Genomic DNA, 101612 nt, shown 5'->3' with positions numbered 1-101612 from the left:
ATGGAAATGGAGTTACCAAACCGCCGGTTTTTTCTTCTTCTTCCATGATCCCGATCATATGTACCAATCGGTAGCCGATATTCACCACATCCCTCGTGTTGACAGCATTTTTCTGCCGTTGCCCAGACTGTTAAACCGTCGGGACCAATCTCGTCTACAAAAATACATTATACAACGAGGCAGTACCTACAAACCCGTATTTCGGGACTGTCTTTCGTGCTTGGTCTGGAGGGTTACATGCTCTCTCTAGTTAGATCTAGAGGAGATGGGGCCATTTGGTAATGATACAAGAAGCCTAGGCAAGTAAGTAAGATACGAATGCAATTCGTATTCAAGTACCACGAAGGTAGAAAATAAAGTCTCCGTCGATTGATATGGTAGGTGATATGTTTGCGGGATTAAGCCCGCACTTTGGATTAGTGAGAATACGAACTTTGACAACGTACAGTGGCTGTACATACGGGGGCAGCATACCTATATGCCTAAAATCAGAATTACGACGATGAACGAAACGCGCGAAAGTAGGTGTAGCGGAAAAGATCATGGCATTATCAGGAATCTGAATTAATGCTTTGAAATAGAGGCCTTGCGTTATAAAAACAACCCTGACAATTAAGGCTACTGGATAATGCACAACGTCCCCGCTGAAAATATCAGCTTTCTTATTCTATTGGGATTAGGGTACGATACACAAGCGGTCTGGCCGTTACGGAGCCGGGGATATAGCTTATACAGCGAAGAAGAAGAAGAAGAAGACACGACATGTGCTACCAAACAAATGTATGTACCGACTGGTAGAATACTCCGCCTCTTTAATCGGTGCCTTAGGCTTCAATTGCAAGCCGATGCACAAAGTTTGAGTTAGCGCCGCTTATATATCCATTATGTATCCAATATACTTTAAAGAAGATTATGTAGTACCTGGAGTATGTGATGTGGCACGGAGGTGAATCCGTAAGCTATTGCATTAATTCAATAAGATAATCTTCCTAACCAAGCAAAACAGAACAGAACAGAACTCTAGCCCTACTCAAGGTGGCTGGCCGGGCAGTCACACAACATCAATCGGGGCGAGCGAGATACTCACACGTAGGTACATCGAGTACATATGATAATCGTGACAAATTTTTCTTTGCGGGCCGAGGTTTTTTTGTTGAGCTACTGCTGTTGGGCGAAAAGATGTGTGCACCATACATACTCCTTAGGAGGTGGTTATTGCCTCATTCATCGTGGAAGAAAAATATAGTGGAGGCTATGTAGCCCTAGTTAGGTCTTACCTATAGCTACCTACTGTATGTAGATTATGTGCATGACAGCACATCTCCCGAGATCTAGAAGGTACATACATATTTTTCCCTTCCTCTTCCCAATAACGAGCGTAGAGTATCTGGCCAAAATTTTCGCCACAAGACGATAGTCTATCTGGTTGGCATTTAGCCATCTCGCGGGGGTGGTTTTCAGCTCTGATCAGCTCAGGATGTGGTGGTTGAGGTGGAGTAGATAGAATGGCTGGCTGAGGTTGAGAAACAGACATACATAGGGTTTTCCAGCCAGCCCACCACCCCCACGTACATGTATGTACGTGCGCTCGAACGATTTCTCGCCAAACAGATCAGAGACCGTTCCTGAGACTGAGGCGCTGAGCGATAAGGATACTCGACATACATGCACACGCGAGGATGATCGGGGATGTGAGTATGTAGAGTAGGTGCAGGAAAAGCTTGTTCTTTCTCGTTTTGGGAACGGTTGTGCAGTTGGGGCTTGGCTATAGCATGATTTGTGTGATTATTTTTATTTTAGTAGGGGAGAGAGAAGAGGGGGGAGGGAGGGTCCTATCTACTTTACATAGCCGAGTTTGTTTGCGGACCTGCCGAGACTTCCTACCTCCACCGAACACAAACGAAAATAGCTGACTGAGCCGCATATGGCCCATGGCATTCAATGCAAGGGGGTGTAGGGTAGGTAAACTTTGAAAAGCATTTCCGTGCCTGTCATGATATTGCCTGGGAGCTTACTTGAGATTATTTTCGTTTCTTTGGAGTAGTCGGAAGGGATGTAGGTACACTTCGAGGACTCAAACTCCCTCTAGTGCTGGCAGGTGTAGTAGTTGACTCGAAATATATGGTTAGGACTAAATTCTTAGTTTTCATTGAAGAATAAATTAGTTAGGGTACCGAAACCAGATACTGTAGTTGAAAAACCGTGTTCTCTCTACTAAAAAAATCACTTAAGTAACTCCCCGCCGCTAAGCGCCATGGTTTATGGTTTTGTACTCTTCTCCACTCTTTCCCCGACCACCGACATCCTCCTCCTCCTTCTTCTTCTTCTCACTTCTCATCCTCCTCGTCGGCGCGCTTACGGATGGACTCGGATAGATAGATAGCATGAAGATATTAACGATGGCTTATCTTTATCCGTAGAACTGTCTACATCTCCGATATCTGGAGTTGCACCTGTGCACTCTACTTGCCCTTCAGGCGAATGGAGAACCCCACGAGGTCTTCAGGACTGGATCTGTAGGTACGTGCTCCACTCTGCTAGGAAGAGAGAAGCAACTGACAGGCGGGGAAGAAGAGTAGCTCATGCTCTCAACCCTCGCTGTGGTTGGCTGGCTGGCTGACTGACTTGTTAGGTGTCTGTCGGTTGGATCTGAAAACATGATCCCTGCCCCTGCCATGAAAGTTAAGCTCAGGATGATGGCATGTGCGCCGCTCTCATCTGGTTCCGGTAGCATGGTGATCATCCACCGGTGGGGAATTTTTGGACGACTCAGAGCTAAACCACAACAACCACAACCACCATTCTACTCAACCACCCCCCCAACCCCTACTAAACCACAATCATAGGCTACTATGCCCAATTGAAAACAATTAAGACAGCAACCACACAATCCATACCTACTATGGCCACACGGAGGCGGCTCATGCATCCTCTAGGGTGCTAGTGAGAGTGGCTGGCTGGCTGGTTGGCCGTTTCTTGGTGATGGTGGTGATGGTGGTGGCCCATGGCCCATGATGGATGATGGCCATGGGCTTATCCCACATCACACATCCACCACATGTTGCCTTGCTTTCAGATTGCTTCTGCTGTGGTAATGCCACAATCCTGCAGCAGAATGACTTTCCAGGAACGGCTTCATGGGGCTCGTGAAGGGGACCGGGGCCCCTCCTCCCCTCCCATAATATATGAGGGCTATCTTTCTTTTATATTGAGTGTTTTTTTGTTTGTCCTCCCCGACAATCAGTTCAATCTAAAGAGAGAGAGATCTTCCCTATTCTATACTGTCTCCCGTGTCCAGCTGCTACTTGGTCAGTCAGTAGCCAATAGAATACCGCACAAGCAACACACGGGGAGACCCTGCGGACAAGATAGCCTCGATACTAACTAATACTTACGCCCGGAGTAGAGTACATGATATCGTCCGGTGTTACAACTTTTTTAATATAGCAGATCCTCTCCGAGCGAACCCTACCACCCCTCGCTGGCTGGTAAACTAACAGCCTATATCTAATCGTCTTTTTTTTGTTTCTCATCATGACAGAGACTACTATAAAACCCGAGGCGGAGGACCTAGAGGACGGCGCAAGTCTGGAAGAGCTGAACGAGAAGAAGAAACTACCTGAAGAGGAGAAGAAATCGAGATACTGCACATCACCTAGACTACTTTGGAGCGTCGGACTATTCACAATGGTTCTTATTGCAGTTACTGTTGCGCTGGCGCTGGGTATACGCCTTATACGTGCGGCCGCGGACCCGTCGGCGATTGATCAGGATAGTAAGAGGAGTGAAGATATATCCTCTAACAGGAGGGACGATATCAAGATCGCTGACATGACGGGATATGTGCACCCATTGTAAGTACCATGTCAATCTACTTGTTAGGAAGAAGTATCTTCACAAGCTATATGCTAACACACACCCCAGCATGGGCGTCCAAAACGGCGGCAACATGTTCCCCGGCGTGACCCTCCCCTTCGGTGTCGTCAAGATCGGCGTCGACATGCTTCCAGCCACCGGCACGGCCGACGCCTACTCGGGCTATCTCCCCAGCGGGCGCGTGACGGGCTTCTCGCTCATGCATGAGTCGGGCACCGGCGGCGCGCCCAAGTACGGCGTCGTCTCCCAGCTGCCGCTCACGGGTGCGGTCGAGAACCCGCTTGTGGACAACGCGCCGCTGCGCGTGGGCGACGACGAAGCCGAGGTGGGCCGGTACAAGACGACGCTGGCGAACGGGGTGGTGACGGAGCTGACGGCGGCGGCGCATGCGGGGATGATGCGGCATCGGTTTGCGGGCGCCGACGGAGGCGTCCATGTGTTGGTGGATGTGTCGCATTTCTTGCCGAGTTTCCGCGGGCAGGGCATTGAGCAGAAGTATGTTGAGGGCGAGATTGAGGTGGATGCGAAAGGGAAATACACCGGCTTTGGCGTGTACAAGGGGGGCTGGAATTTAGGTATATCATTCTCCCGCGCCCCCGCCCCCGCCTCTTTTGTTCTGGGGGTGTTGTTTACTGATATTTTTATTATGAACAGGTGAGGATTGGAAAATCTATTTCTGCGGAACGGTCGACAAGACGCCATCGCAAGCACGCACATTCGCCGGGACTGCTGTTTCCGGTGAGACATTGGAGTCGTTCGGGAATGCGACCAAGGTGTCGGGCAAGAAGAGGCTTGGTGCGCTGCTCTCGTTCAACTCCACCGCCGGGCTGGAGCTGGTGGTCGAGTCCAAGATTGGCATCTCGTTCATCTCGACGGCGAAGGCGTGCGAGTTCAAGGAGAAGGAGATCCCGGAGTCGAACTCGTTCGAGGCGCTGGTGAGCGCGGCGAAGGAGACGTGGAATAACGAGGTGTTTTCGTCGATTACTACGACTGAGGTATGTAGTGTGCATGACCCGAGTGATGGGCTGGTGATGGGGATTGAAGCTGATGATGGGTGAAAATAGACGGACTCGGCGAAGTTGGGGCTTTTGTACTCGTCGCTGTACGGAATGTTCTTGATTCCGTCGAACCGCACGGGAGAGAACCCAAAGTGGACGTCCACCGAGCCTTATGTATGTCTTGCCTGCTCTTCTATCCAATCCACATAAACCAGTGTCAATGATCGATGAAAACTAATATAAAACCCCCCGCAGTACGATGACATCTTCACGCTCTGGGATCTCTTCCGCAGCCACACGCCGCTCATGCACGTCCTCATGCCGCACCGCTACGAGGACTACATCCGCTCGCTCATTGACGTCTGGCGTCATGACGGCTACCTCCCCGACGGCCGCTCCTCCAACTTCAACGGCCGTGTGCAGGGCGGCAGCAACGCCGACAACGTCCTCGCCGACGCCTACGTCAAGGGCGTCCGCGGCGGCATCAACTGGGACGACGGCTACAAGGCTATGGTCAAGAACGCCGAGGTCGCGCCGGCCAACAACAACGACGCCATGGCTCCGGACTCGTCGACCAAGGAGGGCCGCGGTGCGCTCCCGGACTGGCTCGAGAAGGGCTACATCACGACCAAATACAGCCGCAGCGTCTCACGCGCGTCCGAGTACTCGCTCAATGACTTTGCGCTCTCGCAGGTCGCAAAGGGCCTCGGCAAGACGGACGACACAGAAAAGTACCTCAACCGCTCGCGCAACTGGCGAAACCACTGGGACGCAAAGTCGACCGCTTTCGGCTTCACGGGCTTCCTCTCGCCCATCGACCAGAACGGAGCTTTCCCCACGCCCGCCTGGGACCCGCTCAGCTGCGGCGGCTGCTACTGGGGCGACAACTACTACCAGGCGCTGCCCTACGAGTACTCGTTCGGCGCCCACCACGACATGGAGACACTCATCAAGTACATGGGCGGCGACGACCTCTTCACGTCCCGCCTCGCCAAGCTCTTCGAGCCCGGCGCGAACCCGAGCGGCGACGCCCGCTTCGGCAAGACGCTCTTCAACCCCGGCAACGAGCCCAGCTTTGCCTCGCCGTACCTCTTCAACTACGTCAACCGGCAGTCGCTGAGCGTGCAGAAGGCACGCTTCATCGCCACCTCGTACTACAACACGGGCAACGAGGGGCTTCCGGGCAACAGTGACGCCGGCGCGATGCAGTCGTGGCTGCTGTGGAATATGATTGGACTGTACCCGATGACGGGGTCGACGACGTTCCTCATTGGGTCCCCGTGGTTTGCGGAGTTGAACCTGAACCTGGGAGATGGGAAGCAGGTCAGTATTAAGACTACTGGCGGCTCCGACACGGCGTATTATGTCCAGAGCTTGAAGGTGAATGGTGAGGAGTGGGATAAGAATTGGGTCAGCTGGGGGATATCTTTGAGAAGGGCGGGACGATGGAGTTTGTGTTGGGGACGGAGGTGAAGGCGTGGGATACGGGCGCGAGACCGCCGAGTTATGCGACCTAGGGGAGGAGGCCTGAGGTATATATTTTCCTTTTTTCCTTTTTCTTTCCTTTTTGGGGCTTTGGATGGGGTTTGGAGTTTTTTTTTCCTTCTTTTTTTTCCCTTTGGGACGGATGGAGTATTGGGGCTTTGGGACTTTTGGGACATATACTTTGGACTTTTTGACATTTGCACATTTTTTTTTCTTTTTTTTTCGGGTTTGGTTATAGACAGATGATTGATGGGACGATTGGTGTTCTTCCCTTTTTTTTCTCTTTTATGATAATGACCTACAGGGCTTTTTTATGAGCTTTTCTTTTGTGTTTTCTGTTTATATACACCCGAGTTAAGACATGTACATGCATGTAGATACGATAGATAGGATAGATAGGATAGATAGATACCTGGCTATGAATACCACCTAGATCTAGATCAAGAACTAGATTTCAGAAGTTGCATTGAGTGCTATCACTAGCGATTAGGGTCCCCCACTCCAGAACCGAGAAAAGAACTTGCCAGAGATTATTGTCTCGACCACCGGTGTTTGGTTCGGGGGAGAGATACACCGTTTGTCACTCGGATGTTAGTCATAGATTATCACTCTGGTAAAGTCATGGGTTATCACTCGTTTAGGACGGACACCCTGAATCTTGGGCTTTTTTTGTTATTCTTGTTTAATTCATTAATTCTAAATGCTACGCTAGTTGGTTGATTGGTGAATAGAGCGTCCGGTAGCGGGATGGCTTCATGCCATGTATACAGATCCACATGTGTCGTGTGTCGTGTGTCGTGTTTTCTACGGATACCTCTATGGTGCTGGAACAGGGTTCCCGACGGGATAATTTTCTTTCATTCTCTTTCATTTCGGGAAATTGATTTATTCCCTTCCGGAAATTCGGGATTTTTTTCTTTGTCCCTTTTTTCATTCCTTTATTCTTCATTTTCTTCCTCTGTCACATTATGCAGGCCGGGATTATTTCACTGTCTCTACAGTTCTGCTGAAATTTTATTTCACTGCTATATATATAAGAAGACAGCATATATAGGAAGAAAAATCATAAAATTATCATTCGTCATATGTAACAATTAAAAGTTGTCTTTACACGTCGTCCCTTTTAGCACCTTAGTGCTTGACAGGTTTTGAGCCCTAAAGCGCTAAATCACGCGCCCCAAATGTCAGAACCAAATGGTAGGCGATACTATACTTGGCGGATGCGAAAAGATCTAACAAAAACCTAGACCTCGTTTGTATTCACTCTTTGTTTGTGAACTGGCCTCGTATATACCCGGTCGGCGAGACCGTGCGAACTCTCTCTAGAGTATTCTACTCTGCGTCATTGAAAGGCGTGTGCGTGAAGGTATGCGTGGTGCACGGCCTTTCGAGAAAGGTAGGCGTGGATGTGGATGTGGATACTGACAGATCTAGATCTTGCAACCTCCCCGTTTGTTTGCTTGACTCGTACGATAAAGATAGAGAGGGGTACATACCGTTGGAGTAGTGGAGAGATACCTAGAGAGGGGGGTAGGTACGGGTACTCTACTCTAGTAAAGAGATAGAGAGGGAGGGGTATAAAGATGTCTCGTCCCACCTGTCCTCCTACAAAATACCAACTACCAACGTCATCGAGAACCACCACGATGTCTATCTCAAATAAAACAGCCTGGGAACGAGACTATATCACCACCCCTACCCCTAACACTATCGCTATCACTGCGTCAAAGCAGCCCCGCTACACCACTACCTCGCTGTTTCTCCAAATAGCAAAAGTCAACTTGTCGGAACCACCAAAATTGGGAGAGCACTACGAGACATGCTCACCCCTTCCTTCCTCCTGCGCCCACGGCCCCGATTCAAAGCTCGATCAACGGGTTTCTTTGTCTTTTTGGGAGTGGGTGATTATATTTCGGTTTCTAGATCCTTCTCTCGTAGTCTGATGAAATATTTTTCACATCTATAGAAAGAGAGGCAATGTAGGATAATCACAAAATATCATTCGTCATAATAATATCGAAAATTCGTCTTGACGTCACGTTCCTTATACCTTGCACCTACCTGCCTTGACAGAAACCACCGCTTTAAACGACCGGCAGGCCGACAAGTCAACCAACCTCAAACGATTCTCACTAGCGACACAACAGACCTGTGCTGCCTCCGTGTTGACTGTGAGCCGGATCGGATGGTCTGGTTTGGTTTGTCAGATAGTGTAGCGAAAGATTTCTCTTTAGATTACTAGCTGGAAACAGGATAGACACCCCGGTGTAAAATCCTTTGTATATGTTTATGCATTTCAGTCGTCCCGTATGGTTATTCCTGTTTCTATTATCCAGCTTTCCTTAAGTATTCCTCATGTAGTCACTCTCGAGCTAGCTTTGGATTTCATTGTTGCGTGTATACATATGTCCGCATGTCAGCCCGATCCTATTTTTGTACTTTGTACGAAGATGGGGTCGGGCTGATGTGCGTTGGTTTTTTTTTTTTTTTTTGTCCCTTCCTAGCTTTTCATGTGGAGAGGAGGGCTAGGGGGGTTTCTTATGTTAATTCGAGCTGTATACGTAACGCCGAGTGGATATATATATGCTGGATCGATAAAAAAAAAACGGGAAAAGACCACAATGCCACGGCCTTTTGTCAAATATATCTAGGGTGCCATGCATGGCAGCCAGTGTGTGTAACAAAACTTGAACCCTAACTCATCCTAACCAACTAATTCCAGCTAATTTAACACTGTAGAGCCTACAGTCTTCTATACAGTGTCAGCGATAACAATAATACCGTAGAGCTTCAAGTTATGGTCTTCCATACAGTACAAGTATTGAACTGCAGACCGTAGCCACTACGGTCTACAGTGTAATGTAAATACTAAAAATAAGACCGTAAAGCTTACGGTGTTCTATATAGAGTAAGCGATGAAAACAACACCGTGGACTCTATGGTGAACCGTGTAATGTCACTAGTCCAAAGTTATTAATAATCAATGCATGCATCAATAAAACATTTAAAAATTAAAAAAGCTAGCTTCGGATTTATTGATTTACATTAGTCAAGATCATTTAGAAAAAACTCTGTGATTTTTTAACTGGTTTATTGGGGGGATGCACCAACAGCAGCCAATATGTCTTCCTCATTGAGTACTAATCCCCAAATGTGGAGTGAAAAAAATGGAGAAAGAACATCCCAAAGCCGAACTGGTCTTTGTTGATATTTACGGTTGCCATGGTATCCTCATAAAAGTCCGTGGCATTGTAGTCTTTTACTGATAAAAAAAACACATTCTCTCTAGAGGGTTATGGGCTGCAATACTAGTCAGTCAGTGTAGTAGTGCCTGTTGCGTGGGCCTTGTGGGTGCGTGTTGTGCTTTTGTGGACGGCCGAGTGATATATTGTGATCTAGACTACGAAGAGGGACCCATCTACTATGCTATAAAATGCGAGCCGGAGAACCTAACCCTGCCATGACAATCTACCACTTGTACAATACACCATCACCCTCTTGTGGCTCGATCCGAAAGACATACGAACCATCAACCTCCACGCTGCACTGCAGACTACGTGCATGCATGCGTTTAACCTCCAAGAACTGTCGAGGTGAAAACAATGGTCCTCGGGGCCTTTTGCAGACACCCGCCCAGTTTTGCGTGGCTGGTCTATCTGCGCTGCAGTGGTCCGTTATTTTACAACTCGAGATACGGAACAAGACTAATCTGACTACATGTATCGTATATCTAATGAGGAGTAAGGAAACCCCCCCCCCCCCTCCTTCTACCTCATCTCAGATCCCCCGATTCCCCGTTTTCTGGATGGCTTTTCAACCCTTTCTCGCCCCTCCAGTTGCCTGCAATGATGATGGTTGTGGTGATTGCTAACTACAAAAGGATGGAAATCTAGGCAATTATATTATCCTTTGTGCCCACCGCTGTGCTATCAATCCACGACTAAGCTTCGGGGGCGTAATAGACAACTATCCAGCTCGTATTCCAATCAGGCTTACGCTAGTTTAACTACTTACTCCGATATACCTTCTTTCCCGGTACGTTGTTGTCGACTAAGATCAGGGCCATCATATCAGCCTGCTAATTGTCGGGCCGGTTGACCTTCATAGAAGTACTTATGAGGGAAGAGCCCTTGTTGCATGTTAGTCTAGCTACAAGACCCTCGGGGTTCTTGCCCATGATGTTCGACTGGCTAGCTAGGAGCGTGAGGTTTTATTCCCCCCCCCACCAGGCCCACCCCACCGGCCTTTCCAGGCTGGCAATCACTGGCGTTACAGGCGATCACTCGACTCACTAACAACACCCTGAATACTTTTTCAACACCATACCTTCACAGAGGAAGCGCGCATATCGCCAGAGAACCGAAAGTGTTTCTGTAACTGTTAGCATCTAGCTGTGGGCTGGAGATGTTTCTCTGTTTATCGTATCAGACAGTCACATGCATCCTCGGCAACCAACGCGTCTGTGCTTCTCAGCCCTGGGCTCTGGGCGAACACAACCAGGATTCCCCACATCTCCACAAAACACCGACCCAAGCTCTCTCCCAGTTCCAGCTCTTCCAGCTCCGAGCTGTCTGTCTGTATAGCTATCCACCAACCTCCCAACACTCCCAACACCCCACCAACCCATACCATACCAACCGTACCATACCCACCACCACCACCACCACCACCACCACCAGCCATGACCGCCCCAGTCCCCCTCCCCTTCTCCGAACCCGCCTACCTCACCGGCGCCCCCAACCCCTACTACTCCCCCTCGCACCTCGCCTGGCAAAAAGCCTGCCGCGCCTTCATCACCGCCAACCTCACCACCCACGCCCTCGACTGGGAGCGCGCCGAAGAAGTTCCCCCCAGCGTCTTCGACACCTTCTCCGCCGCACACATGCTGATCCCCGCGCTGCCCGGCCCGCTGCCCATCGCATGGCTCAAGCGGCTCGGCATCCACACGCTGCTCGGCGGCCTCCCCGTCGAGGAGTTCGACTACATGCACTTCCTGATCCACGCGGACGAGATGGCGCGCAGCGGGCTGGCGGGCCGGGCGCGTCGCTGACCACCGGGATGGCGTATGGCGTGCCGCCGATCATCAAGTATGGGAGTAAGGAGCTGCAGGAGAGGGTGCTGCCGGATCTGTTGATGGGCAGGGCGAGGGCGTGTATTGCGATTACGGAGCCGGGCGCGGGGAGCGATGTGGCGGGGATTGAGGCGACGGCGGTGAGGAGTGAGGATGGGGGGGAGTACGTGGTTAATGGGCAGAAGAAATGGTGGGTTTTTGTATTGATTGACCTGGTGATTTTTTTTTTTTTTTTCGGTGTGCGGTGCGGTGCTGATGTGGTGGTTGGTGGGGTATGTAGGATCACGAACGGCATCTGGGCCAACTACGCCACGACCGCCGTCCGCACTGGCGGCCCCGGACCCGGCGGCCTCTCGCTACTCCTAATCCCACTCCAGTCCCCCGGCGTGACACTGCGCAAGCTGGCAGTGACCGGTATGGCAACATCAGGGACCACCTTCATCACCCTCGAAGACGTCCGCGTCCCCATCTCCAACCTCATCGGCGCCGAAGGCCAAGGCATGAAAATGATCATGACCAACTTCAACCACGAGCGGCTCTCCATCGCCATCGCCACCACGCGACAGGCCCGGGTCGCCGTCAGCTCCGCGCTCGAATACGTTCTCGCGCGCGAGGCGTTCGGCAAGGCGCTAGTCGAGCAGGCCGTTGTGCGGCACCGGCTGGCAAAGGTGGGTGCGCGCGTGGAGAGCCAGTGGGCGTGGGTTGAGAGCGTGGCGTGGAGGATGCGGCAGGGAGAGGCGGACATGGGCGGTGTGTTGGCGCTCGTGAAGGCGAGTGCCGGGATGGTGCTGGCGGAGGCGGCGAGTACGGCTGTTGTGCTGCTGGGTGGGAATGGGCTGACGAGGAGTGGGAGGGGCGAGTTGGTGGAGAGGATTTATAGGGATGTGCCGGGCGCGGTGGTGCCCGGGGGGAGTGAGGATGTGATGCTGGATTTGGGCGTGAGGGAGTTGGTGAAGAATTATAGAAAGGCGATTAGGAAGTTGGAGGCTGGGTCGAAGTTGTAGGCGTCGTTGGCATCAGCTTTAGCAGTGTGTATTCCTATGTATTATCAATTAGCATACATTTCAGTATTCTGAACGATCGATATCCATAACCTGTTAGATTCACAGAACCGCATACCTATTACACACCCCAACTTCTGTGGCCCAGTGTGGATGCACAACCTGCACTGGCATGCGTCTAACTGACAAGACCACTAGCTAGGGTAGAAGCCAACGCCGAAAGACTGCATGTAGGTTACAAACCCCTAGATATGAGTTGTGCCCTCTCTTCTTGTAACGAGGGACTCGGTATATAAAGAGAGGCGCTGCATGCTGCTGGGGCCAATACTATTATTGTAGCCAGGACTGGCCATGCCGAACTAGGCGGATTAGGTACAGTGCGACGAGTGATATCAAGTGATTAAACCTCAAGACTCGGTTCGGGGTTTATCTTTAGAGGGGGTCATCGAGGTGCGGTGTTCAGAGGGGCTTTGAAGATCTCGGTAGTCAAAGAAAATGATGAAAATAAGTATTAGAGGCGGGAAAGTCATTCATTCCATTGAATTGCTAATGATACTGCTCGAGTATAGTCAGAACCTACACAAAAGGCTTACAACCCACCCAAAGCTCCCCCACCACGCCTCGACAGCTCCCCCTCCTCCTCCCCAACCGCATACAGCACCACCCTCCCCACCGGCACCGTCTCCCCATCAAACACATACACCCCGCCCACCCTCCACACGCCCCCCACCTCTGCTCTACAGAAGCGGTAGATCTGGTTCGCCATCTTGCCCGCATCCATCGACCGCATCACCGTGTCGTGCGGGCCGCAGATCGCGGTATAGGCTGTCCCGCTCTTTGTCAGGTCCGTGCAGAAGGGGTCCGCCGACTTGTCCTGCACGGCGGGACGGTAGAGGCGTGCGCGGAGGGACTGGATGGCGCTGATGGCCGGGTCGATCTGGGGAGAGGAGGCGGTGGTGGTGCAGAGGACGTAGCCGGTGAGCATGGCGCTGAGGTCGTAGAGGTGTGGGTGTGGGTGTGGGGTGGCGAGGAGGAGGGGGAGGAAGGAGAGGAGGGGGAGGAGGTTCATCTTTGTTTTGGTTTTTTGGTTTTTTGTAGAGCTTCGTACTGGTGGGTGTGTAGAGTGAGCGGGGTCAAAGAAAGATGGAATGGAGCTTTGTAGGTGGTGGTGGGTTCGTATATATACGTGTCCGGCCCTGAGCTGACATATAGCTATTCTCATGATAGCTGGCCCCGGGACAGCTGCCACACTGCACATGCACAGGAATGACCCTCGAAGCTTTAAGCTGCAATTGATTGCCCATCTATCCATCTGCCAGTCACGTCAGTCAATCCGAGTTCCCGCCATCTTGGTATACAAATACAATACATAGTCCCGATCGGATCGATATATACTGCGGTGCATCCCCTTCCTCTAGAGAAATCTCGAGATCAAAAATCAAAATACTTATTTCATCACAAAAAGGAACAAAAGGTAACCTAGTCCAACACAGGGGGCTAAGCAGTTCCGTCTAAAATACATGTAATTTCTGGGTGGGCGAATAGATTAAGCTTAACCCAAGGCCTGTCGTGACCGAGACAATACATCGACGCAGCCTTGCTAAAAAGCAGGCGCCCTTTTGAGACATTCCGTGAAGAAAGTACAAGTATGCCGGGGAAACTTTGGCCATCACATCCCATCACTCGCCGCACTTAACCAGCCCTAGCAGGCTCATTGTAGCGGTGGTGAGCCGCCGCCATTGGTCAAGACCGAAAAACGGTTTATCTGCACACATATAAGGTGGTTTTAGGAGCAGGGTGATCATGTTTTTCGCTCAATTTATGTGTTCCCGAACGAAATAAATCGCCCTGACCGTACATGTAGTTTTTAAAATTGTTTGGCACCGGTCATTATATATACTAGACGCATAATTAAAGTGTCCATTTCAATACAAACCGATCGGTGCCCGCTTAGGATCTTGAAATATTAATATGGATAACAATTGGAATAGCCATCCTGTATACGTACATGTAGCTCTGGTGATTCTCTAGATACAGATTGGTCCTTTTAATTGCTTTTTCTATCGTGGATGCTGGGGTACTTAATGTTTGATCGATGGGGTTGAGGTTAATTAGGACCGGCACCATATACTGATCATGACCTCAAGGCAGAGCGGCGGAAGTTCATGCGCAATCCTTGGCATCGGATCTCTTTATATATCGCCCGGCTTTCCCTTACTTCTCTACAATTATACAACTATGGTAGCTTCCCCCCCCCCCCCAAAAAAAAAACCCCTCTCCTCCCCCCCCAGATAGAAGGGGGGGCTGTAACCACCTACCCCCCCCCCCCCGGTTCCATTCGTGGGAGTTATCAAAGGGATGGGGCTTAAAATCCTTCCGGCCCCAACCTTAAGCCCCTCCTCTCTTTCTTAGTGAGTAGCGGTGGGCTGTTGCCACCACCTCACCGCACTGTCCCCCGCCCCGCTCCGTCTCCCACAGCGACGCACCCCAATCCTCCCCCGACTTAGGGGGGAGCTAAAGTGCGTTAATTAATTTTTTTTTACCACTTTAGGCCCTAAGCTTTCCTTACGCTCTACTCTCTTTATGAGAGCAGAGTTTTTTTTTTTTTTTGCGTGAGGTAGTTCCCTATCCCTATCCCCGGCCCCCCCTTCGTATGAAGCGGAGGACTTTTTTTTGCGTTAATTCGGCTTGCCCTGCATGTTAGGCCTTGAGTGGGGCCGAGGGTCTGGGGGATGCGGAGGAATTATCTCAAAATTTTGGCTTGAATCGTATGAGATAAGAGGAAAGTAACACGATTTTTGTTGCTTGCGTCGAAAATCCCCCGCGAGTGATATATGGTGCCATTATGGCTTCATGAATTATCACTCGATCGGGCGACACCCCCGCGGCTTTCACCACACCAACAGAAGCGGGGTCACGAACTCATTTTTTTCCAGGTCTTGGCACCAAATTCGCCCCCAGAATTCAGGTTCATGTGCTCTACGGCCGCGACGTGACTAGAGATCCGTTCATGGATTAGCACTCGACTGACTCATCCAGGGTGGCCTGCATGTTCCTGTGGCAAGATGAGGGGGGCACATGTACCCGCCATGCCGCAAGCCGACCACAAGGGACACGATATCAAGCTTATGCCATGTGAAACCGCCATCATGGGTTGCGATACCGAGTCTTGGGATCGATGTGGCTCTGCTGCCTGAGCCAAGACCCTTTCGATCGGCTGTCCTCGATATCCCCGCTGGTATATGAAAGCCAAGAAGGTATGATACCCGGTTAGGTTCCGTCAAAGATCTGGATCTGGATATGCTGTACTCGGTATGACAGACAAAACGTACATGTATATCAACCCATAAACCGGCTGGCCATCCATCCACTTTATCCGGCCGGTCAGCTGTAGCCCAATGAAACCTTGGCTGGGTGTAGATAGAATCCTGATTAGGGAAAATTGTTCTTGGATTAAGTCACACTTATGATAATGGGTAACCTGGAACTGAATAAAAGAAACACCCACACTCGATCGACTTGGCTTTGTGCTCTGAGATCTGGCGTCATTTGGAAAAGAACATGTGGAAGGCCGGAATCATGGAACCCCGTAGATCGCTGCTAGTGTCCGCTGCACAGATTTACGCGGCACGGGACTTGGCGAACACCTTAAATCAGATGTAAGAACAGCTCCTCAAGCCAAACTTTATCTCTTTCTCTAAATTTACCCATCACGACATACCAATTTTTTGTCTTCATCTTCACTTTATAAACGCAGCGTAATAGACGGGGTGTGCTAAGATAGAACCATATAAACGAAGTCCGACCTCGCTATGAGGCACCAACTATATACCGGGTACGAGAAAAGACCTCCGTTTATGCCTAACGAAGTTATCTAACTAAAGCAGCTATACATGCTGATGATCACTTCATATTATACGTATTTGAACATAGATGTTGGTTCGCACACCCCTCAGTCATCTCTACTTGGCACATAATGGTGCCTTCACTACCTGTGTACTATCCTCAGACCCGTCGAGCAGTTTTGTGGGCAGATTTCAGTAGCCTCATCAATTTCTATATCTCTGAAAAGGGATCATCACTATATATTCCAGGGGCTCCAACTGTCCCTACATGTGGTACCTATCAGGCCCACCGTGATAATTATATAAGCCTTAAGGTCAGAAACACCAAACAAACCGGCTATCTATTACTATTTATATGGGGATAGATATCGAATTATCTCGCATACTACGGTCTACGCATAATATTATCGAAAGTCGCTTATCCCGTGGAGTCCCGTCTTCATTACTAATCTCCACTTCGGATGAGTAAGAACTCGCTAAAATACTTAGATAGGAAATCTATCCGATTGTGAAGACCATAAACATATTAGCCTCAGGGAACTCTGGTGATTATACAAGTCTTTCCTATTAGAGAGGTTGTAGAAGGGTATGCAATTAATGAATTAAAAAAAAAAAAAAAAAGGTTGTAGAAGGGTTGGGCTCAATGGGCTAACAAGCGACCGAGTGATATTACATGCAATGGAAAAATACCAATTACAATCATCCATGCCAACCTTTTACTGATTGATATTACAATAACCGATTGGCAAGAAGCCAAAATCAAATTCGAAACTATATATAAATTAAGTCGAGACAGGGGTACACGTCGCGTCGCGTCGCCATCGGAAGAATATCCATCTTCCAGATTCTGGATCAACGGTACAGAAGTCTCCGTCGATTTATCCAAAGTGTTCGGTAGACGATATCATTAATATCGGGGAGACTTATTGCCTCCTGTACGTGTGAGTTATTAATTTTACTCTATACAGTTCCATAATTCAATACCATGCTGTGCTTTTGGCTTTGCATGAATATAAAATATATTCTACAGCAGGTACATACTATGACAAAAATAGGGCTATCTAATGGTGTTTTGAATTGGTTGATATAGAACACGACCGAGATGCAACGCGATTACCCACCTTACAATATAGAGTACGCGTTGATTATCTTCAATCAAGCACATGGGTCACCTGCACATACGTACATCCTGGGTCCTAAACTTATCCTGGTCAATTCGGTCATACCTCTTCCAATATAACGGCTCCTTTTTTTCTTTACGTGAAAACACACATTCCAAATCGAATTTCTGAGTAAGCTTGGTTTCGATTATAATCAGATTACTCCCTTCTTAACGCACTATAGAAATAAAATTAATCATAGCAGTACTAGCTATGCATATATGGCTGTAACCACTATCTATACCTAGTGTAGGAAAATAGGTAGACATATAGAAATATATTAACTAGTCAAACCCTTCACTACTATCTAAGTGGGCCTTTACCACATCCTATCAACTCCCAGTCTAGAGGTTCGATGAGGTCTTTTCCTCTACCAATTAGATGAGGAAAACTTACAATAGATGTTGATAGTTGAGTGCAACCAGCGGGGCGCAGCAAGACCGACACGGCCACTGGAGGCCTGAAAATCAACAGAGTAATGATTAACAATTTGACGAAAGGTTCCTAAAAGATTATCCAAAGATGGAGCCAGGACATAGTGTGAAGCGCAGCCTAGTAATTAGAATGTTGAATAAATAATAATAGGATAATGGATATTACTGAGGTATGTTGATTATGGGGCAATGTTTTCGCAGCCACTTTTTATGAGAATCGAGTGATGGCTGATGAGAAGTGGTTATGAATAACCTGCAGCTGCATATAAGGAATGCATCAAATTCTCGGCTATAAAGCTGAACGCGACGGGAATGTTACCACACTTAGTCGAGTCAACCTTTTTGGTAACTATATGAGATTATAGTTATATCAAATGACCAAGATAAGACTCATATTTTAAGTCCAGCTGGCCAGGCAATCACGAATATATCATTAAATGCAATGCAGCTCAGGTATCTGCGTGGTTCCGGATCTTCAGACGTCACGCATGTGTAGTCTGACGATGATGCTATCCACAAGATGTTTGCTTGGTAAACATCTATTCAAGAAGCGGGATACGTTGGTACTGTGTATATACAAACATCGCCGCAGTGAAGTATCCGGCCGGTATTAGGAGACTATTCAACAATAACTCTTACATAACAGTTACTGATCAACATCTTAAGGGACTAGTTAATTACTCTGCTTGGCCCCCTTGAAATACCTTTAATTTTTATCCGGATCATTGAAGTTAATAACCGAGCTCGATAATACATGTATCCATGTAATAAGCCTGCTAAGTTACAGGCCTATGCATGACATACGTTACATGTACCACTACACAACGGTACCAACGTGTAACTAACATAAAACAGCGTGTATGGTCGTACAGGAAGCAGCGCCAGGCTTAAGCAACTGTTGCTCTACTGGATAAGCACTCTTGGCACTCTACAAGTAGACCACCACAACTATTTTAAGAACGAAAACTACTGTGCCCTACTTGGCTCATTCCCAACAACCATCAACCGTCCAATTAAAACAACATACATACATGTACGATTGCATCAAGCGCACGCCTTGTTCCGTCCGAACTTATCGCTTATGTTTGTCACATATCGCCATGGTATTATAAGTTAGTAAGTTTTTCCAGTCAATCACGCCGTAGTCTAGAGTATTCACCAAACCGAGTTTAAAGTCTCTGTTAATTCTAATAGGACGTAGTAAGAATTTCACTGAGAGGGAATTGCGTGAGAACGAGGAACATATATGATCGGTAGAACAAATACAAGATCTGAGATGCCGTGCTTCCGAACTTGACTGTTGTGCACAACAGGAGCAAGGACAACGCAGTTTAAGGCACACCCCGTGATGTACGAGAATCACAAAAGCCTGATGAGTGTGGGTGATGGGGTCAGCCCAGCCTCGAGAAATAAGCACTCTACCTACATACACAGACAACCCCGCACGAATTATTGGTCGTCGCCGATATTCGTCTCAGTTGCGGTATTCGTCTGAGATGATGCCGTTTAAAGGAAATGATAGCGGCGAGATTTTTCGCAAAGATACTGATTTGGTATACTAGCCCTTCTTTTCTTTGAGGCTGAAATCGGTTCGAATCACATACCTACATGTACCTACTTCATACCTACATACACAAGTAGGCAAAGCTGTGCTGTATCCCTCGATCCACAACACAATATTTGCGGATTTGGAAGGTGAAGTTGAATTGCGGGGCAACATCATAGGGTCGATTTATGGTTATTTTACCGACTGCTCTATGAGGTATAGACACGCGTATGAAAAGATCAGGTACGTGTTTATGTCTTTGTTTATTTATTTTCCATGCTGAGACTTGGATAAGCTTTTTATGGGAGAATATGCAACGCAGTGCATGTCTTATCTTTGAGAAGCGCAAATGTACCTACATGTACTGGTTGAACAATGGAAGAGTCTGTGATGGTGAGGCCGAGAGTGTGACGTTTGTGGGGTACCGAGGTTACATCTTGGCGAGGTGTGACTTCGTCCTCCTATCGTCGACCGGAAGATAAGATGTAACGTCTTTAAAACCCCAACCCCCGTGATTAGTCAACTAAACTTAGTATGACCAAAAACACGGGAGAAAAAACTTACGACGTATGTTTGGCCAAATTATCTCGGCTTAATATATATTTGGAACCGAAAGGGATACGAAAAAGGCCTTGGCTAACTTATTGCCATCTATCGTACGGGCAGATGGAACTGATACGATTACGATTGTATTGGTGCTAAACCGCAGCACCCTTACAAATGCCACTCAGTGATATGCCTAAAGCACACATACATACCGACTACTATTGAACAATAGGAGATTTGGCCTCCGCGTTTTCTGCTGGGTTTAAATCCCTACATATCCGTGAAGTGGAACCTATTAACCCTGCACATACATGTACTCTATCTGAATAGCAGCAGGGGATCAACCAGAGTCATACATAAATCGAGGGACAGCTACTCTCCCGCAGGATGTTCCTCGAATATGCTCTAACCATTGGCAAGTCAAGTCAGGTTGTATTTGAAAGAACATTCCCCTGAAATAAATCTATAGATTCCTCATTCTCACTCATATCACTAAGTACATACAGGTAAATAAAAGGTATCTCATGTCGCCAAGACTACCTGAGGGAGTGCGTGATATGATCCTACATCATCATATATCACGCGGCTATGCATGTTTCTGGAATATTTTCTGAGAAAAAAACAGCCTCTCGGGAGGAATGATCCTAGGAAGAGGAAAGGAGCTAGCATCCTGGTAACTTACAGGGTCAACAGCAACTTTGAAATTTCCCAGGGAACGACGAGGGAGACCCCACGTTGCACCATCCCAACCCCAAACCCAATAATTAATTTAGGGGGTTAACGGAATATTGGTAAAGTCTATTATAACATTGTTTAAATACGAAGGGTTCGTGCCTACCTTGCTAAACGGAAGGGAATTAGAGGGAAGCGAGAAAATTTAAAATTTAAAAGTCACGTCAGTACACGACTTATCTATCATTGCCCTGTAGGTAATAATTAGGCATGGATCCGTATGTTTATGTAGGTACTCTACCGGTATTGTACCACCTGGTATGCACTCCCGGATCCCGTGTCCTTCACCGAAGAGCCTCTTACACCATCTTTCTCGAATTATGGCGGTTTGAGAACATCTTGGAATTAACGATAAACATTCCAAAAGGATGAGGCTGGGCAACCCCTACCCTGACCTTCCCGGGTAAACTACATCCGCGCTACATCCGCGCTGACCCTCGAACAACTAGAACGTAGTGGTCTGTGCAGTCTCTCGTCTTCGTTACTTAAATCCAAATCAAGATAAACCCAACAAAATCTTATTCCAGGCCTGATGACTCAGATCCTGTGTAACTGTTAGATCTCGTCCCTTGTCCACTCATTCAACCTTGTTACATACTTTAATTTTGGTGAAATCGCTCTCGTGATGATATTAACCATAAACACATAAATTGGACTATCAACTTTATTTATTCGTATTTAGTCATCCAGTGGGTTTGGATAAACTCATCTTACACGCATGAGGGGTGTTTAGCGGCATTGCAGGTAAAACTCTGTATGTACGGCTCTAACAGCCTTCTGTTGATTCGTTCTACTTCTAGGAGGAATCGAAAACGGGTGAAATATTTCCGATGCCCTAAGCTTTGTAGGCAACATATCTTGGCCCTTGGCCTTCCTATTTATGTATTCAGCCCTGATTCCGAACCGAGGAATCGAATTCTTGGCTGCATGGTCTAAATCGGGCTTCTGGGTGTGGCACAACAGAGGCTGTTTTAGCGATAAACAAATAACATTCCCTGCAAATGATACCGATGGAGAGTGGGAGGATGGACAACGCAGACATGGGAAAAACTGGCTGACTTGATTAGGATACGATAGTGATAGCGGCACACCGCGACCTTCCCAGTTAGGAGATTGGAGGAGGTATTTCTTCTCTGCATCTGGAAATGAATGCAGCTTAGAGAAGGTTCTGAAGCGATGCCATGCGCTTTGAAAACGTTATGCCATGACAATACTTCCCGCCAATAGGACTTAGACTCACCCAACACTATGATGCACTCTAAAGTATCTACTCTACATACTCGTATTTCACTGACGTTTTTGAACTGGGCCATTATTGCATACACCCAAAATCATGAGCTTGGTGTATTTTTGTATGGCATGCAATATCAGTCGCGTCCACAAACGTCAGTGAAATACGGGTACTCTATGTATCAGCCAAAACTAGAAATCTCGGATCGTTCGGCACAAACTAAGTTGCCGATGCTATGCTATGTTATCTGCTATGATCGACTTCGAATTGACTTCATTTTACGGTTAAATCTTTAAAATCGCACGATACATATACTAACTGTACTCTAATATAGTACCTAAATTCTACCTAGTGACAATATGAGCGTGTAAGGCAAAGTAACAACCTAGCTAGGTAGAGTACGAGAGTGGAACACCAAGTGCATAACCAGCCAGCTGGCTAGTGAGGCTGAATTCATGAGAAGTCACCGCAGCATGTATCTCGGTGGTTATGATTTTGTCTCTCGCTCTTTGACGTGTTAGGGTGAAGTCGAATTATTCCCACACAGTAGACGCTGGAGTAGCTAGAGCGTTTGCAGCTAGTGGAGATCTACGCCTCCGACGTAAGGGGGGGTACTGGTTCAGAACTTCAAGTACCTAAATACCTAAAGGCGGAATATCTAGAGTAAGACCAGCACAACAGTCAATGTACTACCTAGGTCAAAAGTCGGTTCGAGTCGGCTTTCTCCGTGCGTATTGTGGTGAGGTAAGATCCTGGAGGATTTCACTCTTCCCACATTCGGAAGCCACCCGAAAATGACGATATGCCTACAAGTTAGTTGATTAGAAGCCGCTCAGCAGCAACACGCCAGTACGCATTTGTTATTAGGAATACTCGCGCATTTTTTTAGTTTCGGCAAACAATTAAAATAGGATATTACTCTCAGTCGTCTCGTCTCGGACCGAGTCAGATAGATGTTGTTACTTACACATCCAAGACTTCAATTCTCAAAAAGGAACCATGCCAAGAAGATACCGTTTTTTTTTTTGGCCCTGTAACTGCGCAAGGCAATTTGGACCCTTTTCCTCCTAAATTTATCACCACCGCAGCAGAGACAGACTGACAGACTGACAGGCAGATCCTGTGAAACTTGAAAAATCTTTAGCGCATGTACGGTACTGTCTCTCAGCCAGTACAACTCACGACCACGGCTGAGGTAGAGCAGCGTACTCTAGCTATAGGTAGATGCAGTGAGAGGATCGAACTTGAGATCAATTTTCCTAGAGTACGACGGCTCCCATTGGGGCTGGGTGTCGATTAACATCGAACGTGGCACTGGGTTCGGAAGCTCGCGTATGTGGAATCCCGTATCTGGCCCACGATCCCTCCAAAAACCTTGTTAATGCTTGCTGCCCTAGGAAGGGTTGTCTAAGGTTGTGTCTCTACTCAGACAGAGTCAGTTTCCCTGCCTGTCTGTCTGGTATGCACATCAGTCAGTTTGATATTGCTCCCGCACTACCTGCAAGGTACTTATGGGTGGGTGGGGCGAGTAATCCATACACAAATACTACATCCATGTAGATACCTACATGGTACTACGATTGTTAGGTATGTATGCCAAGTCTCTGTCTATCTTTTTTTGCACTACAACATAACTTACACCTCTACTGTGCAGTCGTGGTACAAGCTCCCAAAGAACAGTCATAACACTTTTCTTGGGTAGTTTCTTTTCTTTTCTTTTTCTTCCTTCGTCCTGCCGCGGGTAAAGCTGAAGTAGCTAGCCTTTTGGGCCCGGCTAGGTATTTCTTTAGACATATGCAAGTTGTGATTAGATCCAAGGACTTGACCGATACGATAAACTCGATCACAATACCCTAAATGTTGTCGATAGGGGAGCCTTTTCCTAGAAAGGAATGATGATTATCTATCGAAGCTGATGAGAGGACTACAAGGCGGATCAAGGCCAAGAACCAGTCACAGGTTAGGTCGATTGATGGATTTAGATTTCATGATTTGATCTTACCGACCTCCTTTGACACGATAGTAGTTGGAGTTGTATAAAGCACCTGGCACAACCCCGATATTTTCTATCCAACATCCAGCGCATCACTCTCGTTCTAAGAGCAACAGTACCTGATCAGTTCTCACAACCACAATGCCTTCTTTCACCTCATCAAAGTTCCTTCTCCTCGGCGCGGCCGTTCTTGGGCTCGCAAATGCCAGTGCGCTGCCCGCCAACATCTTTGGTAGACAGGCGGCTACTCCGGATGGAAGCTGTGGTGCCAGCAATGGTGGTTACAAGTGTCCTACCGATTCCTACAAGTGCTGTTCGCAGTATGGATGGTGCGGTGATACCGATGAATACTGTGGTATGTAGACCTATTCACTACCATCAATTGAGTCGAGTTACTGTGGTTTTTAGGGCAATTTACTAACTATCAACTACAGGAACTGGTTGCCAGAGTGGCTATGGAACCTGCAGTGGAGGGTCTACTACCCCCACTACCTCCGCAGGTGGTTCTACTCCTACCGACACACCAAGCACAGGCGGCCGCTCAAAACCCGGAAGCGTTCCATATGGTTCCTTCATCTACAGCTGCAACACACCCAACACAGTAGCCCTCACCTTTGACGACGGTCCATTCATCTACACCTCAAGACTCCTCGACATCCTCTCAAGCAACGGCGTAAAGGCGACCTTCTTTGTCAACGGCCAAAACTGGGGTGAACCAATTACGACTGCTACTAACCAGGCTATCCTTGCGAGAATGAATAACGAGGGTCACCAGATTGGATCCCACACCTGGTCCCACCCGTACTTGTCTTCGCTCTCTGATGCCGATGTTACCAGCCAGATGACCATGGTTGAGAGTGCGGTCAGCAGTGCGATTGGGAAATATCCGACTTACATGCGCCCTCCTTACTTTGATTGCGGTAGTGCCTGCTTGAACGTGATGAACAACTTAGGTTATCACGTCATCCATGCCAACGTTGATCCTCAAGACTATGCCCACACCGCCGACATCCAGACAGCCTACAACTCCTATGCTGGCGCCATCCAGGCCGGTGGCAGTTACATCGTATTGAACCACGATGTACACCAGACCACTGTCGAGAGCTTGGTGCAGAACGAGATTGATAATGCAAAGTCCAAGGGATTAACTTGTAAGTTGTCATTACTACTGTTTAAGTTGTGGGCGCGATTGCTAATGGCATTGTGTTTTAGTTGCGACTGTTGGAGAGTGCCTTGGCGACCCTGCCGCGAACTGGTACAGAAACTAAGCGAACAATATTTTGCGATGAATAATAATGCATAATTATCATGTTGTGGAGGTTGATGGGGGTGACCGGGTTGGTTGGTTGGGCTGGGTTGGTTACATTGGCTATATTGGTTACAAAATGGGACATTTGGACATGGGTTAATGCCTGGGAAACACATCTAAATAATTAGAAAACAAATATAATTTTTCCTTTATCTACCATCAGAATTATCCCCACTGCCATTATTGGCCTTGTGGTTTGTACTCGACAGGACAGCGGAACGTGAATGATCGCATCGTGTGCTCGAAAGGAGGAAAAAAAGGAATAGAAAAACCGCTACAAGAATAAAGTTTACCTGACTAGCTGGCTTGCCCCTCGTACTACACGAGCAGAGATACAATTGTCCCTGAATGTCGAGAACTTGTCGCGCTGGCTCCACCTAGAGTCTCACACCGCAGCATTCATTCCCGTCTTCTGTTCCTTTGTCCATAGCTTTGTAGTGAGTAGGCTGTACCCGAAACACTTCAACACATCTTCACGTTCATAATCATGATGCTAATCACGATCCTGCATTTAAGGTTCCTATTGCATTTCTTATAAATTTTTTGCACTTTTTTCCGCCTTTACATGTGGTCTCGACAGCCTCGTCCGACCCCTACCTATCTATCTCACCCACCACTCTCTAGGCCCCGAGATCTCACCCTCCACCCTATCTACACCTCTTTTAAACCTCCTGCTGATCGAGGCCGGTCGCCTATATCGCAATAGATCCAATCAATCATGAGGTTGGGAAAATCGTCGAAAGCGAGAGAGAACCCGCGCGCGCGCGCGACGAAACCTCCGCTCCACCCTTGGCCATGACCATAAATAAATAAAAGGACATATAATTAATCAATAAATCAATAGAGAAAAAGAAAAAAACAGCTGCAGTTAATTCGACCCAGAAAAGTAAACATCCGCGACACACATTATTCCTCATCTCGCATGATTTATCCACACATCTATGATCATGAGAGTACAGGAACACAACCCCCCATTTGCTCTGTTCTCCCTTTTTTTTTCTTCTCTCTTCTACTTCACCACCCCCTTTCGAAATTCGAACCCTTTTCTATTTCATTTCCACCCCTCTGTAACCACACCTTCATTGATCATGGTCACCTCCCTTACCTTGCGCGCGCGCGGCAACAGCAGCAGTAATAGAAAGAAAAAACAGGTTGTTTGTGGCGAGCGAGCTCGTCTCACTCTCGCTTGGTCATTCGGCCAGCTCAAATCTGATCTTGTGTAGCGTACCTGCGTTGATTGCATGCTATAGCTGCTGACTGTCCGAGATCCAATCACTAATCACCGTGGAGCGAGTGATATGTATGGTCACGTGATGGTTGTAAAAGTCGCATTGTTTCGATCATTGACACCCCGCCCCCCCACCATAATAGAAACACGGAAAGGTTCCAGTGAGTGGCTTGCTTGCATACAGATATCTTTGCTTTTTTCGGTGTCTTGGCAATTTGGGGATGGGGCTATAAAAAGGAGCGGCTAAGGTAGGGGCAGAATGGAATTGTTTTTTTGTTTTTTTACTACTTCTGCTCGTGTAGATCGGGGAGCTGTGTGGGGTGGGGATGTAGATAGGTGGATATTAAGGTTTTTGGGACTCGAGCAATCAGTGTGGATGAGTGTGGATGTACTGTGTTCGCTAGCTAACGAGAAAACCAGATATTAGATGGCTGGGATTTCGGGCTGAGCTGGAAAGCTGGGTTTTTGGGGAGTGCGGCCGGGGAAGCGTGAAAGTGAATTTTTCTGAAAAAAATTGGCAGCTCACATCATATGTGTGAATACGTTTTTGGAAAGATTTTTTTCACTTTGCTGTCGATTTCTCACCCTGGTTTCTGGTGCTGTTCGTCTCTTATTCCTTTTTTTTCTCTTTTTTTCTTGCTCTTTTGAACCGCAGCTACCTAGGTGGGCGCAGAGCGACAGGAACCAAAAGCGTGAGCATGAGCATGAGCAGGAGATGATCTAGGCCTGATTGAATGAAATGAAACAGACTGATTTGCTTCGCTTGCTCCGTGGGCCGCAAAGTTTTTTTTATGTTTTTTTATTTCACTTTTGTAGTTATTCTTATTGCAAAAACTGCCTTTTTTTTCTATCCTCTTCAGCTGCGCTGCTTCATGTCTTGGGACCTGAGTGAGGGTTTTTGATTCGATGACGTGCTGATGGCAATGGTAAGCTCCGGACGAAAAGGAAAAAGAGCACACGTCAAGTAGCTGCACTTACATAAAATGGGCGAACTTTCTTTCCAATGCAGTGCAGGTAAGGTAAAGTAAGAGTAGGTACAGTTGTTGTTGTTGTTGTTGTTGTGATCGACAGGACCATCGAGAAAGCTACTTGTTCGCTTGCTGTAGGCCAATGACGATACGTTCAGTGGCCCGCCGTTGGAGGAGCTGGTAGATGATGGAACTAGAGTGCTTTCGTCTCATGAAGCAATCTTGTGCGACGGATCTGCGGCTGCTCAGAGACAAGACAAAATAACCTGTTTGGAGGACCTAAGACAGCCTCCCCACGTGTGTCTTAAGCTTTTTAGGGATGAAGGCAGGACCATGGCTGGCGGGGATCGTCATTTGGAGCGGTGGGAGCAGCGGGTCAGCGGGGAGATGCAGTGCACTGTGAGTGGGTAAGAGAGAAAGACATACATGCTGTGACCTGAGGGAGGATGGTGGAGGTCAGTCGTGTGATGGCTAAAGTGCAGTTCGTAGGTGAGAAGAAGATATGTGCACCCACCATGTTCTCTCATCACCATCATCATCATCATGATATCTAGTATCACAACATCTATCAGATGGCCATTGAGTAAGGCCGAGGGTCAGCGTGAGAGTGAGAATGGCCTTAGTTTCGTGTCTTCCGTTCCAACTCTAAAAACTTTTGATCGGCACGGAAATGACCGGAGCCAGCTGTGCATATCTCGGAAGTGTCTCTCTCTCTATCATAAGTTACACCTCTACTTGTTACTTGCAGGTTACTCTATCTGCTATTCCAAATTACACCTGTTCGCTCACACACGATATGCAAAAGCACTCCTCGTACCTGTCAAGCTGCCCAGGGTAGTAAAGGCACCAAAACATCACGGCACGCAAATTAAGTACCTGTACCTACATACATTACATACATACGAGCAGGCTTCTGAGTTTGAGCTGTACATATCTTCCTCAATTAAAAAAAAAAGTCTCCATATTAATCAGTACCTACATACCGTCTGCACATAACATTTGTCACTCCGTTTACCTATCCTCCAAACGAACCGAACCACTCACCTCGTACCATACCGTTCCGTGCCTGTGCTTCTGTGCTTCTACGGCATAGAATGTCCCAATCCGGGCAGGCCCCGCCAAGCCCTCCCCCCCATCTTCCTCCGTCCCGGGGACGTCGGAACCGATAGCTTAGTTCGTGGTGGCTGGCATTCTTACTCAGTTTGTTGTGTTGGCGCTGCCCGCCGCGCCAAAGCGAACCGAGGACGGTGTGGAAGTGGCTTGATATCCGAATCACCGAGACGGATGCCCAGAGCGGAAAATTCAAGACGTTATGGACGGATCGTGTCGCTGTCTGTTCTGTTGTCGTGAAACAGGAGAAGGGACGGGGACGGAGGGTTCGTGTTGTGCCGGTGAGGTGCTTGGGCGTTTACTAACCCCGGTGGTTGTAGCGGGTCTCAACGCCTTCACGATGTCGTTTTCGGGTTCTGGATTCTTGGTGTTTGCTCTAGAGCTGTCCGAGTGTAGAGGTGGTAGGTGTTGAGGTACTTAGGTACTCTACACGAGGTACATACATGTAGTCATTGCCCTCAGACTTTGAAGTCGTATACAAAAACACTCTAGGCAATACTGGTACTGGTATGTACCTGTCGGTACATGAAGACCAAGTGAAGGTAGAGTGCACATACTCTACACCCAATATGCATTCACACAAGACAAAAGTGTAAGCTATACCTATATCTACGCGCAAAAGCGTATCCCATCTCACCACCTGTCACGCCGTCACGTTAACTTACAATACTTCAGGGTTAGGTGTCTAGTAACATCTAAGGTTTGCAGTCACATGGTATCACTCGTTTCCCGAATTCAGGCATCCCACATGTCGCGCTGTGGTGTGGCTAAAAGCCTAGGTGGCTAGTATATTCTGCCTTGCACGTCATTCCATGACGACAAAAGAACACCTCAGGATAAAAATGCTACTGTAATCACCCGTAGATGATTCTAGAGGAATCGTGGGGGGCAACTATGACGAGGGCCTGGAGTATACTACATGCATATATATTAAAATCTCGCGGATGTCATCAGTACAACTGGGTGAGTATCAAAGCCCGATCATCCCCCTCCACTCACAACTTACAAAAGATACCTCTTCGTTTTCGATATCCGACTTGTGATGGGTTCGTGCTTGGCTAGTTGCATTGAATTCGCAACGGTTTATTGAACGCCTGAATATGCACTCTATAGTTTCTTCAGCATCTTTCTCTGTGTCATATCAAGTTTGATACAGGGCTGGAGCCTTAAAGTCGATATCAATGATATCGTGCCTGAGCCTCGATCTCTCATATTGATTTCACCATCAACAGCCGGCAGGACTGAGCACCTGATCCTAGATCGCTAGCGGGAAACTCGTCTCCTCGCAATTGGAAAACGTTTCCGTATAGGACTTACTGAGACTGCATAAAACCCCAAACATGAAGGGGTAATCACATTACCAAATCTTCTCCCTCCGGTTTGGTCCGGAAACGTTATTTGGAAGAAAACCTTAAAAATCATAATCATGCCAGCAATATACGCAGATGCAATTGCGCAATCATCAATATCAAACATAGTTACGGGAGGGTACATACATATTGTGAGTACCTGCCATACATGTATCTTTGCGCAAAAGTAACGAAATTTCTCGCTTAGGTAAGGACGAGAATAGTTCTCGCTTAGATAACGAGGGGGATATCAATATTGATAATCCTGGGGAGTACAAAAAAAATTCTCTTTTCAGAACTAAGATCTGCAGAATCCTTCCTGCAGAATCTTTTCTTTCATTCTCGCACATTCCAGGCACCCTCTCTGGTTGCAATCGGAAAGACACGTTATCAACCCTGGTTCGGCAAGCGAGAGGATATTAAGTCTTGGCGCAAATATCTGTAAACGATCATTGGCATGAGAATGTTTGATGCTTTCCCTTAACGAAAGAGAGAACAAACCTACGACACGTATTAGCGGGATATCCTATAGGTGCATATTACCCCTTACCTTGAATCATCCGATTACTAGCAAATATAACGAGGAGCAGTCCCAGTTGCTCTGCCCCATCATGTTTGCGAGTCGGGTTTCTGTAACCATACCAACATCCAATATCGCGAGAACACAAGACGCAACTCTGACTTCACCGTCATACAGCTTTCTCCAGGCCTCAACACCCGTCATGCGATGCCTATTCAGGCATCCCACCATACACGCTAAACCCAACCCTGCATTACTGCTTACTTATCCCCTCCATAGGACCCCACAATTCAGGCATCCATCGCATGTCCAATCAGAACAACGGGCCTTTTTTTTCCTCTCTTTGCCCCCGTGGTCGATCGCTCGTTAAGAAATCTCGTTATATAAAGCAACGGATTAATTGATAAAGCCCTGATCCGGGAGAGACCGAGACCTGGGCCAGTGTAAGAGAAGCAGAGAAATTACGAAGAAAAACAGTTTATAGTACATTACGAGGTTTTTAGTTTCTTATCCCTCCGAATAAGTTCCAATTCCTGAAATAAGCCAGGTTACAACGGAAGCGAGAACCCCAGAATGGCCGGCCGCGGTGGTCAACAACAGTACCCTCTAAAAGCGCCAGGCGTCGACCCGGCCTGGTATATCCCATGGGCCCAAATTGCGCCAGGCCCCAATTGGAACGTTGCAAAGCCCCGGACGTATAAAATTCCCTTCTGGGTAGACGCAACCAAGACAGTTCTGCCATTGTGGATGTTTGACTCCGACGGCGGCCTTCTCGATAATTTAGAGTGGGACGATTGGGGTCAAGGGTTCACAGCGGAACCATATGAGGTTTCATGGGCCGACGGACCAGGAGCTGGGGTGGAGGCGGAGGTCGAGGTGGAGGGCGAGGTGGTGGCGGTGGATGGGGTGGTTTTGATAGAGGAGGCGGTGGTAGAGGAGGTGGAGGAGAGTATAGAGGTAGAGGCGGTGATCGAGGTGGCGGTTACAGAGGCGGCGGCGGTGGAGATCGAGGCAGAGCTGAATACCGAGTTGGAGGTGATCGGGGTGGCAGAGGCGGCGGTGACAGAGGCGGCGGAGATAGAGGAGGTAGAGGAGGTGGTGACAGAGGCAGGGGAGGTGGTGACAGAGGCAGAGGGGGCGGTGACAGAGGCAGAGGAGGCGGCGATAGAGGTGGTCGCGGAGGAGGAGACAGAGGAGACAGAGGCGGCAGAGGCGGCAGAGGCCGTGGTGCTCAGTAAAAAGATATTGGGCCAATTGGTAGAGTTGTTTTGCAGCTTTACGAAGGGGGTTCCGACTACTGCTTGAAACTTATTTATCCAGCCAGAATCTTTCCTTTGTAAGACGGGCTGCATACAATCACTCAATTATCATTCCTTTGTAAGACGACATTAGTGTGTGCTGGGCGGTTTTCTTTATGAAAAGGGGAGAAAAGGGGGGGAGAAAAAAAGTATTTATGTAATTACTTGCAGACAAAAAAGCTATCTCATTTGTAATCATTTTGGCTCAATTATTTCCGTGTGGCTCTTTACTACTATTACTCTTACTAGCACTATGTTAGCTATCGCTACTGATTGGCGCTTATCAGTAGGGCAAGGGCAAGGGCTATTAAATTAGTATGTCACTTGAATCATTACCGGCGATTAGATAAGTATGATCACACACCGCTACTTTTGCTAACTGCAGCCAGTTTCGGTAGACTACGTAGAGTAGACTCGCGTCACGTGCGAAGAACCGGATGATGCAGTCTTTCTGAATCACTCTTTCGCAACTGCTCGAGTTGAACCTTGTTCGTGGGGGCCAAAAGAATGGCTAGGCTAGTGGGTCCTTGTTTGTCTCCTCACTGTGGATTTGGTGATAGTCTCACCGAAAAGGGTTGCCTTTGGAGGATAAGATTGGATCTGATCAACAATTAGATGGCTATGTATATCATTCGGGCTGGGGAGGAGGAGGAGCGCACTATGGGTTCTGATCTTGGGCCAAGCCTAGGGGGCTTTCCAGCAAAGGGCATAATCACGGCGTATCACTCGTGTCGGGTACACCTCGTGTGTGGTTGCAGTGTTGGAAAGGACGATGAAATAGGCTTGAGAGGAGTAGCATCGAAGAGTGGTAAGAACTGAATCGCTTGTTGACAGATGAGGGATTCTTGAAGACACATGTAGCGGCGTGTAGTTGCCAAACATGACGTCTGCTGGTGTGGGTGCATCGGGCCGGGCCGAGCCAGACTTCGTGTCATGCGAGAAGCCATAAATGTGTTCTAATCCACCACCGAGACTATCTGGCCATAGGCCAAATTCACCTGAATTGGAAAGAAGTAAGGGAGGGTAATTAACAGAATTCAGTGTTTTCGCGCTGAGCTGGAGTGTATGCCTTGCATGTGACTTGTGTATAAGAATCGCAGCCTTATTCGACAATCAGCTCGATCTAATCTAAAATTCCTTGCCATGTACCTAAGTACATGTATTTATCGCATATTCCCATCCTCTTCTCCCACTCTCATGCTTATGAAGCTTGATGTCTTCTGATGATAGTGTAATAGCTATAAGAGAGCTATTCACCGTAGGAAGGGCTGGGAACGGATATATTTAGGAGTGCACGTTTAAGCCTTATCGGCTCAAGTCTTCAGCACCTGCTCTTCTCTAGTGTGTTTCTCTTTTTCGGACGTCTCCACGAACTTCGAAGTATTCTCTTGTGCCCTCCTCTCCTAGCCCTTAGAAACCATCACTTTCTTCTCTTCGCTATTACTCTGAGTATATGTAGCGTCCTTCTTAGCTTCTGAGTGCATAACGAGGATCCTAGGAGCGGTCATTTTTTGAAAAATTACCCACCCCTCCTTAATCACCGCCGACCGCTCGTCCACCAACCGACCGGACCTCCACGGCTCTTGTTCTCGCTCTATTCTCTTCTCATTTACTCGTCTCGTTCATGGACACTTGGAGACATTCACTTGGTGTGGTCGAAGAGACATGTCCGCCCGACTCGAACAGCTATAACAAGTCAAGTTGACTCGAGCGGCTTTAAGTTCTCGACTTTGGAAGCTCAAGCATTTTGTAGGGATTATTTCTGCCAGCATATTGCAACTCAAAAAGCACAAATGTAGTGCCTTGAGCTTAACGAACCAATCAATACGGCACTTCGATCGAACCCTAACCCTAAATATATTCACCCCAAACCCTAATAAGAGGTCACCTGAAATCTCGAGCCTCTCAAGACTTTTCGAGTCGAGTCGGTAGCAGGAATTGCAAGCCAGATCAGGCTTTTTCTCCTACTCGTCTCGAGAAGGACCTGCGGCGCTATACTAACTGCCTCCCTTGCAGTCGTGCACTGGGGTTTTGACAGAGAACGACTCGAGCTGCCACTAGACGGCTTGTACATACCAGCCGGGAACGACATATTATTCTTTTCCGGCTGTTGGTAACGTGGCCAATGTATCGGTGGTAAATGGGCAGAAACCTAAAAGATCCAGACCTACTCGTGGGAGCATTATCGTGGCCTTTTCAAGTAAAGAACTTGATGACCTTCGTTGATATCTGCGCCTTGGTTGGTGTGCCAATGGTTGGCGGGTTGGAGCCCCCTGTGAGCCGGGTCAGACCGGTATACAGCCATCGTACTGTGTAGACTGTGGAAATACTTCCCTCACGTCAAATGTAGTACTGATCGATTAGTCCCACAGTTTCTGTCTTTATTTTTTTTTTGGCACTGTGTCATTCAACCTAAGGATTATGGTGCAGTCGGCTAACAGGGTTCGTGGTATGGAATTATGACTTCGGTTAATCCGATGACCGCTAGTTTTCTGAGCGGAGTATTTATTTCGAGTGAAGGTAGCAAGGAGAAATTATAGCATGAGAATAGTGTCTGTATGGTGCAGTATTTTGTTGGATAGTTTGTATGGGGTCGAGACTTCCGTTGCTGTGCCGGTGATGCGCCCGGGGTTGTGATGGGCTTCGGATCATTCCCTCTCACTCGCTGATTTCAGCAGCGGGAACGCCAAGACGCAAAGCTGCCGTAGGGCAGGGCGGCGAAACTCGAACGTAAACTGCTCTAAGCCGTCTTAGCCGCCCTCCTTAGCGCCGAGTTGTCATTTCTTTATACAGCGAAATCTTGCTATAACGGTACCAAATTCCGGTCCCGAGCGTACCGTTATAGAGAGATTACCCTTATATAGGAGGTGCTGGTGCTGAAAGCCAGGCAAAAAGGACCGAGAAATGCTACCGTTATAGAGAGATTACCCTTATAGAAAGTACCGTTATGGCAAGCTTTCGCTGTATACCGCCCTACTTCACCACTCCTCTCCACATTTATAATTATTGGATCATCTACCTCCTCCCCAACAATGGGAGGTTGTAGGTGTTTCTCTCCTCTCCTGCCCCTCCTGCCCCTCTTCCCCCCTGCCCTCTCTCCCTCCCATTGTGGGGATGAAAGAAGGGGGTGAGTGGCCCTTCCCCTGTCCTCCCCTTCTCCTCTCCCCCACTAGGCGGGATGGAAGGAGGGGGGAGTGACCTACCTCCCCTCCCCCCTCTGGTCCTCTCCCTCTTCCTCTCCTCCAATAAGGGGGTAGAAGGAGGAGGTGAGTGACCCCCTCCTTCCCTGGTCCTCTCCCCAACTCCTCTCCCTCTATAAGGGATGGAAGGAGCGGGGTGAGTGACCACACCCTCCCCTCTCCGTCTTCTCTCTCCCTCCTCTCCCTTCATGGGGATGGAGGGAGTGAGGTGAGGACCGTAAGTCGGCATCCGCCTCTCTTCTTGTGCGTTGTGCACAGGAAGAGAGGTGGGGGCTGATTTGCGTTAAGTCGTTTTGTTCGCCTGCCCTCCCTCCTTCATATGAAGGAGGGGGGCTTTTTTGCGTTAACTCGGTTTGCTTATTCTGGGCTTTGAGTGATACCGAGGGCCTAGCAGAAGTGGGAAGTGGGCGGTTTTGTAGACTTGCCTTTGTCGTTTGTATTTCTGTTCCCGTCCCTCTCGTCCCCGTCCCGACCTCGTCTTCATCCCCGTCCCTATCCCCTCCCCCCTAGCCCCCGTTCCCGCCAATTTCCCTTCCAAGTTTCTCTGCCCTCGCCCGACTCCTGTTTGTAGACTCGTTGCGGGTGCCAAATAGCCTTCTCTCAATCTCTGGGCTCTGTCCGAGGGATTGAGAGGAGACCTGCCACCCAATACGCTTTATTTGTATGTAATAATCTGTATAGTTTCAGTTTATTTATTTCCTAATCTTCTTTTTGGTTTAGTAGCATTTTCGTTAACGTTTGTATGTTGTTTGTGTTTTCCTCCAATCTCCTCTAGACTTCTCTCACGAGTCACCCTTTTAGTAGTACCGCTCGAAGATAAATCAAAGTGTTTATTTGAGTTTGGCCGATGTCCTTTAGTGTGGTAGACAGTCCCTAATATTATGTCGCCTGTACATGCTGAGGGCGCAGGAACGGAAACAACGGTGAAGGTGCCGTTTTAGAGCATCGGGAGCAGTAGTCGGGGGTGCGATTTTATAGTTAAGGAATCATGTCAATTAAATCATTGACCTTTGTGAAGAGTGATGGCATCATTGGCGATTCAACCGGGGGTATCATTCAACAACCACCTCAATTAATTCTCTCTAGAACACCTCTGAATCTTTGGACCTAATATATACGCGAAATACCTATTGTTCATCTATGTAGTGTGATGTATGCTGAAATATTTATATACAAAAAAAGAAAACCGTTTCAATGCAAGTCCCAAAATTAAAAAAGAAAACGCCCATCCGCCTGCCAGACCATATCCTACCAGTCAATGCTCTTTGTCTTTACTTCTGCCTTAACACCGTTCGTAAATAATGCAGGCTTCACAGATTTTCTCCCCTTAGTGTTACATGATTTTCGATCCATCTCCGCAAACGGATCCCCAGTCTCCTCCTTCTTCACCTTCCATCTCTCAGTACCCAAAAGCGAGTCCAATTCCGCCACTGGCGGCAGCTTCAGGTAAACCCATCCATCGTCTCTCTCCTCTACCTCAAAAGTGGCAATGCTCAGTTCCGAATCACTGCTGCAGCCACCGGGGGTCTGTCCCTCAAGAGTAAAGTTCCTCTTATGGTATGGGCAAGAGACCCACATATCCTTCTTCTTCTTGCCCTCCTCGGTGCCATCGTCGATGCTTTCTCCGATGATACCGTCAGAGAGGACAAAGGCTCTCTTGTGCGGACACATCTGCTGAGTAGCGTAGTATTTACCCTTGACCTTGAAGATGGCAAGTTGAGTATCGCCACGCTTGACTGCAGCAGTCACAGGAGTAGACGAATTATCGGCAGCAGCGAAGTGTGATGCCTCGAGGATAGGCTGCCAAGCAAGGCTGGACCACCGGTGGTTCTTGAAGTCGTATTTGACGGAGTCCTTGGGCCAGTAGGCTGGGCGGGACTGCTCGCGCTCTGTGATGATCTCGATAGGGTCACTGGATTCACCAGTATTGGCGAATTGCTGGAACTGCCTAAGGATTCAAAAGGTTCTCGTTAGTATGGTTCAAGAAAAATCAGGGTGAAGTGTTATGGGATCCTACTTTCGTCGGTCTTCATCATTCACTACCTCGGTCCATTCACAGAAGTATGATGCAACAAGCTCTTGCATCTGCTTCTCAAGGTCGGCGCAGATACCAAGCTTGTCCTCGAGAATGACCTGCTTGAGGTATCCAATCCCACCGGGCAGGTTCTCCATCCAGCGTGCTGTCCGCTGAAGTCTGTCGGCAGTGCGGATGTAGAACATCAAGTATCTATCCAAAATGGGGATGACCTGTTCCACGGGACAGTCTTTGATCAGGAGCTCGGAATGGCGGGGTTTCGACCCTCCGTTACCACCGACAAAGATGTTGTATCCGGTCTCGGTAGCGATTAATCCGAAACTATGAAAATCGTTAGACCATGAACTGGATGTCATTTGGGACGAGGACTTACTCCTTGTTCTGGGCTTCGGCACACTCTCTGATACAACCGGAAATACCACCCTTTAGCTTGTGGGGCGAACGGACACTCTTGTATCGTTCCTCAAGTCTGATGGCCATACCAACACTGTCACCGACACCGAATCGGCACCATGTGGTTCCAACACAGCTCTACCGAATTGTTAGTATACAAAATTCAATCCGTAACAACCACTAAAGAAGATCTGACCTTGATAGTTCTCAAACTCTTAGCATAAGCATGTCCACTCTCCATGCCTGCCTTCACAAGCTCCGACCAAATATCAACCAAATCCTGCTTCCTGGCACCGAACATGTCGATTCTCTGACCACCAGTAATCTTGCAGTACAGGTTGAACTTCTTGGCGACGGTTCCAATAGCAATGAGTTTATCTGCAGTGATTTCTCCACCGGGAACTCGGGGGACGACTGAGAAGGTGCCGTTGCGCTGGATGTTTGCCAGGAACTTGTCATTGGTCTCTTGAAGCATGTGCATGTTCTTGTCCATTACGTGCTCGTTGAAGAGGGAAGCAAAGATTGAACCGAGCGCTGGTTTGCAGACCTCACAACCGAGTGATTCGGGGTCCCTTCCGCACTCGCGCATGACTTCAGGGAGGGTTTTGAGTTGCTAGGCGAGGTGTTAACTTAGGTGTTTGGTATTTCATATGGACACGGAATACTAACCTTAATGCTGATAATGTTGAAGAGATCAACACGGGAGTAGGCAAAGTGTGGGCAGAGATGATTTGAAACCTCCGCACCCATTGCCTTCATCTCGGCGTTGAAAATGCTCTGCACAAGAGGCATACAACCAGCACACCCGGTACCGGCCTTGGTGCATACCTTTACCTCACCAAGACTCTTGCAGGAGCCGTCCTTCACAACTCTGCTGATATCACCCTTCGTTACATTGTGGCAAGAACAGATTTGGGTGTCGTCGTCCCTACAATACCACACCTTCGTTAGCAAGTAACACCGATTTTCTAGAAATCTTAAAACTCACAAATCATCCGGGTTATCATCTTCGCCATCAGCCTTCGCACCCAGGATTAACTGAGATGGCGGCATCTCAAGTGCCTTCTTGGATTTTACCATCCCCACCAACTTAATGTAGTCCTTAGTATCACCGATGATCATACCTCCGAGAAGGTATTTCCCATCCGCCGTGAAGATGTATTTCTTATACACCGCCTCAAAGGGATCTTTATAACTCAGCGCCTTGATCATTGGCCCTCTCTCAGCGGCCTCAATGAGCGAGTCACGTCCGGGAAGTTCTTTAGGGCCATCACGATCCGCAAAGAAGTCACCGAAGGATGCGACATTGACACCGAGGAGCTTTAGTTTGGTAGACAAGTCGGGGCGGCGGAATGCTTTAGGTGCCTCTGAATGCCCGTGTTGGGTAGATTTGCAGAGGTTGAAGGAGAGGACATCGGCCATCTCAACACCGGGAGCGATCAGCCCGAAGGTTTGGTTTTCCCACGAGGCGCATTCACCGATGGCGTAGATTCCGGGGACGGAGGTTTCAACACTATCGGGGAAACATGATTAGCGATCATTGGTCTGGTTACTAGGGGATGGGAGTAGTACTCTTTGTTGATAATGAAACCACCTCTTCCAGCGGTCTTGATACCAGCCGACGCTGCTAGCTCGTCTCTTGGTTTGATACCGATCTACTCCTTGTCAGCATCTGGTTAACTACCACTTTCGGTTTCTGGTACTCACAGCAAAGCAAATGCAAGTCGTCTCCAAGGTATTGCCATCCTCAAATGTCACACTCTTCGTGTTCCCCTCCTCGTCCACATTAATAGTCTTAATCTTTCTGCACGACAGGACATCCAATCCCAACTCTGTAACTTTATCCACGACGAGCTTTCCCGCGTCCTGATCCAACTGTCTTGACAGCACCCACGGGTTCTTATCAATCAGTTTCACGGACCCGAACTGCTCGAGATCCATCATGGCCTTGGCGGCCTCCAGACCCAACAATCCACCGCCGACAACGCAACCGGCGCTGCCCGGAACAGTGGCGGAGAAAGTAATCAGTCGCTCTAGATCGTCGATATTACGGTAGACGAAGACACCCTTGCTGTCGTGGCCTGGGGTAGAAGTGGGGACCACGGCGTCGGAGCCGGTCGCAAGAACGAGTAGGTCATAGCTGACGTCGTAGCCTGCGGAGGTGGTGATGGATTTGGAAGTAGGATCGATCGAGATTACTTTGGTGTTGAGTTTGTGATGGAGGACGTCGGGGTGAGAGTCGTACTGGAATTCGGGTTAGTGCTTGAAACAACTATTTTGAGGTCTACTAGGAATGCGCATACCCATTCTCGGGGATTCAGGTAAAGCTCCTCAACTTTTCGGTGCTCGAAGAAGGAGGTCAGGCCGACACGGTTGTATGCGACATGAGACTCCTCGCCAATTACGACGATGGAGTATTGTTTGTTCTCGGCGTCGAGCTTTAGGATCTTCTCACTATTGTTTTGAGGCGTTGTTAGATTTTCTCTCTTTGAATCATTGGCCTATAATGTGGTGGGGTTCTTACATGAAGGCAATAGCAACCATCCCCAACCCAACAACCACAATACGCTGTCTACCGCCCTCGCGACCCAACAGCTGTGGTATTGGTATTACGTCCAACTCTTCTGGTGTTTCCATTCCCGTTGTGGGTTTTGGAAGTGGTAATGAGGATTCCGCATCAGCGGTTGACGATTTTGTACTGCTCGAACCGGTTTCCATGATGGGCTTTTTTGGTGGTGGTGGAACCACTTTTGTAGTGGTGTAGCGGTAGCAAAGCAGTGCAAATACTGCAAAGCAAAGAACGGTTCCTAGTAGGTAAGCCACGAGAACGACTTTTTGGGTATATCTCGTCGTGAGGGTTCGGCGGTCAAAAACGTTTGAATTGAACACTATAAGAGTTCTATGGGTCTTCAAAGTCAAGAACTAGGCGACGATAGCTTTTAATTAAACACTGTCGCCACAAGCTTTTTCCGTTATTACAATTACAATTATTCACTATCGATCATAATCATCTGCAGGTATTTTTTTCACCACGATTGGCGCAGCCAATAAGGACCGCCCTATTTCCATTTGAGCTTGCACTTATTTTATTTACCACCCGTTTTTTATTCTACTGTTGTTACCGTTCGGGAGTGTTAGGTTTCCTTGGAGACTTACTCCACAAGTACCGTACCCACCCTACCAGATAATCTACAGAGACACCCATGCTTTCCGAAACCGCCCTTGAATTCGTTTCCGGGCAGCCGGTTCTACCCCATATGTATCCTATATCCGTATATCCCCCTGCAAAACTGGTACATGTCTAGAGTGCTTTTACAATGTACCCCTGGGGAAGTATCTCGGATGGAGACGTACCCCGCGGAGAAATTCTGCATAGGTACAGGTGCTATAGCTTATCGGACCCGGGATAGTGTCAAGGTTGTGTTGGGGGTCATACATGGTAGAACTGTAGATGTAATATCCCTTGCATGGCCAAGCATTAGATAAGGTTGCTTCAACGGCGGACCCGACGACGCCGACCCGAGGTTCCCCTACTACCAACAGATGCGCCGGAGAATTGTTCCGCGGAAACTTTGGTACTAAAACGACCAGGTTATTCCGATAGTCGATCTAGTCGCAGGATGGAAATCTAGATAGCGGATTAACTCTAGGAAAAAGCAGTTCTCTACTTGGTAGAGAAAAAAAAAGTATCGAGAAAAGTAGATGAGTATTTATGAGGATCATGGATTCTCACTCGGTACCGCCACATGATACCTGATGCCACTGATCAGGATTCTGTATATCACAACTCTGATATTAACGTCAAGCGCGCTTTCCGGCAGGAAATCCTTACTGGCTCTTGAGGACTTCCGTTCATAAAGACTTTTGTAAATCGAGGGAAAACTGGAAAAAAAGAAAGTCAATTCGATCGTGAAATCAAATAGTGCCATCTTCTAAAGCAACAGGAATGCACCAGACTTTATGATCATTTCCCCCATCTCACCCTGTTCCACTGTGATCCTCACGACTCCTTTAGTAGGATCCGGAGACCACGGGAGCTCCCGTACTAGCTCGCACGAAAACCCAAGGCGCCGGTGGCTTGTTACTAGCAGTTTTTCCGGCCTAGCTTCGAGCTTGGACGAAATGGCGCGGATAGGGAAAACACCATCCCCACGCTGGGTTGTTTTGCAATCCTTAAGTTGATTGTTACGTGTTTTATGCTCCGTCCCGGGGTGGGGAGAGGGTGCTCACACCGATTGACTTGTCAGACAGGCTGCTTCAGCATCCATCACTCGAAACCACCCACCCCCGGAAGAAATCGAAATCGAGAATCGGAATCGGTAGGAGAAGGGAGAGTTACTGACTAGGTACCCAGGCAGGTCTAAATAAAGTTCCCCATGCTCGGCGGGAATTACATATGTCCATTATATGAAAAAGCCCCACGTTTCTGATCGATTCTTGGGTGGGTTGATCCGCAGTCTCTCGGATTAAAACCCATCTTCCGATCTAACACGACCGGATCAATGCACTGAGTGTTTCAATGGTAACGTGGGGTGTAAAACACAATAGAAAACTTTTCGATGGGAGCTCCTCCTCCAAATTCACGAGACCAATCTGTGGCTCAGCTGAAGTGCCAGGGTTAGGGTTCTTGAGGTCTGGGTTGCTTCGTGAGCCTAGACTAAGATTGGGGCTTTGGGTGAAAATATTTTTGTGGATGGCGATATTGGACAAGGCTAGATACAGTGGGTCACGATGGCCCAAGCTCCCACATGTCAGGTCCCACGATGGTCCCAGAGGCACGTACATACCTAGGTGGTGCGATAAAAGTTACACACGCAAATTCAAGCACACGAGACATGTCAAATTTAAAGCTTTACTCACTTTGATATTTTAGGTGGTTTCAATAAGCTTAATATCTAACCCAGTTTTGAGCCAATATATGAAGTGGTGAAATTCACATGGATAAAGGTTCTTCAACTAATGGAGGACAGGATGTCTAATTTTGATATACATTTCAAAAGCCAATTTCGCTGTATTCACAAATATAGCGGTGAAATGAAGATGTATGTGTGTGGTTTCATGAAGCCGCTGGCTTGACCAAAATTGATATTGAAATAAACAAAGCAATGAACAAAGTAATAGAAATATACAAGAAATGTCCCAATCGCTAATCCCAATAAACCCAGAAAGAAACCCAATTTTCCAAAAGAAAACCTAGAAGAACACCATGTCCGTATCTTCCCATCCCATACCCTTCAATATTCCATGTACACTCTTTTCCAGCGCCTCAGGACCGCAAATCAGCGCCAATGGCCTCTTTCCATCCTTCACTGCTGGCACAAATCTCTTAATCAAGTCCTCGTCTACTCTCCCAACCCTACCCTTCCAGTCCTTCTCCGGTTTTGTGAGTGTGTATACAAGCTTACACCTGTCTCCATTTGCCTCGTTCAGAGCATCCAGTTCCTCTCGGCAAAGAATGTCTTCTTCTAGACGGTTTCCGTTAAGCACGACGCACTGTGTAGGGTCGGTCTTGTCTTCGAGCACGGAGCGTAGGACCTGGAAGATGGGGGTGATACCGCTGCCGGCGCAAATCATGAGGAATGAGTCGACGTTTCTGGGGGCGTCGTTGATTGTGAGGTTTCCGTGGCCTTGGTAAATGAGTTTACCAATGGGACCTTTGAACTCCGCAGTGTGGCCCATCGCTATAAAAAATATTAGAATATGTATATGAGTGCTTAGAGATGGGAAACATACGTAATTTATCCAAAGCCATAGTCATCTTACCGCCCTTTGTGGTAGGCGTATCAAAGTAGATCTTGATGAGAAGATGCACAACGCCCTTCTCCGCGTCCGTCGACATAGGTGTGTATGGCCTAGTGATAACCTCGCCTGTCACTTGGTCTTTCACTTTAATCAGGAGATGCTGGCCGACGGGCAGTCCGAGGATTTGTTCAGGTGAGTTCAGACTGAAGGTAAAAATCCTTGAATCCCATGAAACAACCTTCTTGCCAATAAGGGTGGCCTTGGACCATGCTCGAGGGTTCAAGAAGGTACTCGTTGACTGGTCTGAGGTAGAGTCTGCGTTGCCCTGTTCAAGAAGAGCGAGGCGAGAGGATTCCGAGAGGGAGCCAATGTGGTATTTTGGCATCATTAATTTGGCGTTTTCGCTGTCTGTTTGATTGTTAGTTAAGTATACCTATGTAGAGGTTGATAATTGGGATCTTACGGATCCCCATAAACTCATCAGTGGCATCCAACCCAGCAGCGGCAATGATACTTGTGGCACCACCCGGATGTCCCTCCAAAAACCCAGTGCCATCATACACTTCTCCATTGACCACAAACCACGGTTCCTCCTTCTGATCATGTTTCCTGAGCTCATCGATGTCGATAATCCTCTTCACCTGGTCATTGGTCATCTTGACCACATCCTTCTTCCTCTGCTTGACCTCTTTGACGGCCTCCGAATCACCCGTATCTGTCCTCTCACCCCAGTTCGAGTCTAAAAGATCTCCACCCTCCTTATTGACCCTCTCCATCCATCCACCCTTCATCAGCGCTGGTAACGTTGGGTGCTCAAAGCGTAGTATACGTCCATCATCCTCCTTTCTGATTGCAATACGGAACCATGAGTTATGCATCATACCGAGGACAGACCAGTATGTATCACGGGGTTGGATAGCGAGACTCTCGTCGACAGCACGGACAACGATATCGTCAGCGGCGCTAAGGGCACTCACGGCGACGGGTAATGACCAGAAGCACCAGCAGAAGCAAGCATCGCGCCAGCTCATGTCAAGGCGGCCGCCATAGAGGGTTTGGGCGTCAGGGGCGGAGCGATATTGGTCTTCGGGGTATGTTATTGGTGCAAGAGCCCATGCTGTATTCTGTTAGTTGCTTGATACTACTAATTGATTCTAGGAATACTGGGTGTAGTACTTTTCCCTTTGTCCAATGACACTTCCACTCTAGTAACCCTCCTACCACCCCCGGCATACGCATATCCTCTGACTGTATACATCTCCTCCTTCCTTTCCTCTACGTCTAACCTCTCATCATTCTGCGGGTACGCAACCGCCGAGTTGACGGATAGTTCATAGATCGCATATCTCTCATCTTTCCACCAATCCACGTTTTCCTTCGCCATCGCCGGAGTCACCATAGTTGGCAGCACCCTATTATCATAAATATGGTACCAGCCATCACATGGTTCCTCTGTAATAACCAGCTTCTTCAACCATTTCACTGATCGTCCACCAATCATTCCCGGGACTACCACTCTCAGCGGCTTCCCGTGATCCGGCCTCAACGTCTCTCCATTCTGTTTATGTGCGAGCATGATACCGCGGTTAGGGTCTGTAGCGTGTGAGAGGCGGACGCTAGTCGCATATTTACCGTTTGGGAGGTCATCAGCGCCGGCCATACAGAGGTAGCGAGCACGTCGAAGTGGTTTGGCAGCAGCTAGGAGTGTGCTGATGAGAGGTCCAGTCCAAAGAGAAGTCGACACGCCGGCGGCGCCCCAAGAGAAACCTTGGGACTTTTGGACCATGTTTTGTTCTTTCCGGCGGTTTCCGGCACAGACAAGCGTGATGGGGAGGGTAACATTTTCGAAGTCTGTGAGGATCTGACGAAGTGAAATTGTCATGGGGTTTTCGACTAGTCTTAAACATGGATATGTTAGATATATGGCTATGGCTTTGCAGATTTGGTTTAGAGGGGACAAACCCTTCAATTGAGATATCCCAATCCATGATATCCTCATCGTGGACTTCTGGAACTGCGCCATGGTTGCGGACATAGAACAGCTCAGGGGGTGTCAAAAAGCCTTTACAATCGATAGTCAGTCTCCAGATACTTCTAACCGCGCTCTAATATCGCCTAAATACGGCATCTAAGCATTCACAGGATCTGAGTGCTGAGACATGGCCACATGATCATATGCCCAGCACATAAAAAAGAAAAGAAAAAATGCAAATACCTACCAGAGTCAAACAACGCCGTCAATGGGGCTTCCACGTTAAATGGGTGCACTCCCGTCAATCTGATCAATCGAGGATCCCTCGGAACATGCGAATCTGGTGTTCCGAGATCTATATCTAAAACTTTTGTTGGATTGATTGATGGTGGTGGCAGTGGGACTTCGACTTCTTGAATTTCATCGTCGTTGTCTCCTTTGTCTGAGCGCGGGGGACTCGGTGGGAAGTATTGGTTTATTGAGCTCTGTATTTTGGGTGTTGTTGCGGTCGTGGTGTTCATTTTTGCCGTGGTCGTGGTGGTAGTGTTGTCAGTGGCTGTCGTGGGAATAGGAGTGGTATCTTGGGCGGTTTCGGGAAACGAGGATTTTGAGATTCGTAGAAGGGTGAGAATATTGATATAGGAGAGACAGCTGATGAACAGGTCGAAGAACTGCGTCTTAAACTGGAGTGTTGACATGGTTATGTATTTTTCCCCACCGAGCACGTTATTGAATTTAGAAAGAGCGGGTTAAGTCTCTGTATGTAGTAAAATGGAGCTCTCTCGTTTTCCTTTACTAACAGTTTAGTTTAGTAATATGCTAAGTGAAGAGCAATGATTGCTGAGCGACTCTTACATACTCTACCGGACCACAAGCGGGAAAGTTCTGATGTTTGTTTTACTATTGTTCTTGCACGTAATGGGCAAGGGTAATATTTCTACGGTTCTTCTCCCCTTGTGTTCCCCAGCTAGACTGGAGATAGGTACTAAACTCGGGATGTGTTCCTGCTTTCCCCGGATCAGTGCCTATCCATCCCCACGTAGGTACTTTTTTCCGCGGGAAAGAGCACGGCGAGATGGGGGAGCGAGATACGATTCGATCCATGATCGCGGATACGGGTGAGAGCGTAAGCAGCATTTGGAATGTTGGAGGTCTCATCCATTCCTCGATGCAGGTTGACAGGGCTCGGTCGGAGGTTGTGATAAGGTGTGGCATGGCATTGACTGTAGAGCCAAGGACAGGCTTCCAGGTGTTGATCCATCCTGTTCCGTTGGTTGTAGCCTGGTAGGGACGCGAGTCCTGTGGCTGAAATCTCTGGTTACATGTAGTAGCCGGGTCCAAAACCGCTACAGGTCTTGAGTCTTGGTGATAGATAACTACATGTATCGTTCTTTGGTGAACACAAACAACTAACTACAATGTCAGGTACTAAATATCAGGCATATATAATATTACAGAAATTCATATGGAATGACAGTACTTACGAGTCTACATATACATACATGTACTTGATGTTCTTAATACAAAGAACTCTGAATCCTACTATCACGATCATTACCCCACGAGCCTTTGTGCCTCACTAAGAATGAGAGCGCCTCTAGCCATGAAAACCAACACCGCTTTCCCTTGTTTGAAGTTGCTAGTCTCCCCCTGTAGGTCGTACTGAGCAGTGACCACCTCGCTTCATGGACCTACTCAAATCATCGATCATTTGCGCAATATCCCACATTCCGTCCACGATACCTCTTACAGGCTAATAAAAGCCACCAATAACCTTGCGGCCCAGTCTCCCCAATGCTTCTCCTCCAGTCAACCCAAACAGGACCATCCCCTCAAGTGGGGGGAAGAAATAAGAAAGTAAGGGGACCGGGATGACCCCCAGTCTCCAAACTAGGATCGAGGAAAGAGAAAAAATCCCACCCTTATCAACCTGCTGCGGCATCCCGACCTACTGGGTTATCCCAGCAATCAAAGTCAACCTCCCGACAGCGACCGAATATATTTGACCTCAAGGTCGCCGCACCTACTCGCACCCCCGCGGAGAAGTTCTCCTACAACTTACTGACCCAGATCGGGACACTATTGCTACTCTTTGCACCTGTGGCGGAGAATATACAGTTATCGTCATTGGAAAGCGAGACCCCCAGGGAAGAACCAACGAGACAAGGCAACTGCAGCTACAACTACTACCGGAGAAGGGTAATACCGGCTCCGACGTACGACGGCATACAGGCTCTGGCGTCAAAATTTAAAGTAACAAAAAGAAAAAAACGTCAAGATCGTGTAACAAATCAGAAATTACTACCACGAACTGGCGATTCCGAGAACATCAGGGAGAAAGAAACAGACTTACAGAAAATCAAAGGACGTTTTCTGCTGCATGCATTTATTGCAAAAATCTTTTTCTCGGACCGGGAAGCCTGAATACTGCCCTTTTCTTAATTGTGCAGAAAGTGCTGCTAGCTACCAGTGTAGGTAAGTCTAATTATCAGCTGGGTTTTGGGGGTTTCTGTGTGCCTGTGGGGGTCAATGTTGATTGAAGATCAGTACTTTTGGTGCAGAAGAAGATACACATTTTAATACTATCGAGAATTTGAAACAATCTTAGAATCTTTTACTACCACAGCAGCTGTATCTTGAACTAGTACCTGGTGGGGGGAAGGAGGCTTTGTTTTTATTTATCGTCTCACAGCTTGCCAATTAATACCAAGGCCTGATCTGCCCTATCTACTGATAAAGAACAGAGGATAATCCGGGATTCTAGCTTTGGTCTCGAGATTATATAGCCAGCTTGAAAGAACCGAGTCTGAACTCCTCATCATTGCATTCTATTCTCTCATCAAGAAAGAAGTCTCATCTATCTGACTTAAGAAGAAGCAACATCCTTTTCTTCAATTCTACTTCTGCAATTGTCTTTTTCTCTTCCTCGATATAGACCTTCGCAACCATGCAGATTAGCTTACTCTGGAAGGCTCCGGCCATTAACCCGATCAACCGCAAAGCCCAATCAATCCCCGTACTGAACCCCTTTGACCCTTATGGTCGGACCTTTTTCTTCTCAACCTTTGGTTTTATGATTGCGTTCCTGTCGTGGTATGCCTTTCCACCATTGGTAAGTAACCATAAGTTTTAGAATATCCCCTATAATGATAGAGAAATTCCTAACAAACCTGTGTATAGATGACAAAAACCATCAAGGGCGATCTTCACCTCACACAAAATGAGGTTGCTAACTCAAACGTCCTCGCTCTTGTGGCAACGTAAGCGCTCATAAATCCCAAGAATATAATATCAAACTACATGTAGCTACAGTGTCTAACAACTGTGGGCTACACAAATAGTCTTCTTGTCCGTCTAATCATTGGCCCTCTTTGTGATCGATTTGGAGCAAGGCTCTGCTTTGCTGGTGTTCTTCTCGCGGGTGCTGTTCCCACTGCATTGGCTGGACTCGTAACAAATGCACCTGGTCTTCTTACATTAAGATTTTTCGTCGGTATCCTTGGTGCCTCGTTCGTTCCTTGCCAAGTATGGTCGACAGGATTTTTTGACAAGAATGTTGTCGGCTCGGCCAATGCCCTCATGGCCGGTATTGGAAATGCTGGCGGTGGCATTACTTAGTAAGTTTACTTCAATAATTTCAATAAATGGTTCATGTATCTAACATATAAAACCAGCTTCATCATGCCCGCTCTCTTCGACTCGCTCGTTAAGGACCAGGGCCTGACCCCCCACAAAGCATGGCGTGTCGCTTTCGTTGTCCCATTCATCCTCATCATGTCTATCGCTCTCGGTATGCTCTTCTTCTGTGAGGACACTCCCACCGGTGCCTGGGCCGACCGCCACAACGCCGTTCAAAATGCCTCCGCCTCCAGCAACACCACCCTCTCTGGCACCATCGTCGACGCGTCCGGAAAGATCTCCAACACCCCCGAATACGAAGTCCCAGAGAAGAAATCGCTCGACGAGAAGAAAAAGACCGAGGACTCCGACCCTGAATACGCCACCGCCAGCCAGGACATCGAGTTGATTGTACAAAGCGAAGTCATTGTCAAGCCAACATTTAAGGAAGCCCTTAGAGTCATCTTCTCGTGGCAGTGTCTTATGCTTGCTGCACCGTATGCTTGCTCGTTCGGTGGCGAACTTGCGATTAACTCGATCCTTGGTGCTTACTACAACAAGAACTTCCCATACCTTGGACAAACCAACTCTGGACGCTGGGCTGCGATGTTTGGGCTACTCAATGTGTTCTTTAGACCTGCCGGTGGAATCATTGCCGACATCTTGTACAGAAAGACAAACAGTGTTGCTGTGAAGAAGTGGTGGTTGATCTTCGTAGGATGCTCCCAAGGTGCCATGTGCCTTGCAATCGGAATTCTCAACCCCAAGAGTGAGGCAGCCATGTTTGGACTGGTTGCTGGATTGGCGTTCTTCATGGATGCCGCTAATGGAGCAAACTTTGCCATCGTGCCTCATGTGCATCCATTTGCCAATGGTGAGTTTAACATTCATTCTCTCACTCCCATGAACCTTGTACTAACTGTCTTTCTTTCAGGTATCCTCTCTGGTGTCGTTGGTGCAACCGGAAACTTTGGTGGTATAATCTTTTCCGTCATCTTCCGCTACAACGGTACGCAATATGACAAAGTCATCATGATTATTGGCGCCATTTGCATTGGCGTAAATATGAGTGTTTCTTGGATTCCGCCTATTCCTAAGGGACAGATTGGTGGACGATAGATTTCTTTTTATTTCTCTTTTCCTTGTATTATTTATTTTATGATCTGCTTAATTTTTGGCTAGCTTACGGATTGGGTTATTCATGTTTTGCGGGGCTTTGTATTTAGGAGGAGTTTTTCTGTTTTGTTTTTCTGATATATATTTGGATATTTGGGATTTGAGTGTAGGAAATGATACATTATGATACGTAAATAAATACATGTAGAGATATATGTACCTCGAAGGTGTCCGTGATTTCGAAAATCTTTCATATTGAGATAATACTCTTATCCAGGTTCTGATGATCTACTTGGGTTTGTACATGCCTTCTCGAAAGTTAGACCCGGAAAGTGGGTCTGCGCTAGCTATCCTAGCTATAGTCTCGTGCCCAGATTGTTAAGGTTAAGCCACCACGTTCTACTCACTTACCCCCAACCCCGTAGAACGACTGAGATTATTAAGCTTTAGCCATTAAAGAGGAGAAAGAAAATTTATATCCCATAGTCCGTCAAAAATGCTGCCCCCCCCAGAAAAAGCAAATTGTGTGTGGCTTTACTAACAGATCCTGTTATCTCTCTTATCAAATAAGAGGTCTCCTATACAAATTTAATTCCTGTACTATAGGGGCAGCATTGACGGACTATGGGATAGTATTTTGTAAGTTTGTGTGTGCGTGGCCCGAGACAGTAATGATGGGCGGTCAAAGTGGCGGAACAGGTGGCTTATACTTACCCCATATCAGCATCAACACCTTTGACCATGCTCAGGTGTTCTAGCCTACTTTCGGCCTGATATTAAACCTTTTGCCTTACCCAAATCATGAACATTGTGTTACGATGACGGTGAGTGATCGCTCATGATTGCATGTGATGGCTTGGCAGCTAGCCGGTATCGCTGTCGTTAAGGGTACAAAAACGACGAGTAAACCTGATAGTATATGTATGTGAGACTATCCAATTGAAATGGGCTAATGTCGCACTACATGCATTCACCTAGCTTACTTTGGTTAAATGACAAAAGTCTGCGAAGCTGCACCACAAGACCCTCGGGCCTCCACAGCACTTAACTTACTCTATGTATCAAGTTCAGGCAAAATTGTCATGTGTGAAAACTTGAGAGGTAGGTCATATAATTACCCCAGGCCACCGAGGGGTTACTGGGTGAGCATGGAAGATGCTGGTGGTATTTGATGGTCGGCGAAATGGATAGATGCATAACTACAGGGTGGTAAGAACATAGCATTCTGGCGTTATGTTTAAAAGGATGCTATCCGAATATACGAACACTGACGAAGCCCGTGATAACGATTAGTGGTATGGGATTTCATTTAGCTGGGAACTATGGATGCTGTGCTACGGTATCCAGGGTAAATAATAATGTGGTGGCGTGGCTTGAGCAGTTATTTTTCTACTTTTCTTGCGGATATGAACCGCCACACTTAATATGCTGTTCTACTCACTTACCCTGGATACCGTAGCACGCATCTGGCCGCACAGTCGCGGCCATATTGAGCCTCGCTGGTTACTCTTTTGTTGGTAAAAGGTTGTTTTGCCAACAGCTTTTTCCGAGTTTCTGCCAGAACCGATATCGTTATCAATCTATTAATAAATGATCTCATATTCCGGTACACAAGGTACCTCTTCAATTGAAGGATAATGCTCAGCCAATATAAGCTTTCAAAGATCATTCGCATCTTGAGGGACTGAGTGGTTCACAAAGGATCACGGTCTAAGGTATCACGTACCCGTCGTAATCCCACCCTCTTGGGATTCGTTGATAGCTATTTCTACGTTACACTCCCTGGCTTACTGTTTCACACGAGTGCGGAGAGGGCCCAGGCACAAGTTTCGCCCTCATCCATCATCGCACGTCTAGAACAATCTACTGGTTCCAGCACATCGGGGAACACATGGATTTCCGGCAACTAGCTTGCACTGTCGACAGTTGCCTAAAATAACGAATATTGTACTTGTAATGTTCAATGGGAGGTAAGCAGACACTAGCCCTAATAGTACTTAGTCAAGCAAGCATTTACATGATTGGCTGATGTTTGACCTTCCATAGTCTCGCCCTTACATAACACCGCCAAGCGCGAGCCGATTTCGACGCCGCAGCTAATTCCTCTCGTACAGAGCTTATTTCAACGTCTCTGGTATTAATGACGCCGCACACTGGGTTTTGGATGAGGGAAACTGTAGATGTTTCAATCCGAATTGGATAATAAAGTATCATAAGTGATATTTTATTGCACCTATGCAGTTAAGACAGCCATCATCCGCACGAAAAAACGTCCCTTGATGCAATGAGTGCTTTCTGGTGGGGTAGATATATATCTCTTAACACTATGCAACAGCCGGTTTCACGGAGGTTAGGGTTCTTCGCTAAACGACCTTGGTCGGGCCAATGAGACATATTTGGCACCACACGGGAACAAGCTTCCCCACCATCTATTATTCGGCCTCAGCCCTGTGCGTACGTTTTTAGAAGCACATCTGAAGGGCTGAGGATCTGGAATCCGGATCGAAACATTTAAATACATAGAGTACGTACATACCTATGTCAAGCAAGCTCTGCTAGCAGTATCTTAACTGTAGACATAGTTTCTTTTGGCAGTACGTAGGCTGTACACCGTTCGGTCTAAACGAATGACTTAATAATACTTGTGGAAACCACATGTGGGCGTACATACATATAGAAAGATACGGCATTTTGCAGCAGAGAGAACTTGTCATAAGTATATGTATACATTGTTGGCCGAACAGCCGTACCTCACTGTGCTTCTGGTCCCGTTACTTTATATGATACGCTGGGCGGATGCGATGGGGATGGTCATCTTTGTTTGGCTGAAGGTTGATCATCGTTTCCATAGGGCAGAACGCGCCACAAGCACCCCTCTATTTGCCAATATAGCTCTAGAGTTTATTACTCGAAACCACACACACCTTTAATATCACCGGGGTTCCTGGCATTAACACGCCTTTTTTTAATACAGCTGAACTGGTTTCTTCGCCTGCCGTTTTTCTGCTGATTACAGGCAGGCTTGTGAAGGTGGTAGAGAATAAAGAGGTTCTGAAAGCCGATTCTTGCGGCTCAAGCAACTGACTGCTCGCTCGACGAATAAACCCCCGGTTCTGTCACCACATGCCCTTGTCTTTCATCTATATTCCTCGCCAGATAGCACAAGCAATCAGTGGTATACGTACTAACCTCAAGACCATTCTCCCAAAGCCATCGCCACTCGTTGATCTCCTGGCAGTGAGGAACTGACCACGAAGAGAGAAGCGCGAGCACGGTAGAAATGGCACAACCACGGGAAGATTATGAAATGTATGGGAATCTCTCTCCCCTTACCAGCCCAGGAACCAATGCTCCAGAGTTCTTCACGCCTGGATCCCCGCCTGCGTTGAGGACAAAATTCGGATATAGCTCGATTCCGTCCCGGAGCGTCAGTCAACCAAGTACCAACACAGCGGTGGAAACATGTTACTCTGGAACAAGTTCCATGGAAAGGTTGGAGAGGGTTAGGTCGAAGGAGATGCAGATGATGTGGGGAACAAAGATACATTGGTTTCTTCCGTCGACAATGGTGACGTTGCTGTTTCTGGGTCTGCTGGGGGCGCTCGCGCATCACTTGTTTTACCAGTCGTTGGATGGGAAGGAAGCGAAGGATCAGTTGATGATGATGAGAATTGGAACGGCGTTGGCGTTCTTTACGAAAGCCATGTTGGTGGGGTCCGTGGTGGTTGCGTACAGGTTTGTTCAAGCGCCTTCCTTGCCAGCTTTGCCCTGGGCATCGTGGTTGCATGGGGATGCCTGTTGGCTGCCTAGCAGGCGTTACTTGTCGGGCTCGCGCTAACGATTTCTTACCTTTCCCTTCACAGACAACGTATCTGGGATACAATGCGGCGAAAGCCACTTACTCTGCGGGGCATTGATAGTTTATTTGCGGTAGTAGAGGACCCTACGCATTTCTTTTCCCCCGAAATCTATAAGAAAGCCAAGCTAGCCACTGCAATGGCAGTCATCACCTGGTAATGATCATTTCGCATATATACAAATATCACAAACTCAAAGCCATAGGCAATTCTGACTATTTACTTTCCTAAATGAAAAAAGGATTATCCCACTTGCCTCCGTCCTGTCCCCCGCAGCACTCACCACCGAGCTAGCATACATCGTTGGCGGAAACAACAGCTGTGAGGTGCACACCGTGAACTTCACATCCGAGAACATCAATGACTGGCGCAAACCCCGATTCCGGGCCGGCGAATCATTGGCCTTCTGGAACGTCACGCCGACTTATGAGGCGAAGGTCAAGGATAAGATAGAGTGGTTTGACCAGCCCAGCTTTAACGCTGTACGCTTGTTTACACTAACTACCATGTCGCATACATTTATTCCTATGAAGTCACCGTGCATGGGATTCAATTGCACTTGGGAGCTTGGTTTCGAGGGCCCGTGGTATAACTGCACGATGAAGAGAGGGGCGGATCTAACCAAGGACCTGAACCCGTTGACGGAGAACGATACATTCGATTCATTGGCGCCAAAGGGGAACAAGATGTATTTCATGGACGAGGACAGCGTTGATTACCAACGACCGCAGAAAGGCTATGATTCAAACGATATTGGCAGCCAGGGAATATTCTACAACGAGCCAAAGATCTGGCTGGGATGGGTGACCAACACCACTAATCGACTCTCTCCCGAGTCAGAGGGTTATAATTCGAGTTGGCCCTTTAAACTACACCAGCACCTCATGCAGTGCGAGCTACAGCGGGCCCGCTACGATATTGAGTTTGAGTACATCAACAATGTCCAAGTCAACAAGCAGGTCAACATCTCAAACGGCGTCGCAATCAACCCACAACAGCGGGAGGTGCGCCCCGCGGACTCCAACTACAAGGAATACGCCGCCTACCACGGGCTCGGCCAGCTTGCCCGGAAGCAGATTGTGGGCAAGATCACGCAAGACAACTACACCGAGCAAGTGCGCACATTCTCGCTCATCTCGCAGACAAAGCTCGTCAACCCGGACAGCGCCCTTGCCCGCCGCGACCTGCGCAACGCCTTCCAGACGTACTTTGAGGAAATCATCATCTCCCTGCTGTCGGAGAACTACCTGGGGATCAGCTACAACACAACCGTGGCCTGCGTCATGCACCACACCCAGAACAACTTTCGATACCAGGTCAACAGTTTATGGAGTGGATATGCTATCTCCATCGTAATGGCTCTCGCCTGTATAATCGTCGGCGGGCTATCACTACGCTCCAACGGTATCACATCGGATACTACGTTCTCCAAGATTATGGTCACAACCCGAAATCGCACCATAGATAGGCTAGTCGAGGAATACGAGGGCGTGTGCCTCGGCGGCGACCCCTTCCCGGAAGAGCTTAAGCGGAAGGAATTTCAATTCGGGGTCATTGACGAGATTTCGTCGACGGGGGCGAATCTGAAGCATGCGGCTTTTGGGGTTAACGACGAGGTGATTCCGATCCAGAAGGGGGACTCGTACGCGAGGGTATCGGCGAGGGGGAGTCATTACCAGAGAAGCAATTCGTGGCTGGTGAGGTCCCCAGCGGTCAGTCCGGTGAATACTAGGTTCGCCAGAGGGGTTAATTGAGATGAGATTGGGGGGTTTCTATGTTTTGTCAAGAGTTAGGATCAACTGGATAGCTAGGAGTTTTTGGGTTTTTCCGTCAGCAGGTTTTGTGGCATATATACACGCGGGTGGCTCAGGCGTTGGGAATTCTGTTTACATATTTCTTTTTTTGTTCGTTCTGTCTCTCATTTAAACAGCCAAACACTGTCTGTCTGTCTCTTCTTTGTCTTTATTTTGGTCACGAATGTATGTCTGTGTGTGTGGGGGAGGGAAAGAGGAGGGGAGGGGAGAGGTTTGTGCAGAAAAGGTGTGAAAGTATCATTACCTTTTGGCATCCCAGGCACCCGTTACATAATACACCCAACAGTAACAAAGCCCAAAGAGGAAGGACAAGCTCTACATGTATTTAACCTTGATCCAGTTAAGCTTAAGCTGTCAGTGATCCTCTTCGCAGAAAGCAGTCCCTGGGGGCCATTTCTTTGGTCGGGGCCCATTTTACCGAGTGTCGCCTGCAAGGGACGGCGATCGCTCTTCCCGCACGTGCAGCCGGGGGAGCGGACGGTCCGGTGATCCTCGCCTTTGCGTGCGCTATTCCCCCGAGTCCATCCATCTAAGCAGTCGTTCCTGCAGATCTGGATATCACGTATATCGATGCAGATAATTATATAGTCCATGATGCCACCGCCCATTTTGAAACCCAAGTAGCAGCCCCCAGATACCAAATCAGCTATAGCTAGCTACCACACAATGAAGCTCGCCCTCCCCCTCGCCGTCCTCCTCACACACGCCGCGACCTCTGTACTCGGCGCGTTCCAGCTCACCAGTACCAGTAGCGCATACACCGTCGATACTGATGGCGGGCTCGTCTTCTCCGTCAGCCGCACCACGGGCGACATCTTGACGCTTGTATACAACTCGGTCGACTACCAGTCGAAGGAGGGCAAATGGACGCATATCAATTCGGGCCTGGGAACGAGTACGGTCACGGCAGCGACGGTCGGAAGTGATTATATTAAGATTACGATCGTGTCGGCGGCAAATCCGGTGACGCAGTATTACGTTGCGAAGAAGGGGGACAGTGTGATCTGTAAGTAGTGAATGACTTGAGAGTTTTTTGTAGCCCCCGGGAGTATGGACTGGTAGCTAATAGAGTTGGGGTAGATATGGGGACATATATCACGGGCGAGGTGTCGCCCGGAGAGCTGCGGTGGTTGGCAAGGCTAGATAAGACGAACCTGCCAACCAGCATCCGCGACCCAGCGAGTGACAACACGGGCGGCGTGGCCATCGAGGGGAGCGATGTGTTCTTGGCCGACGGGACGACGAGGTGTAAGTTTTACAGCTCGGATCGGTTTATCGACGACTTGGTGCACACCGTTTCTGGGCCTGGTAATCATTACCCCCGCTCCCAGTGCAGATTTAATGAGTGAATAATCATTGACACCCGGCGACTATGTGCAGGAGTTTATATATCACTCGTGATGCCTGGAACGGCGTATGAGACCTCCTCCGGTGGTCCTTTCATGCGTGATATCAATAACCAAGGTTCGTAGGATTATTCTCTATACTTGTGTAGGAAAGTCTCTGACTAGTTGTAGAAACATCGACGCAGCAGGAGTTTACGTTTTACATGAACTCGGGCCATCTCCGCACCGAGCCTTGGAGAATGGGTCTAAAGGGCCCCTACGCAGCTGTCTTCTCAAGCACGGGTCCAGCGTCTGGCACCCTGGATACCAGCTTCTTCAGTGGGCTTGATATCCTTGGCTATGTCCCGCAGTCGGGCCGTGGGCGTGTGACCGGGACTGCCTCTGGTGTTCCATCGGTATGACTATCCCATCCAATTTCCTCCCTATTTGCAAAACAATGTCTTACCTCTCGTCACAACCCGTAGGGATTCGAGGCAGTCATCGCCTGGTCCAACACCGAGAACCAGTACTGGACACGCGCCAGTACCTCTGGTAGCTACACGAGCCCTACATGAAGCCCGGTACCTATACCATGAAGCTGTACAAGCAGGAGCTCCTCGTCGCCACACAGACCGTCACCGTGACCGTTGGCGGTAGCACCACGAGTAACATCGCCTCCACCGAGGTCGTGGCCGCATCGCCCGTCTTCCGCATCGGCGAGTTCGATGGCCAGCCCTTCGAGTTCAAGAACGGTGACAAGTTCCTTGGGATGCATCCGTCGGATACCCGCATGTCTGCATGGGGCGGTAACTATACTGTGGGTGTGTCGACGGCGGCGGACTTCCCGATGGCGCTGTTTGCAAAGACCGGGGGGCCAGCGACGATAAAGTTTATGGCGACCAGTACCGCGAAGAGGACGTTGAGGATTGCGACGACGCTGTCGTTTAAGACTGGGAGGCCGTCGGTGGTGATTAACGGTGCATGGACGGGTGCGGATCCGGGCGCGCCGGTGTTGATTGATTCGAGGGGTGTGACCAGAGGCGGGTACAGGGGTTACGGGGAGAGTTATGAGTGGGATGTACCGGCGGGAACATTAGTAGTTGGAGAGAATACCCTGGTTGTGGGCGTAACGGGGAGTGGGGATGCGGGTTTCTTGAGTGCGAACTATATCGTGGATGCGATTGAGTTGTACTGAGCAGGCGAGTGATATTTGATGATTGTATTAGAGTGGTTGATTGTTAACGGAAATATTTCAATAAACTACGTATGAAGGAATTATCTTGCCGATCAGTCGTAAGAGAGTAGATGTAGTCTTATTGCGGCCACTGCTCTTTCTTTGAGTCTTTGAATCAGCTGGAGGGGCACCATTGAAGATAGAGGTCCAGTATCTATGTAGACTTGGCTGCAATTGAAGAAAGTCACGTTTAATGTAATGCTTGTAGACGAATTGATTGGTGAAAGGGGGAGGAAGAGCCCCCAACCGCGAAGATATACCAGTTGGTCTGGCATACATGTTCTACTCAGACAACGCTAGGTCTAGACATGAACGCAGTGTTGCTAACTGCTGACTAACCATATTGGTAGTCCACTTGGTAACAGCAATGATACATGTATCATGCATCGACCGTAGCCATTGATCCCGGGGCATTTTGGATTTAATTAGTAGTCATAATAGAGCTGTATTAACCTTATTATTTGATGCATCGCTCTGCATTGCTTTGCAGTCAGTCTGTGTCACTGCATGATTTCACGCCTCGATTCTTCAATTGAAACGCCAAGGAAACATCTCATGAACAGGATCAGGCGATGGTTCCCACTCCTCTGAATCAACCGAATCACCGAAGCTCAAGTGCCGTCTTCGCAAGTACGCGCACATATTTCCGCCTTGCTACAGCTAGCTACAGCACGGCTGTGAATTACGCGATGCCTAGTGTCTAGAGTAGCTTGAAATTGTCTAAGACTGCAGCCCGGTAGCTAGGGTTGGCCATGGATGAGTGGTAGGGCTGAGCTCATGTTGTTGATACAAAGTTACCGATCTCAACAATGGTCGGGAATGTTTCTCGGAGAGACCTGCTTCAATTTAGATTAAATAAGCACTGTAAAAGATCTAGATCATTGGATCCCAAAAATAGATTTAACTATGGCGGTGAGTTGAGTTGAGTTGTCAAGTCTCAAGGATTTGGTAGTGTGTATTGAATGTATGTATGTAGCTATTGACCATGGGCTGCTTTTAACCCCACTGACCTGATACCTACTTGTCTAGGGATAACTGCCATTAAACTTCCTCCACTTGAAGCTGTAAAGTGACGATCAATCCACTCAGATCCCCGTTTGATTGGTAGACATTGTAATGTAACGCTTTGTTTGCAACGTCTGAGCTTGGCATGTTTCTTCAAGGATCAATCAGATGTTTGAACCACTCTCTGGCACGTGCGCTACTGTGAGTCTATCGTAGCACGAGGAGACTGCAGCTTTTGAAACACCTGATGCTTTGGTGATAGTACATTCCTGTAGCGTTCTGCCACTTGAGTAGAACATTACTCAATCTTTCCATTGAATCATTACGGTTTCTGGAAGGTATGTAAAACTTGTTCTGGAGGTTGACAAAGGCATACTCATAAATTAGCTATAACGTTTTCGACCCAGTACTGTGTCAGACCTAGAAGTGTGTCGCATGGCAACGGCACCAAAACCAGACACAAAGCCCCCAAAAAGAAAGAAGACCCCATAACACCATAATAGAGGATAATCCATCTGGAAACCATCCTAATCCGTGTGCTTTTAAATGGAATTCATTTGTTAAAAATCTGGCAGTAAATATCTCAAGAGATGGTGGAGATAGCTTTGGCAACAGAAATCCCCATACAAATTTGTATGGGATTGACACTCTTCTATGTCTGACACAGAACCCGGTCTAAAACGTTAGAAGCTCTCGATTCGGGGGTCCGAGACGTCGTTTAGACGCCACTACTCGCCAATCTGAGGTACACCACTGGACAAACCCGTCGATCATGATCCCTGAGAAGGATAAGACTCTAAGCTTCAGTGGCTTCATCGTTGGATCCGCATTCCTTTAATCAGATGGAGTAAGTGTCAAGGATGTTCGCGAGGCTGTATTAACACCACCCGTGCAACCGCCTCTCCACGCTATTAATGGACTCAATCCTTTGTTTGGGTTGAGCCCCCTATATAATAAGAGGCCATATTCGAGTCTTTTGGGTTTTAATCATTTAGTCAGGCACCCATATTCGTACCTAAAAGCAACAGAGTTACCGAACAAACTTATATTTCAAAAATACGCGAACACCTGATCCAAAGAACTCAGAGTTCAGAATGAGTAACGCACAAGACACCCTCCAAGCGTATGATCATGATCATTCTTACCTCTCTATTCAACTTGTAACTGATCCTGTTATAGCTGGCCGAGTAACCTTGGCATCTTCGAACCATACTGTCGCCACGAAACTCCACTAATTCTCAAACTCCGAGAAAAGAGACTATCACTCACGGGTGATAGTTTCGAGATCACGACCGTAGACGGTCAAGGATTTCTAAAGGCTAACCCAAGCCTTGTCTCCTTTGTTGGGAAGAAAGGTACTGGATTTATATTTTGACCCAATTAGTTGCGACCCTATTTCTAACAGTGGAACAGTTCTGGTTGATCCCGCCAGTGGAAATCCTGTCCTGACAATTACACAAAAGCCTCTCTCGCTGCACAAAGAGTTTCGAATTTTCGCGGGAGATTCGGATAGCGAGCAGCTCGTTACCGTTCGTGGGAAGTTCAAGCTCTTTGGATCCCCGGAAATGATGGTACATTTCCGAAATAGGTCAGATGGAAAAGAAATGGAATTGCACATCAAGGGAGAGTTTTTCAGAAGGAACGCGACCATATCATGTGAGGGGCGAACCATAGCCACTATCAAAAATAAGATTTTGAACAGCGGGGAGTTGTTCTTTGATCAGCAGACTTATTTCCTGACTGTCGCACCCCGAGGTAAGGTTTTCTCTCGATTTGTGCGCGCATACTCAACGCTAACAGCCCCTATTTGAAAATGCAGTGGACTCTGCGATGATAGCGGCAATATGTATCTGCTTAGATGAGAGAAGAGAGAAATAGTTGGACGAATTTGTTGCGGGAGAAGAATGATTGAAAGGAAATACCCCCAGCGATGTATGTTGACCACACATAATATAACCACTTTTGGCTTCTTTGAATTTCAAATTTCCAAGTGAAGTTGGTATATCAAGACTGGAAACCCTACAGTTAGCAATTGTTCTGATAACGCATTTATCAGTGTGTTATTAGCTCCTAATATGACTAATTGCTATTGGATATTTCCACTCTCTACTCTTGGAAGTAGAATAGTTAGGTCTTGGCAACTGTTGAATCTGTTTGTTAGATTAAATTATGTAGTAGACAAAAACAGTTAGTCTCCTTGTTTAGAGGAACTGCTCTAGTCATGTTTTGAGGAACTTTGACTTTGCTGCCAGCGACTTGTATCTCGTTGTCCACATACATGTATGCATTGCTTGGTTGGTTAGTAATATAGATGCATGTCTAGGTTCTTTCCTTACTGATTGCTTTGAAGTAATTATAACCGGGTAAACGATTTTGAACACATTACTACTCCGCATCTAGATATAGGAATATCTCTGGGGAGCCGGTGTGAGTCTTTCGCTAGACCGTGTGCACCTGTGCCGAGCATGTACCTGTGCCGAGCACCTTATAATAAAGGCAGCATTTTAGCCACCATTTGGAGTGGATCCCTAGAGATCAGATAAGATGCTCGGCACAGGTACATTCTCGGCACAGGTGCACACGGTCTACCCGTTTCATCATCACTGCTCAGGCAAATGTGAGTTATGGTATTTCAGTTGTAACCTGAATTTGCATCCTACACTTTTGCAATTTGAGGCATCTCTAAAGGAGATCTAGATCTGTTTTTTACCGATTACCACCAATCACTTGGATTTCCCCTCAATAGCCTGCATATGTGTGTACCAACACACCGCGTTGATATCATTGGCGGGTGAGTCAGTAAAGACGGGAACAACATCCATCATTATTCCGAGCAGTGAAAATGACTGATGTCCGCAGCGAACAAGAGTTGGAAAAACCCAAGGCATGATTCCATCATGTGGAGCCGAGCGGTGATCGATAGAAGGTCCGTTTGCACAAAAAGTGCGGACAATACTCAATAGTCACCCCACCTGGTTGAGGCTGCCAAAGTTAGTTTCGAGTTTGAGATAAAATATTTTTACTTGGCGTCTCCTAGAAGAATCCAGTGGAGGCTCGAAGTATCGATTCATGGTAACACAGGGCCAACATGTCTTGGTGGGCGAAGTAGATCGGAGAAATCGCGAGTAAAACACGCTGGCGCCATCCAATCCCCGCACTCTAATCGCCCCCGTTACTACTCCCAACCCTTCCAGAATGTTCTTGCTACTGAACTAGAGTTCATGAAGAGCAAACGAAACAGTCTTGCCTGTCCGTCCCTGCCCGCCTGTCTCTCACTTGGTCCTCCAGGAAATGTTAGAGGAAGCCCTGTAGCAAAAAGTTAGAAGTAAGGAGGGATAAGTAGGAATAAAAAAAGCACCAATTGCTAAGACTCAAGAGCTCATACGCACTACCGTGTAGACTCGTAGGTTGAGTAAGTGATGGCTCTATCCATCTAATCCATCTATCTACCTATCTCTCTACTTTTCGAAAGATCGACCTATCCCTTGTGCCTGGACCAGTGACGTGACACACAGACAGACAGACTGAGAAACACACAGCCAGATAGAAAAGAAGGACACTGGATGTACTACTGACTTCACATTATCACGGTAGCCGACGTCACCGAAGGCGACGCTTGTTTCCGCCCTTCCCCTCATTCTCTCCAACCTACTACCTCTCTAACTCTTTCCCTCAATCACAAACTCACAAACGCATCACTCATTTATTCATTCACTCATCAAGAGTCCCTCCCCTCCCCCCCCCCCATCATCGTCTTCCCACCCCACACACACACCCACATACAACTAAATTAAGGCCCTAGTTTTCGTCCCAGCTCCGTTTCGTCCAGGTCGGCTCGGCTTCAGCCAGCTACGATGTCGTCTCATCCCTTTGGACGCTACCCCGCGTCCTCTTCCGCCCCGCCGCCCCGACAGAATCCGTATCACCCGGGGCCGTACCCTCCTCAATCTTCATCTTCCACCTATGTTCCACCCCCACCCCCGCCTCCGCCTACCCCTCCTGTGAACTTCAATCAGTCCTCTCAGTATCCACCACCTCCTCAAGATGACCTGCACTCTGTTGCCTCTAGTCCTGGATATAGAAGGGAGCCTAGAGTCTTCGACCGTCTAAACGTTCGTCGCCAGCCCTCTGTACACCATCCACCTCCACACAATCCGCCACCTATCCAGACCTCAACAACGTCAGGTGTTCCATCGGGTTACCCTCAACAACCTAAAAGTGCTGACCCTTATAGCCAACAAAGAGGCCAGTATCAACAACAATATCGCCCTATATCACTGTCATCGGGGTCATCAGTCTCTTCCTCTGTTTCTTCAAACTCCTCGCATTCGTCAACATCGCGGCGCCAGCAACAGGGCCTGCCGGATATATCTCGTTTGCGGTTTGAAGAGCCGCAACAACAGCGCCGTCCTTCGGGCCGTAAGAGAAATAATGGGCCAAAGCGCATTGGGGTCCCACAAAGGCCCCCAGGGTATAAATCACCTAGTGTGGAGAGCGTTCCCCCTTCCCCAGCTTCCTTTGCAACTCTTTCCCCGGATTCTAAGCATGTACTTGATGAGGATGAGGGCTACTTTTCTACCCTCTCAGCTGAGGTTAAGGCCCGGTTGAGGAACGAGCCTCTGCCAGACGATTACAAGCCGGAGCCGATACTTGAACAAGCTCCACCCCCGAAAGATTCAAAGCCCATAAATAAGGCAACCGAGTTCATCAAACCAACTCTTGTGAAGTCGGATTCATGGAGAAATCATCCTCTCCAGTATTTTGAACATTCTGACTCAAGCTCAGACCCAGATTCGCCTGGAAATGAAACATCCACCAGAAAATCAAGGCCCTATGCAATCAGTAACAATTCACCACCCCCGCCAGCTGTCCCTCCAATAGTACGGCAGCCAAGACCATACTCCATTATATCTGATACTACTGAGCCAGTAATTCCAGAACTTAGGGCACCTCAAGAACATAGGGGATCTCAAGACTCTCGGGCACCTCCAGAACACAGGGCATCTCAAGACTCTAGGGCACCACTAGAATATAGGGCACCCCCAGAATATAGGGCACCCCCAGAACATAGGGTACCCCAAGAATCTAGGGCGCCTCCTGAACATAGGGTACCTCAAGAACCCAGAGTACCTCCAGAACCTAGGGCGCCCCGTCCATATGCTTTGAAATCAGAAACTCCGAAACCAGAACCCACGCCCCCAGCGGCGCGTGAGCCAAGGCCATATACTCATTCACCCAATCCTCAAACAAGATACCAGCCCCCACCATTGGAGTCACAAGCACCTCCACGTCCAAGCCCTCAACCACGTTTCCGACAGACACCGCCTCCGCCGTCTCCCGTCCAACAAACACAACTGCGTCCACCGCCAAAGAGGGATCCAGCTCCTCCTATTGAGCTACTTCCGACATGCCCCAAAAAGACACTTGTCCACTGGAATAGGTGGTTCCAGATACCGTCAATTCCAAACTTTGATATCTGTATAAGTTGCTACTATATACATATACACCCATCGCCATTCTTTGCTCACTTTATCCCCTCCGATAAACCTTATGGCGAGAACGCCTCATGTCATTTCAACACGGATCGAATATTACAGAAAATTTGGCCGCACGTATTACAAACGGGCAATTTCAATACCCTCGGAGACTATGCAGCCATGAGATCCACGATACCACCCTGCAATGGCGTTGAAGGTACATCAGTTGGCGGACCATCAGCAAAACGCTGGAAAGTTTATGACGGATCGATACCAAAGTTTCGGTGCTGCGATGCGTGTTACAACGATATCGTACTAGCAACTGCATTTGCAGGCTGCTTTAGTCAGGTTCATGCTGTGCCAGAAGATAAAGTATGGACATGTGATCTAGCAATCCCGTTCATCGCTGGTGGCATGCTTCAACTTTCAAAGTATCAGGATCAGACCGGGCAAGATCAATGGGACGAATTCCGGAATATCGCCCTATATCGTCTCAATGAAGTTTCCCCTTGCCCTGGGAAAACGCCTGTCAAGAGCTCCGGCAAAAACTGGTGGGTTCCGAAGGATCCTATTCCAGGACTCACTGTTTGCGATGCTTGCTATTGCGATGATATTGTGCCACACTTTAAAGACCAATTTATTCAAGCCGTTATACCTGCAGCTCAATCCTCGCAGCTCCTCACCTGTGCAATGTCAAACTTCAATATCAAAGGGCCTTGGGCTCTTGCCGTCGAAAGGGGGCAATATGCGGTTTGGTGGGAAGCGGCCCGCGCTGTCTTCGACCTTCCGCCTTGCACGGCTAAAGGATTCCCAGATCATGCTGTAGGGGGAGAGTGGTATACGCTTCAGCATCATGACCCCTGCCTCGAAAACTTCAAGTGCTGCCGAACCTGCTATTTCACCTTAATCAGACCGCTCAACCTAGCCCAATACTTCCAACACGTGATATATGTGAATAACTCAGACCCTTCCAGTCCCAGCTACAACTCTTCGGTCGTGCGGGTCTGCAGCTTAACCCCAGAGAGCCCACGATTCCTCCCATTACTAGAAAAGCTTGGGGAGGCTGCGAACTGGAAAGACTTCGGTCTCTTTCTTTCTTACATTATCCCCCGCGCTGCGATCCCACCCTGTCAGCCAGGAAAGTTCCTGGCGCGAGCCAAGTGGTACGGAACGGACGATTTCGTGGTTTGCGAGGAATGTTGGTTTGAACACGTTCGGGAAAGTCCATTGGCCCATTTTATGACAGTCCATGCCCGTTTTTCCCCGGAGCCTCAAGCTTGCGATCTTTACTCTCCGAGGATGAAGAAGATATGGGAGGAGGCTTGTCATATGCGAGATTTGCATCACTTTGTGAATGCAGCTGTTGAGAGAGGAAAGATCTACTGTGATATCCTGGAAAGGTCCAAGGAGATCAATGACCTTATTGCGGCGAGGAAGAGAGTGGGCGGTCCTCGTTATCCTAACGCTATGGTACGAGTGGGCGAGGATGGGCAATCATACGGAGGTTCATCTAGGCATGATAATAATGGAGTGGATGCTGTTACAGCCGACCTCTATAAAAGACTCGATTCGTTGCAAAAAGAGTGGAAATCTGTGGAGTAGGGACAAGGTTTCCTTCCGTATTCTCTACTTCTATTCTTTATTTTGATTATTTGTCGCACAAGCTCTTTTTTGCGCTTTGATGGTGTTTGTTTGTTGGAAGAAGCAAAATGTATTTCCTGTGATGGTATTTCTGGGCCTGATATCCTTTGATTTTGAATTTGGCTATACCTCCTGCAGAGTTTTATTTGTTTGATGGCGATATGATGAACGCTTATTTTGTTGTACCAGATCTCTTTCCTGATTTCTGTGCTCATGTTCTTTTTCAACGAAGGTTTCCTCTAAAAAAGCCTGTCGTGTATACGAGATTTTCAAGGTGGGGCACGAATTGTTTAAGGTTTTGCAGGGTTTCTTTCAGTAATTTCACGGGGGTTATTTCTTAAATCTTTTTCTTTCTTTTTTACAATAGGTAATTGGCTGGGACAGGTTGTTGTGGTTGGAGTATGGATATCAAAGCTTGAAGGAGTTTTTGTTCTTTTTTTTTTTTTTTTTTTTTTTTACTTTTTTTTTCTTTTCGGACAGGAAAAGTTGTGGTTGGGGTGGTTTCCATCAAACCCTGCCATGAAAAAGTTTCTGGGATCAGTCATATAGAGGTCTCGTACAATCAATCGCACTGTCTAAATGTTTTGGGACAAATCCTTGTCGTGATAATGGATGATATGTAACTCCCAGAGCTGGTGGCCTCGAGATTGTTGCTAGCTTTGCTCCTGGCTCGATGATCCCAAGTATTTATGTTCAACGTAGGACTGTTGAGAGTGGGGTTTGTACTCATTGAGCCGGCAGATTATCATCTCTAGAAGCTTAGGCCATTCCGCGCATAGAGTAGAGAAACTCATCAAAACCTCAGTAAAGATAAGCTCAATATCACAATGACATATACCCACCGAAAACCTCTATCTAGTCAAGTCGTCCCGTGTCATCCGGAAAATGGCCAATGCTTTCTTTTCAAACAAGCGTCAAGAGAGAAATAATATCTCTGTTACAGACCATCCTTGGCCTGGCTCGAGTGACTGTAAATGTTCCGGGCGCACGGACCCCCACCAAACGGAAACGGACGTGCACTACATGACCCCTCTGCTCTAGGGCCTGGCTGGGCACGTTCAGTCGAAGTCTGTCAGGTCAGCACTGACCAGGGGGGGATCTTTCGCTCGCTACAGCAGCGAGTAAGAAAATGCATTCGTGAAACTCCCCCAAAAGCCTGTGGACACGGATCAGGATGACGTGGGTCACGTGCGCGACGTCAGTACTCCATGATGGATGGGTGATACATGTACCTACTTAAGTGCCCCCCTACCTGCTCTAGAGCTTTTATTTCACTCTGTCCCTCCAGATTTCTCTGTGATTGTAACGGGCTTCTTGTGTCGGCTCCAATCAGCTGTTTACCTTCGATACTCACTTCCCACATAAAACCATGCCCAAGGCCGCACCGAAACAACTAGTTAACCCAGTAGTGGACGCCGCAGCTCCCTACCCGCACGCCGCCGAGTTCACCGCGGTGGCAACCGCGCCCAAGACAAAAACCAAAACTGCCAGGCCAGCTGCTGATGATTCATCGTCCACAGAGGACCCTCTCATCTTCCTGACGGCGGTGAAGCTGCCCGGCGAGGAGGAAGGCGAGGTGCCCATCTATGACTCGTGCGATGAAATCCGGAGGAAGATAAGGGCATTCTTTCGCGATCCTAAGTACGCAAAGGTCACCCAGAAGAGATTTAGAGAGGAGATTGGAAATGTGAACTCGAATAGTTATCGGAGATTTATGGAGAAGAAGGGTGAAGGGTCGGGGGCGGAGAATGGAACCTTTACGGGAGCGTAAGTTTTAGTTGTCACCCTTGTTGACCATACTTTGATGCGTTCTGGGGTTTGGGAAGGTTGCTGAGTGGTGGGGTACGGGTAGGTACATCTTTTTTGAGAAGAAGAGGATCTATGAGAACAAGCCAAAGGGGAAGAAAAGAATTGAAAGTGAGCAGGAGTAAGTTCTACTATTCTCCAAAATTTTAATTTTGTTGATGGGCTTTCTGATTATCCACTATAGCTATCCCCTTGGCCGTCCCCTGGAGGACGATAACCGTGGACGGAAGTGGATCTGTTCGGCCGAGCTGGGGCCGCCCACAAAAAAGGAAGCCAGAATGGCTATTGCCAGGAGAATGTAGACATCTCTGGCACTCGTAGATGTATTAATGCCGTAGTTGATTTGGCTTTCGATCTCTCCCTTGTCGGCTTGGGGTATGACTACATGTATGTATAATCGGGCCAACATGCAAAACAAAATATTTTTCTTTCTTCCTTTCCATTTGTTGGCAGTGTGGGTACATCTGAATTGCTCCCTTAAGCTGTAAGGTATACATACATACATACAGTACGAAAAAAGGGGGTGAAATCAGTAGTATATGACTACGGGATTCAGTGAAGAGTACGGGATTAAACCGGCATTACAAAAAGAATACTGTCATTACTAGCACATTAACGGGAATAACGCAGCAAATTCATACGTAGATAGCTCCGTGCCCTGATAATCGGTCCCTTTCGCTGTTTCCTAGAATTATGTGTTCGGCTTTTGGACTAGCCAGCAGGCGTATATAAGGAGATGGGCTGAGGCCTAATATCAATCTGATCAGACAGAGTTGAGTGGCCTGTTCCAAATCTTTGGTGGGAATGTAACTCGGGTCACTCACCCCCTTCAACGAAATCAGCATACCTCTAGGTGTATGCTCTGTTTCATCTTTTATTTTTCCCTTGAGTAGAGAGTGGGAGGAGGGGAAGGGGTCTTTCGGGTATGATGCGAGGTCCTTTTAGTGCCGGGCTAAGGCTATATTACACCCTAACTACCACATCCGGGCTACATCGACTGGTATCCGGATTCCTAATCTCTCACAATTCCAGTTCTTTATAATCTTGAAAGACGCAATGTGTCTCGGTTCCCGGGATATAATCCCAGCTATCATTATGGATTGAGCGTGGGAAGAAGAGGACCGGAGAGGAAATCACAAAGTTAAACCGTCCTGCTGCTATAAGAGAACATTACCTGCCATGAAAGCGCATATGCAAGAGAAAGTATATATCAGGCGATGGGCCGCTTCTTCTTTTTTTTTTTTTTTTTAGAGTTCTGTGGATAAGTTATGTTGATATTATTAAAAACCTAAGCCTACCTGTGATCGGTGAGAACCAGCCTCTTATCCTCGAACGAGTGACTGGACATGACGCATTCGCACATTGGGGGGGGTGGTTACAGGCGCTCATAAAGTATCACTCGGTGGGAAATAAAATTCAACCCACCTGTCAAACGAACGGTAACTTACGAAACGGTAAGGTATTTTTGAGTTAAGCAAGAAGATCGGCCTGGCCAATAACTAATAGGTGAATTTAGAAGTACATGTAACTAACTACTTCAGAGAAATCAATATCCTCTCCTAGCGGCTCGCCCAACATACCATACAAAATAAACTCAATGATTAGTTTCCAAGAAGACGCACATACATGTATCTATGAAGGCCATATGATAAGATACATACTCCATTGACAATAGCTATCTTGCAAACCCGGTCTCAAATTCGCAAAATTAGGTCTCCAGCTGTTTAAGTCGAGTTCATAAGACGCCTCTTCTCCTGGAGGGAGAGGTCGGCTGTTGCAATTGGCGCTTGAACACTAATCTACTACTATAATTTAAAGGAATGTGAACCTTTACAGGTTATCAATAATTGACTTCTTCTGGGACCAGGACATTAAATAATCGGATAATGATCCCCATTAATATTCTCCTATATATATATTTTAAAGTTTTGCATGTGTAAGTAGATAGCTGAGGTCAAGATCTGTAACTCTCTAGTTCCTAAGGGGGGCTTACATGTCTACCACGACGAATACAGGCCGCAAAAGCGTAGTGCATTATAGTATGCGCATCGAGATTTTAGATAGATTTTTTTTAATATTTTATTACCCTATACAGGGATACTGATCCCTCGAGCAGACTTCGGATTCGAGCGTAGGTGCGCGGTAACACCATCTTTCTTAATTTACCGATCGAATTGTATGATCGTTGAGATCTAGAAAGGACACCCTAGTGGACGTCTGGGGCTTCTACAATTGCAATTAATGAATTACCAGCCAACTAATCGATGTCTGATACTTGGTCTTTGAACCTAAACATCAATTAGCCAGATTTACGATAATGGTTTCTAGGTTGAACCTCCTCCAGAATCAACGAGTCAATCTATCTATTTATGAGTTCGGTGTGGGAATGGAATGTGTATTTCTCACTGGACCAAAGCTGGTAACAATGGCTGCCGATTTACCATAGCTGTGCCGAGCCCAGGGTTCCGTAGAAGATGGGTACAGACTGGTTTTCCGTAGGATAAACCAACTCGTGAGAAGATATTGGATTGGTCGCAAAAGGGTACGAGTGATAATTCATGACCCCAACTACTATACTTCGGAAGCTATAAATGAAAAGGCATCTATATCACTAATTTAGAGACTGGTGTGGATGATATGTGTCTAGTAGAGAAAGACTGTAGTTAATTATTGTATAGTATCAATTTTTTGGGGACCTTTTAACTGAAGCTCTATAAATGCTGAAGTGATTCAAAATAAGGGTATATATACCTATGTACTCAGTCTTTAATTAAAAGATCGGAAATTTTAGAAAACATTTGGTTGCAACGACATCCGACCATTTAATTAACGCGCGAGTATAGTACTAGGACAAAGTTTTGGTAAGTCTTGAATATTTGGGGATAGCTACCAACCTCAACGCCAGTGCCTCAACCCACTGTTAGCTACCAGCTGTCAGAACAACTACATTCTGAGCGCTAGGAAGAGGATCTATTCATGGGAGTAATGATTGACAAGTCTCCGCCTCGCCAATGACTAGAAGGCCGGCCAGAGTGAAGCTCTGAGTGTTCGGTGATCCTCTATATCCTCTGAGTATTAAGAGTTTGCCAGTAAAAGGCAGGAACTATCTGTAATGGGGGTCTATGGACGTAGGGACTATAGTGCCAAGGAATACAACCGAGGTGAGAACGTGGCAATAGGTATTCAAGGCTATGGGCTATGGAGTGGCTCTACCTAGTATGACAACTAGTTGAACCCTATGACGAGGCGTAGAACAAAAGTAATATTCGTGGAGTACATACAAGAGGTTCCGTGAGAAGAAGAGGAAAGGAAGGAAAACATCAAAAGGCACGAGACAACGCCCCCTTATATATCCAACTCCTAGTCCGTTGATGACTAATGCCCCACGTAACGGAAACCGAAAGAACATAACAGAAACCCCATTACAAATCATAGTTCAACCGCGCAATACCTCCTCTTCACAATCCAATCTATCACCTTAGCCGAAATACAATATTGCCGTTACAGATTACGCCCCCCTCTAAGGCCTACCTCCTGGTAGGCTTAGGTTTCCGTGGATAGCTTTCATGGAACCGTCGAACAATATCAGGTGAATGCTCAAGGTCCGATAGCGGTTGCCAAGAGGCATCATCGTATCCAGTATATCGTACCAGGTACTCAAAGCCACCCTTTCGTTTCCTAGAGTCCACAATATCCTCGACTTCCCATTGTTCCTCTCCTTCGATCTCAACCGGAGGTGGTGGTGACTGTTGTTGTCCAGGTAATGGGTTACCCGCTTCAGGTGACAACAATGAAACGTGGAATACTGGATGAATCTTCATGGAGCGGGGAAGTTCTAGCTCATAAGCATAGGGGTTGACGATTCGTTTGATGCTATAAGGACCAATCCGTTTCCAATCAAACTTCTTGGAGGGTCGCTTTGTTAGAACATGGCGGGTCGACAAGAAAACTTTATCTCCTATATGATAACGAGGGGCAGGAGAATGATTTAGGTTAGCCGACTCCTCTTGTATCCTTTGCGCCCGAAACATCTCGCTCTTCAGAAACACCACCATGTCCTTCATCTCTTTTGCAATGCTGTTGGCTTGATCTTCCGCTGTCGTTTTACCATGTTCCAAGGGACCAAAAGTCATCCTGGGATTTCTTCCCGAGTTGGCATAGAAAGGAGAGACTTTTGTTGTTTCCGAAATATGGTTATTTGTTGCGAACTCAGCCATTGCCAACAGCCGGGCCCAATCATCTTGCTGGTAGGAGACATAGCTTCGGAGATATTGTTCCATCATGGCATTGATCCTTTCCGTTTGTCCATCAGTTTGGGGGTGAAATGCGGTAGAGAATCGTGGAGATATTTCCAGGCGTTTGCAAAGTGACTTCCAAAATTCCGCAACAAATTGTGTTCCTCTATCGGACACAACCATATTAGGTAGTCCATGTAGCTTCCAAACGTTATCGATATATAGCCTTGCTACTTTCTTCGAGTCCACCTCTTTAGTTGTTGGTATTAGGTGTCGCATCTTGGTTAGTCTATCAACAACAACCAGGATCGCATTATAACCATCACTCGCAGGGAGGTCGGTAACAAAATCCATCGAGACATCTGTCCATGGTCCATCGGGTATTGGCATTGGGCGAAGAACTCCATAGGGCGCATTGCATGGTGCCTTGCTACGGGGACATACATTACAATTCCTGACATATTGATCGACGTACTTTCGCATTTGTGGCCAATAATACTCCCGACTTAAGAGTTCCAATGTCTTTGCTCTACCCGGATGGCCTGCTGATGGTTTATCGTGATGTTCTTTTAGGAGTCTCAGCCGGAGGCCACTGTCATTTGGTACGTAGAGTGCACCTCGATAAAGTAGCCGATCGTTGTTGTCTTCCGTACATTCGGCAAGTGAAATTTTGTTTGAATGTCGAACGTCGCTCCGGAGCATAACAAGAATCTCGTTTGGGAAACTATCAACTTGGTAAGCTTTTGAAAATAACTCCTCCACAGTAGACATTCCTTCAGCGGATTCATTTGATAAAGAACCCGCGAACAAATTTAGCTTTGTATCCAAATTTTTTCGCTTCAGAACCACTTGGCTCTGATGCGTCAACCTTTCATCCCCCTCTTTAGGTAGGTCACCTGACCTTCTAGTTAATGCATCGGGTTTTGCTCCTTGTTTTCCCGGTCGAAATTGTATAATGAAATCAAAACGTGAAAGAAATTCAGACCAACGGGCTTGTCGACGATTTAATAATTTTGTCGTCATGAAATATTCCAGGTTTCGATGATCGCTGAAAACCTCAATGGGGAATTGTGCTCCTTCTAGATGATGTTGCCATTCTTCAAAGCATCGAACAATCGCTAGAAGTTCTTTGTCATAGATTTCATAGTTACATTCCGCAGGGGAATGTTTCTTGGAAAAGAAAGCGACTGGATGTAAAACTCCTTCATCATCGTGTTGTGAAAGGATTCCTGCTGAAACATAATCAGATGCATCGGTTTCCACCACAATCTTTCGATCCGGGTCGAAATGAACTAGTATAGGTGCTGTTGTGAACATCTTTTTTAAGGTTTGAAATGCTTCCTCCCTTTCATCCGTCCATTCGAATTTAACATTTTTCTTTGTTAGGGCTGTAAGTGGGGCAACAATCTTTGAATATCCTAAGATAAACCGTCGATAAAAGTTTGCAAATCCCAAAAATACCTGAACATCATGGAGATTCATCGGTGTGGACCATTCTAAAACATCAATAACTTTCTTCGGATCCATTCGATTACCATTTAGAGTGAGGATCAGGCCCAGGTATTTTGTTTCTTGAACCATGAATTCGCATTTTTCGGGTTTGAGATGAACATGATTTTCATCAAGTACTTTTAGAACCTTTCGAATATGATCTTTATGTTCTATAAGAGACTCGGAATAGATAAGGATATCATCCAAATAAGCTGTCACGAATTGATTCAAATAGGGACGTTGGATATCATTGATCCAATGTTGGAACGTAGCAGGAACATTCGCTAATCCAAAGGGCATCACCGTATATTCAAAATGTCCGTACCGAGTCCGGAATGCCATTTTCCATTCATCTCCTTCCGCTATTCTGATTTGATTGTACCCCCAACGTAAATCTAACTTGGTGTAGTATTTTGCTCTTGACAATTTGGCCAAAGTTTCCTTCAATAATGGTAATGGATAAGGATTCTTAATCGTAATTGCATTGAGGCCCCGATAGTCGACACATAAACGAAGAGTTCCATCGGCTTTCTTGACGAATAGGATAGGTGCCCCCGCTGGTGATTCACTATGACGGATAATTCCCTTAGGTAGGTTCTCTTGAAGGTAGTCCCAAAGTATCTTCAACTCTGTTTGGGATAAAGCATATATTGGTCCCCATGGTGGTTGTTTGGCTTCTTCTAATACTATCTTCATATCATGGAACGGTCGATGTGGCGGAAGCGCTGAAGCATCATATTCTTCAAACATGTGGACATAGCGGTGGAACTCCTTCGGTATTAGTTGTTTAATATCGATAGTAGGTTTCTCGGTTGCTGAGACGGTAACGGTATGAGTTTCCGGTAAGGGAGTCGATATACCATGAACTGTAATTGCGGTTCCACTGAGCGAGCAATATTGACAGCAGCTTCGAGAGTCGAAAATAAGCAAATTTTCCTTTGGTCGAATTGTAACATCATGACGTCGCATCCAAGGTATCCCCATCACAATCGGATAATGTCCCAACTTGGTCACAAAACATGACGCAGTTTCTCGATGGCCATGAATGTCTAGCGAGACATCCACAATATGGGTAATCTTTCCTGACTTGATAGGTCTGCCGTCTATAACGTCTACATGTCGGGGTATTTTGAGTGGGGTCATGGTGAGGTTGTTGTGGCGTGCAAAAGATTCATCGATGAAAGCATATCCTGATGCTCCGGTATCAATAAGGGCGTAGGTGGGTACGAAAGTATTTTTATTCTGTGAAATTGAACAAGTTACTACAAATTGGTTCCCATCCATTTCCTCCTCAGATACCGAAAACCCAGAAATATGCATCCTAGAAAAATCCTTAAATGGTCCCTGGGCTAAGCCACTTAGTGCAGGGACAAATCTTTTGCCGACTCGTTATCGCTTCCGTCAATTTCCTCCACCCTCAACGCCGCTCCCCTCATCACTGGTCTCCTTGGTTGATTTCCAGTGGCCCTTGCTTGGGGACAATCCCTAACCATATGTCCGACTCCTCCGCAATAGAAACATCGGCCCTCAGCTAAGCGGGCATTTCTTTTGGTGAGGGTGGGGCGACGACGTCCCCCGGACAGATCCATCGGTACATCACCTCCCGGGCGGAATTAGGGATGGTTGTCAGGGGCAGGTGCATTGACAGCTGGGGCGGCAGCGCGAGGAATAGGGGCAGGATTCCCTGGTGGGGGGCGAAGGGTCGGAGCAGCAGTAGCATTCCAAGGCTTTTTATTTCCTCGCTTAGCTTCTGCCCCTCGTCGTCGATTATCTAACCGTTGCAAAAGTGTCGCGCAGGCATCTACTGTCGCAGGAGTTTCATGGTGTATCATCGATTCATCGAGTTCCACATTAATACCCTCCATCAAAGCCTCAATCCGAGAGACTTCATCCATCCCAGACGCGGCAGCATACCGTTGGAATTCGGCGAAGTAATCAGCAAAGGTTCGGTTTCGTTGACGGATGTTCCTAAGGTTCCTCCTAGCCGTACGCATTCGATCATGATCCCCAAAAGCAGTATCTAAGATTTCATAAAACCGTAACATGGAAGGCAAAGCGATGCCTTCTTCTCCGAAATATTGTAAGAACTGATTGGCGACGACACCCTCCAATCGGCTGAATGCATAGGATAATTTGGACTGTAGTGTGGGAAAGCGGTCGGCATTTCCCAATAGCTTGATTTTCATCTGTTGCTTGAATAGGTGTAGTCTTTCTCGATCGCGATCTCCCTTAAACACTTCGGAGTCTGGGAGTTTTTCTGACCATTGGGTGACCACTGGAACAGGTGGAACTGGAGGTACCGGTGGGGCATTATCTTCTCCGATTGGTTCTTCATCAGGGGCAACCACCTCAACAGCGACTCGGTGGGCCCTGGCAGCGGCTAGATCTCGTTCAAACATCTCCCTTGCATTTCCAGCCTCCCTCTCCACCTCCTGTAAGTCCGTTGCATACTGAGCAAGGCCATGTTGTGCCCGTTGAAGAAGTGCATAGGCTTCTATTTCAACATTGCCATCCACCTCTGGATGTTCTTGAAAGAAGGTCTGAAGGGCATCGCTTAGCTGTTGATAATCAATAGGGAGATGTGCCGCCATGGTAGACTATGGTGTTGTATTGGTTGGCAATGGAGAACGGAACCTAGTGTAACGGGGGTCTATGGACGTAGGGACTAGGGTGCCAAGGAATACAACCGAGGCGAGAACGTGGCAATAGGTATTCAAGGCTATGGGCTATGGAGTGGCTCTACCTAGTATGACAACTAGTTGAACCCTATGACGAGGCGTAGAACAAAAGTAATATTCGTGGAGTAGATACAAGAGGTTCCGTGAGAAGAAGAGGAAAGGAAGGAAAACATCAAAAGACACGAGACAACGCCCCCTTATATATCCAACTCCTAGTCCGTTGATGACTAATGCCCCACGTAACGGAAACCGAAAGAACATAACGGAAACCCCATTACAAATCATAGTTCAACCGCGCAATACCTCCTCTTCACAATCCAATCTATCACCTTAGCCGAAATACAATATTGCCGTTACAGAAAGTCTACAATAAGCGAGAGCTCTCTCTACGAGTCGGCCCTCACCGTTGCCATCTTGACCAATGCAAACACTTCTGACGAGACCAGACTGATCGTCACACTCCTGTGCCAGTGCGGCATTGCCAAACAAAACAAAACTATGCCAGGTGATATCACCTCCCTTCAACAAGACAACGAATACCTCCAAGAAGAACTTTGACGCTACCAATGCTCCCCGGACCCCCACATCCTCGACCGCCCTGACAGTATCATGACCCAACTGTAGAAATAGGGCATTGCGACATTGGTAATGTATGGAATTACTCATGTATAAGGGATGACCCTTAGAAGCAACAAGGGATTCAGACAAGGTTTAGTGTCAGAGATTATGTAACCGAGAGATAACAGGATATTTGTTATGGGAACAGTCTTTCCACGTATCGCTAGAATCCGATAGAAAGATGTGGCCGTGCAAGATAGAAATCAGGTTTAGATTATTCAACAGATTTATCGCTAGAACTCAATAATGTTTAAGGGTTCCGCTACTGTAACGGGGGCAGCCTCTTCTATGTATCGCTAGAATCCAATAGAATAGATGCGGCCGTGCAAGATAGAAATCAGGTGCAGATTTATTTAAAGATACTATTGCTAGAACTCAATAATCTTTAAGGGCTCTCCTCCCGATGATAGTCAAGATGAGGATCCGGACAGTTGGGCGGGAATGATCCTGCGTACTTATACTCCAAAGGACTCTATTCTCTGCTCCTACTTCCTTACTAAGTTCCGGTGCTGCTTTTTAGTTGAAGGGAAGCAATTCCATCGCCACCCCGCTTCTCTCTAAGCGTCGGCGAGTGCTTCCGGTTCCGAAGGCAACCACCCTTAGTCAAAGCCTTTGTAACACCTGCAGCCTTTGTTGCCACACAACTGGGGCCTGCATGAAATGAGCTGCCGCTCAGATGTAAGCTTAATCATTGCTGTAGAGCTTTCGCTTATTGTAGACTTTCCCAGGCATAGTCCCTTCCACTACTGGCGGACTTCCAATGCTCAGAGGATATAGAGGATCGCCGAGCACTCAGAGCTCCACTCTGGCTGGCCTTCTAATCATTGGCGAGGCACAGACTCGCCAGTCATTGCTCCGATGAGTAGATCCTCTTCCTAGCGCTCAGAATGTTGTTACTCTGACAGCTGGTAGCTAACCACACTGCCGGTACATGCATATCACTGTGCAACTGGCTTCTAACAATAACTCTCAGCATGTAACCGGGCCCTGTGTGTACTCATACACCAGACAGTTGAAATGGCTCCGTTACAGCTACTGAGCAGAATACCTGATACCCTCCCGAAGATTGGAGAGATCGGATAGTTGGGCAGGGAGGATCCTGGGTACTTATACTCCAAAGGATTACATTCCCTGCTCCTACTCCCCTTACTAAGTTCCAGTGATGCCTTCTAACGGTATAACGGGGCTACTATCAGGCCGTTATAATAATACCTGTTCTACCAGTCAGAGCCATACGACCCTAGGGTAACTGCAGTTTGTTCTTCATCGACGGGTGAAGACAAGGGCCGGTGAGCCCCTACCTCTATTGGTATGGAGAGTAGGGATCTTAGCGAGCTACGAGCTTCATGAGTCAACCCAAGCGATTGGGTAAAACTAGAACAGAAGGACAAGCACGCCAAACAGGAAGGGTAACCCCTAACATAAGTTACCCTACCTTGGTGGTCCACCTTTGAGGTGCAATAACTTTGCAACCAATGTCTGGAAAAAATGCTTTAGCATGCCAGAAAGGATCCTGGCGGCGCTCCGGTCAATTTGGGCTAATCTAATGAACGCGTTGCGGAGTTGAGGAAACGCTGCAAAATAAACACGTTTTAGACCCCAAAAATAACCCCCGGAGGGTCGAACCGCCGGAACCCTGCTGTTTCAGCCCGGTGCATCTTTGGGGAGTAGGAGTATGACACAAGCCACTAAAGCAAACCTCGCTTTACAAAAACACCAAATCCATTCTAAAACAAATTGAATAAGCAATTGCCATCTGGTCGGTTGTTTCCGCTAGTCCTCAGGACCCCGACCAACTCTTGGCAGAGATTACGTGATTTGACTCGGGCGGAAGTTCGTACAAGGTGTGGTAGCAACTCCTCTCGCCCCTCATAGGAAATAGTCGCTGTGCCCCCGACTATTGACAGGCAGCTTTGCCGTCAGAAACAAATAACCTGAACAAGGGCACCGAACTTCTATAAAGAACTCGGTAATGCCCCAGGTTGGCCTCTCAGAATTATCGGATCTTTACTAGCGAGAAGACCCCTTAAAGTTATTAAGTTTCTAGACTACAAATAACGATCAAACAAAAAACAAACTCTATCTTTCTGTTCAACCAGTCCCATCATAACTCGTTCGCTTTCTTTATCATTCCTACCTGATCGAAGTCACGGTCGTGCCCCATCATAGCACCCCCGTTACAGTATAACTTTAAGCTCCTCGCTTAAAGAATTCCACGAAAAAAAAAAAGAATTTTACCTGAACAGAGAGGACCGTTTCCAAAGCTGAGATTACCAAGCAATTAGCTTTTTTCTTCTCTTAGTCTGAAATGGGAAAGGCTAACACTTTACGATGGTCTTCACTGCATCCGTCAAAGGGTTATAGCGCCCACATTCACTCAAAGGGTTATAGCGCCCACATTCACTCAAAGGGTTATAGCGCCCAGTTTCGCTCCAAAAAAAAAAAGTCCACATGTAGGATCGCTCCTAAGAAATCCTGATACACCCATTCGTCAAGGGACCCCATTCTCCATCTGGGCCCCAGTCCCAACCAAAGTCAACGTCCCTCCGTCCACGATGACGGCAGGCAGGGTCCGGAAGAGGAGGATAACTGGCTCTCTTCTGGCGCCACCATGCCTCATAATGCGCTTCGAGAGCCAGTTGCTGTCTCGCATTCTTCTCTTCTTGGGCCACTCTCTGCCGCATCCACTCCGCTCCCCTCCCATCTCACGCAATCTCATCCCGCATCCACTGCACCTCTTCCCGTTTCTCCCTCATCGCCGTACGAAGACGAGCCTGATCAACACTTCTGTCTCCTTGTTGGCAGAAGGGATAAGGACGACCGAAATCCTCCCGACTCAGAAACGGAACCTGGTTGAAATGGCCGTCGAAGGTCGAAGTCTCCAAGCCTCGAGGAACAGCCCGTCTGTGGAAACATTAGCGGGAGTAAGAGGAGGTTACAGGAGTCACTGAATCATGCCTACCTCATAGCGCTCCCTGATCGGACAGCTTTCCGAGCAACTCTTCGAGAGTAGACAGAGTTACCACCATTCAACTCCACGAGATCGGTGATGATCGGACATGTTGAAGATCTAAACCTCGTCTCCCGTCGAGATCGACTTGCGTTAGATAAAAACGCTTGAACGATGGACGAATTGATCGCGAAGAACAAAGAAAGTAATAGGATGAAGAAGAGCATTGTTGCTGGAAAGAAGTGATAAACTTGGTGTCGGGTGAGGAAAAATCGGATTTCCGGGAACGTTGAATGAATGAAGGAAAGGAATTCTTACCCTCCTAAGTTCGACGAATACCCTGCTTTTATAAGCGAACCCCTATACAGGTTCTGAGAATCAGCGTGGTTACCCGTAGTGGGAGATTGGTCCGGCTTTAACCGAACCCGGCATTAACCGAGGGAAGAGATACGGTATTCAAAAAAAAAAAAAAAAAAAAAAAAAAAGTTTTTTTAGTCTGACTCGAGAGAAGGCAGTGGAGGAATGGAGAAGCGTGAGGCACGTCGCAGGGAAGATCGATGAGTTCATTGACAAATCGATCGAGCTGGTCATGAGAACCGGATACACGGATGAAGTTAGCATAAAGGATCATATCCTGAATGCACTCCACCGAGATTTGTATAGGGAATGGGCAAAAGTCCTTGACCAGCCGAAACCAATTACGGACTGGCTTGCTGGACTCCGTTCCCTAGGGCATAAGCTCGAGCAGCTTCATAAGCTGGAGCAAGCCCGTGAGAAGGCTCCAACCACCAAGGAACCTTCAAAGCCTGACTCCCGGAATAGGGACAAAGGAAAGGAGAGAGAACGGAACGGAAACCGTAAGGTTACTGGCTCCACTCCTAGGTTATCCAATGACTCGGGCAAGGCTAAGCCTCGCTTCGATTTCATTAAGGACAAATCTACCGCTTTGGCAGGCGTATCCCCCAACCTCAGAACCAGGAGGTTTGAAGGGAACCTGTGCACTCGTTGTGGGTTCAGTGGTCCTAAGTGGATCTTCTGTCAAGCAGCAAAGCCGGTAGGAGATGGTGCTCCGGAGAAAAAGATCGCTGGGGCAAAGAGGAAAAGAGGCTTCGAGGATAACGGGAGTAAGAAGCGGGTCACCGTCTTATCGGCACCTGCGGAACCAACTCCTGAATCTTCCGTTGCCGCCGCACTCCTCTCATTCGATGGGGTGACGATGAATATTGTCGACTCCGGACCGGAGTCAGACGTCGACATGGATGTCTACTAAGAATCCTTGAGTCGAAAGAAGCATGAGGGTAGGCAGAAGCCTACAGCCTCAATCATTCGTAAGTCTGCCAAATTGCTCATTCAAACCTGACTGGGAGGCAACAGACTAACCAAAAAACCTGCCTTTACCTACAGATGTAACAGGGCCACAGTAGGGCTGTTACAAAAATACCTGTTCTACCAGTCAAGCCATACGGCCCTAGGTTAACCGCAGCTGGTTCTTCATCGATGGGTGAAGAGAAGGGCAGATGAGCCCCTACCTCTATTGGTATAGAGGGTAGAGATCCTGGCGAGCAAGAAGTCTTACAAGTCAAGCTAGACGACTGGACCAAAACTAGAGCAGCAGGACGAGCAGACCAAATAAGGAAGGGTAACCCCAAACATAAGTTACCCTACCTTGGCATTCAACCTTTGAGGCGCAATAACTTTGCAGCCGATGCCCGGAAAATATGCTTTACCACGTCAGAAAGGATCCTGGCGATGCTCCGGTCCATTTGGGGTGGTTGAATGAACGCATTGCGGAGTTGAGGAAACACTGCAAAATAAACACGTTTTAGACCCCCAAAAATAACCCCCGGAGCGTCGAACCGCCGGAACCCTCCTGTTTCAGCCCGGTGCATCTTTGGGGGGAGTAAGAGTGCGACCCAAACTACCAAAGCAAACCTTTGCTTTAAAAACACCCAAATCTATTCTAAATACTCTGAATAAGCAATTGCTGTCTGGTCGGCTGTTTCCTCTAGTTCCTAGGATCCCGACCCTTTCTTGGCAAGGATTGCGAGATTTGACTCGGACGAAAATTCGTCCGCGGTGTGGTAGCAACTCTTCTCCTCCCCCCTGATAGAAAATAGGTGGTGCCCCCAGATTATTTGAAAGGCGGACGGCCAGTGAAAAAAGGAAAGAGGTAATGAAGGAAGGGGCGCCGAACTTCCATAAAGGAACTCGGTTGCCCCAGCTTGGTTTCGGGGGGATCAGGGAGTCTTTACCAGCGAGGAGCCCCCTTAAAGTTATTAAGTTTCTAGACTACAAATAACGATCAAACAAATGAAACTCTATCTTTCCATCGAACGAGCCGAAAGGATAGCTTGTCGAATTCCTTTCTGCCTATCTACCTGATCGAAGTCACGGTCGCGCCCTTTCAAGGCACCCCCGTTACAGTATAACTTTAAGCTCCTCGCTTAAAGAACCCCACGAGAAAGAAAAAAACCTACCTGAACACCTAGGACCACTTTCAAGGCTGAAATAACCGAGCAGTTAGCTTTTTTTTTTTTCAGCTCAGGCTGGCATGGGAGAGGCTAACACTTTACTATGGTCTCCACTGTATCCGTCAGAGGGTTATAGCGCCCACATTCGCTCAAAGGGTTATAGCGCCCACATTCGCTCAAAGGGTTATAGCGCCCAGCTTCGCTCGGAAAGGAGACCACATTCAGGATCGCTCCTAGAAAATCCTGATAGTCCCATTGACCAACGGCCCCCATTCCCCATCTGGGCCCCAGTCCCAACCAAAGTCAACGTTACTTCGTCCACGATGACGGCAGGAAGAGTCCGGAAGAGGGGGATAACTGGCTTTCTTCTGGCGCCACCATGCCTCGTAATATGCTTGGAGAGCCAGTCTTTGTCTCTCCCTTGCCTCTTCTTGGACCACTCGCTGCCGCATCCACTCAGCTCCCCTTCCATCTCGCGCAATCTCATCCCGCATCCACCGCACCTGTTCCCGTTTCTCCATCAGTGCCGCACGGACACGAGCCTGACCAACACTTCTGTCCCCTGGTTGGGAGAAGGGATAAGGACGACGGTAATCCTCCCGAGTCAGAAATGGGACCTGGTTGAAATGGCCATCGAAGGTCGAGGTCTCCAAACTCCGAGGAACAGCATGCCTGTGGAAGCATTAGCGGTAGTAAGAAGAGGTTACACAACTCGCTGGATCATGCCTACCTCATAGCACTCCGTGATCGGACGGCTTTACGAGCAACTCTCCGAGCGTGGATGGTGTTACCACCATCCAGCTCCAGGAGATCAGTAACAACCGCACCAGTTGAGGATCTAAGCCTTGTCCCCCGCCGAGATCGACTAGCGTTAGATAAAAACGCTTGTACAATAGACGAATTGATCGCAATGAACAAAGAGAGGAATAGAATAAAGAAAAACATTATTGCTGAAAGGAGGTGATAAATTTGGTGTTGGGTGTGGAAAGATCGAACTCCCTGGAGTGTAGAATGAATAGAAGGAAAAGAATTCTTACCCTCCTTAGTTCGACGGATACCCCGCTTTTATAAGCGAACTCCTATTCCAGTTCCGAGAATCAGCGTGGTTAGCCGAAGCAGGAGTTCGGTCCGGCTTTAACCGAACCCGGCACTAACCGTGGAAGGAGACAAGGACACCGAGTTTACCTGGTCTGAGGGATAGGAGCATGCGTTCGAAGTCCTGAAAGAGGCCTTCCATCCGCCCCCGTACTAGCCCACTTTGATGCCGAGCTAGCTACCAAGATTGAGACCGGTGCCTCCAACTTCGCTAAATCTAGCATACCGTCCCAATTCCACCGAGATGACAACAAGTGGTATCCAGGAGTCTTTTACTCCAAAATGATGTCACAAGCCGAACGGAATTATGACGTTCACGACAAGGAGTTAGGTGCCATTGTGTCATGCTTCAACGAGCGAAGTCTCCCAGGAGAAACCTCCAGCCGGAGGGAAACCTCCAGCCGGAGGGAAACCCCCGGTGGAGAAAAAACCAGAACCCAGAACCAGCGGGTAATGGTGGACAAAATGGAATAGTCCCCCCGGTTGGTGGCGATCCCAACCCGGGAGGGGACTCAGATAGTTCAGATTCGGAGCCTGAGTATGTAGATAGGAGAGGATGGCGGAGATACCTCAGGAAGATGCTGGAGAAGCAGCAGACAGAGCTCCTGGCCTCCATGACACAGTTCATGAGACCTCCGGCCACCTCACACCCCTCCGCTGCCTCCAGGGCCCGAGAACCAAAGGCACACCCTCAGGCCAAGTTCAATGGCAAAGCAAACAATGTGGAGACCTTCATCAGGCAATGTGAGAATGTCTTCTCCATTGAAAGCCAGTTCTTTACCTACGAAGAGGTTAGGATCCGATATGCTGGTAACCTGATGGAAGGAGAAGCCCCAGCCAACTGGTATGAGGCTTACCACAGCTCCATTGACCAAGCTTCTGCCAACCGGATAGCTGGGATGTCTGTGGTGTTAGATGAGAAATGGAAGTGCTGGGATTCCTTTGTGGATGCTCTCAGAGCAGCCTTTGGCGAAGCTATCTCTAGGGATGATGCGGCAGCCCAATGGAAGGCCCTTACCCTCACAGCCAAGGGTCAGTTAGTGGATGATAAGATCCTCAGTTCCCATATTTCCGAACCTAGGCATGAGTTGGGCTCGCTTTACCTCCGTTACACCTCTGGGTTTCCTCCAGCCTGGGTTCGCCAAGGGGTTGTCCCCGGAATCCCATAGAGGTACACCACCCCCGGAGTCACCTTCTGCGTTCCTACAAAGATACGGTAACGGTCGTCACCAACCAGCAAAAAAAAAAAAAAAAAAGGGGGAGGGGCGCTGAAACCGAGATAAGCTCGATGGGCGGCCAACCTCGCGGAGTTTGACTTCAAAGTTGTATACCGCCCTGGAAAACTAAAAACGCCAAACCAGATATCTTGTCGCGGCGTTGGGACCACGCCCTTAAAGAGGGGGGTAAGGCTCATCAAGACCCTGAAATTCTGGTTTAAGCCAGGACAACTTATAATGGGTTCTGTCCAACACCCGATCGTTATGATCAACTCAGCATGTGCAAGATCAGCCCAAATCTGCAAACTCACACCGGTGCTCCTGGATGAAATCTGGGCTCAAGCAGCCTTAGATCCAGAGTACCTCTCTTTGAAAAAAGCCATTGAGAACACCTCTGGGAATCTGGTGAACCGATACCTGACTTTAAAGGACGGACACGTCTTCTATAAGGAAAGGTGGTACATTCCAAATCATCGGGAACTGAAGCTCAAGATCCTGAGCGCCCTACATGATTCGAAGACTGCTGGTCACTTTGGACAATTCAAAACGGCAGAACGCCTTCGGGCACTGTCCTTTGCCAAAAGATGGACAACGATGTGGAAGAATACGTTCAGAGTTGCGATACATGTCAACGCGCTAAAGCCTCAAACACACAAGAAGAAAGGGATGTTGCAACCTTTAGAGGTCCTCTCTATTCCTTGGAGTTCCATTTCAATGGACTTTATCACCAAAGCAACCATCGAAGAACTTGCTCAAATCTTCCTCCGGGAGATATGGCGACTGCATGGACTTCCTGAGGAGATTATCTCCGATCAGGACTCTAGATTCGAAACATATCGTCCTCAAACTGACGGGCAAACTGAGAGAGTCAACCAAACGCTAGAACAGTATCTCAAAAAACTATTGCTTCTGTCAGCGGGACGATTGGGCAGAGTTACTCCCGCTTGCCAAGTACGCCTACAACACGGCCACCCAAGAGTCAACCAAAGCATCGCCATTCTACGCGAACTATAGGTTTCAACCAGATTCCACTTGGCCCTCACTTAAACGGAAACTAGACAACTTCGACGCGTCCAGCGCGGCACAAGCACAGCAGAAAAAATGGTATGATCAGAAACAGATGAGTGCTCCAGAACTGAAGGTTAGGGACGAGGTGATGCTGGACCGATGCAACATCTTAACCAAGTGACCCTCAAATAAGCTAGACCACCAAAAAAAAAAAATGGGTCCCTTTGAGGTTGTCGGGAAACTTGGCGTCGCGTCCTACAGGCTGAATCTACCCACTCAGTGGAACATTCATGATATCTTCCATATATCTCTGCTGGACCCTCAACGAGCTATACTGCTTCCACCTCCGGATGAGGTTCAAGGGGAAGGCAGTTACGTTCTCACGAAAATAGCCGATAGCCAATGACAGCAGGCTGGTCGTGGGAAGAAGTTCGTGCAATATCGGATTACCTGGGAGGGTTATCTCTCAGAAGACTCTTGGGAACCGTACAAATTGTTGTAAGGAATGGCAGACGAGCCACTCCGAGAGTTCCATGCGAAGTATCCCCGAAAATCATGGGACGCATGGTAATACAGGAAAGTGCGGGAAACCGAGACGACGGAGTGTTCTGGGATAAGCGTGGAGAAAACGAGTCTCCCCTTGTTAGGTCACACGTTTCACTTGAGGTTTCCTTTGTCAATAGAAATGGATGCAAAAAATAGAGTGTAACGGAGCCATTTCAACTGTCTGGTGTATGAGTACACACAGGGCCCGGTTACATGCTGAGAGTTATTGATAGAAGCCAGTTGCACAGTGACATGCAAGTACCGGCAGTGTGGTTAGCTACCAGCTGTCAGAGTAACTACATTCTGAGCGCTAGGAAGAGGATCTATTCATGGGAGCAATGATTGACGAGTCTATGCCTCGCCAATGATTAGAAGGCCAGCCAGAGTGAAGCTCTGAGTGCTCAGCGATCCTCTACATCCTCTGAGCATGATAAGTCCGCCGGTAGTGGCAGGGACTATGCCTGGGAAAGTCTACAATAAGTGAAGAGCTCTACAGCAATGATTAAGCTTACGCCTGAGCGGTAGCTCATTCATGCAGGTCCCGGTTGTGCGACAATCAAGACTGCAGGTGTTACAAAGGCTTTGACTAAGGGTGGTTGCCTTCGGAACCGGAAGCACCCGCTAACGCTTAGAGAGAAGCGGGGTAGCGGTGGTATTGCTTCCCTTCCGCTAGAAGGGATCACCAGAACTTAGTAAGGGAGTAGGAGCAGGGAATGGAATCCTTTGGAGTATAAGTACTCAGGATCCTTCCCGCCCAACTATCCGATTTCCTGATTTCTATCTTGCACGGCCAAATCCTTTCTCTCGGATTCTAGCGATACGAGGAAAGGCTGTCCCCGTTACATTGAGTTTGTATGGAATGATTATTAGAGCTACATTTTCTTGTATGCTCATAACGTACCATACCAAAAAACCCTAGGTTAGACTCGGGACGAGTCTACCGGAGGGAGGAGTAGTGTAACAGGGCCACAGTAGGGCTGTTACAAAAATACCTGTTCTACCAGTCAAGCCATACGGCCCTAGGTTAACCGCAGCTGGTTCTTCATCGATGGGTGAAGAGAAGGGCAGATGAGCCCCTACCTCTATTGGTATAGAGGGTAGAGATCCTGGCGAGCAAGAAGTCTTACAAGTCAAGCTAGACGACTGGACCAAAACTAGAGCAGCAGGACGAGCAGACCAAATAAGGAAGGGTAACCCCAAACATAAGTTACCCTACCTTGGCATTCAACCTTTGAGGCGCAATAACTTTGCAGCCGATGCCCGGAAAATATGCTTTACCACGTCAGAAAGGATCCTGGCGATGCTCCGGTCCATTTGGGGTGGTTGAATGAACGCATTGCGGAGTTGAGGAAACACTGCAAAATAAACACGTTTTAGACCCCCAAAAATAACCCCCGGAGCGTCGAACCGCCGGAACCCTCCTGTTTCAGCCCGGTGCATCTTTGGGGGGAGTAAGAGTGCGACCCAAACTACCAAAGCAAACCTTTGCTTTAAAAACACCCAAATCTATTCTAAATACTCTGAATAAGCAATTGCTGTCTGGTCGGCTGTTTCCTCTAGTTCCTAGGATCCCGACCCTTTCTTGGCAAGGATTGCGAGATTTGACTCGGACGAAAATTCGTCCGCGGTGTGGTAGCAACTCTTCTCCTCCCCCCTGATAGAAAATAGGTGGTGCCCCCAGATTATTTGAAAGGCGGACGGCCAGTGAAAAAAGGAAAGAGGTAATGAAGGAAGGGGCGCCGAACTTCCATAAAGGAACTCGGTTGCCCCAGCTTGGTTTCGGGGGGATCAGCGAGTCTTTACCAGCGAGGAGCCCCCTTAAAGTTATTAAGTTTCTAGACTACAAATAACGATCAAACAAATGAAACTCTATCTTTCCATCGAACGAGCCGAAAGGATAGCTTGTCGAATTCCTTTCTGCCTATCTACCTGATCGAAGTCACGGTCGCGCCCTTTCAAGGCACCCCCGTTACAACAGAGCAAAGAATCGTATAGTACGAAATTGGCTATCGCTCTGGGAAATGGGAAATAGGGAATCAATGGGTTTTTTCTTTATTACGTTCATTTGTACTAAAGTTTTTTCTTTGTCTTAAGCAATAAAAAATCTTTGAAGTCTTTCAATCACACACGCTGAGGATGGGTTGAAAACCCGAAACTGCTGGCTAGTCCATGCTGTACCAAACATATACAAGACACCGATTGACAAACATAAAGCACCTCTCATTGCAGAACAATATTCGGGGATAGAACCAAAGGATCTAAGGATCTGAGTAGTACCTGAAGAAAGCAGAAAGCCATGGCTGAAAGACCAATGAAAAAATTGCGAGTGGGAACTCCACTGGTTCCGGAGGAACCAAAACACTCCAAGTGTTACCAGATAGAAGCCTCGCTAAAGTGGAAGCATAGGGAACGTACCGGGCAGCTGTCAGGGAAATTCCTTATCGATACTGGGTGTACCGGACCGATCTTGAATAAGAACCTGAGCGGTCAAGCAATGGTACCAGTCCACTAGAGGAAAAACCCCACTCCTATACTTGACGCCTCTGGGCGAGTAATAACGGGAGCCGAGGAATTCTATACGGTACCCTTAGAGATGGTTATCGGAAAACATGTGGAGGGACTCGCTTGGGAAGTAAGTCCACTACATGATGGTATCCTAGGCTATCTGCCGGTATCATGGATGAAGACGCATAACCCCGACATTGACTGGGAATCAGGGACTCTCAAATGGCGGAGTACTTACTGTCGTAAGAACTGCTTACCCACCAAGATCCGAATTCAGTGGATAACCGAGGAAGAACTACTTTCTGAGGACCCTGACTGTAACGGAGCCATTTCAACTGTCTGGTGTATGAGTACACACAGGGCCCGGTTACATGCTGAGAGTTATTGTTAGAAGCCAGTTGCACAGTAATATGCATGTACCGGCTGTAACGGGGGCAGTCTGTCTATGTATCGCTAGAATCCAATAGAATAGATGCGGCCGTGCAAGATAGAAATCAGGTGCAGATTTATTCAAAGATACTATCGCTAGAACTCAATAATCTTTAAGGGCTCTGCTACCGATAATTCTAGGTCAAGATGAAGATGAGGATTCGGACAGTTGGGCGGGAAATGATCCTGAGTACTTATACTCCAAAGGATTCTATTCTCTGCTCCTACTTCCTTACTAAGTTCCGGTGCTGCCTTCTAGCGGAAGGGAAGCAATACCATCGCTACCCCGCTTCTCTCTAAGCGTCAGCGAGTGCTTCCAGTTCCGAAGGCAACCACCCTTAGTCAAAGCCTTTGTAACACCTGCAGCCTTTGTTGCCACACAACTGGGGCCTGCATGAATGAGTTGCCGCTCAGGTGTAAGCTTAATCATTGCTGTAGAGCTTTCGCTTATTGTAGACTTCCCAGGCATAACCCTTCCGTTACCGGCGGACTTCCAATGCTGTAACGGGGGCAGCCTATCTATGTATCGCTAGAATCCAATAGAATAGATGCGGCCGTGCAAGATAGAAATCAGGTGCAGATTTATTCAAAGATACTATCGCTAGAACTCAATAATCTTTAAGGGCTCTGCTACCGATAAATGGTCTGCTCGAAGATGAGGATCAGGTCAGTTGGGCGGGAATGATCCTGAGTACTTATACTCCAAAGGATTCTATTCTCTGCTCCTACTTCCTTACTAAGTTCCGGTGCTGCCTCCTAGCGGAAGGGAAGCAATACCATCGCTACCCCGCTTCTCTCTAAGCGTCGGCGAGTGCTTCCGGTTCCGAAGGCAACCACCCTTAGTCAAAGCCTTTGTAACACCTGCAGCCTTGGTTGCCACACAACCGGGGGCCTGCATGAATGAGCTGCCGCTCAGGTGTAAGCTTAGTCATTGCTGTAGAGCTTTCGCTTATTGTAGACTTTCCCAGGCATAGTCCTTGCCACTACCGGCGGACTTATCATGCTCGGAGGATGTAGAGGATCGCCGAGCACTCAGAGCTTCACTCTGGCTGGCCTTCTAATCATCGGCGAGGTATTGACTCGTCAGTCATTACTCCCATGAATAGATCCTCTTCCTAGCGCTCAGAATGTAGTTACTCTGACAGCTGGTAGCTAACCACACTGCCGGTACTTGCATGTCACTGTGCAACTGGCTTCTAACAATAACTCTCAGCATGTAACCGGGCCCTGTGTGTACTCATACACCAGACAGTTGGAATGGCTCCGTTACACTACTCCCCTCTTCAGGATCTTGGTCTCCGAGATCTATAATCTGTATCTATTTATCTATGCATTACTATATGACAAGGAAACTCCTTTGGTGTGTAAGGGGCGAAAATCTTAAAGGGAATGCTACTGGCCTAGAGCCCTCTTATCTCTGGGCTTCTTAGGGTACCTCATATGGAAATCCCGGAGGGCTTCTTCAGCACTCTTCCTGAGATGTTCCCATGGTTCCCATGTAGCGTCCTCATTCTCATATCCTTCCCACAGCACCAGGTATTCCACCCTTCTCCTCTTCTTATTGACTCGGCTATCGGCTACTTCCCGGACGATCCAGTTCTGTTCTCCTGCAATTTCCTCAGGTTCCGGTGGGGGAACTCTTCTCTCAGGATCTATTGGCGCTCTATAGGGTTCTAGGAGAGAGACATGGAAGACAGGGTGGATTCCCATTTGCGGGGGAAGAGAGAGCTTGTAGGCACGGGTACCAATAGCTTCTAAGACCTTGAAGGGTCCCATCTTCTTCTGATCCAATTTTCCCAATGGCCGCTTTGTTTGCACATTGCGCCGGTCTAGCATAACTTCGTCTCCAGACTTGATTTCAGGCGGTGCCAGGGCATGTGCATCATACCACCAGGCCATCCTTAGTCTAGCCTTTCCCAAGCTTGCATTCATAGCCTGCCAGATAGATTCCCATTGAGAGACCATGACCTCGCTTGCTGGATTGTTCCATTCAACACCTTCCTTTGGGGCCGGCCAGTTGGTTCTGGGTTCATATCCATAGTTGGCATAGAAAGCCGATACTTTGGTAGACTCAGAGACCGCCGAGTTGTATGCATACTCTGCCAAAGGCAAGAGGTCTGCCCAGTCATCCTGTTGATATGAACAATAACTCCGCAAGTAATGTTCCAGGGTCTGGTTAACTCTTTCTGTCTGGCCGTCCGTTTGGGGATGGAAAGAAGTGGACATTTTCAGCTTCACATTGAGGAGGCTCATGAGAGATTGCCAAAAATGAGAGATGAACCTGCTATCTCTGTCCGAGACTATGTCATCAGGCAAACCATGGAGTCTCCAGACTTCCTTCAAGAACAACTTAGCCAAATCTTCCGTTTTATTGAGTGTAGGAAGTGGGATGTAATGTGCCATCTTTGAGAAGCGGTCCACTATTACCCAGATCTTTGTAAACCCATTTGACTCCGGTAATCCCACAATAAAGTCCATAGAGATGGAAGTCCATGGCCGATAAGGTATCTCCAGTGGTTGGAGCATACCGAACTTCTTATGTCTCGAGGTTTTATTCCTCTGGCAGCTGTCACAGCTCCGGACATATTCCTCAACATCTTTATCCATGTTGGGCCAAAGAAGTTGTTTTTCACCCGCTCTAATGTCTTGAACTGGCCGAAATGGCCCGCCACTTTAGAGTCATGGGTATCGGTCAGGATATCCATCTGGAGCTTCTTGTCTTTAGGAATGTACCATCGATTCTTGTAGAAGATGAGGCCGTCCTTGACAGACAAGTTCTGGTCCAAGTTTGGTTTCCTTTCAACCAGGGAGCGGTGCAGTTCCTGCCAGATTCCATCCTCTTTAGCTGCCATACATAGGCGTTCTAAGAATGTATTCTGCAATTGATTCACCCTGACAGCCGCTAGCTTAACAGGATCCAAAACCAATTGACCTGGCCTAAAAAACATCTGTGGCTCCGGCCGCAAGGTTTCACTCCCCTCTTCAGGGCGGTGATCCCAACGCCTTGATAGCACATCAGGTTTGCCATTCCTTTCTCCCGGTCTGTAGACAACTTTAAATTGTACCTGCTAGGTCCTCAGACCATCTAGCTTGCCGCCTAGTGAGAACTTGGTAGAGTTGAAATACTCTAAATTCTTGTGGTCTGTAAAAACCGTGATCTATGCTCGCAACTCTTGAGCATATGCTCCCATTCCCGGAAAGAGCTACAATAGCTCCATTTCCTTATCATGAATGTCATAGTTGATCTCAGCGGGGAGAATTCTTAGAATAGAAAGCTACCGGATGTAGTTTCCCATCTTCCCCATACTGGAGAGCACCGCTCCTTTGGCAAAGTCACTGGCATCAGTTTCAACCACCGTTCTTCTGCTAGGGTCAAAATGGAGAAGGATTGGAGCGCTTGTGAATAGCCTCTTGAGTTCCTCAAATGCTTGTTCACAGGCTGCGGTCCAATACCATTTCTTGTCATTTTGCAAGAGGTCGGTCAATGGTTTGCAAACTTTACTGAAGCCTTCAATGAAGCGGCGATAGAAGTTTGCAAATCCTAGGAAACCTTGTACTCCCTTAATATTTCGGGGAACTGGCCATTCCTGAACCGCCTCTACCTTGTCCTCTGACATAGATACTCCCTTTCCGAGATGTGATAGCCAAGTATTCTACTTCTCGGACATGGAAGGATGTCTTGCTGATGGAGGCACACAGTTTTGCTTCTCTGAGTTCTGTAGACCTTCTCAACCAGCTTTCATGCTCTTCCTCGTTCTGAGTAGATGAGGATGTCGTCGATATAGACAACCACTCCTTCATCCAGTAGTTCCTTTAGCACATCATTGATCATTGCCTGGAAGGCGGAAGGGGCGTTGCATAGACCGAATGGCATCACATTGTACTGATACAGTCCATAGCGGGTTCTGAAAGCGGTTTTCCACTCATGCCCTTCTGCTATCCTGATCAAATTGAAGCCATTCTTCAAGTCTATCTTTGTGAAGATCTTGGCTTTGAACAACCTATACCTGAGCTCGCTCATGATGGCAGCGGTACTTGTCCTTGACAGTGACCTTGTTCAATCCTCTGTAATCAACACAAATTCGCCATGTCCATCTTCTTGGTATGAACAATATGGGCGCCGCTGCTGGGCTACTAGATCTGGAGATCTTTCCAAAGACAACTCTTTGTCCAGGTACTCCCGGAGAGCCTTTAACTCTGGAGCGGAACATGGGTATAGGGGCCAAATGGGGGAGCGGTACCAGGCAAGAGATTGATCTTCAGATCATTTCGGGAGTGTGGAGGCAGCTCCTGTATCTTCTCTTGACTGAATACGTCGGCCCATTCCCTATAGCGGAGAGGTATCCTTTCAGAGATATCTCCTCCATCCTCATCATGCCATACTGAAGCGGCCAGTTGATACACTACATCTTCTTCTTCCATCAGTTGGTATGAAGAGATGAGTTCAAACTTGATCGCTGCTGGAGACAGTTCTGCTTGCAGTAGTCACTTCGCCAGCTTATGGTATTGAGTTCCCAATTGATATCCGGGTTGTGCTTCCTTGCCCATGCAATTGGCAGGTAACCTGATATTCCTTCTTCCAAAGTAGCCACTTCCCATCGGAGTGTCTCCTTATGATCTCCCATGTTCATGTGGACTGGGTGAGTGTAATACTCTCCTCCGCCCATCATGACATCTCCTTGAGCATCATACATTGTCAGAGGTTGATCTCGCCGCACTAAGGGAACTCCATGCTTCCTGACAAAACTCTGGTTGAGAATTGCTCCTGTACAACCGGTGTCAAAGAGGAATGTCCCTTGGGCGTCTTCAACTTTGTTCTTGACCGTCCATGACAGTTCTGCTTTCAGTATTGGCCTCTTGCCATGTACTGGTAAGGATGGAAGCTTCTGTTCCATTCTTCTTCGCTTCTGTGCGGATTCTGGGCTTGATTCTCTTTGTCTTTTCTCCATTGCTAATAGCTGCGGGCACTACTAAGATCCAAAGATCCTTTGGTTCTATTCCCAAGCAATAATATAGCAAGTGTATTGTGTGGAAGTCTGGTAACGGGCTGGAAGTGTCTTGTAGCAAATGTAACTTTGGCAGAGCACTTACAGACCAGCTGTTTCGGGTCATAAACCCATCCTCAGAGTGCTTGGAAACAATCAAATAGGCGAAAAACACAATAATTTATTCAAGAGAAACAAAGAAATCAAGACCCCAAATGAAAACTAGTAAACATAACTCTAAACAGACACATTACTACCAGATGATTTCATTGTCCGAGTCTTGCTCAGGCTGAAAGACGAAATCTCCTGTAACCTCTGGGAGTACAACAAGTGGTTCCTCTGCTACAACAGCAGCCACTTTAGCTTTCTTCTGAGGATTGGGCTTGCCATTTCCTCGTTTCCGCTTTTGTACCCTCACTGCTGCCACTCGGACTACAGTAGGTTCCCTGGACCAACAATCGGTCCATTTGTGTCTGGACTTGCCGCACTATTGCACAAGTCAGTCTATGCACTCTACCAATAGGGAGTACCGGAAGGTCATACCTTCAAGCATACTTCTGCTTTCCTTCTTTCTTCTAGGATATCCCCCGGGATACCCTTCAGTTCCACCGCTTTATCTTTGGAACTTGCTTCCTTCTGAGGTTTTGAGGAGCTTGCAGCTTCTCTCTTCCTCTTGGGGTGCCGTTCCCTTTCAGCAGGAGGTTCCTTCTTGGTCCTGGCGGGTGCTTTCTCAGCTACTACCGTCTGGTATCTTTCGTGGGTGTGTCCTAGCTCTCTTAGAGCAGCTATCCGCTCCATCAAGGACTTTGGCTTGGGGGTAAAGAGGGCCCAACTCATGCCTAGGTCCGGAAGGAGGGAACTAAGGATCTTATCATCCACTAACTGACCCTCATAGCCAGTCTTCCACATCAGCTGAATAATACTATTCAGGAAGGAATCTATTCCTCCCTTAGCTGTGTGGGTAAGGGTGTTCCATTGGGCTACAGCATCATCCCTAGAGATGGCTTCGCCAAAGGCTGCTCTGAGAGCATCCACAAAGGAATCCCAGCGCTTCCATCTCTCGTCCAACACCACAGGCATCCCAGCTATCCGGTTGGCAGAAGCTTGGTCAATGGAGTTGTGATAGGCTTCATACCATTTGACCGGAGCATCTCCTTCCATCAGGTTGCCAGCATAACGGATCCTGACCTCTTCAGAGGTAAAGGACTGGCTTTCAATGGAGAAGACGTTCTCACATTCCCGGATGAAGGTCTCCACATTATCTGCTTTGCCATTGAACTTGGCCGGAGGGGGTGCCTTGGGTTCTCGGGCCCTGGAGGCAGCGGAGGGGTGCAAAGGGGCCGGAGGTCTTATGAACTGGGCCATGGAGGCCAGAAGCTCCTTCTGCTGCTTCTCCAACTTCTTCCTGAGGTATCTCCGCCATCCTCTTCTATCACCATCCTCAGGCTCCGGGTCTGAACTATCTGAGTCCCCTCCTGGGTTGGGAGCGCCGCCAACCGGGGGGACTATTCCATCTCCTCCACCATTACCCGCTGGTTCTGGGTTCTGGTTTTCTCCACCAGGGTTTCCTTCTGGCTGGAGGTTCCTCCTAGGCGACTCCGGGGGTGGTGAGCCTCTGTGGGATTCCGGGGATAACCCCTGGCGGACCAAGGCTGGAGGGAGCCCAGAGGGACCACTCCTAACCGGAGTCTGGGAGTAGTAGTCATCGTCTCCTATGGGTTGTCGGGGGGGCCTAGCTAGGCCACCTGCCAGCGGGCTTGCTGGAGCTCTTTGAGGAGGGAGAGGTGAGCCTCCAATAGCCGATGGCATCATCAGGGGAAGAGTTCTCTGCCTGCTAGACCTGACCGGAAACGCTGCAAAGGGGTTCACCCTTTGGTGGAAGGTTCTCAGGGCCGCCCTGGAGGACGCCCTGGAGTTCTGTGGAGGTGCGGGGTTGGGGACAGGTGCTGGCGTGGGCATTCTGGCAATGGAGAGCCTTCCTTCATTGATGGCTCTCTGAATATCCTCCAGGAAGTTTGGGGGCATCGCCGGGTTTGTCCATTCAATGTCCTCCATCTCATCCGCTCCTAAGTCATCTCTCTGAGCATAACTTTGGAGTTGTGCTTGGACTGAGGAGACTTGTTCTTGCATATAGCCGAAGGCATTCCGGAGCAGGACCGCCTCGGCTTCTTGTCTTTCTTGCACCAAAGCTAGCGCATTGCCGGCCTTGATGACTTCCTGCTGCAGGCTGTGCTTCAGGTAGCGCTGCAACTCTGCAAAGAAGTCCTGTAAAGTGACTTCATCGGTATCTTGCCAGGTGGGCTCGCATCCGGGAATGTAGGACTGGAGCGCCGTCCTGGGCTTGTGGATCAACTGTGTCTGACCCTCTTGGAATCCTAAGGCTGCCGGTTGCCATTCAATCTGGAGAGGCACTTGGGGAGCCGGGAGGGCGGACATGTTGTAAGAGGAAAGAATAATCTGAAGGTGATTTGAGCCTTAAAGATTATCTGTAACGGGGGCGGACTATCTATGTATCGCTAGAATCCAATAGAATAGATGCGGCCGTGCAAGATAGAAATCAGGTGCAGATTTATTCAAAGATACTATCGCTTAGAACTCAATAATCTTTAAGGGCTCTGCTACCGATAATGGTCTACTCGAAGATGAGGATCAGGTCAGTTGGGCGGGAATGATCCTGAGTACTTATACTCCAAAGGATTCTATTCTCTGCTCCTACTTCCTTACTAAGTTCCGGTGCTGCCTCCTAGTGGAAGGGAAGCAATACCATCGCTACCCCGCTTCTCTCTAAGCGTCAGCGAGTGCTTCCGGTTCCGAAGGCAACCACCCTTTGTCGAAGCCTTTGTAACACCTGCAGCCTTGGTTGCCACACAACCGGGGGCCTGCATGAATGAGCTGCCGCTCAGGTGTAAGCTTAGTCATTGCTGTAGAGCTTTCGCTTATTGTAGACTTTCCCAGGCATAGTCCTTGCCACTACCGGCGGACTTATCATGCTCAGAGGATGTAGAGGATCGCCGAGCACTCAGAGCTTCACTCTGGCTGGCCTTCTAATCATCGGCGAGGTATTGACTCGTCAGTCATTACTCCCATGAATAGATCCTTTTCCTAGCGCTCAGAATGTAGTTACTCTGACAGCTGGTAGCTAACCACACTGCCGGTACTTGCATGTCACTGTGCAACTGGCTTCTAACAATAACTCTCAGCATGTAACCGGGCCCTGTGTGTACTCATACACCAGACAGTTGGAATGGCTCCGTTACAATACCAATAGAGGTAGGGGTCATCTGCCCTTATCTTCACCCATCGATGAAGAACAAGTGGTGATTACCCTAGGGTCGTATGGCTTGACTGGTAGAACAGTTACTTTTGTAACAGCCCTACTGTGGCTCTGTTACACCTGCAATATCATCTGATTGGGTCCTCAACTCCATTATTACTACAATTAAAATAATATAACATAACCAATAAATCAAATAAATATCTTAATTACATGTAATGATCTATTCAAAATAGGTAAATAGCTTATGTATGTTGAGTATTAAATTGTTTACAAAAGTAGACTAGGTTTGTTCCACCCTATATAAATTTTTTGCACGGAGAGGTTTAGTATCTTTATAATTTCATGTGTCTCGATTTTCCCTCTCACTTTGAAAATGGATTACAGGGTTGAACTGAAAGTGAAGTGAAGTCGTTAGGACTTTCATATCGTTTTCTGAACATAAAAAAAAGAATCGCCAAATACTTCCTCAGTCGCATTAGGCTTAATTGTTTTGCACCCACACTACATAACTGGATTGTTAATGCAATTAATGAATTAAACAAAAAAACTGGATTGTTAATATTTAGGTGAGTGATCGATCATGATTTCTGCTCTAGCCCCATTACAGTCTTTCGGTTCACCCCTTAAGTAATTCGAACGCAGTCAAACATCAACTCGAACCACATGAGCCTTTTGCTGAATGCTTGGCTACATCTGTTTCGCTTTTCCGGGCATACACCGAAAGCCTCTATGGAGCGTGGATCGATAGTGTGGTGTGACTTTATATCTATTCCAATTCTCTGGGCATGAGATGAACTTATCCTCGTATATTTATCAACTCTATTATACCAGTACGATAAATCCATATCATACGTATAGTTTTTACAGAGACCTCTAACGATGATTATGCATCAATGAACCCTAATACACAAGAATCATCTATACAAAGCACTGAAGTCATTGATAGAAAACCATGAGAGCCCTAATTCAAACAATATTTTTTGTACAGAAATAAGGGAAAAAGGAATCCTAATCCCATATGAAAAATAAAAAACCATCATCTGGATCGCCCAGCATGGGGATAAGAATGGTTAAATATCACAGAACCATCGCGTCTTCGATCCCTTGCAAACTATTAGGAGACTCATTTCTAAATCTTAGAATACTGCTGATCAAGACGCTTGCACGTTGCATTAACCCATGTTAAACATAAGATGTTCCCGCACCCCAAAAGAAATAGGGAGAAAATAAAATACCAAGCTAAAATAATAGAAAAATTGACCCAAACCCGAACCCGTTTTATATTATAACAGAAAGAAAATAGAAGGAAAAGAAAATAAACCATTAATCATCAATGCACTGATGTCGACGCAGTTATTTGAGCCTTAAGAGTAGCTAGTTCCCGATGCATGTTCAGTACTATGTCTAGCTTCTCCTTCCTTTTTATGGAGTCTGTTATCAGTGAGACCTCGTTGTAAAGACGCTCATAGCGAGCATGATCCTCCTTGAACCTCTGTGCCATCTTGAGGGTGAACTCATCGGGGGAGCTTGTGTTCCGTCGCTTCTTGCTAGAATAAGACGAAATTTCAGCGGCGGTAGATGACGTGGGCGGTTTGCTAGAACCAGCCCGGGAAGGGGGGCCACGATCATCGCGCTCGGCCAGAGCAGGGGCTTTCCTCTTCAAAGATGGCGACGATATAGGCAGAAATTTACTCTTATTCGACCTCGATGGTATCGTTACTGGTTCTAGAGGGGATCGACCTGGTGTAGATGTCCCTCCAATAGAGGCGAGAAAAGGAGATGATGCTACCGATGTATTATCAATATCTGACGCATTTATCGGCGGGGAGGACCCCAACGGAGATGGCTTTGGCGGCGAATTACTAGAACTTCGTCTGGGAATGTAATCCCGCGACATGGGAGTTTTAGAAACATTTGAGCTAGCTTTAACACTTGCGTTCTTCCTTTTGGCCGTTGTAGAGGAAGAACCAGTAGAACCGGATATATCGCGGCGCTGTTTCTTTATAGGCGACTTGATGTTTTGTGTAGCTGCCTTTTTCGGCTTGAATCGTGAATTTTCAACATCGTGATCGGAGGTGCCAGAACCTGCGACCGATGGAGGCCTTGCAGCAGCGGTTGTCGATGGCTGTCGTAGAGGAGGAGGAGGAGGAGGAGGGGGGGGGGGGGGAGGGGGGGGGGGAGAGGATGTCTTTTTTTCCGTTGTTTTGAGTGGAGACTGTTTAGCATCTTCCATTTCGATATCCTCATCTGAGTCCTCGACTCTCTCAGCTGATTTTACTTTAGGCTTTACAACGGCTTCTTTTGCCATATTCGCTTTATTTGTTTTGGTGGTAGTCGATTTTGGAGGTCTTCCAATGGGTCCCTTTGGCTTTGGGGTAGATTTTACTGCTGTAGGCTTTTTGCCTTTCTTCCCTATAATTCGCGATATCGCATCCTTCGGCGCTGGTTTCCCTGCTTTAGCTGAGGAGGCTGTTCGAGCCATTGATTCACCACTAGCTTTCTTGCTAGATGATGTTTGACTAGATGATTTAGATTCTGGGTTCTCAGCTGTAACAGTGATGCTTGGTGTAGCCGCAACCGACTTCGAGGACGGTTTAACGGGTTGTGGTGGTGGTGGATTTGGGTCAACCTTCCCTCTATCCTCCGGGGCCAGAATCATTTGCCATTCGGTTGCTTCCCTTGATAACCTTAACCTATTGAAAGCCTCTCTACAGTTTGCGATTGCTTGATCGCGATCGCCAGAGGAAGGATATGGGAAGTCCCATAGGTCAAGGTCTTTGTAGATATCGTCAACTAATTGCCACTGCTTCCCCACCCTGTTCCCAACTTTCTGCAGAATTCGAACACAGATTTCATTCGAAACTCTTGTTTTAGACGCCAAATTTTGTTCAGAATCCGGGCCAATTGCCAAAAGGTGGATTAATGGAATACGGAGTGCCTCAAGTTTCGCGTTGATATGGGCGGAATTTTCGGGGGATCGTGCACCTCTTGATAAAGGCGTATTAGCCAGTGAGTGTTGGGGTTTGGCCCGGCTAACTTGAGTGGTCTTCTTCGGGTAAGCTGCAAGCTTTCCTCCCTTCGAGAACGTGCTATCCACAACGGCGGTTCTTCGGAGATACTGTGAGCGAAAATAAACATAAAATTGACCTCAAATTGAGTTTCAATCCGCGGAGTCCACCTGCTTAGATATAAGTAAAGAAAACTTACGTAGAGGCCTCTTTCTCCTGGTTGATTCGGCGATAGGACTCTTGAAGAGCCAACAGGCTTTCATCCTTGACTTCATCTTCAAGTTCTCGAGCTTCCAGTTGGTGCGTGAACGTTGCCGCGAAAGCCAGTTCCTCTGGAGAGTTGATCGATGCTCGGTATAGCTCATGGCGGTTAGGTTCTACTATGGAGACTATCTCCATGGTCTGACTCCCATAGACAAATCTCTAGTAATAAGGAGAACGAGGTGAAACACACAGGGAAACTGTTAGCCAAACTGAACCATCACAAAACCTTATTACTTTTTTAGACCACATTATCTCTAATCCACACATGCCCGAATGTTCAGGTGAAACACATAAAACAGCAAGCAGTAAGACTAAACATGAGGCCCAGCGGTGGAGATTCCGTACCATAGACTTCCCGAAGGATATCTTCAGGTCGGCTCCATGCTTGAGCACGTCCTCCAAGATGCTATTATCTGCGAAGGTAACCCGCATGGCTTGTTGGCTGTGAATGTTTAAATTCTTTTGCCCAACAGTGGTTGGCGCCGTGCCCAGAATAACACCACCGTCCGGAATTGTGACGCCAGGCATCTTGGCTAGAGCAGTGCTAGTAGGTGTAGCGGCTGTAACTCGTGAGCTCCGCAGAAAATAAGCGCTGAAAATAGTGATGAGCAAATGATGAGAGGATAGGTCCTGTTTTCCTCCACAGGAACCCGCCTTCTAATGATTATGAGCGACCGGGAGGTCAGAGGTATCAGGTAGGGTGTTCTTTGAATGACAGGAGATTATTGGCGATGTGAGCGAAATCTGCCCGGGCCAGAGAGAGTGATAGTCTGGGAGTAGGAGTGAGTCTTGATAGGCGACAATAGTCAAAGAAGCGAGAGATATAAGGGGAAAGAATGTTAGAAGGAAATGTGGGAGGAGAAGCAGCAGCAGTATAGCAGTGGTGACAGGTGATGGATA

At 47.7% G+C, this 101612-nt stretch overlaps 23 protein-coding genes across 23 annotated transcripts; 16 read left to right on the top strand and 7 right to left on the bottom strand.

Annotated features, from left to right (window-relative positions):
* Positions 1-331: 331 nt before the first annotated feature.
* LAJ45_05802 (uncharacterized protein) lies at positions 332-1321 on the bottom strand (the record flags this gene model as incomplete). The annotated part of the gene is made up of 5 exons (XM_046115371.1): positions 332-644; positions 789-829; positions 922-959; positions 1088-1200; positions 1278-1321. The coding sequence occupies 5 exons, from the start codon at positions 1319-1321 to the stop codon at positions 332-334; spliced, it is 549 nt and encodes a 182-aa protein (XP_045971420.1).
* Positions 1322-3534: 2213 nt separating this feature from the next.
* Positions 3535-6391, top strand: LAJ45_05801 (uncharacterized protein; the record flags this gene model as incomplete). The annotated part of the gene is made up of 6 exons (XM_046115370.1): positions 3535-3854; positions 3925-4451; positions 4531-4871; positions 4941-5048; positions 5130-6254; positions 6311-6391. The coding sequence occupies 6 exons, from the start codon at positions 3535-3537 to the stop codon at positions 6389-6391; spliced, it is 2502 nt and encodes an 833-aa protein (XP_045971419.1).
* Positions 6392-11040: 4649 nt separating this feature from the next.
* Positions 11041-11409, top strand: LAJ45_05800 (uncharacterized protein; the record flags this gene model as incomplete). Its single annotated transcript, XM_046115369.1, has 1 exon — positions 11041-11409. The coding sequence occupies one exon, from the start codon at positions 11041-11043 to the stop codon at positions 11407-11409; it is 369 nt and encodes a 122-aa protein (XP_045971418.1).
* An 8-nt stretch (positions 11410-11417) lies between these two features.
* On the top strand, positions 11418-12434 carry LAJ45_05799 (uncharacterized protein; the record flags this gene model as incomplete). The annotated part of the gene is made up of 2 exons (XM_046115368.1): positions 11418-11620; positions 11711-12434. 2 exons carry the CDS (start codon positions 11418-11420, stop codon positions 12432-12434), a joined length of 927 nt encoding a protein of 308 aa, XP_045971417.1.
* A 586-nt stretch (positions 12435-13020) lies between these two features.
* On the bottom strand, positions 13021-13500 carry LAJ45_05798 (uncharacterized protein; the record flags this gene model as incomplete). Its single annotated transcript, XM_046115367.1, has 1 exon — positions 13021-13500. One exon carries the CDS (start codon positions 13498-13500, stop codon positions 13021-13023), a length of 480 nt encoding a protein of 159 aa, XP_045971416.1.
* A 6127-nt stretch (positions 13501-19627) lies between these two features.
* Positions 19628-19898, top strand: LAJ45_05797 (uncharacterized protein; the record flags this gene model as incomplete). Its single annotated transcript, XM_046115366.1, has 2 exons — positions 19628-19659; positions 19712-19898. The coding sequence occupies 2 exons, from the start codon at positions 19628-19630 to the stop codon at positions 19896-19898; spliced, it is 219 nt and encodes a 72-aa protein (XP_045971415.1).
* A 3174-nt stretch (positions 19899-23072) lies between these two features.
* On the top strand, positions 23073-24041 carry LAJ45_05796 (uncharacterized protein; the record flags this gene model as incomplete). The annotated part of the gene is made up of 8 exons (XM_046115365.1): positions 23073-23130; positions 23189-23257; positions 23338-23359; positions 23486-23512; positions 23580-23623; positions 23704-23728; positions 23857-23884; positions 23952-24041. The coding sequence occupies 8 exons, from the start codon at positions 23073-23075 to the stop codon at positions 24039-24041; spliced, it is 363 nt and encodes a 120-aa protein (XP_045971414.1).
* An 18-nt stretch (positions 24042-24059) lies between these two features.
* On the top strand, positions 24060-25186 carry LAJ45_05795 (uncharacterized protein; the record flags this gene model as incomplete). The annotated part of the gene is made up of 3 exons (XM_046115364.1): positions 24060-24273; positions 24353-25069; positions 25131-25186. 3 exons carry the CDS (start codon positions 24060-24062, stop codon positions 25184-25186), a joined length of 987 nt encoding a protein of 328 aa, XP_045971413.1.
* Positions 25187-27325: 2139 nt separating this feature from the next.
* On the bottom strand, positions 27326-27940 carry LAJ45_05794 (uncharacterized protein; the record flags this gene model as incomplete). Its single annotated transcript, XM_046115363.1, has 4 exons — positions 27326-27369; positions 27434-27616; positions 27850-27859; positions 27938-27940. 4 exons carry the CDS (start codon positions 27938-27940, stop codon positions 27326-27328), a joined length of 240 nt encoding a protein of 79 aa, XP_045971412.1.
* A 2553-nt stretch (positions 27941-30493) lies between these two features.
* Positions 30494-31707, top strand: LAJ45_05793 (uncharacterized protein; the record flags this gene model as incomplete). The annotated part of the gene is made up of 3 exons (XM_046115362.1): positions 30494-30570; positions 30812-30897; positions 30950-31707. The coding sequence occupies 3 exons, from the start codon at positions 30494-30496 to the stop codon at positions 31705-31707; spliced, it is 921 nt and encodes a 306-aa protein (XP_045971411.1).
* A 4441-nt stretch (positions 31708-36148) lies between these two features.
* Positions 36149-40046, bottom strand: LAJ45_05792 (uncharacterized protein; the record flags this gene model as incomplete). The annotated part of the gene is made up of 10 exons (XM_046115361.1): positions 36149-36848; positions 36918-37256; positions 37309-37466; positions 37525-37941; positions 37998-38256; positions 38317-38841; positions 38901-38983; positions 39036-39572; positions 39632-39782; positions 39853-40046. The coding sequence occupies 10 exons, from the start codon at positions 40044-40046 to the stop codon at positions 36149-36151; spliced, it is 3363 nt and encodes a 1120-aa protein (XP_045971410.1).
* Positions 40047-42521: 2475 nt separating this feature from the next.
* On the bottom strand, positions 42522-45740 carry LAJ45_05791 (uncharacterized protein; the record flags this gene model as incomplete). The annotated part of the gene is made up of 6 exons (XM_046115360.1): positions 42522-43009; positions 43062-43478; positions 43534-44187; positions 44247-44968; positions 45033-45132; positions 45290-45740. 6 exons carry the CDS (start codon positions 45738-45740, stop codon positions 42522-42524), a joined length of 2832 nt encoding a protein of 943 aa, XP_045971409.1.
* Positions 45741-45834: 94 nt separating this feature from the next.
* Positions 45835-46303, bottom strand: LAJ45_05790 (uncharacterized protein; the record flags this gene model as incomplete). Its single annotated transcript, XM_046115359.1, has 4 exons — positions 45835-45837; positions 45902-45942; positions 46029-46046; positions 46135-46303. The coding sequence occupies 4 exons, from the start codon at positions 46301-46303 to the stop codon at positions 45835-45837; spliced, it is 231 nt and encodes a 76-aa protein (XP_045971408.1).
* Positions 46304-47989: 1686 nt separating this feature from the next.
* Positions 47990-49779, top strand: LAJ45_05789 (uncharacterized protein; the record flags this gene model as incomplete). The annotated part of the gene is made up of 5 exons (XM_046115358.1): positions 47990-48154; positions 48223-48302; positions 48384-48659; positions 48717-49534; positions 49595-49779. The coding sequence occupies 5 exons, from the start codon at positions 47990-47992 to the stop codon at positions 49777-49779; spliced, it is 1524 nt and encodes a 507-aa protein (XP_045971407.1).
* Positions 49780-53056: 3277 nt separating this feature from the next.
* On the top strand, positions 53057-55387 carry LAJ45_05788 (uncharacterized protein; the record flags this gene model as incomplete). Its single annotated transcript, XM_046115357.1, has 3 exons — positions 53057-53511; positions 53640-53789; positions 53875-55387. The coding sequence occupies 3 exons, from the start codon at positions 53057-53059 to the stop codon at positions 55385-55387; spliced, it is 2118 nt and encodes a 705-aa protein (XP_045971406.1).
* A 726-nt stretch (positions 55388-56113) lies between these two features.
* LAJ45_05787 (uncharacterized protein) lies at positions 56114-57347 on the top strand (the record flags this gene model as incomplete). The annotated part of the gene is made up of 5 exons (XM_046115356.1): positions 56114-56453; positions 56528-56755; positions 56828-56911; positions 56965-57188; positions 57258-57347. 5 exons carry the CDS (start codon positions 56114-56116, stop codon positions 57345-57347), a joined length of 966 nt encoding a protein of 321 aa, XP_045971405.1.
* Positions 57348-57364: 17 nt separating this feature from the next.
* Positions 57365-57967, top strand: LAJ45_05786 (uncharacterized protein; the record flags this gene model as incomplete). Its single annotated transcript, XM_046115355.1, has 1 exon — positions 57365-57967. The coding sequence occupies one exon, from the start codon at positions 57365-57367 to the stop codon at positions 57965-57967; it is 603 nt and encodes a 200-aa protein (XP_045971404.1).
* Positions 57968-60105: 2138 nt separating this feature from the next.
* On the top strand, positions 60106-60889 carry LAJ45_05785 (uncharacterized protein; the record flags this gene model as incomplete). Its single annotated transcript, XM_046115354.1, has 4 exons — positions 60106-60134; positions 60191-60366; positions 60425-60766; positions 60831-60889. The coding sequence occupies 4 exons, from the start codon at positions 60106-60108 to the stop codon at positions 60887-60889; spliced, it is 606 nt and encodes a 201-aa protein (XP_045971403.1).
* Positions 60890-62865: 1976 nt separating this feature from the next.
* LAJ45_05784 (uncharacterized protein) lies at positions 62866-66090 on the top strand (the record flags this gene model as incomplete). Its single annotated transcript, XM_046115353.1, has 1 exon — positions 64903-66090. The coding sequence occupies one exon, from the start codon at positions 64903-64905 to the stop codon at positions 66088-66090; it is 1188 nt and encodes a 395-aa protein (XP_045971402.1).
* Positions 66091-67498: 1408 nt separating this feature from the next.
* Positions 67499-68237, top strand: LAJ45_05783 (uncharacterized protein; the record flags this gene model as incomplete). Its single annotated transcript, XM_046115352.1, has 4 exons — positions 67499-67770; positions 67831-67896; positions 67982-68056; positions 68120-68237. The coding sequence occupies 4 exons, from the start codon at positions 67499-67501 to the stop codon at positions 68235-68237; spliced, it is 531 nt and encodes a 176-aa protein (XP_045971401.1).
* A 12259-nt stretch (positions 68238-80496) lies between these two features.
* Positions 80497-81177, top strand: LAJ45_05782 (uncharacterized protein; the record flags this gene model as incomplete). Its single annotated transcript, XM_046115351.1, has 1 exon — positions 80497-81177. One exon carries the CDS (start codon positions 80497-80499, stop codon positions 81175-81177), a length of 681 nt encoding a protein of 226 aa, XP_045971400.1.
* A 3777-nt stretch (positions 81178-84954) lies between these two features.
* On the top strand, positions 84955-85879 carry LAJ45_05781 (uncharacterized protein; the record flags this gene model as incomplete). The annotated part of the gene is made up of 2 exons (XM_046115350.1): positions 84955-85557; positions 85607-85879. The coding sequence occupies 2 exons, from the start codon at positions 84955-84957 to the stop codon at positions 85877-85879; spliced, it is 876 nt and encodes a 291-aa protein (XP_045971399.1).
* A 12891-nt stretch (positions 85880-98770) lies between these two features.
* Positions 98771-101240, bottom strand: LAJ45_05780 (uncharacterized protein; the record flags this gene model as incomplete). Its single annotated transcript, XM_046115349.1, has 4 exons — positions 98771-99225; positions 99304-100547; positions 100648-100871; positions 101058-101240. 4 exons carry the CDS (start codon positions 101238-101240, stop codon positions 98771-98773), a joined length of 2106 nt encoding a protein of 701 aa, XP_045971398.1.
* Positions 101241-101612: the final 372 nt, after the last annotated feature.

This window comes from Morchella importuna, assembly GCF_003444635.1.
Source record: "Morchella importuna strain M04M26 chromosome Unknown Morimp01GS016, whole genome shotgun sequence".
Classification (NCBI taxonomy): domain Eukaryota; kingdom Fungi; phylum Ascomycota; class Pezizomycetes; order Pezizales; family Morchellaceae; genus Morchella; species Morchella importuna.
Note: the sequence above shows the minus strand (reverse complement) of the source record. Positions and strands in the feature narration are given on the sequence as shown.